The sequence below is a fragment of the Equus caballus genome, chromosome 24 (genome assembly GCF_041296265.1).
Source record: "Equus caballus isolate H_3958 breed thoroughbred chromosome 24, TB-T2T, whole genome shotgun sequence".
Taxonomy (NCBI): domain Eukaryota; kingdom Metazoa; phylum Chordata; class Mammalia; order Perissodactyla; family Equidae; genus Equus; species Equus caballus.
Window position 1 is genome coordinate 29764784 of NC_091707.1, and position 144179 is coordinate 29908962.

The following is a 144179-nucleotide window of genomic DNA, read 5'->3' on the forward strand; positions in this document are numbered from 1 at the left end:
AAAAGTCAGCGTTTGTTGGCATTGTTTCCTCTTCACTCTAAGCTCTTTCCATGGTGATCTCATGGACTCCATTGCTGCAATCACCATTTGCATGCTGACAGTTCTCAAATCCATAGCTTCCACCAAGACCTCTTGTGAACAACTCGTTCAAAGCACCACCAGTTTTATTGGGACATCGTACTGGTGCCATCACTTTAATATGCCCCAGACTGGATTATTTATCAATCCCCTCATTCTTCTCCACCATAGTGCACTATCGTCCCCAATGCACAATCACACACACTCATATTCTTCCTTCTCTGAAGATCCTTATCTCAGTGAAGGATATCATCATCTCTCTGGGACTAAACTCTCCCTCACTCCTACATCCAATCCCCAAATCCCATAAATTTTACCTCCTTAATACTTCTTTCCATCCCCTCTTCTACCAGTTGACTTTGGGCCACTGTCAGCTCTCACTTAGATTATGAAAATAACCTTCTTTTGAATCTCCCTGCCTTTAATCCACTCTCTCCTCTTCAACCAAAGGGAGTTTCTAAAGCAAATACAAAGATATCACTCCCCTGATAAAAATTTTTAAGGACTTATCGCTGGCCTTACACAAAATTCCAAATTCCTTTGTCTGGCAAAAGAATTTTTCATGCTCTGGGCCCTTCTTCTCTATTCAGCTTTATCTCTCAGCCATCTTCCTGTACACTATTATATTCCATGACCTTAGTATATTACATTACTTTAGTATATTACATTACTTTAGTATATTACATTACTTACAGTTTCCTAAAGAGTCCTACACTCTCTTTCATCCTGCTGCTTTTCTGCATATTTTTCACTCGGCCTGGTCTCCTTATCTTTCTCCTCATCCCCTGGCTAATTCTTATTCATGTTTCAGGTCTCAGTTTAGACATTACTTCCTCCAAGAAACCTGATCATCGTTTGAGAAATAACTCTTCTGCACCCGCTTCTCAGGAACCAACCTCCTCCAATCTTCACACACGTTAACACCCTCCCTGGCAGAGTTCATTTCCTAACACCTGAGCATCTCTTGTACGTTGTTCATATCTTTATTAAAGCATTTATCACACTGTCATTTACTTTTGCACTCCTGTCTCCCCTGCTAGTATGCAAGCTTCTGGAGGACAGAGGCCGTGTCTGACTTCTGTGCTGGAAATCTGTTTGTCCTTCCAGATCTCCACTCTACTCTTCTCTGCCCTGCCATGAGCCCCAAGAAGCTGACCCATACCGACTGCATCAATGGAGGTCAGCCAATGGACAGAAGAGAGGGAGGTCAAGGTTTTCACCAGCTGGACGAGTCCCTCAAACATAGGTCACACACAGCTCCTGCCAGGTGGCCATCTCCACATGGCTCTCTCCTTCTGGATTCTGGGAATTTTTCTCCCCTCTTGTCCCTTTAGCCCTAGGTTGATAATATCTTCCTGATGTTACCAGCTCTAGGGTACTACACTATCCTTGTTTTCCTACACTCTGTCCTCACCTTTGAATATAGTCTCTTTATTAAACTCCCCTCAAATTACCAATAACCTAATTTAAGTTTGCCAGGACCTGACTAATTTCCTCTTTGAATCCCTTGCAAAGAGTCTTGCACATAAATGTTGAATAAATGAAATGGGGAAAACAACCCAAGCCATTGGCTAGCTTGACTTACTCAACCACCATTTCACAAGGAGGGAAAAACAAATCCCAGTCGAGAACTTGGAAGTAAAGTGAGACAGTTTTAGTGTTGGCAGTAATGATCCTTGGACTCTTGGCAGGAGGTGTGGTGGGGAATTGGAACGGGCTATAGGGCAGATGCCCTCTTACAAAGTGTCCCCAAGCCCTCTGCGAAGCTGCCAGAGGGCTGAGCATAATCCACCTGTGAGCCCCCTAAGGGAAGTCCATTTCCTGCAGTGACTGTGCCCCAGGTTGGGGGGGGAAGGCCTCTCAAACCTTCCTTTTCTTTCTTGTGGTCTCAACCCTAGAGAAGTGCTTAGAAAATCACTGGAAATGTTGCCTCCTCCATCCTCCCACTCAAATCTGGCAGCCTGAAATTCAAGCTCAAGAGGTGTGGGAGGGGATAGGCCAGCAGTCGTCAAAGCAGATAGACTGCACTATTAAGCAGAGTAGGGGGTCCAGGCCACAGCCTGGGGGCAGGATCCTCCGAGATGATTCATACTCTACACAACCCTGTGGTGCCCTCCCCTGGTCCAGGGCTATTAGAGCTGGAAGAGACCTCAGTGCTCATCACACCAGTGGAACCTGGAGCCCAGGGAGGGGAAGCCATTGCCCAAGATCACAGTAAATTATTGGCAAAGAACGTGCCAGGAGCTAGGTCTCCCAATGAACAAACCTATCGTCTCATACGCCACATAGTACATACACCACACTGCCTCCGAGGACAGGGGATGCTTCCAAGATGTCAGGTTTCAGTGCGAGGGAGAGGTTCACAAAAGAGAAGGGGCAGACAGACCACGGGTCTTCCACTGGGTGACTCAGTGAAGGGAACTAGCACTGACTGAGCCGTGGCTGCACATCAGGCCCCGTGCACCACGGTGTCGGGCTGAAGGTGCTGTTCTGAGCACCAGCAAATGCAGACCTGACTTCTGTGTGACCCAGAATAGGTGACTCAACTTCTCTAAGCCTCGGGTTCCTTTTCTGTAAAGATAAAAAGAATACCTCACAGGATTTGGGGAGAGGATTAAATAAAATAATCCACGTAAAGCACTTTAGCACATTTGAAAACTGGCAGTGAATAAGCACAGGATATATGTTGGCTATTATTTTTATCTACAGCAGTTGTCTTATTTAATTCTCACACAATTCAAGAGAGGGAGGACATAGGCTCAGAAAGTGAGTTATTTGCTCAGATTTGTCTCCATCCACATTCCTTAAACTCCTGCCAAGGGCAGACTCTGCTCCAGGCACTGGGAATCCAGCAGTGAACAAAGGCAACAAAAGGCTCTGCCCTCATGGAGTTTATATTGTAGCTGGGAAGACAGACAAACAAAAATCAAAGTGAGTTGCATGATATGCTAGAGGGTGGTAAGGGCTTCGAGAAACAGAGCAAGGAAGGAGATGGAGTGAGGAGTGGAAGTGTCACTGACGACACTGAGTAAAGGCTTGGAGAAGGCAGGGGTGCAGGCATGTGGATCTCTGAGGGAGGAGCATTCCAGAGAAAGGGAAGTATAAGTGCAAAGGTCCTGAGGCAAGTGTCAAGTATCAGAGGGACAACCTGGAGGCTAGTGCTCTGAAACAGAGGAGTGCAGAGAGGAGCAGTAGGAGAGGAAGATAGAAAACACTGTAATTTATGGCGCTGGAAGCTGGGATTTGAACTCAGAACTGATTCCCAAATCCATGCTCACGCATACCCCCTGCCTTGTTCAGCCCCATCACAGGCTCCCTAGATGATCCACTGATGTGGCTGGGAGGGTTGATTCTGTTCTTTCTAGAGAGGGCTTTGTGTGGTTCAAAGTCAGATACCAAGAAGGGGGTGAAGAATTCCATTTCCAAATAAGTGTAATGTCTCTGTCTTCGGAACAAAAAATCAAAATGTAAGCTTCAATATAAAGAGGGTAGGACAGAATATTTGCAATCAGAGCATCCAAGACATCCAGGACATGGTCACCCTAAGCAAGCACCAGTGCTTTTCAACCCAAAAGGTCCTCAGTGATTTAACCTTTGTCCACCTCTAATAAGGAGCACCTGGGAAACTCCTCCTTCACTGGCCTGGAGAAGGGCAAATGGGGACTCTCAAATCCTCTATCAGCTGCAGTAGCAGCAAGGTCCAATGGGCCCAGAGCCCCATCCTGACTCTCGGTCACTCTCAGGACCTTCCATATGCCTTCCTTTCTGTCCTGTAGGAAGAGGACCTCCATCTGCACCACTACCTCTGCGGGTATTGCTAGGAAGGCTCAAAGAGAACCTCTCGAGAGGGCTGGCTCCCACTCCAGATAATTGCCAGGTAAACACACAGTGTCCCTGTGATGTAATGGGCCTGTGCTGACAGAGCTGAATGCAGGAAATTGCTCACTTTGGGAGGGGCAGGGACTCTCCCAGGCCTTTACGGTCCACTAAGTTGCCTCTGCCAAGGTGAAACGGCTCCCTCGTGACTTGGAAAGTGAACTATCTTCTACCATTTCACAAAGCATTTCACTTACCTGGACTGCGACGTTCCTCTTCTCTCTCCATGAAACCTCTGCAGCAGGGTCGTTTCTGCAAAAAGACTAGGAAAACAGCATGTATTTCAAAAAAGGTGAGAATTCATGTTGAAGGAGGTTGGGGGTTGGGGGAAGGTAGAGAAGAAATTCCTCTGGAGCTACATTAGGGCCTCAGGGTTACACCAGAGAGAACCCTGTGCCAGGGTCCAATACCGGTCATTTCCTGAAATCTCCATCAGCTGAGTGACCTTCAGCAAGTCAGGTCACGACCTTGGCCCTCAGATTTCTCATATATAAAATGAGAAGATAACTGCTAAGTTTGCATTCAGCTCTAAAATTCTGTGATTTCAGAAGAATAGATGGCATGGGGCCTTTGTAATGACTGGGATGGCTCATGATGGGCCCAAGATGATCCATCTTTGTTTCAGATCCAGAAACCCCTTTAGCCGAACATTTGCCACTGGCCAGACTGAGACCTAGACTGGGATTTTCACATAGGCAGCAAAACAAACACATTAAGAGGGGCTGGTCGTTTTTACTTGAAGCTTGGAGGCCCAGAGCAAAAACATACAAATAGGGCTAGGGACACACACACACTCAGCCCAGAATTATTTAATACCAGAAGATCACTATCATGAGCTGCATCAACAACTTGGCATCCCAGTTGGTGCCAACCAAGCCCTCTCGCTTAATTACATGCCTGGAGCACTACAATTTAAAATCCTGGCAACCACATGCTACGCAATTAAAAACGAACTAGTAAACAGGCCTTCCTTGCGCCCCTAATATTTTGTTAGAGTTTGTCCCTGCTGTTCTCCCACTTCCTTAGTAACTTAACGCTTTTCATCAAACAGCCTCAGTCCCCTGATGCCTGAGCCTGTGGATCACTCTCCAGCTTCAGTCAGGAGGCCCATGGTCAAGTGCCACTCAAACCAGTAGCTTTGCTTCCTCTCAGCCTGAGCTTCCAGGTCACTGTGCTTCCACTTTTCCCAGTTGAGGAACACAAGATTCCTGGACTGAGTTGGGGGTGGTGAGTGGATTTTGCATCATCAGTGCCTTTGAAAGTTGAAAGTGAGACTTCGGCATTCAGCCTCGATTAGCCTTCGTTTGTTGATTAGCTCCGCTTTTTCTGCCTTTCCATGTTTATGAATGGAAATCGGTGCCTAAGAGACACTCACTGTCAGCCAGAATCACAGGAAACAGAGAACCAATTCTCTACATCATTCCAAGCAAACATTAGCCCCAGCTCCATGTTCTTATAAGAGCTACTAGCAGGCAGTTCTATGGGTGGCATGAAGATGTCCAGATTTCTTCAGTCTTGCCTTGGTTTTTTTCAAACAAGTCCACCTAAGGGTAGAAACCATGTCTATTTCAGTCTTCACTGTAGACCCTGCATAGTGCCTAGCACAGAGATAGTAGGTTCCAAACAACGTTTACGAAGGAGTGAAGGAATGAATAAATGTCAGAGGAGGACACACAGGAACCCCAGTCTAGAAGGGAGGGAGGGTTGGTACCACATTACACCCAATTCTCTAGCAGCTTGTAAACCCATTCAGAGAGCCAGCCCCCAGTTTATGTTCCAGCTCCTCTTATTGCTGACCCTTGAAAGAGCATTGCCGATAAAAACTTCACCTCTGGAAGAGTCTTCTATCCTTTGTCAGCTATTTCAGACTGAACTTGAAGGAAAAATTAATTTGGCTTCAAGTTTTTCCAACACTCATTTATAACTCCTCACACAAAGCCCAGACATTCATACCATTTTGTCACCCAGATGCCAGCTAACTCTCTCAAAGGTAACCTTCTCTCCACCCCGACCCCAACAACTCCCAGCCCAACTACCTCCTCCCCAGCTCAGGGCTTCCGAGGACCCACAGGAAGAAGCTGCAGGCTGGGAGGTTTCTGTAATGTCCTCCTTACTGGAATGAATCTGCCTCAATTTCACTCGTACACCCCAGAGATTAATGTTATCTTATTAGCAACACAAAATGGGAAAGACTGAGCTGTTTCAGCTTAATCTGCTTAGTTTCCAAGGCTGCAGTGAGTTTCTCCAAGGAATGTGCTTGGCTTTTGTTAGAGAAAGGAAAAAAAAAAGTCCAACGTATTATTTGGCATAAATCTGCCTATGTAATTTAGATTGTGAAAACCCACTGATTAAGTCCTGGTCCTGTCACTTTTTTTTCCTATGGAGTCTACAAATATCATTGTTATTAGGAAATCTCATGCTGTAAAACTCACCATTGCAAATCCCACTTTTATTCTTTCTCTCTCTCTTTCTCTCTCACACACAGTATCTGCTCTTTATTCTCATTAGCACCATCTGGTGGCAACGCAAATTCTCCAGTACTTTTTAAAAAAGTATTGCAGACCCCAAAGAGTACCTGTATATGTATGTGTATTATATCTATTATATTTATCTATCACCTTCAAAAATAAAACCAATAAAAATGTTTAAATTTATTGATTCATTTTAAGATAATTATAATAAACTCATTAAATATTTAACATAATGTATTTTAAAGAAAAATAAATACATTTTCCAAAACAAAAAAAACTCTATGAAAAAAGCATCATTATTTTACATTTTTGCACATCTCTTTAATGTCTGGCCAAATTCTCATCTCTGCTTCTGCATTCAATCTGTTTCAATATCTCGTTTTGTTGATACATAAAGAGAATCTGGGCTCACACAGACATGTAGTTAGAAAAGGGAGGACTATTTTAATAGCTTTTTCGGACAGTTGTGGGCATTCTTCTTTGATAACATATTGAAACTCGACAGTTATAGTTTCTTAAAGTTTAGTTGGAATGTGGAATCTGAAATCATATCCATGAACTTTTCATTCTATGTTATATGAAAATCCATTGGTCTATCCTGGACTTTGAATGGATTTTTTAATGCATAATATTGTAACTTCATTCTTGTCATATGGAAAATATTAGTTCACAGGGTTATGCAAAACTCCCAAATGTTGACACATTTCATTATATGACACCAAAAAATCACATTCATTAATACCACTACCAATCTCATCAGAAAAGTCTTTTAAGTATCAGGAAGCTGTCAAGCTCATGACAGACTCAAGTTTTCCAAAATTCTAATTTTCAATTGAAAGCTCGAATTTATCATTGAGAACAAATACTGCCAGTTGTTTTCACTCCATTCATTTTCGAGAAAATATCTGCCAAATACTGAAGCCCGAATAGCCCTAGTTGGCTTGACAATCATTCTTTCGAGTGAAAATGGTGTTCTATGAAAAAAAAAAGCAGCTAGCTGAGCTAGCAACTCAATCACATACGTGCTTTTCCTCAAGACAACCCTGTACTTCCACAGACGGCAGAAGCGCTTTGTGCACACTTCACATTTCATCACACAGAATGTTGGAAAGGTGTACTCATGAGTGAAGATGTAATTAAATTAGTAATGTTTGCTCTTTCATTAAGGACGTTCTTAAGTGAAACTGGCATCTCCCTTCTGTGAGCATATGGTGCTGAAGAACACAAGGGCTACCATCCAGCTTGGTGTCACTGCCACGACCTGTGCTAAGGTCCCAGGAGTTTTGCCCACCATAGTTTCTGTGCCACTGGTGCACATACTGACATGGTGGAAAAGGCAAACAATGGCTTAATACTATTGGGAAAATAGTTTCCAAAAATGGTTGGTTTTCAATGTGGGTGTATGGACCACGTTTTGGAAACAGTTGCTCTACTGGGACAAACCCTCCATGTGGGAGGAAGGAGGGAGGGACTGCTATATTCTGACATTAATATCATTTGCTCAGAGATGGAGCCAAGAAAAAGATCCCCTGTGCCCAGAACCGTCTCCTAAGCCTCTCCCCCGAAATGTTACTTTCCATGGTATATACCCTTTTCTGATTCCCCACAGACACATTTCTTTTCCTCACCCCAGGGTGGACTAAGTTGCACAGGTGGAATCCAGCTGGAAGCACCCACTCCACCTCCACCTATGCTAAAACTTTTCTGTTTCTCTCCCAGTTATCACCCAACCCTAACCCTTGTAATAAAGAAAAGGCTCCAAGAACAAAGTACCCTGTGAGGTGAGGAACTCAAGATAAGCAATCCGGCAAAGGATAAAAATCCCCTCTACATGGGCTGCTCCCAATACTTGGAAACCCCATTACCATCACCACCCAGTGACTATTTCCATCTTACTCATCTTTCAGGTCTCAACTTAGATATCATTTCCCACCTCTCTCTATATATATATGTATATAGTCATGTGTCAATTAATGACGGGGATATGTTCTGAGAAATGTGTTAGATGATTTTATCGCTGTGCGAACATCATAGAGTGTACTTACACAACCCCAGATGGTACAGCCTACTACACGCCTAGGCTACGTGGTACTGATCTTACAGGACCACTGTCGTATATGCGGTCTGATGTTGTTGACTGAAACGTCATTATGTGGCACATGACTGTAGTCTCATAGTGCCTTAATTGTTGCCTTACCTGATTTTTCCCACCAGATGGTAAACTCCAAAAAGAGAGTAGTCATTTTCTGTTTGGTTCACTCTGGCGCGGGGCGGGGGGCAAGGGGAGGCTGTTAAAACACAGAGGGGATGTGTTTACACATTCTTTTTTTAAGTAGATTCCTCTGGGTGGTACATCCCTCTCCATTCACCACAGTCCCCCACTGTATCTTATTGTCATAAGAATGCACCACTGGATGACCTGCCTGGCCCCAAACAGAATTGGAATTTGCCAGTCACACTGCACCCCAGACCAGAGTAGGCCCTCAGTAAGAATTTACCCCAGGGATGATTCTTTCCTTGTCAGGCTGGGTAAAGCACAGAACAAGATAGGAGTCAGTATTTCTTTAGCAGGCCACCCCTCACTAGCCATGGCCCTCAGGACTGCCTTTAGCTGCAGGAGTTCCATTGTGCTTGGTAAACAGCTTCAGTGATCCCAGCATATTTGGTCTCACCAAGGAGACTGCAACCTTCTAGAGAGAGGAATCCAGTCTCTCTTCCTTTCTTTTCTTTCCTTCTTTTTCTTGCACAACTCTCTCTTGCCTCCCCCCACCTCGAATTTGACCACTTAATTTGTCAACCACTTAATTAGGTTATGGTCAGCTTAGACACCTGGGTAGGATACAGTCTGCTCATAAAGAAGATAATGCTCTCTCAAGCAGGAGGCCTCTTTCCTGGAAGATCAAGTCTTACAGGGAACAGGGAAGTGTACAGTATTAAGGGTGGGGAAGGGCTGCGGGCAGGGAAATTATGGGGGAGTTTGGGAAGGTCGGCTGGGACCAGATCATGCTGGCCCTCAAGGCCATACAGAAGAATGAGGATCTTCTCCTACAGACATTGCGGTATAACATGACCAGACCTGTGATCTATAAGCATATTTCCTACTTATCACAAAGAAGTCTCCAGTGCCTGTCATTGAGAGGAGGGGCAGGGTAGAGCTGCAGACACCCACCCTTCACCACCACCCTACTCCCTGTGCCAAAACATGTTCTCCAACTTGAGCTGGTCGGACTAGATGGGGTGGGGACCGGAGGGCTCAGAGCATTAGCACATCAGTCCCAGCCTTGAACGAAGCACATTCCGTAGTCAAGTTAACAGGGTGTGGTGTACTAGGCCCAGCCCCGTTCCCTTCGTGGAGGGGCATGTACCTGCGCAAGATCACGCTGCACACCCGCCCAGGACCTGTGTCTAGGAGACATCCATAGCACCTCCTCTGTTCACGCATCCTCACTAGGTGCTGCCTGCATTCTGCAGGTGACTCAGCATTCCAGCACCATCTCTCAATCGGGAGGAAGTGATGAGGAAAGGGGTGAGGAGGAGATTCCATTAAGACAGGGGAGCTGGACCTAGCCCCAACCCCAACTCTACTTTCCAAGAACAGGGCTTCTGGAGTCCCCTGCTGTGTTGCTGGCGGCAGGGGGCGGCCTCGAAGCAAGTGGCCTGGGTGTCTGGAACATGGGCAGAGGAACCTGGTATCATGGGAAAGCACTCCCAAACTACTGTATTCACCATGGTTTTGCTGAAAGTAAAAGTAACACATATTCACTGTAAAAAAAAAAAGTCAAAAATTCTAAAAGAAGATTTTTAGATCATCTACTATACCTCTCCATAAAAAAAAAAAAACTGACTTATTTTCCATCTTTTTCGTATGCCTATCAAGGTGTAGATTTTTTTTTAAAGATGGAAAGAAAAGAAAATATATTTTCTGTATATAATTGAGATCAAGTTGTTTCTGAAGTTATTTGTATCCTGCCTTTTAACTTATGAACATTTCTCTATTTCCTTAATTATTCTTGAACAATCTCATCTTAATGGCTACATAGCATCACGTATGGTTTTATCATAAGACCAGAGATAGGAAACTAGTGTGAGGTATCACAGGGGTCACTTTCAAAATAGGAAGAGACAGAACTGTGCTGTGTGATATGAGAGGGCACCAGCTCTTGCCTTTGTGCCCCTCCATCCCTGAGGACTCAGCTCAGGTGTTACCCCCTCCATGAGGTCAGTGAAAGCCCCGCTCAGGCTAATGCCAGCCCACATTGGTCCCCTAGCACCATCATCGCACTGACCACATTGTATTCAACCAATTTCTTTACATTTCAGTCTCTCCCACCAGACCATAAGGTCTTTGACAACTGTCTTTGTCTGAGCAAGCTGTGACTCTCCAGTGTTCAGCTGGTACTTGGCATATAGAAGATATGCACTAAATTCCGTGCAAAGAAGCAAAGTTTAAGAAACCCCCTGTTGTCAGGCATTTAGACCATTTCTAATCAGTAAAGAGAACCTTCATGCTCTCATTTTCTCAGATTCTATGTTGAGCGAGGAAGAGGGTGGAGGATGGAGAGGAGGTAGACCAAAAAAATCTTGTTTGGGTCATTTGTATGGAGTCACTTGAACCCTCCTGCAAGTAATGTTGGGATGGCTTGTAAATAAATCTTTGCATCTGACTCATGATACAAGCACAGATGCTAGAATCAGACAAACCCCCAGCTCCACTCTTTGATAGTTGCGTGGCCTTGAGTATGTCACTTGACTCTCATCCTCATTTTCCTCAATATAAAAATGGAGATAATAAGGGGATCTACACTTATGGATGTTGAGATGTAAATGAGATAATGCAGGTCAAGTCTTAGAGCAATGCTTGACATACTGCAGCTAGTTTTTATTACTAAACGTTATTTCTGGGCCCATGCTATAGAATTAAAGCTGCATGGCCCAACTGCTTTCCAGAGACACGGGCCAATTTATATAAACGCATACAGCATATGGCACCTTTCATGGCATGCTCTCCAGCAAGAAGCTTGGTCAGTTTGCCATCTTTGCCCAATCTGCTTACAAAGGTTATGTGGGCCCTGGTCAAACCCACCTTGAAGTTCAGCAAAAGGCCATCTTTCTCCTCATAGTCTAAGCATCCAGCACAGACCTCACAGTCCCCCCCTCCCCAGGAGGAAGGGGCTAGGAGGTGCAGAGTGACATGAAAGCTCATGGCATTCAAGCATGAGGTGTCCATATAGAAATTAAGATGCCATTTTTCCACATGCAGCTGAATGATGAAATAAGGGACTAAAGTGGCAAAAAAAAAAAACGGCCCCAAACAAGATTTTTTCTGTCTGCTTTCACTCTTATCCCTACCCAATACATAATCATGGAAAGTGAGAGCACAAAGGCTGCTTTGTGATCAGCTTGTCCCAGAAGAGGCCCAGAGAGGTCAAATGGCTTGCCCAAGGTCACAGAGCTGACAAGCGGCATTAAGAGTATCAAGACCACAAGGAATCCATGACTCACAACCGGAAAACCTCGTCTACAAGCTACAACTCCAGTTGTGATTGTCCTCTTAGCCCCATTCTCAACTTCACCAGGAACGTCAGGGTGGATAGTGATAGGAGTGGGAGACAGCACATGCTTGCTAGGGGCCCTGAACGCCAAAATCCATGACTGTGCGAAAGTCAGTGGTGAGAAGAGACGAATCACGTGGGCAGGTGCTGTTCAGCACCACGCTTCAGAAGGGCCCTTGTAGTCCAGTGGGGGCTCCAGGACCTCCAGGGGGGCTCCTCACCCAGCTCCTCTTTCCTGCACCATAACTGTCTCTCTCTCTAGTTATTTTTTTCCTACATATGGAAATTCCCCAGAAACAGCCAGTTACTTGGACATCTTGTTTAAAGAAAAAGAAAAGAAAGGAAAGGACAAGTTTACAAAGCACCACGGCAAACCAGAAGTCATTGTTATAAGTTTTATTCAAGTCTGTGTGTGCTCTGGTGGTGAGACCAGGCTGAGATCAGCATTACACTGTAATACGAGAAGAGGTTTAACCATTGAACCAAGCCCGCTTGGCACCCCTCGTTAACAATTTACAGTACCTTGGAAAAAAAAAAAGCCAAAGAAAAGGACGTGATAGAAGTTTCCTTCAGGACTTTTCTATTTTTAAATATTGTTGACAAATTACAATAACTTAAATCCCAAAGCAAAATGGGAATTCAAGGACACAGGGTCAGGACACATGGACAAGACACTGGAACAGGGAAGGCCCAGGGAAGAAAACTAGTAGCTAATCACAGAGGAACAAAATGGACATGTCTGAACTTTTGCTTCAGCCAGAATCAAAGGCTCTAATGGGGAGGAAAATTCCAAAGAAAGCTTTTCCGCGAACTAAGGAAAAACCATCTCAACCCCTTTCCTTAATCCTCTAGAAGATATAGATACAGTCTTAGACTAAATCTGTGTGAGCACGTGAGCGTGTGTGTAGGATGGGCAATGAGGAAAATTAGAGGAGAAAGTTGACAAGCTCATCATCTCTCTTCTTTGCTACAACTGGGTACCAAGGGCATGTGGCTTGATAGGACAAAAAGGCAAAAGCCTGCTTTCAAGTTCCCAAGGAGGAGCTACAATAAGGCTTCCAAACTCAAGAGACCAGGAGGGACGTGGGTTGAATCTGTGGCAAAGAGCCATAATGGGGCAACTGTGGGCTGGAAACAGGAGAGAGGCCCACAGGCCCCCAGGCCCTCAGTGGTCCTAGGAGAAGAGCTACAGAATTGACACATTCAACCCCTGTGCAGAACAAATCCCTGAAAAACTGTGGAGAGGAAATGGTGGAGGAGAAAGCAACCAGGAACAGAGAGGAAGTCGACTGAGCTTTAGGGAGGTTGCAAGTCCCGCTGGGTATGCCCAGTCATGAAGGCAGATGACAGGTTAGCCACAGGACACACTCCTCCTTGGACAAAGAGCCATCTCAAAGCCTAGGTGGACCTACGCTAGCCCGATTTTATCCCAGGGCTTCTAAACAGTGGCCTAATATGTGCCCAGAAGAAAATGAGAGACTGCATTGCAGTCAAGTAGATCAGCAATGTCACTTCCTAGCCGTGTGATCTTGGGCATGTTACATAACCATCTGAGCCTCAGTTTCCCCATCTTTAGATGGAGGTAATACCCCCCCAACCCCAGGATTATTGTGAGTTAAAAAAAGAATACAAACCTCTAGGATAGCACCTCCCACACAGAAGAAGTGCCATGGTTTCTCATAATTTATTATTAGTCCCCATCCCCAGGCCAGGATAAACCCATGCCTCATTCTGACAGTGATGAAGAAAAGAGCCACAGCCAGCATGGCTTCTGGAACTGGAGGATGAGGCAAATGATGAGTAAAGACGACAGAGAATAGTAAATGTAGCGAAAAGGCTCCCGGGGGAGGTGACGTGCTGGCTGACATTACAAAGGTGACTGGGGCAGGCACAGTGCTTGGGGCTGCCGCCCTCGGCATGCAAGGGAGTGAAATGCCTCCGTCCACTTCAGTCCTTTCTGAAATCTGGAGAGAGAATGATTTATTCACTTCTCTGGAAATTCAAAGATGTCCCAAAGAGGATGAAGATGAGAACCTAAAGGATCCTCTTCAATGTAATCACTTTCCTTTCCGCTGAAACAGACACCCCTCTAAGTGGCCTCAGGGTTTCAAAGAAGCCGAATGGAACCTGGAGAACATCAAAGAAAAGTCAGCCCCCCCACCCCGCTACAGGTCCAAGTCTGCAAACTGTCCCCCGGCTTCACTGCTGTAAGTCAGCACGTCCCTGTTTAAATGCAAACACTCCCAGAGAGCTCCCACCTCACTCAGGACTGGAGGGGAAGGGCAACCAGAAAAGACCTAAAACCCACTTTGCCATTCTGCCTAAGCACCACAAATGCATCACAAATGCAGCTGAGGGGCAGGGAGGGTAGAGACCTGGGGCAGGTGAAGGAGGCACTCACCAAGGACGCAAAATTTAAGGGGACACCGAAAATCGCAGGAATCAAGAGAAACCATATTTCAATGCAGCATTTTAAAATATTTAAATTAATGAAAAACACCACGATGAACACAGTATCAAAATTTTAAATAAAGGCAGGATCCATCAAAGCAGGCAGGTGTCTGGGTGTGAAGGATTTCAGGAATGTGGGCAACATATTACTTCTGAAACTCCGCCTTGGACTTCAGCAAGTACAGAGCAGGTAACACCATATCCATGGGGCCATCACGCCCCAAGACCCCTCTTCATAAACCAACCTGACCTCTGGGGGCAGAATTCCCGGATGCCCATCCCACACATCCCAGTAGAAAAGATCCATCTCTAAACCTCTGGAATTGTACTCCCACTGTCCCATCCGGAGTAGCTATCTAGTTGCCAGGTCCACGCCCACCAAGCAAACTAGTAAAACTAGGCTGTGGGTGTTGGCAGGGGGGGTGGGTCAGACCAGCCAGGAGGCAAGACGGGTGAGGGAAAAGGTGAGTCTGTTTCCAAGAGAAACAAAGAGAGGCGTGGAAAAGCTCCTGGCTCTTATCCAGCTAGGCCCCGAGGCTCTTCTCTACTTCTAGCTGCAGTCATGAGCTAAAGACCCAAAGCGAGTCCACAGGCAGGGGATGTAGGGAACCACAGGTGGTAAGGATCAGGAAGGACCAGTCCTTCTGGCTCCAGATTAAGAAGTGAGCCCAACCTTCGGAAGAACAAATGCGAGGGCTCCAAGGGAAGCCTAGGAAGGCCAGGGTGCTTCCAGAGCCCAAGACTGGAAATGGGCAAAGGAGGGGGTGGGGCCCGTCAATGTCTCATCAGGATGAACAAAAATAGTCAAGAGTTTGAAAAGAAGTCAATGGAGGCCCACCTGGCCTGCACAGCCAACCAGAAGCCAAGGCTCCCCCTTCTGCCTCTCGCCCTCCAACATCAGTGATAGCAAGTGACCAGGCAAGGAGGCCAGGAAGGGGCCAGGGACCGAGGAGGACTCCTGGAAGCAGCAGTGGGTTTTCCTTTCTGATGTGGATTTTTATTAATTTGAATTCCTGATCTAAGAAAACAATGATTTGTCTGAAAGAAGAGAGGCATTGCCAATGTGTTCCTAACAGTAACTGTAGCTTGACAGGGAATTATCCTCAGGCCTGAAGCCAAGGCCTGCAGCGGGTGGTCTGGTAGCTTGAACCAAATGAAACTGCCGACATTCGACTGGTTTTGACCTACAGCCACACACATACAAACACACAGCATTTTCCACAAAGGGCAACAATCGAGCAAGGTGAGGCTCATCAGTGCTGGACCTGGGGCTCCGGGACCACCCATTTAAAGTCAGAAGGGCTTCATGCTTCAGGGAGGGAAGGCAGCCTCCTTCTCAGGTCACGGCTGGGCCCAGAGGTCCAGAGGGGGGAAGAGACATGTGTGACTTCATACAACTCGTATGAGGGCAGCTCAGATCACCAGATTCCTGCCACCCCTGCCACCACGTTCACCTATGATCACAGTGTGCTGCAGGTGGCTCTCACCTCTGACCCAGGTCTACAGTCTCTGGCAGAGCCCTCAAGAGAAGTCTGGCATCTGCTTCTTACCCTAAATCCCTCAATAGGCAAGAGTGTTTCTGACCTGCCTGATGGGGCGGGGCCCTCACACACTTGAGTCCGAGGCACAGGTCTAACTAAACCCATGAGGAAAATCCACAGAGGAGCCTGCCAGATGGACATCTCAACGCTGAAGTGTACCACTCAGCATCCAGTCTTCAGCAACCGCTTCTCTGTGCTTTGTTAAAAGCGACCTTGGAGAGTTGGGAATGTTCAGGAGGTGTCTCCCTCCTCGTGGGGGAGGGATGTGTGAGGGGGCCTCTCACGTGGGGACTGTGGAGCAAGAGTGTTGACAACGTCAGGCCTAGATGCTCTTGGGGTGTCTCATCATGTCCCTGAGCAACCACGGTCTGAGGGAAAAGGTGCCTTGTAAGGAACCTTACACCATGACACATGTCCCAAGGGCCAGCAGACCCTTTCCCAAAGATTCTTCCAGGAATTGGCCTGATTCCAGTCTCTAAACAAGTCAGATCCTGGGAATGACTCCATGAAATCAGACCCCAAACTGTCATTCTGACATCGCCCATTTCCTCCTCTATAAGACACTAATGGTGGGGATGATAGGCCTGACAAGTTAAGTGGGGGAATTAGGAAGGATGCGTTTAAACACCAGGTGCTACATAAACGAAGCAGAAGAGCATGTGCCTGACGATGGTCCCCATTAGTCATGCTAAGCCAACTCCAAATCACTCCTCTTCCAGAAGCCAAAGGAAAAAACAGTAGCTGAGTCCCCTAGAGGCAGAGATGGTGAGCACCACACAGCCAGCTTCAGCAATTTGTCCTTGTCGCTGGCAGAAAGCCACGGGCTTCACTGACCTGCTCTGATATGTACCCTCAATGCCCTTTCAGGGAAGGAGGTTATGGTCGCTTTTACAGGAAGGAAATCTGAGAGGGGGTAAGAGACAAGCCTGAGGTCAGACAGCAAAAGCAGAAGAGGGAACACAGCCAACCCGTTCAGGTCTCAGAGCCTGGTGCCCGATTCAGCAATCAGGCTAAGTAGCTTTTCCACTTCTCCTTACTTGAATCTTCATCTTTAAGCATTTCCCCTTCTCTACTAGCAAGTATATCTAATGCAGAAGGAAAATTATGTAATTTTGTAAAGGTCAGGAGGAAAGGTTAGGTTATTCTGGGTTGTCCAAATCCAAGATATCTTCCTCCTCCTCCTCATCATCATCATTACTACCAGACCCTCGGGACACAAAAGGATGAGAAGCTAAGAGCATTCACCAAAGCCTCTTAGAAATAACATAGGAGGATAACTGGGACATCAACTCTGCCTCTTGCAGGGACCTGGATCCCCAAGGGGGGTAACTGGAGGATAATTGTGTTTAGAGTCAGTGGGAGGAGCCGAAGGATCCAAGGAGAAGAGGCAGAGAACAGCATGTTTCCCATCACCATCTTCCACGCAGTGAGCACCTGCGAAGAGCAGAAGGAAAGTGTCTTTGAGGAAAGGGAAGAGGGGAGGCCAGCTACTACCACTGCAGAGGCTTGATCCGCAGCTTCAAGGCTGCTCCTGACCATGATCACAGAGGCACGGGAACCTGAGTGGACAGAAAGCAACACAAACCTGTTACTAGATGGAGCCTTATCCCACCCCAGCCTTGCCCCACAGAGAGAGTGTGGCGGGCAGAGCCCCATCAGAGACCAGGTTTGGAGGAGCTAAGAGATGGTAACTACTCCATCTTCGTGGAAACTCACAGAAGCATCCAGAATAACCCTGCCTCTGCCTCTTGCAGGTACAATTCTCTTCACAGAGACCTAGCCTTCCCTTGTCTTTCTGCCAGATGGAGGAGTAAGAATTGGGTTCAGCTTCTCACTCAATGACAAGTGGCTGTCATACAGTTTACACTACATCAGTTACACTACCACTTCCAAGACAGATGGCTGCAACCTAATCAAGTGACAAAAAGTAGAAAATGAGCAAAGGAAAAATCCCTGCCTCACACCACAGAGCACTGTCCAGAGCCAGCACAGTTTGCATCATGCTGTAGGCTGCACTCCACCAGAGGGCCATAGAGCGGAGCCAAGGCTTTACACCTGTGTTGGTGGCTTAGGGACTGCGGCCATGGAGAGTCCAGGGGAAGAGCGAAGAACAGACCATTTGTGTCCCTCTCCCCATCAAGAATGAAGAGGAGTCACTTGGTTGGCTGGAACCGCTGACAGGATTCACATTTTTTTCCCTCCAACCTGAGGAGTGGGGGATGGGGGCAAAAAATCACCTCTTACATATTGGCTTCACAGAACCAAGAGGAGAGAGTCAAGATGCAGTTACAAAACCCTGGGCAACAGAACCACTAGTGCCTTCCCCCAAGACTAGGTGGGGTCCTTGAACCAAAGTGCCAGTAGGCTCATAAAACAAGGAACAATTTGAAAACCAAGGTCACCCTTTTTTCATCCCCAGGGTGGGACTTCTGTCACAGTTAGAGCAGTGACCAAATCCCTCACTTGTGTCAGCTTCCCTGCTCTCCCCATTCTGGCATCCAGGCAGCAAACACAGGGAACCTGCAGGTTGGCCTCCAACATCTCCAGAGAATATTCCACGATAAAAGACAGTGGAGCAACACTGAGAGTCTGGAAGGGAGAGGAGCGTGACCTAAGGACTCTGCTCCCAACCAAGCTGTTCTTCCCACCCAAAGACAACTGTGCACACCCAACCCAGGAGGCCTCAGAGTAAGCGGAATAGTAAAGATACATATGAGAAAGCTCCAGAAGAAGATCTACATTCAAGTTAAGGAAACATATTCCAGAAGAGGTGGGGTTGGCCTCTGTTGTCCTTCCTCCCAGCTCATGGTCCAGAGCCCAGCACTAGGGGCTATCTGTGCACAGAGACAAGAGGCTGTGGTCAGCTGCCAGCACCTGGGACTTGAAGGTCACTGTAAATCAGTAACTCACTCAGCACCTTACAAACATCATTGCCTCACCATATCCACTTATGGAAGGGACCACTAAATGGCTCTGTTTTACTTCAAGGGCATCCCAGAATGGACGGCCTGGCTGAGAAGGAATCCCTACAGTTCCACCTCCCGGTGTCCAGGACTATAGTGGTGCAGGCTATAGTGCTGCAGTGTAGAGACATCTCCCAACCAAACACATAACCCAAAGTCCACTAATTCCAGGGACTGGAGGAAAGATCAGTGAAGGGTATAACACACAAACATCAGACAACAGAAGAGACAAGCACAGGGACTTTGTCTCTGGCTTCCGAACGGGCACCAGTGAGTGAGTCTCCCAAGAAACTGTTCCTGGGATGAGCATGTGTTTGTATCAGAACCTGGTCTGACCATGGTCGACCCTAGATAGGAGATGGGTGATGTCAACACGTTTCTGCCCTTCTTTGAGTGTTTCCAAAAGGAACAAGGATAAACAGACCCTGTTACCCTCCTTACTCCAACTTGACTATATTTCTCCTAACTCCCTCCCCTCCCCAAGTTCTCACTAAGGCAGGTCCCCCTACCTCTGGTAGGCTCAAATAAGTAAGTAGGGCACCTGGAAGGGCAGGGAGGGAGTGCCAGCTCCATCAATTCCTATGCCCCACACTGGGGCACTATGCCTTCAGCCCTCCGGCTGGCACATAAGGGCTTAGGACACAGAAAAGCTCACATCTCACACCAACAAGAGTCTGATTCATGGGTGTTGGGGAAGAATGTGGAAGAGGAGTAAAATCAATCACAGAACATCCACTCCTGGTGTTTGGGAAAGCTGAACTCAGCACTAACAGAGGGACCCAGGACAGGCTCCGGGCACACCCAGGGGGCTGAGGAGAGGGAGCAGCAGACAGATTTGGCTGAGTGACTCTGCAGGGTCACCCTAAAGGCGAGGAAGACTGTGGAGGATGGGGACATGCACGCACCCCTCCCTCCCCTACAAAGCCAGAGCTGATGGCCACAGTCCCTCCAGTGGACTTGGGTAGAAAGGCCCTGCAGGGCAAGAGACTCTCTGAAGTGGCCCTGTTTCCATCCCTTCCAACTTCAAAGTGCATTATCAGTGCAAGAAGTAGGGCTGGATCCCAGGGGGTCCAACTCTGAGAGAGGGCTGTGCCAGCCAGCTCCCCCAGCTCCTCCTGCTTCCCCCTGGCCCACCCCTGACCCTTTCATGCTAAGACCAGAACTCTTGCTGGATCTCATAAGGAGCAGGCCTGTGTGTGTTCAGTTCAGCTCTGCACAGCGGCACAGTGCTGTCCTGACTCTGGCCCTCTGCGTCCAGGTCCAGAAGTGTCCGCTCGGCTGGGGGCACCGGCCCCGCCTGGAACGGGAGCAGGGCTGGAAGTCCAGGCCGCTCCTCCACAGTGCTGCTGCTGCTAGCAAGGCAGGAGTCCAGGTTGCTCGGCGTCTCCGTGCTGGAGCTGTTGGCCGGGGAGGCGCTACGGGCATGGCTGGGGGACACAAACCACCAAGGGTCCAGCCGTTGCCGGTTGGCAGAAGGACGTGGCCGAGGCAGAAACTCCAGGGTCTTGGGTCTCTCCAAGGTAGAGTCCTGTTGTGTGTTCCAGCGCCTTGGAGTTGGGGGAAAGACCACATTGGGGTCAGGCAGACGGGGGAATTCACCTGGGTCTCGGCTGGGGCTGGGGGTTTTCAACATTCCTGGTCAAAGAGACAAAGGGAGAGGCATCAGATGATGGCATGTTTCTGGGCCAGATATACTCTGCTCCCTCCCTACCTTGCCATATCCCCTATTCACTTGGGAGAATATGGATGACAAATATTTAATGAGCAGGTACTATGTGCCATGCGGTGTGTTGGGAGGCACTGGGGATACACACAATGTGAACTAGAAGGTACCTGTATCTGATGATGATAATGGGACATATGGGGGTCACGTCTGTAATGAAATAACTTAAGGCAGATGTTGGCAAACAAGACCCATAGGCCAGCCACCTTTGTTTGTAAATAAAGTTTTATTGGAAAACAGCCACAGCCATTGTCTGCTCTCCCCCTAAGTCATCAGAGTTGAGTACTGTAGTTACAACGGTAATGACCCACAAAGTCTAAAATATTTACCATCTGGCCCTTTACCAAAAAAAGTCTGCTGATACCTGACTTAAGGAAATGTCTGTTGATTCGCGATTCATCCATTTAATAACCATGTGACGGGAACAGAGCTAGGTATCAGAAATCTAAAGATGAGTAATATAGAGGACTCTATTTCCAAAGAGATCACCTATTTGAGTATAACAAAAAATTTAAAGATGGGAGGGCAAGCTGAATGGTAAAATACAATTGTCATTCACAGTCAAATCTTGTTGAAAGGGTATTGCCATCCCCTCTTCTCCTACTGGATTAGAGACGGTTTCTAACTGAGACCTAGGTCTTCTAGGAAGCAAAGGACAGTGGTGGGAAAGACCTAGGATGAGAGTGTGTGTGCCCACCTATCGCAGGTGTCAGAAGGAGAAGGTAGGCAGACGCACAGGCAGAGCAATCTACCTGGACACATCTCCAGATCTGAAGTGTCAGGCATGAGCAAGGCAGGAGTGGTGAAGGGCGTGATGCCCAGGCGGAAGCTTGCCTTATGAGTGTCTGTACTAACACTGTAACGAGAGGCTAGAGCCCAGCTACATGGCAGAAAATACCCTTCCTATGTCAGTGTAGGATTCCTTCTGGTAAGTTTGGTTTCCTCTTCAGGGAACAAACAGAGCTAGACTCCTGCCGTTCCTGTACCCTGAAAGCACTGCACCATGCACTCCAAGACCCAAGGCCTGAACACCCCACAGAAGTCCCAGGTATGATTCTTCCTGGAACCTGCTTGTCTTCTTTAACTCCTCAGGGAAGAACCCTTAAGGCACAGGACAGAAAGAAATTGGCCACTTCCTCTACCCCAGATGAGAATGTGTTGACTGGCTAAGTCAGAAGGGGAATGGAGTCCACTCCAACATCTCTGCTCCTGGGGAAGGCACAAAGGCAGGAAAGAGAAAAGAGGAGGAGGACAGGACTCACCTGCTCCAGGGCTGGGGCTCAACCCATTGCTGGAGGGGCTCCTGCTGCCTACGACAGCCGCTGGCTTGAGGGCCCCATCAGAAGGAGTCCTCCGGTGACTACCGGGCTGCGACGGGGCCGTAAGGGTGACATGGGTGGGAGTCAGGGATTGGTTGGGGTCTCGCTTGAAGCGCTCCACTCGGACATTGACCAAGGGGTTGTGTGTGCAGGGAGTCAGGGGCGGGGCTTCAACCGGGCTGATGGGCATCTCATACACCACAATCTCATCGCTGTCTGAACGCAGCAGGGAACGGGTGGAGTTGCACTCAGAGATGGAGGAGAGAGAGAGCAGTGTTAGGGAGGCAGAGGGGTCTCCTAGCAACAGCATGGGCTCTTCCTTCTTGAAGAGCTTCCGGGATGGGGGGCTGGTGCTCCGACGAGGACGGCTGGCCCTCTGAAAAAGACCCTCACGCCTCTTCTTCTCTTCCCGGGCTGGTGGCTCAGGCTCCTCCGGGGGAAGCGGCTGGCACTTGCCAGCTTCCAGAAGGTCAAACCCTAGGCCTGTGGCTGCGAGAACAGCCCCGCAGCCAAGCAAAGCCACCTCACAGCGGCGGTGGTGGGTACCACCCCGCTTGAGGCTGTTAGTTGGTGTCAGCTGGGGGGTACTGGTGGCTGAGTTGACTGGAGTGAGTTCCTCGTGGACTCCATCACTGCAGGGGCCATCACCATCCTCTCCACGAGGGAATGGGATACAGAGGTAGGACTGGTTGGGTGAATGCTGTAGACGACTCTCTCCACTTCTTGGGCCTTCACTGTCCTCATCCTCTGCGAAGATGAGGGGAATGGCAGGGAAACAGGAAATGGAAATTAAGCAGCAAGAATAAGAATCTGGTCCTTCCCCTCAAGCCCAGTCCCCCTGGCTTAGCATTATGGATGCAGAGGTCAAAGACTATAGGGGTGGGACAAGGAATTGGGCATTGAATCAATAGGGCTTTACCCCTCCACACTCAACTGTGGCCAAAATGGAGAAATCACTCTCCACTCCAGAGCCTGTTTTCCTGTTTTCAGAAAAGAGGATCTGCTAATTGGCTACTCCTTTCACACGGAGCCTCAACACAAGACATGCAGTGTGAGTTTCCTAGAACATTGGATAGAACAGAAACATCTCTAATTTTTCCACCTTAAAATTGGAAGGGACCTTGGATTTCTAAAATGTTACTCTAGAGACTTGTTTTAAGACTAATCTCCTATAAAGCATTAGAATCCCCAACATGGGTGAAGGCCCATCTACTCTACAGACTGACCTACTATGACCTTGGAAATCTACAGAGATAAGAGTACTAACTGAGAGAGAGCCTGAAGAAGACCTTACCCATCCAGTAATCACAGACAACACTGAGAAGCTTCCTTAGAGGAAGACTGTGGTGTCTTCTACCACCATCTCCTGTTTTGCGGACTCCCCATGTTAAAATCTGAGGAAATGGAGCCAGAAAAGGGAAGTGCCTGATTCAAGGCTTCATCCTTCTGCACTGCCCTAAGGAGACTATAACTGGCCCCTTAGGATAGGAAGCCAAGGGCAGGCTCTATGGCAGCAAAAGTGATCAGGGAAGATTCAATAAAATGGGAGAAGAGCAAACTAAGGGGGAATAAGGTGGAGGACCAGGAGCTGAGTAAAAGGAGAAAACCCCCATGAAGTAACACTAGGGGTCTTCAAACAGTCCTAGAAGCTCAGCCAAGAAGTCCCTGAGGGAGAGTGTCAAGACAAGGGCAATGCTTACCCATCTCCATAAGGCTGGTGAACCCTGGCAGGGCTGGGCTACTCCTTGGGCCCTTCCCCAGGTTGGGGGCACTGGACGACCACTGCTTGTATCCATCTACCAGGGATTTGAGGCTGAATAGAGGAAATGAGGAAACGGTTAGAACTGGTTACTTATCCTTATGCTACTCTCAGCTCCATGGGCCTTTGGAAATGTCTCTCCTATCTGCTTAATTACACCAAAGCCCAAAAGCCTTGGGATACAGGCCAAACATTACTGAACCCACCTGCTTCATTAACAAAAGTGCACATGCTCTAGGGAAAGAAAAGCAGTGGCATGGCCCATCCCCTTCACATGATGCTCTGGAGCGGTAGAAAGATCTAGTGGGCAGGCTGGCAAGAAGACAGAAAGAGTAAGGACTGCCCAGCACTGGCCAGGGTCTTACCTGAGGCAATCAACCCAGAGACACTGAATACAACACACAGGTGACCTCAAAAATACTGCAATGCGAAGACTTGCAATGCAAGGCAAGCATTGGACAGACGAGCTAGCAGAGATGGGCCAAGCTACTCCACTCACCCCATTTATTAATTTCTCCTTCCAAGCTTATGGCATGCTTAGGCAACTTTCGAAGCCATCTACTTTTCAAACACAAAAATCAACCAACAAAACTGCACCAACCCAGTGCACTTTGGGCCAGACCTATGTGGCTAGTACACAATGCTCTAGTCGAGCCCTCGGTTTGTCTGGGAATGGAGAGAAAAACGACAGCAGCTCACTTTCAAACCCCTGTAATCAGCTCACAGTGACAAGCCAGTACTCTGAGGATATAGACTGGGGACCCCAACAACCCGCTTATAGGATGGGGGAATCAGAGACGCAGAGGCACTGATCTTTTCTCTGAAGGACAGTAAGAGGGAAGACTGAGGAATCTGTGAGTTCTGGTTGCCTTGGAGCTATCAGATTTATAACCAGAAGTGGCTCTTATTTTAGGGCTAGAAAGAGCCGTTCAACTAAAGCCCACTCTTCCCAGAGTCCCAACCACTCTTGAGGGAGAAGGACCAACTTCTTCCCTGACCTCAGATCTCTGTTTCAAGTGCTATCAGAAACACCAATGAATTAAAATACATTCCAGCCACCATTGGTTTCAACCAAAATACAGAGCCAGAGATAGGCAAGGTGCTAAACCCTGGAACTTCCAAGTGATAATCTTATAACCTCACCTCTAACTCTGGATCCAAGGAAATCCAGATCAGCAAAGTCAAAGCAAGTGCTAAAGATCAAAGGACGAATAGCCATGTCCTATCTCCCTAAACCTAAGGGTGCCAGGAGAATGCCAAAAACAGGAGCGGCCAGAGAAGTGAGGAGGCAAAGCCAGACCAACACAGGACTCTTCCCAAGGTGCACAACAGTATGGCTTTAAAAAAAAAGTCAGCACAGCCCAGGCAATGATGAGGCGTGGTTCTACGGGGTGCGCTGTGAGAACAAGGACGTGGAAGGGCGACTATTACCAGTACATGTGATGAAGGGTGAGGAGTAGACTCACCCCAAGTGGAAATGTGGAGATTCTGAAGGGGTACTGAAACCATTAGCTTTCTCACGTCTCTGAGGGGATCTTCAACAAATAAAGAGAATCAACAGGTAAGCAACAGCCGTACATCCTCTTAGCCTCTCCCATGTGAGAACCTTCCAGGCTGGACTCTAGCTATGTCCCAGCTGCCCTTCCCTTGATCAGTCAGCAAAGCCCACATCATGAAGGAATCTGAACACGATGGCCCTGCGTGAGCTGCCACAGGCCCAGGACCTCCCAATCTGTGGGACAAAGGACCCTTTGCAGCCACAGCCTAACTGCAAAGGGCCTGAGAATCCATAGATACCTGAGCTGTCTACAGACAAGTGCATGTTTCCTAGAGATATGCACAATTTTTTCAAAAAGATGGAGATTCAAATTCACTGAACATTACTGAATTCAATATAGCTTTTTGTGATTACGTATTTTCTTCAATCAACAGGGACTAAAATTAGAAATATTATCATATAGAGGCTCTCAAAAATTTCTAAGATTAAAGAGGTCTTTATTCAAGACTGGAAGGAATATACGTTATTTCTTCAATAGGAATTGAGAATCATGAAAAATTGTCACATATTTTGAACTGATTCAAAAGTTTCGAGGGCAAATCTACATAAGGAGGACAAAAATTCCAAAGTTAATATTTTGTAATGCAAAATAAAGTCAATTTAGTAGCAAGACAAAAAAAAATACCTTTAAATGAAGCAGAACCATAGAAACTATTGGGACCCACAGCCAACCTGGTAAATCCTATTTGGAGTCACACTAATGTCAGAAATATCAAGGGATTCATGGTGACCGAGTTTCTCAGCCCCAGCTCAACCCGATGCTAGCTCAGGGCTCAGACGACAAACTGAGCACCTCTTGCTTCTATAGAGCTTAGTACAGCAGAGCAATCTGCCATCCTCAGAGGATCCAACCACTGAATTCTTCCATAGCTTAGACAGTCTGCCCTACACATCTAAATTTTCTATTCCAAGGTATCTAGTGATTTCCAAAGCCTGGTTTCAAAGAGTCAAGCCTTTGTGACCCAATCAGTTATTTTCACCTCCAGCTCAGATCTGATATGGGGAAAAAGATTTCGGACATGAAATCTTAGTATTCGGAGAAATACCAAGGCCAGTTATAGGTTCAGGGCACCTATAAGGTTAATATTCAACCTTAGAAGCTCTTTGAAAAGCCACTAATAAAGGTGAAGGGTGTTACTGCCTGTCCTCACACTTGGAAAAGGAAAAAAACATGGTTCCAGATTCTAACACCAAGAGTAAGAAGTGTAAACCATCACTTTCACTCTTCAGGGATGAGACAGAACTGCACGAGAGGCATGCAAGAATCCTCATAGTAAATACTGACATATGCTTACTCTGCGCCAGCTAACCTGCTATGCGCTTCCACAGAGGAACTTATTTAATCCTCACGTCAACTCCACGACATAGGTACGGATATGAGCCCCAATTTATAGATGAGAAAACATAAGGTCCCACAGCGAGGAATGGTGGAGCCAGGCTTCACACCCACGCAGTCTGGGGTCAGCATCCAAGCTCATCACTGTTATACTACAAGTGACTAGCCTATGAAGGACCAGGGCTCAGGAGAATTTGGCCCCTAGACCACAAGACCACAGCGAGAACAGATGCACATCCACGGCACCAAGGCGTGCCTTGTGCTTTGCCCAGAGGGGGCGCTCACAGACATCAGTATGGGAATGGGGCGGGACCTGAAAGAAGTTCTGGTGGCCCTGGATTTACACCCAACTGCAGTACAGGTATGGATTATTCTGCCTGCCCCTGCCTCAGGAGGAGCCTGGAGTGAAGAGTCCCGTGAGGCCTGCTCCTCCATCTCTTTCCTCTGAGGAGGCGTTTTCAGGGGAGAAGCCAGGTTTAAGCAGACACACAGCAGAACTCTACATTTGCTTAATGTGTGGGCTACTTACTGCTCTGAAGAGGATGCCCCCAGGGACCAGCAAGCTATAACCCGTGGGCTCAATCCTGCCCATCACTTGTTTTCATAAAGTTTTACCGGAACGCAGCTGTGCTCATTCATTTACACATCGCCCATGGTCTGTGGCTGCTTATGCACTACCACAGTAAGTCGAGCACTGACGACCCAGACCACAGGGCCCATAAAGCCTAAAATATTTACTATCTGGCCCCCTATGGAAAAAGTATGCCGATCCCTGTCCTAGGAGGTTCCAGGGAACAAGGAGATTGGGAAACTCTGTTATAAAGATCAAGAAACTTGCAATTTCTCAGAAAGCAGTGAAACACACAACAAAGAAAAAGGTATTATGTATCCTAGTGTTAAACGGTGCCCCCATCTTTGCGTGAGAAAGAATTTGCCGTCATCTGGCTCTTACCCTTCGTCTCCGGAGGCAAGGTCCCTCTGACCCAGTGTGCCCGGCCCCCACGTCCGTCCCTTCTTCTTGGGGGCCCTTTTCTCCTCCTCCTCTCCCTCCTCCTTTGGAATGACAGAGTTCCGGCCCCAGGTTTTGCTGCTTTCACCTGGTGTCACTGTGAATGACAGAGGTTGGATGGGATCTGGAAAAGAGACAGACAGGTCCCCCCAAAACTAGCCTCTCCCCCACAAGACACACACACACACACACACACACACACACACACACACACACACACACTTGGAACTGCAGGGAAGAAATCAGACCTCTTCAAAAACTCTGTGATAGAGTGGAGCCTTCCAGGAAAGCAATGGAGTTCTCAGCCAACAATCGTTTAGCACTCCCAAAGTACCAAATGCGGAAAAACTTCCTATAGTTTCTTAACTGCAACGTAAGCTGGAGCTCAGGCCAGCTGGACATCAGAGTTCGAAACAGATCTGACTCAAGGAACTTGTTTCGTTGGGTGGAATTCAACTGGGGGTGGCGGGGCGGGGGAGGAGGGAGGTAGAAGGAGGGAGAGAAAAAAGACAAGGGGCAAGGAAGATGTGGAAGTACACAAGTTTTGGTAAGAAAATGCTGGAAAGGAAGAAAATGAGGATTTCAAGATCATGGAGAAGGAAGTCAGGAGTGGGAGAGGGGGAGGGAACGGGCCGAGAGAAATACAATAGGTGAGAGAGGAGGAACATTCTTCTGACACCGATACCTTTGAGCAAAGATTGAAACCCAAATGTATCAGACATTAGCCTATATTGTAAATGAGTTAAGAGAGCCAGTTACCAAAAACAGGGAGCTCTGAGGACTGAGGCAAAATACTGAGCACAGGGAAAGGGGACTCCACTGATTTGATTTGATTTTTCAAGGAAAGCCAGAATCCAGTTTTTTTTTAATGAAATCTCTCTATCCTCAAATTAGGAAAACTAATTTATTCCTACACACATATACATATGTGTATATGTATGTGTATGTATATGTGTACATATAAAATTCTTTCAAGAAACACTGCCATAAAAATAAAATGAGTCCACAAAATCATTCCATTTGCAATAACATGGATGGACCTTGAGAGAATTATGTTAAGTGAAATACGCCAGTGAGAGAAGGATAATCTGTGTATGACTCCACTCATATGAGGAATTTAAAATTATGGACTAAGAACAGTTTAGTGGATACCAGGGGAAAGGTGGGGTGGGGGGTGGGCACAAAGGGTGAAGTGGTGCACCTACAACATGACTGACAAACATTAATGTACAATTGAAATTTCACAAGATTGTAACCTATCAATAACTCAATAAAAAAAAAAAAAAGAACACGAGCTGAGCTCACCAAAAAGAAAAATAAATAAAATAAAAATAAATAAATAAAATGAGTCCAGGGGCCAGCCCCGTGGCCGAGTGGTTAAGTTTGCGTACTCCGCTTTAATGGCCCAGGGTTTCGCTGGTTCAGATCCTGGGCACGGACCTACACAACGCACATCAAGCCATGCTGAGGCGGTGTCCCACATAGCAGAGCCAATAAGGACCTACAACTAGAATATACAATTACGCACTGGGGAGCTTTGGAGAGAAGAAGAAGAAAACAAGATTGGCAATAGATGTTAGCTCAGGTGTCAATCTTTAAAATTAGTCCAGATCTGGCTTATCATAAGTATTTGCTAAGTTTTCTTAGGACCTACGCTTTGAAAAAGCCCTTCCTTGGGAAGCATGGACAAAAGAAAAACAATGATGCCCCAATATGGCAGAAAGACACAAGGTCCCCAGGCCAGGGTACCAACCTGAATCTACATCACACACCAGCTCCCAAATCCGTACATCACTAAAGATCCCATCAATACCCACAGTTATTGATAGGTTACAATCTTGTGAAATTTCAATTGTACATTAATGTTTGTCAGTCATGTTGTAGGGGTATATGACTAGGAGTAAAAGGGGGAGGAGGGAGTCGTAAAGCTAATGGTGAGAGACAAGGGGCAGGGCTAAGGGTTTGCGTACATATGTGCATGTATATACACATTGTCGAGGAGAGTGGCAGAAGTTATGGATGGAGCAAGCCTGGACCAATCGGTGGCTGGACAGAGCAGGGGACAGGTGCCCGTGTGTGTTCTGGCCCCTAATTTGGGAAACAGTCTCACACTGGATGGCTCGAAGACGAGGAATGATGGTGGGGCTTGCAGGAGGACTGGAGCGGCTGCTGATAAGACTCTTCCTCTTATCCATGGTGGGGGAGGCCTGGACCGTGAACTTGTGCTGGAAATCTGCTTGGGCAAAGACAAACACATGCGTGTGCATCAGAATTTTCCCAGAATCAAATTCCTATAAGAAAACTGACACTTCCTGGCAGGCTCGAGGGACAGGCCCCTATTTCCTGAGAAGCCTCTGTTCACCTGGTAAATGTTCTCTTTCGGAATCATCTTTTTCCCAAAAGATGGCAGGATGGCAAGATGAACATATGAAAAGAAGGAAAATTCATTATCTGGGCGAATGTCACTAGATAGTTTTCATACAGCTTCTATATAATGTATATAGGCGTGGCAACAACACAGAATAGTTTTTTTAGATCATGATGTTTGTTGATTATTCTAGGCAATCTAACTTAAAATTCTCTGTTTCATATTTTCTATTAGTACACACCCCCCTTTTCTCAGAGACCTAAGCAAGGAGACTGATGCTTCTCATTAAGTGTAGGCAGAGCAGGGTAACAAGAAATATCCTTGGTGGGAACTGAGGGAAGTGAGGGAGATGGAGCTAATGGTCCAAATCGTGATGTTTTCCAAAGGCAGTTCAGGCATAGCATAAAGAATGCAAAACTTACAGCTCTGAATTTCTGAGTTTCAGTCTCCTCATCTATTAAAGAGGTTTAATAAACAGCTGCATGCTGTACCTGGGTCTCCCCACTCAACTGTGATCTCTCTGAAGGTGGGCACTAACGCTTTTATATGGGCTTCCCCAGTATGCAGCAATACGCTGACACATGCTAGATGCTCGAGAAGTGCCTAAATGCCCCCCAAAAAGAAAAAAAATGTGCCATGAGACCAGTAAATACATCCCAGGAACACACTCACTGAATTCCACTAAATGATTCTCTTGCCTGTACTTAAGCCACCATCCTAGTGCTTAAAACCATCCGCTACTGCTCCATTTATGTCTCTTCCCTTGTCCCTTACACTTCCCATAAAACGTGCTTCCTGAGGTCTTATAGACTCAGAATACAACGAACAACTTTTTTATCTACATACACACACACTTGAGCACTCACCTTCCTCCCTGGGTACATTACACCCCAAAAAGATTCTAATTCTTTACTTCCACATTTCTTTGCATCTTCCCAAGGCCGTATATATACCACAAATGTACCCTTATTCAGCCGATGTGTTTCTGAAAGGTTATGTGTAAATCAAATTCTCATACGTTAATCCTAATCTCAACTGTACTCACGGAACTAATTATCTAAAGAAACCCTGAGATAAGTTATTTTGCAAAGCCAAGAGTTCTCTTGTCTCACACATACACACCCTGGAATTTTTTTTCTCCAGTTACATGCTTCCTTCTCCAGGTTTGCTTAAGTGAGATGTGCCTGTGTGAGCACCCATGCCTCTAGCAGCCTGGACCACGCTTGCCTGTCAGGTCCATCACTGGTTTGCTTTAGGTTTACTTAAGTGAGACGTGCCTGTGTGAGCGCTCATGCATCCAGCAGCCTGGACCACGCTTGCCTGTCAGGTCCGTCACTGGTTTGTCTTCCCTTCATATTCTCTGTTTAGTCACACCCAAACATTTCCCTGCAGTGGGGGAGCTTTTCAGCACGCCCGTCATTCCACCAAATAGAATGGCCCATTTCAAACCTGGGTCTCATGTTTCCAAGCTTTGTCTATGGCCCCAACAGATCCCCTCCACACCAGCCCCTGGCCCTGCTTCCACTTCCCAGAAGGTCCCTGGCCACTGACCAGAAGGGAGGCTGATGCGGTTTCCATCCTTGAGCTTCAGCCGGCTCTTCCGGAACTTGCCCTTGCGTTTCTTCACCCGGGGCTTCTCCTGGCACAGCTGGTGGATGATGATGTTGAGCTCCCGTTCTAGGATGTCAATCTCCCGCTCGGCCAGCTCCTGCTCCCGTCGCCGCAGCAGCTCCTCCTGGTTCTTCTGCTGGAGTGCAGCCCGCGTCAGCTCCTCCTCCCAGGTGCGGAGCTCCTGCAGGGTGAGTAGAACCATCAGGGAGAAGAGTGGGGTGCTCAGTGCAGAGGGGTGAGGTCCGAGAGCCTCCAGAGGGCTGTGCCCACAGCAACCTGGACAGCACTTCAAGTCCTCAGTGGAGATGTGGGGCTCAATAGTCAGCTGGTAAATGAACACCTGACCATCCTGAAAGGAAGGCTCAAAACAGCCATATGGAGGACATAGCTAGAGCAGCCACAGGTAAGCCCTGGAGACAGGGGCTGATAGTTCCCAGCTCTCCTTGATTACCAATTAAAATTGCCTGTGATTGGGCAAAAAATAGAGGTCTGGGCAGAAAATATAATCATGTACTTAAATTTTACAGACTTGGTTCTATTTTAATTTTTTTCTATTATATAAAGGATTTTTTTTAAAAAGCAGAGCCAACGTAATGTGATATAGCTTAAAATGTGCCCGCTGGAAATGAATCACCCCTAGGTAACACCTAACACTCAAATAAAAATAAATATATTTCCAGGGTGGCTGTTCAAAAGGTATGTGATGCATGTCATCTAAATCTTTGTTCACTTGGTGAGCAAATCCACTGAGCCATGTGTTCTGAACTCTCATCTTATCTTAAAGGACAACCACTTGCTCTGGATCGTGACAGCACAGCAGAGAAGAGAGAACATTTCCTGAAGTCTTTGCCAGGCGCTTGCTCTAGAACCACTGCCACACTAGGTGGGCAGAACCTCTTCCCCGTCTCCCCTTCCTTCCGCATGAATTTATAAATAAACCCAGCACACAGTTCCTGAGAAGAGGTGGGGGAGATAGGGAATCAAGAAACAGGAGAAAAAACAGGAAAGAGAACAAAGCATGTATATAAAAATTTAAAATCTGGAATCTAAACTGTTAACACTGGTTACCCTGGGCCTAGGATAGAAGAGGGGGACCAGAACTTAAGAAACTTTCACGTCGGGGGCTGGGGGCCGGCCCCATGGCCAAATGGTTAAGTTCGTGTGCCCCACTTTGGCGGCCCAGGGTTTCGCCGGGTCAGATCCTGGGCACACTCATTAGGCGATGTTAAGGAGGCATCCCACATACCACAACTAGAAGGACCACCCACAACTGAAATATACAACTATGTACTGGGGGGATTTGGGGAGAAAAAGAAAAAAAAAGAAGAAGAAGATTGGCAATAGTTGTTAGCTCAGGTGCCAATCTTTAAAAAAAAAAAAGCTTTCATGTCAATAACCTGACCGAACCATGTCTAAAAAGTGGGAAGGTTTTTCAATAAAGCAACCAGAGCAACACTTCCATGGTCGAAACTTATTATTTTCAATGAAATGCTCCACTATAAGAAGTCATTCTGGACTAAAACAAAATACTGTAGAAAAGGAACCTAGAGCTAGAAAAAAAAGCTGAGCAGCAGGTAGAGAGCAGAAGGAACAGAGACAAGATGGGAATAAAATATTCTGATGTTAGGAGCTTTTCATCTGACTTGTCCTCCATTCCAAAGAGAATATCATAAAAGTGATAGAAAGGAGAGAAATGAGAAGAGGATTAGCACCTTGAAAATTGTCTGGTACATGGTAGGTGCTCAGTAGTTGCTGAATAACTGTTGAGTCAATGAATGAATGAATGAATGAGAAATAGAAAGAAAGAGAGAGAAGACAATTTTATAAACGTAATCCTTCTTTATGGGAACATAGATTCATCGTAATTGCCTGAGAGATGAGCTTGAACTTTTGAACTTCTCCTTTGATGAGATAAGCCCCAAACAGATTAACTGCTGGGTGCCCTCCAAATCTTTGGCTTCTCTGTCCTGTTACTTTGCTTTCACCATCAGGAGAACAAAAACACATGGAAGAATCAGAAAAATTATTCCTGGTTGGTTGATTTTGCTGTTAAATGGAAAAGTTGAAAAGTTCAAGCTAATTTCAGCCTTCCTAAGTCCTCTCTCCTGCATGCTCTTGTCTAAGGGATGGCTTAGGTCTAAGCCCCTTCCTTTAAAGGAACTCAAACCCCAGCTCAGAGACCAACCCATCGTCAAATACCTAGAAGCAGTAGGTTGAGCCAACGTGAAGAAGGAGCTGAATCATATGGGCAACCAGGACAGCCATGGACTACTTCCCCATGGCGCCATATACCTAGAAGATCCACAAACAAGCTAAATCCCCTTCTTGTGAAACACCTATTTGGGGATCAACTTCACAGTATGCAAATCACATTTTCCACATCTAATGATTTAAGAGGAATCTCTCCAGAGAGAAAGCTCGTTATTCATCTTACCCTCACTTGCCCAACTACGAGCCTTATAATAGAGCGGCATCATAGCATGGTGGTTAAGAACAAGGATTCTGGAACAAACTGCCTGAATTGTGTCCTTGGGCAAGTTAACATGGGCATCATATGTGATACGGAGTTAAGAGCACCGACATCACAGGCTTGTGTTATATAAGACAATTATCATCTTATGTAAGATTACATAAGAATTCATATAAATTACTAGTAACGGGGCACGGCACATAGTACATGCTCCACAAATGTCAGCTCTTACGAGAATGGGTTTAACTTTTCCTAGTAACTGACAAAATCCAACTTTCATTTTTCTTACTGGCTGGTACCCTTATAATTTCATCAATCAAAAGAAAGATAATCAAGACTGAGTGATTCAGCAATCTAAAACTTGGCCAGCAACTCTGGGGGTTCTTCTAGTTGGAAGAGAATTAGTAACAGGAAGAGTCTCTTTTAATTGTTCTGCTCAATGGTCAGTGCAGGTCCACCCCTCTCCTCCTGGGTCCCTGAAGGATCATCATAAGCTCACTCCATTCCCCTACAGAATGCTCGTTGACTTGCCAAACAGTACCGGGTTTAGGATTGCTATGTTGCATAAAAAGAGTTTAATCTCTTCAAATCAGCTCTGGAAATGAGTTTTAAGTCATTTGTTTAGGGAAACATCAATGACATTGGAAAGAAGATGGTTTTGGCATCAGAAGACCCAGGTTCAAGATTCTGCTTCCCCACTTACAAGCTGGGTGACTTTAGACAAGTCACTGACCCTCAGCTCTGAGATGAAAAAGACAGTAACATGCCGTCTACATGCTGGTGGCAGGGGCCATAAGACTCCTCGATAAAAAGGACGAAAAAGTCTCATGAGACCTTTAAAGTGAAAGAACTTGGAAGCCATAGAGACATAGCCAATTTTAGCTACTATTATGATCATACTGCTTCCCAAATTCCCATAGTGGGGAGTGAGAAGGGAAAAAAGAAATTAACCAAGTCTGTCTATGGACACGCCTTGTGCCCCTGGCTGCAGCCCTTAGATTTAGTCCTGCCCCTGCAGTATAAGCAACATAACTGCTTTGATTAGCTTCACCAGTATGGACACAGGTGGATAATGACTGTTAACCACACACCAAGGGCACAGAGAGGGGCCATCAAGGGGGCTATTTAGGGAATGGCCACCAAAACAAAAGGTCAGATCTCTAATAGGCTAAGAGTCTCTGAACTCCCCAGTTGGTTTGGGCTTTGAGCTCTTCAAAAAACGTGAAAATGCCAAATGATTTCAGACCCATGGTATTTTTAGCCCATATGCTGTTTCTGGTTTTGATACCAAAGACACTGGCAGGATGTCCTGATAACTGTTCTCAATGTTGAAGCATCCATCTAAATCAAGTTAACCCCCTTCTAGAAGTTCATTGCAGAACCAAGAAACCTTTCTAGAACCCTCTTATATTTCAGCTGGCAGGGTGAGACAGCCTACTGGTACCTGCCCAATGGTGCTCTTCCTCCAGTTTGGACAATGAAGTAGATAATCCACAGGGAGAGCTTTGGACTCATGACTCTCCCTACTTACTCCTGCCACATCCCAAAAAGAAAGAAAAAGTCTCTATCATTTCAGGTCACACCTGAGGCCTAGAAAACTCTCTCCATGTAAAGCTGGGAAGGAAAGAGCTGCCCTGTTATTGCAAACCAAGCAGGAAGGTGGTCGTGTCAGAATCTATTCAGAGGCCCCAGTGGAGAAGGTCCACTGATTCAATGCATGCCTCTTTCTTTTCTTTCTTACCTTTTCTTTGGCCCTGAGTTGGTCAAACATCTCCTGAATCTCATGTTTCCAGTCATCCTGCAGGCAGTGGAAGGAGTCTTTGGGCATTTCGAAGAAACCAGACTCCTCTATGGTAGTTAGCTGGTCCAGGATATTCGTGAAAGATGGTCGTGAATGGGGGTCAGGGTTCCAGCAATCTGCATGGAACATGTGAGTAGACAAAAAACATGAATGAACAGAGGCAAACATATGACTTCGGATACTACGTGACTTCATCTGCCAGAAAACTACGTCTCATTTCTCCTTTCAGAAACAGAGATTGGGAATTAGGTAACCCCAACCAGGGCTCGGGAAGCAAAGCAAGCTGCCCAACATCACAGTCATAAAGAGTGAAATTGGAAATAAAAGGCAGCAGCTCTGCACCCATCCACTTCTGAGTGCTGACTCAGCACAAGACAAGCAAGTCCCAAGAGGTTTCCTGTGTGAAGCATGACAACCACTATTCATCAGGTTACAACATCACTCCAGGCCTGACAATAGGCAGCCACACACTGGGCCTCAACTTCCCAAAAACAGTGAGCTACCCTTCCCCCAATCAGTGGGCTGATGAGAAGGCAAGGATAAAAAGCACTGGTGTGGGAGTCAAGAAAAGTGAAGTCTGTCTACTCTCAGATCAGCCAATAACTAATGGAGTGGCCACCTGTCCACTTAAACTCTCTCAGCTTTGGATTTCTCTCTTACACGATTATAGGGTTTGACTAGATGACTTTTAGAGTTCCTTTCTTCTCAGATGTTCTTCATTTCTATATGTGAGACACTCAGAGATGCTGACATAAAAGCTGCAATACCTTCCTAATTTTGTATTAAATAATAATGTACTAAAGTACTGGAGAGCAGGCTTTAGTTATTAAGTTCTCCAGTCACTGTAGATGGGCAGAAGGGACATCTGTGACATCAATGTAGCAGGCCGGTAACATCATCTTGGGGAAGCTCTTCCAACTGCCCACAGGATTCCTCCTTGAGTGACTAATACTTCATCTGCTCTTTCAGTAACCGATCCTGTGGAACTGGCCAAAATCTATCAAGTGCTGATAGGAAGGTAAACTGTCTCCACTTTTGTTCCAGACAGGGGTCACTTACCTTCCATGAGTTTGGCAAAAGGTTCTGGGCATGTAGAAGGAATGGGAAGGGCAAGCTTGTTCATGGCCACTCCATAAGCAACTGCTAAGCCATCGATTCCTCGGAAGGGTACCTCCCCAGTCAGGAGCTCCCACAGCAGCACCCCATAGCTAAGGAGAGAAGAAGACAGAGGCCACAGGATAAACCAGGGGTGCAACTCACTGGCACAGCTCAGGAGGCTTTGCCAAGCACTTTCTCCAACATGTGGGGAAACTAACAAAACAGACGCGCTAACGTAATATAAAAGGGAGACCATAAGGCCTACTAGCTAAAAGCAAAAACTCTGCAGTCAGGCACACTTGGTCTCAAACTCTTGTTCCTCAAAATCCTCAACTGCAAAGTGCAAATAACACTAGCAGTCTCACGAGGCTGTCATGAAATAAATGAGCTCCTCTAAATCGGTGCTCAATAGCCACAGCTATTTTGTTGTTGTTATTGTTAACATAACAAAGTGGGAGAAGAGGCAGCCTCTCAGGAATAAATATTTTCTGTTTTAAGAGAACTTCAGCTTTAGTCACAGATATATATTTTTTAGCTTTAGAAAAGCAGAGAGCTGAACTCAAAACAAGCAGATTTTATCCTATAAAAGATTTCTTTAAATGCCCACTGGGTTGAATAGATTCCTGCGCTGGGTCAGCGTGAGTGAGTCCTTAACAGAAACCTCTGTCTAACTCAAAGGGAAAAGTTTCACATGGGTGGCCTGCATCGGGACAGCAAAGCGGTGTGTCAGCTGTGAGGGCTTCAGAGTTCACACTCTCCCTTTCAAGTCCACATGAAGAACTTCTTTCCACCCGTCCTGTGAGTCAGAGGATGGGGAGCACAAACCTTAGCAGAATAATTCTTCTATGAATTCACCATCAGAACCAGGCAAAATCACCTAACGTTCACTCCTTCCAGGAATAGGCAGGACAAGAAACCATAAGGCCACGAACAGCTGGAAGAGTGGCTCTCCTTATATTTTCAACACAAATCTTTTGTAACACTTATCAGTAGTTTACAATCAAGAAAAAGTCGTATTAATTAAAAAACAACAATAAACCCAGTATCTATTTTATCATGATACCTTGTATGTGCAGGGTGCTAAGACATTTACAAACGCTATCTTGAGTCTCTACCACAAACTTGCAAGGTAAGTATTACCATCGTCTTGCAGATGAGGAAAGCAAGTTTTAGACAGGTTTAGCAGCAGTTAGTAAGAGCATACATGGAGTAAGTCATGGTGGACCCTAGACCAAAGCCCAATTCTTTCTCTCTAGAATGCCTTCTACTATTTCTCTGTTTCATAAACTCTAATCGTCTTTCAAGATCTGTTTCAAATGCACCACTATTTCTTCATTCATTTTAAACATCTACTAAAGATTTACTATGTATCAAGCTCAATGCCAGGCACCAGGATACAGCATAGACACAGATCTTACCCACAAGGAGATTAGTAAGAGGAATAGAAAATAATCAATTAGAATACAGAGAGGTGAGTCATGACAGAGATACTATGAGGGCACAAAGAAGGGTCACCTAATCCAGACCAGGATCGGGGCCAGGAGACAGCTGGACCTCGGCTACTAAGTGAAGGAGGCGCCAGTGCTCCAGAGACAGGGGTCAGGGTGTACAAAGGCATGGGCCTGCCCTCAAAGAATCCCAAGTGGCCTGGCATGGCTCCAAAGAAGAGCAACGTCCCAACCAATGCGCCAGGGCATCCCGGAGGATCCCTACAGACAGGCCCTCAGAGTGGCCTTGCCAGTCTCCCTGGACAATGGCTTTACCCCAGTAAGCCCTCCAAATACTATTAGTTTCTTTATGCATCTTGACAGAAAAAAAGCCTGGTAGGACAGTTGCAGGTCTAGTCCTGTCTAGACAAGGAGTTGGACTTTAGTCTGAGACTGATGGGAACAATGCTGGACACTTTAGGAAGCCCTCCCTGACACCCCCAGGTGTTACTCAGCCCTTTTTTGGGATGCCATGTACTGTAGTTGTTTGTTTACCAGCCGTTGGGGCTCCTAAAGGGCATGTTTTTAATCTTTGCATCCTCAGGGCCTGGCCAGGCTCTGGTACACAGTAGCCTCTCCTATGGTGAGTGAGTTGGTGGGTGGGTGTGGGAATGAGCGCACGGTCAGATGGTCCTGCAGACTGCACTGGGTCCCTAGAGCAGGCCCCAAATACCATCAAGAACAGCACGACTACACTTCCTGCCAAACCTTTCATGTTTGGCACTCACCCAGATGGTGGTCATGCTGGGCAGCTTCTACCAAGTGACCTCTCAGAACTCTGAGCACTGCTGACTAGATTCCCATGTTAGAAGGACTCTCATCCTCAGCTGCCTGCTCTTGGGCAACCCCCAGGTCCCAAAGAACCCCTTCCTTCCATCCAGGCAAAGATGGCTGGTGTCCCAGCCCTAACTACTTGGAAAGACAGTAAAGTGTTTCAAAGATCAAAACGTGTCCTGTTTGTGTCCTTGCATCCCATCCCTGATGGTCTTCACACTGAGTGGTAGGTGACCCATGGACATGTCTCAGGCTATCGGGAAGATGGAGGAGCCAGAGACCTTACCCTCCCAGCTTCAAGGAGGGCAGCTCTGCTCTCACCTGGCTTGTTTCTTTGTTCATCTGCATTCCATTCCATTCCGTCTGAAGGGCTCTACAACTAAGAGAAACGGGAGAACTGCTGCTCAAGAAAGACGTAGACAGGCTTGAGATAAATGCCTACATTACCACTTACAGCCGTGTGACCCTGGGAGAGGAAGCTCACCTCTCCAAATCTCGGTTCCCTCAACGGTACAAGCAAGACAGCAACCCCCACCTCACGGAGTAGCTGCAAGGAATAAATAACAACAACTACTCCTCATCCAGAAACCACTACCTAAGGCTCGTAAGCAAACTGCGTTTCCCCTTGGAAAGCGTCTGCCGAGATGTAGGGAGAGTCCCCAGTGGTGGTGAGAGCCGTGCCAAGGGACACCAGCATCCAGGGAAAGTAAGCCTTTCTGGGGATGACTAGACCAGTCAAAGCTTTCCCCTGCCATCGTTCCTCTTTGCTTTTGTAACAGCAGGTGGGTGATATAAATGAAGTCTTGGCATTCCCTTGGCAGGAAGAGAGGCCAAGAAGGAACGGGAGAAATAGAGGTAAGACGGGTCTGAGCCTCAGGGAGAGTGGGGAAGTAGAAGTCCGCGGAATTTATCTCAGGTTTAACTTTGTTGCCCTCCCAGGATTGAGAGAAGACAAGAGGTCCTTTCAAGATCATTTACAAGCAGCCTGGAAGTACCAGCTCAGTTAAAACTTGGCCTTGGAGTCCCTCCCCCAACAGGGAACCACCAGCTCCCAAAGTGCTGCCAGTGATTTCCCAAGAGTCCTCACAGCCTAACCCAAACCCTCAGGAATGCACCCTGTGTCGATAAGGAACCACCTCAGAGGTGCGGCAATCCTCTCCACATTTGGTAGGGTCAGGGGTAGGGGACGGGTGTTTTATAGTTTTCAAAGTGAGGACAAGCACCAGAGCGGAAAGCAAAGCTTCCTGACCAAAGGCACAGCAATTCCACACCTGAGCTGGACCAGGGCTGTTTTTCTTATGAACCTACACTGTCTCTAAGATGCATGCTCTGAAAGGAAAGGCTGTCCCTTGAATAAGCTCCTGCACTTGGTAATTGGCTGTGACCCCACATTCCAGGAACAACACTGACTGTTTAACAATCTTTGGCAAAGACAATTGAACTACCATATGTGAAAGCACTTTGTAAATTGTAAAGTAACATACAATTCTTCTTCTGGCTGTTGTTAACCAGACCTCGTTCAAAATGATGATATATTTATTAACATATATATTACTATATACATTAATATAATTATTGACATAAATATTTATTGACATGGTAATATGCTAATGCTATATTATATTCAAAAAGCAGCTTATAAAACAGAATAATCCCATTTTAAGGGATGGGTAGATAAGCATGTGAACAGGAATAAACGCACCAAAATATCAATATAGATTATCTTTAGAGGTGGGTTGCAGGTGATTTTCTTTTTCCTTTTTTCTTGTTTATCTATATTTTCTAATTTTTTCTATAGTGAACATGTTTTACTTCTGTAATATTAGAAACTTAAAATGATTAACAAAATGCCTCCACTTCATCCCACACACAACAGGCGATAAGTCATTATAGGACGATGGCCTCTGGTTGTAACCACCTCTCCCTGCACAGCACGCCCAAAGGAAAAGATTTTGTCAATTACTCTTCTTGAGGTGGTCCAAAATCTAAGCAGATTGGGAAACTTACTAGAGGATCTGGGCCATTATCATCTTACCCTCCATCACAGTACGTGGAGGAGGCCAGAGAACTACCTCTGAAGAGCAGTAAGACAAACTCAGCTGGCACTGGGCACCCAGCAATAACAGAGGCCCAGAGGTCTGGATGAGTTCCAGGAGGGGAGAGGGTTGGACTCAGGCTCAGCCCAGTACCTGGCACAGAGTAGGCATTCAACAAACATTTCTTGAACAAGTAAATGAATTACAAGTCAACTGGGGAACCAGCTTTGTCCCGAGTTCCTGGGCACATTCTGGCCCTCTCTGGGATATCCTGCTGGGTCCCAGAGATGGCGGGCCATTCATTCTGGAAAAAGCTGCCCAAAGGGCAAGAACAAGAGTATACAGAAGGTAACACGGCTGCAAGCACAGAGTTTCAAGAGACACATATCCAGTAGTAACAACAGCTTTACTTCTACCACCTGCGTGAACTTAGGTACCTGACTTAAACCATCGAGCCTCAGTTACCTCAACAGTAAAATGGAAATGATATCTACTTTTGGGGATTCTTGCGAGGAACAAATGAGATAGGATACAGAGCATTCAGCAGAGAGCCTGGCCCTTAAGCATTTGTAGGTGGTACATACTGTTACCACTGTATGTGTATTGTACAAGTAGCAATGGACACACGTTTTCCTCTGGTAAAGGTGCGAGATCATCTGGAGCCACTTAGATGACTCGGCTTGAGGAGGGTAGAATTAACAGCCCATTTAGTGGATTCCATAAACTGTCTCCTACAAGGAAATGCTGTAGCATGAAAGCTAAGAAAGCTGCAAGGGAGCAGGATGAATTATGTTTTCAAACCACATTCATCAATCAAGCTGAGTCAGGAGGCTTAAATCCCAGGAATAATTCTAAACTAGAGACCCACCAGCAGAGTAGGCCATGTGACAATTCCCAAGACACCTCATCCAAAGTGCTGTTGATTTGGAGTTTACCTCCAAACTCTCCCCTTCAGAGAGCAGAATAACTTCATCAGATGCCTCTCACTGAAGAGGCTCCTCAAGCCTGCTTTCAGGACCTGTGGTCGAAGGGTAAGACCTGGAGGTTAGTCTTGGAACAAGGACATCTTGGGTAAAAGCTGAAAGCTCTTGCCTTGTTCCTTTCATGATGGACAAACCCCTGCAATGGCCTTGCCCTTCCTTGTCTGCCATTTCTGTCACCATGACAGAGAAGACCCTACATTAGGTATTTGAGCTTTCCTTTCCCACTAAGAATGTGCCTGGATACTGGAGGCAACTCTGTCCAAATCAATGTAGCAGCAGAAACCTTTAAAGTGTGTGACCACACAAGCTGAATGATTTCAAGGCCAGGCCGGGAGAAGAGGCTAGCAGGAATATAGGAAGAAGAAAATAATCACGTTACTGAGAAGTCATGGTTTCCCATGAAGAAAGGTAAGATAAAGTTGAGTGTGGCAAGTGGCTGATTGTCCCCCCAAATCCATGGAAGAGATTCTTCTTCCATAGTAAGCCCAGCTAAAGCCTACATTTGTCTGCTTCCTTTGCAGCCAAATGTGCCCACGTAACCACGCAATGGGGTGTGCACAAAGGAGATATGCATAACTTCTGGGTTGTCTCCAGATTAAAGACAAGCTGCTTGCTGTAGATAAGCTCTCTCTCCCCTTTTCTTCAGACTATAATGCAGAAGTAACAGTCACTCTGATGGAACCATTTAGCTAAGAACACCACCCTGAAAGAATCTGAGTTCCTGAATGATCTCACAGGACACAGCTGCCCCACCAGCCTGGACTGGCTGGACTACTCCTTGAAAAAGAAATACACTTCTACCTTATTTAAGCCATGACATCTGTATGTCTCTTTGTAATAGCAGCTTAGCTTAATTAATATACTAACTAATCTCATTAGCCTATGGTCAAGCAATGAATGTGTTAGGTTGAAGCATATTCAACTGCTGTTTTTGTAGGTCAAAAACAGTTGAATATCAGTGTACAGCTCAACCTAACGAGATCTGGTCAGAAATTTTCAGAAAAGGATAACTTCACCCTGTAGTTAATGTGTGGTGAAATAAGATTAAATATACGGAAGCTACAAAACATCATTGAAAGAAAATTAAAGGAGGCCTAAACAAATAGAAAGATATCCCATGTTCATGGATTAGAAGATTTAATGTTAAGATGGCAATACTCCCTCCAAAGTGATCTACAGAGTTAACACAATTCCTGTCAAAATCCCAGCTATTTTGCAGAAATTGACAAAATGATCCTAAAATTCACATGGAAATGAAGGGACCCGAAATAGCCAAAGAAGGAGGAAGTTGGAGGACCCAAACTCCCTAATTTCAAAACTTACTACAAAGCTACAGTAATTAAAACAGGGTGATACTGGCATACAGATAGACACATAGCAACAGAGTAAAACTGAGAGTCCAGAGATAAATCCTCACATTTATGGTAAATTGCTTTTTGAAAAGGGTGACAAGACAATTCACTGAGGAAAGAATAGTCTTTTCAACAAATGGTGCTGGGACAACTAGATAGCCATATGCAAAAGAATGAGATTGGTCCTCTACCTCCCATTGCATACAAAAATTAAGTCAAATGGAACAGAGACCTAAATGTAAGAGCTAAGATTATAAAACTCTTAGAAGAAAAATAGGTATAAGTCTTCATGACCTTGGATTAAACAATGGTTTCTTGGATACAACACCAAAAGCACAAGCAATCAAAGGAAAATAAATTGGACTTCATCAAAATTAAAAATGTTTGCGTTTCAAAGGACACTAACAAGAAAGTGAAAAGAAAACTCACAGAATGGGAGAAAATATTTGCAAATCATGTCTGATAAGGGATTTGTATCCAGAATATATTAAGAACTCTTTCAACATAAAAATAAAAGGACATATAACCCAAGTTTTAAAATGGCAAAGGATTTGAATAGACATTCATCCAGAGAAGATACACAAATGGCCAATAAGTACATGAAAAGATGCTTAACATAATTAATCATTAGGGAAATACAAATCAAAACCATAATGAGATACCACTTCTGATCTACTAGGATGGCTATAATCAAAAAGACAGACAATAACAAGTATTGAGGGGATGTGGAGAAACTGGAACTCTCATATATTGCTAATGGGAATGTAAAATGGTGCAGCCACGGTAAAAAACAATTTGGCAGCTCCTCCAAAAGTTAAACAGAATTACCATATGACCCGGCAATTACACTCCTAGGTATATACCCAAGAGAACTGAACACATATGTTCACACAAAAGCTTGTACACAAATGTCCATAGCAGCATTATTCATAATAGCCAAAAAATGGAAATAACCCAAATGTCCATCAACTGATGAATGCCTAAACAAATTGTGGCATATCCATACAATGGAATATTATTCAGCTATAAAAATGAATAGAGTACTGATACATGCTACAACATGAATGAACCTTGAAAATATTCTACCAAATGAAAGAAATCAGTCAGAAAAGACCACCTACGGTATGATTCCATTTGTACAAAATGTCCAGAAGAAGCAAATCTATACAGATAGAAAGTAAATTAGTGGTTGCCAGGGGGTAGGGATAGGGAGAATTGGGAAATGACTACAAACAGGTATCAGATTTCTTTTTTGGGTGACACAAATACTCTGGAAATAGATAGTAATTGTAGTGGGTTGAACAGCGGCCCTAAAAAGATATGTCCACGTCCTAATACCCAGAATCCTTATTTGGAACAGAATCTCCCTTCGAGTTTCTGGAGGGAGTGTGGCCCTGCTGGCACCAATTTCAGACTTCTGGCCTCCAGACTATAAATTTCTATTGTTTTGAGCCACCAGGCTTGTGGTAATTTTTACAGCAGCCCTAGGAAACTAATAACAATGGTGATTGTTGTAAAACTTTGTAAATTTACTAAAAATCATTAACTTATACATTTTAAAGGCTCAACTTTATGGCATGTGAATAATATTTCAATAAAGTTGTTATTTAAAGTACACACGTTCATAACCATACACATGCAAGCTCCTTTTACAACACGGCAGGAAGCAACAACTTCACAGGCTAAGTAAAGTACATGATAACCTATCGTCCTTTCTTTTGTATAACAAGGTGATGCTCCTGCCTCACAGTCACGAGAATATAAACTCTGTAGATGCTGATCCTCCCATCAGTGAGGACAGGATTTTTAGATCCATGTCCTTGTGACCTCGTGGGCTGACATTTACTAGAGGGATGGTTGGTCTAACCTGTGACTCCGCAGTTTTGGGGGTATGCTTCAGACCCATATTTTCCCAACCTCAATTCTCCAAATCCTGAAGTATGTGTGCAGCCAAGACAGACCTGGGGAACACTGACCCTGCAGCTCTGGACCTTACCTCCACACGTCGCTGCCTTTGGAAAACATGGAGGCACGAATGACTTCAGGTGCCATCCAAGCATATGTCCCTGCCGCGCTCATCTTGGTGGTTCGGTGCCACTCCCGAGCCAGGCCAAAATCAGTGATCTTCAGAATCTTGTTGCTCAGATCTCCATTCTCCACCTTTTGGAGGATCAATACTGGGCAACAAAAGGAATAGAGAAGAAACCAGAGAGTCTGCATTAATCACAGGGAAACCACCGAACACAGAGCCCTCCTTCCATCCTCTAGTCCTGAACTGCAGGCTCCATCATGTGGCTACCACGGGTTGATGGTAGGAGCCATTGTTCTCATACACCTACAATGCATAAATTTTTGTGCCAAGTATTTTATAGGCATTATCTTTAACCCTCAAAACAACTTTATGAGGTAGATAGTACTCTCATCTCTGTTTTACACATGAGGAAACAACTAGATCCAAAACCACCAGAAGCCAGGGCATTTCCGCACAGCGTACTTTCCTGGAATGTGTGTTATAGATATAGTCTCCCAGCAGTAGTGAAATGTTTAAACTCTCTCCTGGGAAAAAGTCACTACCACCTCATGGCATGGTGAGGTCACCAATAGAGATACAGCTCTGTTAGATAAATTTTCAAGGCCACACAACTAATAAGCCAGGGCTGAAACCCAGGCAGCCTGACTCAAGAGCCTTCTCTGTTGTCTTTACACCATTCAGCCCATTCACACTCTATGAAAGAAGAGCTGTGAGGTCACAGCTGACCCTTCTGAGAAGCAGCTCCTTGGGCTTTCTCTCTGCCAGGGCACCCCGGGCTATACCCACCCTCAGATCACAAGGAATGGAGGTACATGTTGGATTTTCAAGGTTTCAGATGGTGTCTGGACAGTTTCCATGAACCTCTCCAAGTTACTTTATTTAAGCTCTTAAGAAAGCACGTCTTTTGGGCACAGAGATTTCCCCTTAATCCAGGAACTCACCCCCACCCTTTGAGAACTGGCTGACAAGTTGGAGAGGTCAGAGTGACACACATGTTAACACCCGTGCTGCTCTCTGTGAACATGGCCCAGGCAGGAGGAGCTAGTGCACTGAACTGATTATACTCAGGGCCCTGCCTCCTACATTCTAACACCAAAGCACCACAGCGTGGGAGCCATCTTGGCTCTCCCAGGACAGCAGCTGAGGCAGCTACCTCACCCACTTGACGGTTCCAGTGGTAAGTGTGCCCTCGTGGGAACCAATCTCCCTCAAAAGAGCAAAACTGCAAATTGACTCAAGTGCTGGAAGCTAAGTCAAGGAACTCTGCCGGAGTGGGCAGCTAGCGAGCTCCTTGGACGTGCGGAAGCCAAGCCTTCGTGTTCCCAAGTGGGACGGTTGCAAAGGCCCAGTGGCAGCATAACCTCTGGTGGGCCAGACGCTGAACCACCCGGGATTCAGAGCTCAGTACACAGGATTTCAGCAGAGGAAGAAAGACTCTCTGCCGTTCAAGCCCAAATGGGGAGGGTACGGAAAGGGAACGATTTTAGGGTAACTGCCTTAGGCAGGTCCCTCAAGTCGCACAATTGGACTTTTCCTGCTGCCCCCAACAAATGTCCACTGAACTGTTACATATTGAAAGGACTTAGGCCTATGTGCTTCTCAGAAAATCAGCCATAAAGAGGGATTACAAGCAGCCATAGGCCTGAGAGCACAAGATAAAACAGTGCCAGCCACTCCCTAGATCTAATGGACTGAGACTCCTTCCTCCACGCCCTCTCCCCACCTCCTCTTACATACACCCCCCACGCCGAGCTGCCAGCGTCCTGAATGGGTCCAGGCCTCTGAATGCTTGGGCAGACTGGAAAAAAAAAAACCTTTCTCCATCTCTCCAGATTCTTCTGTGCCTCTCTCCTCCTTTCCTCGGGCAGAGATAGACAAATATGGACCCAGACTGCTGGGCAAGTGACTCTAAAGAAACCCACCGTTCCTTCTACAGAGGTGGCCGCCCGCTCCTGACCATTTCTTTCTGAGCCGCCCTTAAACAGAAGATTTGGAGGGAACCCTATCCTTCCATATCCAGTGGGGTTCCGTCCCGCCACCCCAGACCCCAGAGGACTGGCAGGGGCAGGGGGAGGAGGAGAACAGTTTCATGATACTGTGTGGATCCAGCTGAGCTGCCTCACTCTATGCTGGAAGGGGAAGCAGCGAAGTTTACATTCTGTTACAGGAAATAGCTGTTTTAGAAACTGAATAGCATATTGAAGATGATTTTTGAAAACAGACTAATCTGTCAGATGGCTTAAAAGGAATGGCAGAATGATGAAGATGGGGCAAGAATCAGCCCAGGGACGTTGGTCTGAATTTAAATGACTTTAGATAGCACAGGTCCAGCCTGGTTCCATCTAACGCCACTGCTCCCTGCTGCCTTACAACCAGCTGACCACGAACATTTATCCCAACAGGTTGGGTCCCTGAAGCCATCTGAGTTAGAAATCCCTGGCCTAGGGGTCCTGCCCTCTGCAAAGAGGAGAGGCTGTGTAATCAGAAGCCAGCTAGTCATCCTGGCAGATGGTAAGAGCCGATGCTTCTCAATAATGGTTTCCTGAAACACTGCTATCTACTAAGCATCTATTACTATAAATAATTAAAGCAACAAAGTATGTGAAAGCTTTACCTTTTTTGTAGATTTTTCTTCATTGAGATAAAATTCACATAGAATTAACCATTTAAAGTGAGCAATTTAGCAGTACTTAGTACATTCACAATGTGGTACAACCACCACCTTTATCTAGTTCCAAAACATTTTCATTGCTCCTGTAAGGAAACCCAGTACCCATTAAGCAATTATTCCCCATTCTCCTCTCCTCCCAGCTCCTGCCACCCACCAATCTGCTTTCTCTCTCTATCAGTTTACCTATTCTGGATAGATCATATAAACAGGACTATTCAACGTGAGACACATCTGGTTATTTCACATAGCATAACATTTTCAAGGTTCATCCACATTATAGCTTGTACCAGTACTTCATTCCTTTTTATGGCTGAATAATACTCCATTGTATGTATATACCACAATTTGTTTATCCATCTGTCCACTGAAAGACATTTGGGTTGTTTCCACCTTTTGATTATTGTGAATAGTGATGCTATGAATATGTGTGTACATATACTTGGAGTATCTGTTTTCAGTTCTTTTGGGTGTATACCTAGGAGTGGAATTGCTAGCTTATATAGTAATTCTACGTTTAACTTTTTTTTTTGGGTGAGGAAGACTGGCCCTGAGCTAACATCCATTGCCAATCTTCCTCTTTTTTTGCTTGAGGAAGATAGCTTAACTTTTTGAGAAACTGCTAAACTGTTTTCCACAGCAGCTGAAGATTTTACAGTCTCATTAGTAGTGTATGAGGGTTCCATTTTCTCTTCAACCTCGCCACACTTATTTTCATTTTTTTTTATTATAGCCATCCTAGTAGATGTGAAATAGTATCTCATTGTGGTTTTGATTGGCATTTCCCTAATAACTAATAATGCTGAGCATCTTTTTGTGTGCTTGTTACCCGTTTTTATATCTTCTGTGGATAAATATCTATTTGTTGTTTGCCTTTTTGTTGTTGAGTTATAAGACTTATAAGTTATAAGTATATCCTGGATACTAGACCCTTATCAAATATATGATTTGAAAATATTTTTTCCCTTTCTGTAGGCTGTCTTTTTTACTTGATAATGTCCTTTGATGCACAACATTTCTTAATTTAGATGAAGTCCACTTTATTTTTTCTTTTCTTGCTCATGCTTTTGTTGTAATATCAAAGAATCCATGGCCAAGTTCAAGTTCATGAAGATTTACCTCTATGTTTTCTTCTAAGAGTTCTATGGTCTCAGCTCTTATATTTAGGTCCCTGATCCATTCTTAGTTAATTTTTGATATCATATGAGATAGGGGTCCAACATCATTCTTTTGCATGTGGATATCCCATTGTCCCAGCGCTTCTTGTTAAAGAGGAAAGCTTGACTCTTTAAAACAGAGTGAAGCACAGTCCTCTCCCAACATGGTTTCCCTGGTAGGAAAGAAAGGTTATATTCACAGCAGCTTACTTACCTGAACCACTGCAGTGAGCCCATTCTAAGCTTCTACCGCTGACCAACTGCAGCAATAGCAAATTATCATGCTTGACTTCTTGGAAAACTTAGGAATGTTTTATCAAAATCTGGTGAAGTCTATGAAAGCATATTGTGTAAACCTCCCCTCTCATGCGTAGGGTAGTGGAACAAATGCTGAAAACAACTAACAAGTGCAAGTCAATGGGGGCCTGGCTAAGACAGAAGGAACAGAGAGGAAAAGACGCATTAGAACTAAAGACCTAGTGATTAACCAGATATAGGGGCTTGATGGAGAAGACAGAGGTCGCCAGCCTAGTACACATGGGTACCAAGTAGAACAGTAGTGCCCCTCATTGAGAAGTTGAGAGACAAAGCCCATTTGAGAAAGCCACATTGAGCATGGGACATAATGGTGTTTAAGGTGACATCAAGTTTAGGCTTGACGTTTTCCATGGGACCCTGGACCAATTTCATGAACTCTGCACCTCTATTCTCGCTTTTGTAAAATGAGGATAAAGACTAATAAGATTAATAAAGATGATACAGCAATGAAGCACCCAGCAGAGAGTATGGCACATAAATAGGCACTCAGGACACCACAGCTATTATTATTATTACTAAGTGTCTTGTAAGTAAGTGGAAACCATGGAACTCAGCACTCAAGGTACTAGGCGTGAAGCCTGGCAGTCTCTGATACATAATAACCATGCAATAAATTTTTACTGTATAAACAAATGGAATGATTGATTAATTAATAATGTTAGCTACCTATCAATCACTTAGTGGCATGCTGCTCTTTACATACATCACCTTAGTTAATCCCTAAATTAACCCTATGAAGTAGGTGTAATTATTTTCTCCACGATAAAACACACACAGAAAGGTTAAGTTAGAGAGGGATGGAGATGGGATTCGAAACCAGATCTCTCTTTGCACGCTGTGCCATCCAGGGGACAGAAAAGAATCCTATGCGTCTTTAAGGCTTATCTCAATTTCTGCCAGATCCCTAAAACCGTCAGTCATTAACTAGCCTTCACCACTCTTCCTTTTCCTGAATTATTCCTTCAGCATCCAAAACCAATACCATATAATTAAACATTATATTTTTTATGATTATTCTTCATATGTATTTAATAGTCATTTATTTATTTATTGGTGAGGAAGATGGTCGCTGAGTTAACATCTGTGCCCATCTTCTTCAATTTTGTATGTGGGACGCCACCACTGCATGGCTTGATGAGTGTGCGTAAGTTGACGCCCAGGATCCAAACCTGCGAACCCTCGGCAACTGAAGCAGAGGGCACAAACTTAACCACTACGCCACAAGGCTGGCCCCATATTATATACTTCTTTTAATCATTCCCCGCTGCTGCGTGAATGTGTGCCTCATCATTTTCTCTAGAATGTGATGGAATATGACTCCCAGAAGGCAAAAACCTCTCCTTCTTCTGGAACCCAAGTCGTTCCCCCTCCAGGAACCAAGCAGAGGACCAGGCTCTCTGGGGGAACTGACCCCTCACTGGTCACTTCTTTTACTGAAGGAGTATCTGTGCATCTTCTGAGACCATCAACCTCCCCATTTGATTGTTGTTGAGTGTTGGGCAGCATCCCCCCAATACTATCCATCCCTGAGGCACTAAGGGGAGCCGGTGTGTACCAGGCAGGATAACAAGACTGGAGAAGGAGGAACACCTCAGCCAGGGGTCACTAGTGACTAACACACTCAAGTGGTGCCAGGTGGGGTGGGGGGACACAAGGCAAGATGAGCTGGGGACTCTGCCCATAAGGGCCTTCTACACACCATATGGAAAGATACTCGACAAGATGGAACATCAGGTCAAGACAAAGCGTGCAGCAATAAGGGCCCACATTTTGCTACAATTAATAAGATAATCACAGTTTTCTAAACCTCAGTAACCCAAAGACATTATTCTTGACTATTTCCAGATCAGGACACCACCTATATACCATTTATTTAACATTTTTCTTAAAATTGACTTTTTTCAAAATGGCTTCAAGAAATTTTATATCATTATTATAAATGGAAAAGACAAATATCCTTCTAATATTAGGTAACTTGTACAAATAAATAAAAGGAAAACAAAAATAAACATTATTAAGTTTCAGTAGATCCTGCTACTGCTCATAGCCTGAGTCTAAAGCCTGCTGTCTCCGTTAGAAACAAAAGATTACAGGTGTAGAGGGGAATAAAGGCAGACTAGCACCAAAATGAATCTTGACCTCCAAGAACATGGAGAGGTTGAATGAGTTTCTATGGGATTCAACGGTACTGAATACAGACCACCTAAATGGCCTCAGGGCCATCCTCTGCTAGGAATTCAGAAGAAGAAATGAGTCAGACAGGGTGGCCACAAAGGGCTCGTGAGAATGACCTAATACCATTTAGCTGGAGGCCAGGCTCTCAAAACTTGGCATACCTGAGGAGACTCTCCCATTAGGTCCTAATGGTAAATTTAGCTTTGGTTGATGATTTATCATTTTGAGATTTCGTATTTATTATTCATCTCCATTAGCATAAGGGGCTCCGATTTGCTAAATGATCACCTTGGCACCAAGGCTCCTATCACCATGCCTTCATTTGGTTTAAATGATTCAGCATCATCTCTCCCAGATTAAGCAACTGGCCTAACTCTGTTTTGAGGGTTGTGTTCTGCTTGGTTTAGTCTTTTTTCTTTTTAAGTTTATTGTCAAATGCATATACACATAAAAGGGTGGATAAAACATGTTTGCATGGTTAAAAGAAAATAAGATGAAAACCCATGTAATCCCATCCAGTCTCTGAGAAGCTCCACGTGTCCCTTCCTGTCACATCCCTCTCCCTCTCCCCAGACATCTCAGTCTTGACTTTTGTTATGCGTTCCTTTACTTCTCTTTATGATTTTACCACTACGTACACATACTAAATAAGATATTGTTTAGTTTTGAAAAGGTGCTTTTGACAAGTCAAAAGTGGTTGTGTATACTAGTTTTCTAGGGCTGCCAAGCAAAACTAACACAAACTTGATGGTTTAAACAACAGAAATTCACTGCCTCACAGTTCTGGAGGCTAGAAGTCCAAAATCAAGGTGTCACCTGGGCTAGGCTCTTATCAAAGGCTATAGAGAAGAATCCTTCCTTGCATCTTCCAGCTTCTGGTGGCTGCCAGCAATCCTTGGCATTCCTTGGCTCAGGGTAGCATAACTCCAATCTCTTCATTCGGCTGTCTGCCCTCTGTGTGTGTGTCTCTGTGTATTCACATGGCATTCTCAGCTCTGCGTGTCTGTGCAAATTTCCCTCTTCTTATAAAGATGCCAGTCATTGGATTAGGGCCAATCCTCATCCAGCATGACCTCATCTTCACTTGATTACATCTACAGAGACCCTATTTCCAAAAAAGGTCACATTCACACCTTAGGACTTCAACATGTATTTTTCAGGGGGACACAAATTTACCCACAATATAGAATAACAGTAAAAACATTGCCTTTGCTAGATGAAGCCTCACAGAAGGAAATAAGCTAAACATAGTGTCTGGTCATAGTCCCAGAGAACTGACAAGAGCCCTTTCTGGGAAAGTCAGTAAGCGAGATCATCTATGAGTTGGAAAAAGTGGGTAGATGACCACAGTGGGAACATCTGGCACTTGGGCAGCAGAGATGCAAATACTAGACATCCACCAGAAATATCGTTGGAGGAGCAGGCTTCTCTGTATTTTCTATTTCTAAATTTACTTTAGCCTACCCCTGGTTCTCAGGGTTGGGCAATGAAAACACTTCTGTCTGCCCAATTAGCAGGTCAAGGAGGGGTGAGCAGGAGCTTCATCAGCACATGAGCAAGACAGCCAAGTGCAGATAAGAATCTGGACCAGCCTCCCCCAGGTAGTCAGTCCTCAGGTGAAAGAGATGGAACACCAGCAGCAGGTGAGCTGGTGATGACAGCCTGAGTGACCCTGCCCGATCTCAACTGCCCATCATCTTCGTCTACTGCACAGCCGTTCTCCTGGGATCTCCCTTCAGTCCTCAGAGTTTTCCTTCATCTCTCTCCTGTGTTAATTCCTGTGTCCTGCATCCCACCTTCTCTCTTTGCTGGTCTCTTCTCTTGCTTTGGTGGTGTGCATTCTCCAGCAGCTCCTTAGAAACCGTGAATGGAAAGCACATTTTTTTTAGTTAGAAAATGTCTATATTCCACCCCCATACTTGGTATAGAAATGATTGGAGATCCTCCTTCACAATTTTGAAGGCATCGTACATTATTTTCTTGCTTCCGACATTGCTGTTAAGAAGCCTCAAGCCATTTTGCTTCCTGATGCTCTGTAAGTGATGGGTCTTTTTCTTTCAGGAAATTTTCAGTCTCTTCTTAATCTCCAAGGTTCTAAAATCTCAGAGGGATGTGGCCTCGGGTGGAAACTTTGTGAGCACTTTCAAATCTGAACACTCGTCCTTCAGTTACAGGGAGTTTTCTTGAAGTATTTTACTGTTAATTTCCTCCTTTATATTTCCATTTTCTCTCTTTCAAGAACCTCTATTATTCAGATATTGGGCTTTCCAGACTGGTCCTCCAATTTTCTTACCTTCTCTCCTGTACTTTTTCCATCTTTTTTTCTTTTTGCTCTTCTTTTAGAGACACCATCGCTTTATCTTCTAACCCTTCTATGGGTTTTTCATTTCCCTATCATGGTTTTAATTTCTAAGGGAGCTCTTTTTTGTTCTCTGAATTGTTTTTTTAATGGAGTGGCCAGCCCAAATGTAGCCGTGGAACAGCTGTTTTTGTAATATGCACAATGTCTCTTCTTTCACCCAACTGCATCACTGGTGGCTCTTTGTTTTCTCCCAGTGTAGTATGTTTCAGCTACTTTTTCGATTTGTGCTTCAGTCTCTAATGCACCTTTGCTCAGAGTTACAGCAATCCGGTGGCTGTCCATTCATGATTAAGAAACAAATTGTGCTTATGTTTTTTTTTTTTTTAAAGATTGGCACCTGAGCTAACAATTGTTGCCAATCTTTTTTTTTTCTTCTTCTTCTTCTTCTTCTTCTTTTTCTCCCCAAAGCTCCCCAGTACATAGTTGTGTATTCTAGTTGTGAGTGCCTCTGGTGGTGCTATGTGGGACGCCACCTCAGCGTGGCTTGACGAGCGGTGCCATGTCTGTGCCCAGGATCCAAACCAGTGAAATCCTGGGCCGCCAAAGCCGAGCATGCGAATTTAACCACTCGGCCACGGGCCAGCCCCTGCACTTATGTTTTAAAAAAGGAAATCCTTATGTTCTAAGGTGCATACCAGAAAAATTTACCAAAACAAGGACAGGATGCTGCAGCTTTCCTTCAAAACAGTCAAAGGAGGGAAATGAGTGGGGTGACAGAGGAAGCACGATCACCCACAAGGTGGTCATGGTTGATGCTGGATGAGTGCTGGGGGGTTCCTTATGCCCTTCTCCTTACTTGTGTGTATGTTTTCCATAATAGTAAGTGGGCCAGGTGAGACAGCAAAAGCTGACTAGAACTCTGAGCACACAGGAGGGATGTGTCAACTGTGAGCTTCACCACCGGGAGATCCGGGTAAGCCTGGACAAGGTATCTGAGGTCACTTCCTTGAGCTGGTCAGCTCCCAGAGAGCACTATTCTTCCAAACCACTGGGAAAATAAAGGTCTGGCTGCCAGTGTGCCAGGAATCCAGTCAGGAGGAGGCCGAGGTGGTCTCGGAAGGCAGACTTCAGGATATAAAGAGTTACTTCCTCTCCACTTCTTTTTAGTACCCATAGCCTCCAGTGTGCAATCACACCCCAATCCAGAAACCGTCTCACCCCTTCTAAAGGGAAAGGAAGTCAGGTGGCTGCATGGAGTAGAGGAGGAAGAGATCCATGGGACCCAAATGCATTTCCTACAAGTGCTCCTCAGTCTGTTTATTTTAGCACCCGCCTTGACCCCAGTTCCAGAGGTACCTGGTGCTGCCAGTTCCCAGACTTTACAGGATTCTGTGGTTCTTTGGATTTTGATTAGTTCTTTGCTTTCCCCACTGTCAGCTTAGAATTATCTTTCTCAAATATCCTAAGTCAGCTATCGCTCATCTACCTGTTTTCCAGCTTCCAAAACTTGGTTGCTGCTGTCTTCTCTCTTGTTGGCCTCGTGAGTTGTCGTAGTTTTAGCTGGGTTTCAAGAGAGAGCACAAGCAGATGCAGTATCTGTATGTGTTCGATCTGCCCTCCTAGCCCAGCATCCGGCCTTCAGTTTTGTTTGTTTCCTTCGGGACAGGGAGAAGGAAACTGGCAGAGTCTGTATCCAAAGGGACCCTGCAAGGGTTTCCACATTTCCTAGGCTTGGTTCTTCCATCTTTCCCCATATGCAAAATCTGTACTCCTGCTTGTGACTGCCACAGCTCGGCTCAACCATCAGATCTGTGTCACAACATCCTCTCCCACCTTAACAAGAATAAGCTCGGAGCTGCCGCAAGGCAGAAAGAAAAAAACAACAGACGAAGACCCAGAATATCTGGGTTCTGGCTCCACGACTGTGTGGTCTTCACCCATCTCTGACATTCTCTAAGTCTGTAATTCCCTGAAAGTACTGTCGGTCTTTCCTGGGGCCAGCCGACCTCCACCACCCATCTGAGCTGAAGAACAGCTAAACCCAAGGGCAGAGAGGAGTGAGGCAAGGTGATTCCACCCAAAGAAAAGCTCCATTCACTAGACACAGTCAGGCCTTAGGGCAGCTGAGTCAGCACTGCAGACATTTGCTTCCTGCGGCCTGGTGTCTCCAGTAGAGGAAGGAAGAAGATCTCAGGCTCCAGTCCCACTCAGCAGCCCAGAGTGCCAACAGGCTGGCTGCTAACACAGAGCAGGTTCCCTGCTGTGCTGACTCAGCAAGAGCCACATGGAAAAGCCTGACTCATGGACCACTACCGTGCAGCGAGGGCACGACCAGCATGCAGTCCCCAGCCTCTCCTGCCCCTGGCACTCGGCCCACTCTGTTCCTCCAGGCAAGGCCAAGAGTGGCCAGACTTGCTTACTGAGGCGAGTGATTCACCACCTAGACTCCCTAACTCTCCGGCTCAGCAGAGGTGTGGTGCTGCCTAGAGATGGCAGGGAGATGCCAGGAACAGCTGAGGCCCCAGCTGGGTTCAGCACCGTCAGCAGAGCTGCACCAAGTGGCACAGCACAACCAGCAAAGAGAACTGTGCTTCCTGACAGGCACTCAGGGACAGGAAGCCAGAAGTCCCTGCTGGACAAACGACAGAAAGGTGGAGAGGACTGGGTCCTTGGGGACTTAGGGTCCATCCCCTCTCTTCCTACAGAAGAGGAAACCAAAGTGAATGGAGGTGTGAAGTGCTCTCCTGGCAAAGCCAGAGGACACCCAGCACAGTGACCTTCTCCTAAGACCCAGAGGTCACAGGAGCTCAATAAAGATTTGTCTTGAATGAAGGAATGAATACAAACCATCCCAAAAGGTTTTGGATTAAGTCAGTTTAGACAGTGGTCCCCAAATACCTGTTTGAGGGCTGGCTACATCAGAATCACCAAAGATGCTACAGCAATGGTTCCTAACATATTAAAATATGTCCTTTCAGGTTAAAAGAAAAAAAAAGCCACTACTACAATGGTAGATGTACTTTTAGTATGTGCTGATTAAGAAAAGACTAACCAGAGCTCATGTTTCCAGGGGCCTTGGTGCATGCTGTGCCCTGATTAAGTGATTCACATCCATAATATTATTTAATTAACAACTCTGGAAGGCACTTTCAGATGTGGAGGTTGAAATTCAGAGAGGCGGGTCCACAGGCGGTAAGACAGAGCCAGGATATAACCCATGTCTGAATGAAATCACAGTCAGGGCCCCACCACGCCACATGAAACACCCAATAACAAAAACACTTTTCAATGAATTGGTATTTTATCAACACAGCAGCACCTACAAACATCTGAAAAACAGAAATACGAATATTTGCACTTCCTACAAACATATTTAGATTCAACGACACCTTGCAGTAGCCCCCTGCCCAGGAGTCTGCAGCCCACCACCGGGAACCTCTGAGCTCAATGATCGACCAGAAGCCCGTTACGCAGAAAGAAGCAGGGTACCGCCCCTGAGGGAAGGATGTACCTGTCCACCATCACCTCGCATCCAAGCAGGTGTCTCAAGGCCTTGGACTCCAGAGGAGGGGATGGGAGAGAATCTCCAAGGAAGGGTTAACAGGAGGACAGAGTCAGCAGCATTCGTGAGAAAGAGAAAACAAACTGAAAACACAGCAGAAACAAACTGCTACATTAGCAATCCTGGCAACTGGTCATGGAAGGACTAACAGGGATTAATGCTAGGAAGAGAGCCTGAAAGCTGTGACCCAGACTGCTGGTCGCCCTTCAGTGGTTATTCTCCCCTCTTCCCACAGAAATAGAATCCTCATTTCAAGATGGGCCCCTGGCCAAGTACAACATTAACCACATCTTCCAGTCTCCTTGTTCCAAGCTATGGCCAGGTGACTAAGAAGGATCATGCGGCTGTTTTATGTCTTAAAAGGTATCAGCTCAGGGCCTCTGACCCTTCTTCTTCATCCCTTCCTATATTGTGCTGCCTGGAATGAATGTGATGGCTGGAGGTCTAGCTGCCATCTTGGACCACAAGGATAAGACCATGCCCAAAAGTTGGCAGAGCTGTGAATGGAAGGAGCCTAGGGCTTGTGGAACAGAGTTGCCATGCCAACAAGGACTGTCTCCTGCTAGACTTTTATGTGCAAGGGAAACAGATTTCTTATTTCAGCCACTGCTACTCTGAGTGTCTGTTTCTCATAGCCAACCTAATCTGACCAAGACAAAGGTCAATTCCACTACTACAAAATCTCTTTATAGCAAAACAGAAACAGACGTATCAAAATTGAAAATCTAAACCAAAAGCAACATTTCAGTGAATAAAATCTCCACACAATATAGCCAAAGATTTGGACAGCCTCTCCAAACTTCTATAAAATGAATCAACTTGAAACATGTTTCAGCTGCATATTTTTTCAGTAGTATGTCATGTTCTATAATAAGTGTTGATTTAAATGTTTCAAAAAAAAACAAAAGCCCACATGCATAAAGGGCCATATGCATTGTGCTAAGTAAGGGTGTTTGAATGTAAATTAAAACAGCACCTCTCCTCAAGAAAACCATCAGCCAGGAGGAAGATCCAGGGAAGAGAAAAGGATAGAGCCCGAGGCCTCTGTTTTTATTATAAGTCTTGTGATATAATTTGGCTTTCTAAACTAGATACTATATACGTAATCTAAAAATATATATCAAAAACACACAGTAGGCAATTTAATAACATATGTGACTATATTATAATAAAACAATAGTATACAAAAATACATAGTGTGATCATATTTCTTTTTGTTAAGAACACACTATCACATAGAAAAACACCTGAAGGATATATATCTAAATGCTAATAGCGGTTATCTCTGGGTACTAGGATTTGGGGGGATAAATTTTCCTTTGTCATCTATATTGTTGAAATTGTCTACTATAAACATGTATTTTTTGTTAATATAAAAAAATTAAGTCTTTTAAAAATAATAACAATTGTGACAATAATAATAACATGCCTCCTATGTCCCAGGCACTATACTAGGACCTTCACATACGTTACCTCACCAGTCCTCAAGGCAACCGTGCAAGATGGGTAGCATGCTCATTTTAGAGGTGAGAAAGCTGGGTGAGAAAGCTTAAGGAACTTTTCCACATCTAGGAAGAGAAAGAGCCAAGATTTGAATTCTGCTCTGGCTTCTATGCCTACGCTCCTTCGACTACACCAAGCTGCCTCCTCCACTCGGGCTTCAAATGTTTAGCCATTACATCTCCACAATACCTTGTACAGCTCTACAATGCTGCTCTCTCCTATGCCGTGGTGTACAACCCACACTTTCATTGTATTCGTCTTGGTGCAGTCTCAGATCATAAATTAATTGGGCAGGAAACTCACCTAATCCTATGTCCTGTATGGACAGAGCCACCACTAAGAGTGACTTCCTCGCAGCACTGTCAAGTAGAAGGCTACTTCTCACTGGCAGGGACAAGGAGGGAAAGTTGTGTTTAGAAGAGAAGAGAACTGGCAGAGAAGCCACCAAAGCTAGGAGTCAAACCTAATTCGACCTTTAAGTCCACTGCCCTTTCCGCTAGAACCCCAGGGGTCTCTGCCTCAGACCAGACCGCCAGAGTGCTACTCTCTATCTTTCTAGGGAAGGGAACCAGCCTTTTATATTTATCCGAGAGTGCTTTACAAGTGAGGACTATAAATATTTGGGAAGCTCAAAGACACCCAAACGAGGACAGCTTTGGCAAGGTGTGGTGGCAAAAGCTTGCTGGGGGGCAGCATCTCGCCAGGCAGAATTTAGGGCAAACGTGTGCTAAAAGCACAGTGGCTGAGACAGGACATTAGCTTGGGGGTTGGGGAAGGTGTTGATGGGCAGGACAAGCAACCCTCCTACAGCAGGTCTAGAACCATCTTAGAAGTTGTGAGTTTTACTTTGAGTCACATAGGCCCTGCCAACTCAAAACCACCCATCACCTTCAAGTCACTTCCCTCTAGAGTCTACCCAGGCAAACCATCAGCAAAATCAACGGGAGAGCTGAGAAGACAAAACTTAAATGTTCAAACCTGTGAGGATAAGAACTAATAAAGCGGAGGAATCCTAGGACCCTGAAGTTCCACTCTTTCCACTGGACTTTCATCCTCAAGAAAGGAATGTATTTGGTGCTGAGCAGTAGCAGGCAGGCCCAATATGGCTGTTCAGTGGAGCCCAAAATAAAATGTTCCCAGTCCAGGATCTCTCTTTTGATTTACAGAATCTCCCATCAGCCTTCAGACACTAGGCTGTAAGAACTAAGAATCACCTTGACTGACGGATCTCTAATTTTCTAGCCATCTCTAGGGCCCTGGTGCCCGGTCCAGTGCCTATCTCACTATCCCTTTCATAGGAGAATCTTCAGTTCCTGTTCCCACCCACACCAAAGCACCATCTATGTCTCTTTTTCCCTTTCTAAAATGCATGCCCTGCCCAGTGATTCATCCCCAAACCAGCAGAAAGGGCCTTTAGAGAGCGGTAAGAAAGGTCGAGGCTCATACATCAGAAAGGCAAATAAGCGTCAACTCCAAAAGCTCTGGACCTCAGCTCCACTGTTCACCAACAGCCTCAGTCAGCCTGTGAGGAACATTACTCACTGCTCCTTCATCCCAGGAAGGACCATTCTCTACCTTCAAAACCAGCGGGAAAGGTCAGAGAGGAAGATTCTCCTTGCTCCATTACAGCCCAGGGGTCAGAAAGTCTCCCCTGTAAGACCAGCCCAGTGCTATTAAAAGTGGCCAGCGTACACTGGCGGGAGTTCTGAAGCGCAAGAATCAGCCCTTCACCAGAGGGTCACATGCCCCAGCAAGTTAACTCTTGGGATGCTGGGCTTTGACCAGGGACCACAAGGCCCCACTCAAACTGCAGCATCCACCCTCCTCTCTGGGAAGAGGGCACGACCACCATGAGTGGAAAGCAATCTGAGATTAGCTAAAGCCTCTAAAATACAACCAACATCCAGGATCAGAACTATCAGCAGGAGAGAATCCAGGCTGTTACTCCAAGAGACCAAGACTCCTCTCTGCTAACATTCCCACCTGAGAATCTACTTCTGTGGCCAGTGAAAGATACCAATGGCTTTAGTTATTAGAAAAGGTCAGCAGTCACCTACACAGGCAAAAGGGAGAGGAAAAGAGGGGTGAAGAGATGATCCTATAAAGGAAAATAGGGTGGAACTTCCCTCATGCTCACTTCTCCACCCCTACTCATTCTGGTCATAAGTCCACATCTACAACCATTACCACTGTGAGGATTTATGGGGCACTAACTACAAGCCAGGCACTGTGCTAAGCATTTTACATGCACTGTCTCAATCAAAAATCTCATGAGATGGGTACTGTTTTCATCTCTATTTACAGATGAAGATGCTGTGAGTGAAGTGAGGCTATTCCTCAAAGTTACATAGTCAGTAAGTGGCAAAGCTCAGACAACTGGCTCCAGCTCCCATGCTCTTAGTGATTATCTTATTCTACCCCATCCGCCCATCTTGTTTGAGCATCTGCTGTGCAAGATTCTGGAAACAACTGATGCAGAGAGGAAGAAACTCCTCGAAAGGGGGTCACAGAATATACAGCTGTTCTTTGAGCTGTAAAGAAAGGATAAGGATTGGTCCAGGGGAGAGAATCAGAAGGCCCCTCTCAGGAGGGGGAATAATGTGATTCCAGGCCAAAGGGGAAAAAACCCTGACACACATAGGGAATAGGAAATAGTCTCCTGTGGCTGGAGCAAAACCTTCATGAAGGGAAAAGGGAGAAGATGGAGCTTGAGCAAAGGATTCGGGCAGGACTGAAAGACTACAGGCCACACAGAGGAGCCTGGAATCTACTCTGGAGTCACAAGCAGTTTTTAAGCAGCAAAGTTGTGTGGTCGCAATGAGACAAACTGAACTGAAAAAGTAATAGACAGGCATCAAGGACACAATAAGTAATCTATTACAATTGTCCAGGGGAAGGTGGTGAAGAATGAACTAAGGAATTGGGGATGAGGATGATGGGACAAGAAGACGGAGTAATTAATTACTCCGGAAGAGAGTAATTAAGGAAAAGGTGCAGTCAGTGAGTCCTAGGAAATCTCTCTGGCTTTGCATCACTCATTTGTTTCAGCTGGGTACCTGTACGTCATCAATCTAATGGGAAGGTACGGGTGTTCAGTGAGAACACCGGGCTTTGAGAGGTCACATTTCCTCTACGTCTGCATCAACATCCATCCACCCACTCTTCCCTTCCAACAGGGACTGAAGCTTCCCATCCCCCTCCAGCCTCTCCACAACCACCTAGGAACATGGTTCCTTCATTTCCAGTTCTGGCCACCAACTCACAGGTTACTAACTGCCACATCTGGACCACATGCAGTTCCATAGTCCTGATGTGCTGAGACCAGACACTATTTGCCAAAGCAGCTTAATCTTGCATTCCTCTGGGACAACGGGCAAGCCCCAGATATCAGCACACTGTGCTTCACAATGTCAGCCAAGGACAGGCAGCAGAGAGCTCAAGGAAATGGCACAGGCTAAGAATGAGGTCAGAGGGGACAGAACTGATAGATGAGCTTCCCAGGGCTGGCTAAAGTGTTGCTCTGGAGAGCCAGTCCTCAGACAGGCAGCTGGGCCTTAAGCACAGTGTTCAGACGGGCTAGTTAGTTACCAGGACTGTGACACCGGGGCCGTGATTCAAACCCTGAGAATGTCCAAGGTTTCAGGCCATTCCCAACTCTGCCTGGACGTCTTGTAAATATGTGCCGTGGGGAACAAGGGAAAATCAGATGTATACATGTGGACCAGCGCTTGAGAAACTCAAAGCCCCAGCCATCTTCATAACGTGCCTGCATCTGTGCTTCCCACAGATTCAACAGCATGAGGGGTGGATTTCTGCTGCCTTCTTGGGCTGGAGGATAGAAGGGGACACGATAGGGAACTAATATATTTACAGACTAACAATACCTGGTCTCAAGGAGCACAATTCATCAGTCTTTTTAGGTAATTTTTCAATGACCCCTTTAACCAGCCCAAGTTTTCCATGGGAACTTCATTTTCATCTCTTCTTTGGATGCTATACCCCTTCCCACCTCCCTCATGCTGCTGAGTAATGGTTTTTCTTGTAGCCAAGTTCTTGTGATTAAAACAGGAAAATCAGTGCTTGCCACCTCGCTGGCCAAACCTCTCAGCATGTGTTTGCAGGACACCTTGCTCTCTCCAACATCCTAAAATATGACTACTTCAAAAGACGTCAACTTGGGCACCTGCAGCCATTGCCATCTTGTGCAAATTAAGCCCAGAAAACACAGCTGGGACTGTAGCTCTGAGCTCGTCCAGACACAAACGTCACCAGCAGGAAATAGAAGTCAGAGGCAGAGCTTTTGTGCAGCCACTTTGCTTATTAAAGAACATCTCCTCAAACCCCCAACCGCCCTGAGCTTTCCCACCGTACCAGCTCAAAGTGGCTGAGCAGAGCTCCCAGATCTCTGTCACGCTTCGGAAGCATCCAGCAGCAAACTGGATAAAAATACTCAAGAAAGAGTCAGCACATCAGACCTTTGATGACTGCGTCAACAAAAAGCAGTTCTTCTTTCTGGGCATGCGGGCACGGGGTGCTGCTGCTGCGCAGATTCTCAGGACCGTGCGTCCCCAAGCTCTGCCACCAGAGCTCCCTTGACAGGCATGGTGGGTTGCATTTTCAAAATGGCACAACATGTCCCATCATGTGACCTTGATGTTCCTCCCACTGAGAGGTGGGTCTACGTCCCCTCCGCTTGAATCTGGGTGTGCCTGAGACTCACTTTAACTTACAGAATGCAGAGGAAGCGACACTGCATGACTTCTAAGCCAGATCAGAAAAGACAATACAGCTTCTACCTTGTTCATTGGAACACTTGTGCTTGAAGCTTGGAGCCACCATGTAAGAAGGCCAAGAGCCCTGACACAGCCAGACTCGTAGAGGGGTTACACATGGACACCCCCATGTGCAGTCCTAGCCTTCAAGTCCTCCCAGCCCAGGCACCAGACATGTGTCTCAACAAGCCTTTCAGAAGATTCCTGCCTGCAACTGCAGCCTCACCTGGAGCCTTCAAATCTTCCCAGCTCAAGCCCCAGACACTGAGAAGCAGAAACAAGCCATTCCTACTGAGCCCTTTCCAAATTCCTGACCCAAAGTCTCCATGAGCATAATGAAATGGTTCTTGTTTAGGGTGGTTTGTTCCAAGCAATAATAATGGAAACAGTTGGTGACACACTTGTGAATCGATTCTCATATCTGCTGCTACCAGAAAAGCAGCGGCTCTTGGAAGTAGTATTTTTTAAAAAGGAAAAGCTTCCTTTTATTGAGCATTTACTTTGTGCTAGGCATTAGGCTAAGGGCTCACATGCATACTTTCGTTTAATGCTCATTACAATGATATGTGTAAAAAGCAGGATTATCCCCATTTTACAGAGGAGGAAAGGGCTCTGAGGTGGAGGGCCTTCTCCAAAGCCAGATGTGTCTGACTCAGAGCCCCTCCCACTGTACCACACTCTGCTCTCCAGCCACTTGGAGACAGAAGCTGTTTCTATATGGCAGACTCAGCTACTCGGGAGCACGGCTTTCCTGTTCAATAATAATCCAGGTCCAGGAATTTGCTAAAGAACCCAGATGACGGGCACAGCATCAACAAACACGTGGCCTTGTCTGAGCTGGGGCAGGCCTCCTTCCCTGGAAAGTCACTGCTGTGGCCCACCACCCTATAACCAACTCCCCATGAATTCCACTTCCTTCAGACCTAACTCCTCCATCAAGGCCTTCCAGAGAATTTTGCCTTCTCTGACACCATCTCCTGTACCCTTGGCACACCGTTCCATACTGCGTCACACTGTTCTGGTTGTTTGGGTGTGTTTACACAGCATGGCTCCTGAGGATGGAAAGCATGTGGTGGAAGTGACATCTATGTTACATATATGATAAAGTGACCTACCACATTTCCTACAGTATCTAAACAAAAGTGCCACATCAGTTTCTCGGGAGGACCTGTTGGGTTGAGAATCATAATCCACGCACAATGCAAACACTCCAGGCTTTGTGACCTGTGCTTCACCCAAGGCACCACAGAGGAGAAAGGATTTGAGGGCAGAGGAGGAAGCAGCAAGATCCACCACAGATACCCATCATCATCACCTTGCAGGCAAGGGAGCCCGGACCACAAAGCCTCAAAACAATGGGAGTTGCCATTTTGAACCCTAAGTCCTTAACAGTCCTGGAAAGCTTAGAAACACAGATTAAAGCTTCCTATGACTCACTCTTCAACCTCTCAGGTCTTAAGAGTAGGGAGGGCCCAACCTCGAGTACCTCCTCAGGCTAAGACTAGCTTTGTTCTGACTCACCGACTTTCAGTCTGCGCTACAGATGTCTTTTCTAGTACCTTCCTTTCACCTGCATGCCCACTGGGATGGGTAAGACAGGTTCATGCCCACCTCCAAAGATTACTCTACAAATCCTATTCTCCGTGTGATGGAGTTGAGGATCTTACTGTGGTTGGGCAAACTCAAAACCATGAAGATTCTCAAGGTGGTTCACCTCAGTTTCCAGAGAGAAGCCAGTCTGTTCCTTCCTTCCCTGCCACCTAGGAAGGTAGGGAAAATGGGCACACTCAGAAACTGCTGGGAAAATGCTTAAATGCCTTATTTCCTGCCCTCAGGGAACCTCCATGTGAGGAAAGGTCTTAGAATATCTCTCTTTACCTGAGCAGGCACATTCTTACTCTTCCTGGAAGGTCACATTGATGACCTTCCCATCCCCAGCCTCTCCTCCAATTATTCCATATCAAATCAAGCACCAAAAAGCTTGTGAGGAGCCTAAAACTGACTGGATTCATAGTTCATGCAACCTAGAGCCATGCATATGAGCCACTCACACGTTAGAATCACAGGACAGAGATGTGTCCAATGCGGGGACAGGACAGGAGGGAGGCAGCATCCTAATGTAAATCAAAATTAGTTGGACTCTTTACTTATTTTTCTCAGGCATCAGAGGCTCCATATGGTCCACAGCAACACTTCTTCAAACCCATTGCTTTACACAAAGAAGCTCACAAATTTCCTGCTTAAAACTCCTTTTAAAAAAGTGTCTCTGGGGGCTGGCCCCGTGGCCGAGTGGTTAAGTTCGCGCGCTCCGCTTCAGGCGGCCCAGTGTTTTGTTGGTTCGAATCCTGGGCGCGGACGTGGCACTGCTCATCAAGCCACGCTGAGGCAGCGTCCCACATGCCACAACTAGAAGGACCCACAACGAAGAATATGCAACTATGTACTGGGGGGCTTTGGGGAGAAAAAGGAAAAAATTAAAAAAAAAAAAAAATCTTAAAAAAAAAAAAAAAGTGTCTCTGTCAGGCCAGATCTTCAGGATTCTAGTCCTTGTCCCCTCCCCTTTTCTCCCATCACAAAAGCTCAAAAGTACTAGTAGAAACAAAGTCAAGATTCTTGAGAGAGGCAGGAGAAGGCAACAGCTGGGAAGCTGTTACACCAGCAATCAATCCAAATCAGGGAAGTAAGGAACAAATGGTGAAAGTCAAATCTGTCTTTCATGATATTAATCTGATGATATAAATGTAGGTGGGCACCACAAAACATGCTGAGCTCTCCTCCACGGAGAATGGCATTGCCACACTGGTCCAACGTGATCCACCTGGTTACAAACTCAGCCCCAGAGGCAACGCCCCAGGAGGGCCTGCTGACCTCCAAGATGACAAGGAGCTAAAAGCTGTGGGGCTCTGCCATTAGCAAATGTGTCCAAATTCTTTTTGAATGTTTACATTACTTTTCTGGTTAATAGTTTTAAAATTCTGTGAAGGAGCATCTCTGAATTTATCTGAAATTTATAGATACTTTCCTTATTCAAACAAAAACAAAACCACAACACAAACGCAAGGAAAAACAAGGGTCCAATAAAGTGGAAACTTCTGTTATGGTCTAACTTTTGGTCAGCAGTATGTAAGCATAATTTTGGTTCAGGACTAACGCTAACGAGAGGCAAAGCTGAGGCTACGGCTACGGGATGATGGCTGAGGCTCATATTGTATTACTGGAGGGGCCCAGGGGGAAGTTAAAATGAGACACTAGCTCCTGTGCATCAGGACCGTCAGCTCTAGAGGTGTCAGGGGCCCCTGAGTTGGAGCAGTGAGGAATCCCCTCCCTGTAATTCCAGATGTGGGGGCGATCTGCCCTACAAAGGCCCCAGGACCAGGTGTAAAGTCGGGGGCCAGCCCCATCACACCCACACTCGGGTGAGTCACAGGGTCCATTCTGCAGAACAGCTGCTGGAAGAGGGTCTTCCAGAGCAATCTGATCTCAAAGAACAGAGCAGAGAGAACACCACACAAATGCTCAAGAACCTGGGACTCAAGTTCAGGCCTCACCATTCTCTAGCTATGTGTTCTCAGGCAAGGCATTAAACCTCTCTGAGCCCCAGTTTCCTCTACGGTAGAATGGGGGCTACCACACCTCTGCCTAGAGTACCTTAGACAGATACCATTCCAAATAAAATTCTATAGCACCAAATACAAAATATGATTATTCTTCATTCCATCTCTAGGAATATCAGGGGAAAAATGAAGGGTCATTTATTGCTATCACCATGAATAATAAGCTAATGAAAAAAATCAAATGTCATGTTATACTAATAATCTTAAATCATCTGAGAGAAGCTTATACAGAAAAAATTTAAGTTGATTTTCCATTACCATCCATGGGACTTGATGAGGCATCCTTCCTTGTCACCAGCTGCCAGGCACTTGGGAAGGACAAGCTAATTTTATGATTAATTTAATCCAAATAATTAGAAAGGGTAGGTCTCCCATGATGGAGGAGCGAGAACTGTCAAGGGCAGAGAGATTGTTATTAATCCACCTGGGATTTCTACCCCTAAGCATAGGTAGCCAGGATTGCTTGTCCTGGCTTAAGAAATAAAACTGCTTTTCAATCTGATTTAAAAAATGAGCAGAGGCCCTGAACAGACATTTTTCCAAAGAAGACAAACAAATGTCCAACAGGTATATGAAAAGATGCTCAACATCACTAATCATCAGAGAAATGCAAATCAAAACCACAATGAGCTAGCAACTCACACCTGTTAGGATGGCTATAATCAGAAAGACAAGAGATAACAAGTGTTGGCGAGGATGTGGATAAAAGGGAGCTCTTGCGCACTGTTGGTGGAAATGCAAATTGGTGAAGCCACTACGAAAAACAGTACGGAGGTTCCTCAAAAAATTAAAATAGAACTACCATGTGATCAAGCAATTCCACTTCGGGGTATATAGCCAAAGGAAATGAAATCACTATCTCAAAGAGATATCTCCATTCCCATGTTCATGGCAGCATTATTCATAATAACCAAGACATGAAAACAACCTAAGTGTCTGTCTATGGATGAGTGGCTAAAGAAGACGTGGTGTGTACATACATATGTATGTATATATGCATACACACACACATGCGTGCGCACACACACACACACACACACACACAGAGGAATAATATTCAGCCATAAAAAAGAAGGAAATCCCACCATTTGTGACAACATGGATGGACTTCAAGGGCATTATGCTAAGTGAAATAAGACAGAGAAAGACATACTGTATGCTCTCACTTATATGTGGAATCCAAAACAGCCAAACTAATAGAAGCAGAGAGGAGAGTGGTGATTGCCAGTGGCAGGGGGTAGGGGAAATGAGGAAATGTTGGTCACAGGGTACAAACTTCCAGTTTGTACTGGAAGATGAATAAATTCTAGGGATCTAATATACACCATGGTGACTATAATTAACAATACTGTATTAAGTTGCTAAGAATAAGTCTTAAATGTTCTCACCACATACAAAAATGGTAATTACGTGAGATGATGGATGTGTTAACTAACCCTACTGTGGTAATCATTTCACAATATATATGCGTATCAAATCATCATGTTGTATACTTTCAAGTTACGCAACGTTATATGTTAATACCATCTCAGTAAAGCTGGGGAAAAAAATTAAAAGTTTTTACTGTTTCTTCTTCCTGAAAATTAAACCACCCAGAAGAGCAGTGAACATTGTTACCCTTCTCCATACACAGTGAAGAAAATGATCGAGTTCATGTTAGTGAGCAGGAAAGACGCAGTCTTCACTCCTCAACTTTGACCTCTGGGCCTTATAAGCAAGTCATCCCTGATTTCTCAGATAGTGTATAGATCCTCATTCCACCTCTGTCCACAATACTTTGGACCTAGCTGGAAAGCCTGGCAGAGTAACAGGTCCGCCTGTCAGGGTCTGGGGGTGACTGAAAGCAAGAACACTGTCATAAGCCTCAGGAATTCCAACAGCAGGACTTTAAGCACTTAATTTCTCCAGCTCACAACTCAAGGTTCCTTTAAGCTCTAATCTTCTCAATAAACATAAAAGAAAGTTAAGAATGACTGGAAACTGAAGACCAGCAATATTTTCCCCAACCACGGCCCTTTTCTCCTTCCTCTTAGATTCTGAAGGTTAACAGAATGCAGAAACAAAAAATACAGCAAGGGTCCAGACAGCATGTACACTATGACTAAAATGGCAGACGAGGATGAGGTATATAGACAAGAATAAGCAAATCACATACAGTCATGAGCTGCATAATGATATTTGGGGCATAATGATATTTTGGTCAACAATGGACCGCATATACAACGGTGGTCCCATAAGATAGCACCATATAGCCTAGATGTCTAGCGGGCCATGCCACATAGGTTTGTGTAAGTACACTCTGTGATGTTTGCTTAGTGATGAATCACCTAAGGATGCCTTGCTCAGAATGTACCCCTGCCATTAAACAACACAGGACTGTAAAACAATAAAAACAGTGCCATTTGCACAGGGGAATCGGGGATAACTTTTTTTCTTTTTTCAATGATACTTTTCCTGTTTCATTGCCTTACCAGGCACATCAGGTTGTAAGCAGTCACAAGGATTGGCAGAGAAAGGTCTTAGTTACAAGATCAGTCACTGGGCGACAGGCCCCAACCCTCCCCCAGCTCTGTTCCCAGGGATGGTAGACAGAGCCCTCATAGGTGGCAATTCCAGAGGCAAACATCAGGCTTAAGACTTTCCAAGCAACTCCAAGAACACCTTCCTCTAGGGTCCCAAACTCCTGAAAAGTCTATGAAATGGATACATAAAACCCAGGGCTTGACAAGAGCAAATGCAGCTTACTCAATAAAGGAGCTTGAGTCTACCCAGAAAGGAACCAGGGACAGAAAAACAAGATTTCATAGCAAAACTGGAACTGCTGCCAAAGATCTGGACTGCCATACGCAACGTCCTATATTATGCATGATTCAAGGTGGGCGGGGTAGGGAGCAAGGGAAGACAGAAGAAGAAAAAACAGTACCACTTCTGCTGTCAAGAATCTTATTGGAATTCTTGTTTTCATAGAAAAAAACATATCAAAGGAGACCAAAAGAAATCTTAATTTCATTTGCTTCTAAGAAGCAAACTTAGGGTTTAGGGTAGGCAACAGACCAACATTTTTTTGTATTTCAATGTTGCACTAGTTTGACTATGTGTATGTATTACATTTTGAATTTTAAAAATCTAGGGGCCAGCCCCATGGTCAAGTGGTTAAGTTCATGTGCTCCGTTTCGGTGGCCCAGGATTTTGCTGGTTCAGATCCTGGGCACGGACATGGCACCACTCACCAAGCCATGCTGAGGCGGCATCCCACATGCCACAACTAGAAGGACTCACAACTGAAAATACACAACTGTGTACCGGGCAGCTTTGGGGAGAAAAAGGAAAAATAAAATCTTCAAAAAAAAATCTATAGTGCAATTGGAGAGAATACAACTAAAACACTGAAAATCCAGTAACAAGAAAAATCACACTCAAAAGTGCAGGCTCACAAATTGAGGATCTAAATACTGAGGGAGTAAACATAGCTGCTGCAATTGTAATAGTAACAATAAATATATGGAGCACTCACTATGTGCCAGGCACTGCTAAGAGCTTTACCTAGATTATTTCATTTCATCTCACTTCTACCCCATAAAATGAGATAGGTGGCATTATAATTATTCCCACTTTACACTTACAAGAACTAAGGCACAGAGAGTACAGCATTTGCTCAAGGTCCCAGTGAGCAAGAAAAAGAGCCAGGACTGAAACCCAGCCTCACCCACAGCTCATGCAGGCTCATCTCCAATGGAAAAGGGAGTTCATATTCTAAATACAGGCTGTGAAGGAGAAGAGTTCAGGCATTGTTGGAAACTGTCTTGTGGGGAGAGGTTAATGCATGAGAAAAGGCACAGGGCTGGATCTGTGATGATCAAAACCACAAACATTTCTTGAGAACCTACTAAGTGCCAGGCACAACGAGTTTTGGAATAGCTGTAGGAAATAAAGCTCTTAGCCCCATGGCGTAGTGGTTAAGTTTGCGCACTCCACTTCAGGGGCCTGGGTTGGTGGGTTCAGATCCCGGGCGTGGACTTACACCACTTGTCAGCCATGCTGTGGTGGCGACCCACATGCAAAAAAGAGGAAGACCGTCACAGATGTTAGCTCAGGGTGAATCTTCTTCAGCAAAAAAATAGATAAATGAAGCCATTATACAGAGATGGAAAAGGGGCATTCACACTCCATTCTCCTTCCAAAAGAATATGATCCTCAAGTAAAATCTCTTCAGCCCACCTTAAAAGAGACTGTGCAAGAAGAATGCTACGTTGCTTTGGAGAAGCCAGGAGGGGGATGTGAAAAAAGGCAACCCCTTTGACCTCAGCAGCAGACTAGTGCAGCAGGGAAGGGACAGAGAGAAATATACGGCCTTCCTCCTGGGGCAAAAGCATTTTAATTATCAGCTGAGAGCCCAGCAGAGCTATAAAACTGGCCAGCTGTCCCACTCAATAAGGCCAAAGGCCATTACAAGATGAGGCAGCATTTCTCAGGGGGCCGAGCATTGCGAGCTAAGGCAGGTCCAGAGGGAGGCAGAGGCACAGGCCTTCCACAAGAGGCCCAGGCACAGTCAGGAGGGCCTGGTGGGCTCGATCCCCTTCTGCGGCTTCTGCTGAAATAAGTCTGCCCATTTCAGTGGAAGCAATAAAACTACGCCTGGCTGACTTGAGAGAGGCAGCTCAGTGCTACCTAAAATGCTCATACTATTTCAAAAAGGGAGACCCAACTCTATCTTGTGTACACCTAAAATAACAAGGAATAGAAAGAATTTTCTCCTACTTCTTGAAAGAGAATAAAAAGTGCAGCCCATTACTGAATGTGGTTCCTGTGTGATTCTTGGCACATATTACTTCACAGCATCTTAAAACAATACTGCTCTTTTCTGTATTGTCCACATTTTGCAGATGAGATTCCTGGACCTATGAGAGGCTAGCCACAAGCCCAACATCAAGGGCTCAAGAAGTAGCCTAAATTCAAGTCTGTCTGACTCCCAAGCCAGTGCTCCTTCCATTAAATCACAGTGGTTCCCAAAACCAAGCTGAAGGGGGAAATGCTTTCTTCTAAAATCGAAACTTCCCAGTCTCCTACAGAGAGCAAAAGTCCTGGGGAAGTTAGGAGAGAAAGGGATGTGCAATGCACAGCTTTAACATGTCTCACTTCTATGTCTCACTGCCACGGTGTAGTGGACAGCACGAGCTCAAAAGTCTTCCTGCGATTCTGCTGGTGAGCAGGGACACAGAAGCACACAACTAAAACCACCTAAGTGGTCTTGAGCCCCATCTGGAAAAGCTTCATGTCAATTCAGAAAAGTGGGTGGGAAGCAAGAAGCAAAGCTCTGAGACACCAGGATGCCCCTCGCTCAGCTGCAAGGACAGAATTGGTATTTGACTGACTGCCTCCTGCTTCCAGGATGAAGGCTGCCCTTGGTTTACTGTGAATACCCATCATGATTCATGTGACTGGAGCATCTTCTCTCAGCAAGGCCATCTGTCATGCCCCGGACAGCAAAGGGGGAAGGGAGCACCTGTGGGCTCCTGTTAACTGTTTTCTTGATAAACCGCTTGATGAAGATTCCCCATCAGCTTCAGCCCCTGCAACAAGAAGCCCAGAAGTGGGGAACCTGGGCACACTGGAGCCTGACAGAGGTTCAGACAGACCACACAGTCATCACCTACTCCCAAAACACACAGATTCACACTAAGTCACATAATGTCAGTCCTAGGAGAGACCTCAGAAACCATCCCATCCAAACCTCTCACTTTACAGACAAGGAATCTGAGGCCCAGAGAGATCACAAGATGCACACAAGGTCACACAGCCGGCCAGTGCCAAGGGCATCACCCAGGCTGCTGTTCGGTCCACAGCACCAGTCTAGCTCTTACGCAGATGCCCTATTTAGGAAGTTCTCTATAACGGTAGATTCATAACCTCTGACTCTTAGATTAGTCAAAGCTATGACCCTCTCCCCCAAGAATGAGTCTATACACGTTTTGCATAGATTCCAAGGGGTTCAAGGGCGCTGTGTTAACAATCCCTCCTTAATAAGAGGAACAAGTGTGGTTCTACATGAAGCCGATGGGGGTGTGAAGGGTGAAGAGAAGGGGACTTAGGGAAGAAGCTCCATTTTTCTCCTGACTCAACCAGACCACTGACATCACCACTTTGTGTCTTGGTTGCTCTATCCATTAGCGACCCTGAGCTCCCTCATGGGAATGAGGTAAAGCACCACGTCAAGGAATGGAAAATTTTCCAAGAGATGAGGAGGAAAGGAGAGACAGGCAGGCTCTTGTCATGTCTCCTGAGAGATCCTGAAACACAAATCTTGACCAAGTGACGACAGTGCCACAGGCCACCTGTGAAAGTGGAGGTCACTACTTGACTCTTAATAGGTTTGCTTGGGAAGGCATGCGGGGTAGCGAAGACATAATTTTTTTGACTTTCAAGGCAATAATGGCTCAAATCAGAAGAAACAAAGGGGAAGAAACTAAAGAATCATCTGGAAATTAAGAGCCCACATGCCTTTCGAAGCCCTTCTTTCCCTGAACCCGACCCTTCACTGACACTGTTTTCCCCAAGCTAACAGCTCAATCACAATCCAGAAATAGTACTGAGATCCTTCAGACAACACAGTCCTCTCCTCTGACTCCAACACAGGCTTCATAGGTGCCTAAATATTGCCCACAGTCCCCAGCTACTTCCTGTCCCACTGGGTAAGCTGCAGAGAAGCGCCCAGAGTCACCCAGTGGGAAGGAAAGGTAGGCGGCACTCCAGAGCAAGCTTGGGGGAAATGAAGGCAGATGTTCCACAAAGAGAATACTTTCCCTCGTGAAGCCTTCCCAGTGACCCCTCCGCGCCTCCAACCACAGGACAGGACTGAGGCAAGAGAACGCACAGGGAATGTCAAGGGCACTGTCTCCTCCAGGAGGGCCATATCTCACTGGGCATTTGCGTCTGCTGGTCTCCCCACCTAGAACCTTCCTGCCCCACCTCCCCTCACCACTTTGTCTCATTAACGCTTCTTCACTCCTTCAGAGCACCTCCTCAGGAAGTCCTCAGGCATATCCCCTTAACAGCCACTCTGATGGCACCAACACCTCCCCTCCACAGCACTCACAGATCTCGACTTTACATTTTCGTGTGACTCTGTTTTCACTTAGGTCCTTCTCCCTGACCCCACAGGGAGCTCCTGGAGGGCAGGGCTGTGCCTGTTTTTGCTTACCATTATACACCCAATACCAAGTGCTCAAAGGGACACACAAACGAGAATGATCTTTGTGCAAGAGATGGCCCCAAAGGCCCAAGGGAAAAGAAACAAGCAAGGTTCCTGGGCGAAGTTAAAGAACTGAGAGAGGTCCCAGGACCTGCAGGTCAGAGCTCGTGGCCTCGTGGGCTCTGCCGCTGAGTCACGCCCACCGGCTGGCTGCTTGCTTCATTCCACCTTTATTCACTTGAGTATTTATTCTGACCTGCAGAACATGTCTCTGTATTCATGGGAAATACTACCCATCAACTGAAGACTCCAAACACTCTGGAACGTGCCTGGTGGCTGCTGGCTGACCACAGGTACAGCCTCCTGCAACCAAAGGAGAAATCCAATTCGCTGAGCGGTTGTACACTGTAGCCAGGAAAAATTCTCAAAACACATCTGTCATCCTCCAACTCTCTGTGAAAGGGAACTTGGAGCAAAGAACCACAAGACCACAAATGCGGAGAACAACAGGGAGAGAGATTCAGGTGACCTGAGCCAGGTACTGTTGGAAGTATCTCATCTGGAGATGCGTTCATGAGGCACAGAAAGTCATTTATGCCCCTCTCAAAAAGGACTGGCAATTGCCAATACTCTGCTGCCTCCCAGATCTACCCTGGGAATGTTGTATAGTTTGTTTTATTTTCCTAGAGTAAAAATTGCTTTTACGGCCACTCCTCATCCTTTCCAAGGCAAGTCCTTTCTGCCACCTCGCTCCCAGCCAGGATGCCTGTCCCTTAGCAGCTTCATCCTAAAGGCGGGAATGTGCTCTCCCTCAGTGTGCAGGAACAAGGACACTAGAAAGAGTGGAGCCACAGGGGGTCACAGGGTTCCACAGCCTTGCAGCCAGCAAACTCTCAGTCTTGAGAAATCTTACACAGGAAACCTAGCCAGGGGCCGAGGCCAGCATCCGGTCCAGGGCTTACAACATTACAGCCAGCCTGAAGCCAAGGACGAAACAGCAGCTCTGTCCTCCTCACACTGCAAGAACGCAAATCTTCTACTTCCTTACCTTGTGAACTCCGAGAAAAGGTTGGAGATGGGCACAAAGCACCAGGAGCACAGAATGCAGACAGACATGCTACTTTGACCTCCAGTCACAAGGGGAGCAGCCAATCAAACAGCTCAACACAAGTGGGATGGGAGCATGAGAGGGAATTCACAAGTTGGGAACAAAAGGAGTGCTGAGGTTGGATGGAACAGACTGGTGGTGGATCCAGGCAGCAAGAGGTGGTGGCCTGCTCCAGCAGCACCTGGCAGCTAGAAACCGGCAGCAGTGGAGACATCAGGGAGAGTGTGGAGAAAGAAAGGGGCAGAAGCCTTGGAGGTTGGTACAGAACACACTGTAAAAATGTCGCACTCCGGCATCCGAAATAGGTTGATGAACTCAGACAATTAGGAAGGATCAAGGGCCTAGGCATTATAATGAGGATGAACAGCACCATGCAAGGGAGGCATCAGGGACAGCCTCTGACAAGAGAAAGGGATGTTTACATTTTGAGATCCTGCAAGTAGACCAATTCAAGTGATACATTACTCCCTGAGTTATTCATTCTTTCATGTGCCTGGAACTCTGCTAGGCGCTAAACACACAAAATCTATTTGGAGATGTAGGCGATGCTCCTGAAATCACAGCCAGCAGAAAGAGGAGGCCAGGGGATGCCGCTTGGTGGCCCCAGCGCAGCGTTCTGTTTTGTTTTTCAATGGCCACGAACACCACAGGGTGGAGCATCCACTCACTTCACCATCATTCCCACCAAGCCAGACAGCTTTACACCGGCTGCTTCACACATGTGCTCACCCTAACTGGAAGGCATGAGAGCTTGCAAACACTGGTCTAGCAGCTCTAGGCCCTTGTCACCCTAATATTCTTCTACATACTGTCAGGTAATATGTGGTTAGCATCAAATGACTGTTTAGCATTGTCTACAGTGATAGGCTTTCAGGAAGCAGCAGCAGCCAGCTTTCAGGCGAGCACAGGAAAGTGGGTAGGGTCTGGATAGGCAGAGAGATGAGACGAGGACACCCCTGAAAGCAAGGTCATTCATGCAGCAAGGGTGAGGGTGAGGAGGGCCTGCAGGTTGGGAAGTAGAGGGTGTGTTCTAGGGCAAAGAGGAAACCAGCCTGGCTTATAGGGGAAGTCCCGTTAGAGGAAGACGAGGGAGATAAGGCAGCAAAGATCTCCACTGAAGGTTAAGTGGACATTTGAAAATAGGAAGGCGGGTGTGGCTAGTCCCAAACCAACTTCACTATTCCCCTCTGTACTTTCAACTACAAAATTAAGAATGAGATGATCATACATCAACAAAATGTGGATGCTATGGCTCTGTGAGCAGAGCAATATTATTCCTACTTATATAAACTAAAGCACCACAGGGCCGCATGTGAAACACCCCAGCTGCCCCACAGCAGTGTCATGATTAGGAACACAAGCTGAGGGACCCGACCTGGGCTCAAAGTCAGGGCTTGTGACTGGCAGTGAGAGCTGACCCCTCCAAGCCTCAGTCTCCTCATTCATGAGAGAGAGACATGCACAGTCTACTCTGCAGGCTTGGCTGTGAGAATCAAATGAATCCACACAACATGTGTAGACAGTGCCTGAGCTAAAGAGAACACTCAGCAAGCACTAGTTGTCGCCATTATTATTATTATTATTATACGGGGTTTGGTTTAAAGATAGTATATCTAAACAGTAGAACACTGTAAAAACCTTCAAATGTCTTGTGGTAGGATATTTATTTACATAAGAAAGTGGCCACTTCTTAACAAACTGACAAGTGGGGGAAGGGAAAGCACATGACAAGCAATATGTTTATTGGGATTTCCTGTGCACAATTTAGGGGTGAAAATCCTAAACGCACAGAAAAATCGGGAAAATGTGCACTGCTTTTACCTCTATGTTTTTCTATGTTTTCTAAGAGGAGAAACGAAGTAATTTAAAAATAAAATAAAAGTAATAACTACCTTCACTTTGCGTACGGCTTTTCATTTTCCAAAGCTTTTCCATATTATCTCATTTTTACTCTAATTTAACTCAATGGCTACTATTAAACTACTATTCTGCCAAATGCCTTCAAGCCAGGCTACCTACTACACTAAATCCTGAAACCCATCTATCTACCCCTAAAAGGACAATCTTTCCTCTAAAAGACCGTCTTTCACAGACACCTTTTCTAAGAATCAAATGTCTTAGTTTTCCCTAATCTGACAGGGCAGAGACACATAAATCAATTTTTATTGTCAGGGGCTTTTTACAAGTAGTTTTAAGAAGTGACGTTTAAGGTAACGATGCAGTGTGGGAAAGTAGTATAAACCATTAGTTAAATCAGGGGTCTGAGCCACCCGTCCCAGGGCCTAGCTAATCTTTTCAGCGATATGATGCCAAGTATCTGAGACAACAGTTCTTCCCAATGCACGTCCCACATTAAGATTCCACTGTATGACTGCCACCTGCTCCCTCACCAGCACACGCTCCTTCTTCCTTGGTAACAGACCCTGATTAGTAGCCAGGCCCACTGCCACCCAGAATAAAATCTTCCATCTCCCAGCCTCCCCTGCACTGGCCTTGGCCACGTGACTTCATTCTGGACCATTAATGCAAGCAGACGTGTTGTGCTGCACCTCTGGGAGGTTCATGGGGGCCAACTCAGCCACAGGAGCACCTTTTTCTGTGCTTCTGCTTTTCCTCCTCCTTCAGGACTGATTTGGACCAAACAGCTGGCATTTCAGCAGCCATCTTGGACCGTAAGGCCACCCTGAAGAGGCAGTCATATACTGGGAAGACGGAGCGAGAAACAGGAGGCTGCGTCCCTGATGACACTGTGGGGATGCCCTAAAACCCTTCAGACTTCTTTTCAAAGACAAATGAACATACATCTTGTTTTAGCCACTGTTATTCTGTTTGGTTTTTTAAGTTATATGCAGTCAAACCTAAACTTATTGTAGATTATGTACCACCATAGGATGTGTTATATACTATACACATTTCACTGCCAGTAAAATGAGTTTTTTAAGTAGGCGACCAGGATAACAAAGCATTTTAATAAATCACTTTCTACTGTACCTTTTGTAATAGCTAGATGTTTATCGCCAACTATTTTATTTTTTCCAAAAAGAGAGCCCCCATAAATACATACTCTTTTCACTAGTGATTCAAAGTCAACTAACATATAATTCATAGAATTCTGCCCTCACATGATAGTGACCAAAACCCAACTCTCTGGAACAGGTCAGTGTCCCCAGGTCCACAAAACAGAAAGAAGTTACAACTTTCAAACTGGAGGCAAAGAAGTGGCATAACACTTCTAAAATGATTTTCAAGTCATGCATACACAGCCATGGAATAACAATGGTTTCATCAAGGCTCATATCAGATGTGCACAATCCCACTCACAGACCAATATCAAGGAGCCACCCTAACTCACATGTGAGATTTACAGGAGCAGGTGTCAACATCAGCACCAACCATGCAGCCCCATGGACCATGCACAATTCTGGGCATCAACTGTAGTGACAAGGTCCTTTAAAATACTGCCCCCCATGTAAGTCCAACTCCTGTCACAATACAGTGCACTTGAAGGCTCCCCCTGGCAATCCTAAAACCCACTTAAGGACAAAGAAAGGACCAGGGCTTTGTCTCCTGGATGACAGAATGACATTCAGGTCTCTTGCTGTCTCCTGCAAACAGCAGAACCTCAGCAAGTTAGTTTTTTCTTCACAAGAGCCTAGACTTCCAAAGACAAATCTCATAAAACATAAAACCTTCTATTTACAGCTTGAAATTACACCCAAACTTAAAACTCCATAGAAGAAATCATTAACTTTTACAATTCCATCATCCTAGCCCAAGTTTTTAAACGGGCTCAATTAGGCAAGGTTAGAGCACTCTGCCTAGCTCTCCCAGCATGATAGGGATGTAAGTAAAAAGAAAACTCAGCTTCTATAGCACATTTTCTACCAACACACCTACTTATTCTCACCCCATCATCCCGAGCAGTCTCTAGGCAGAAATTAACTTTGAAAAGGGGCCACTAAAAGTTTTAATTTATTTGATACATTTAAAGAACAGAATTTGGGAGGAAGGATGAGAATAATCATATGATAAAGAAATAGAACAACGGCAGAAGGAAAAGAGAAGTAAGATTTTATTTTATGGAACTTAAATCCTTCAAATGCATTACATCTAAAACACACGTTTCATACTCTCGCAAGGATGAATTTTTCTATTATTTAGGAGGAAGAGGGTGTAGTTGGAAGAGATAAGGGTAATAAAGGCTATTGTAAAGTAAATTGGAAAGTTTATTTGTATATGTATAAACCATATATGCTTTAAAAATGCCTAGAAGTATATGACACATGTAACAGTTATACTCCCTGAAGGAAAACATTATGGGTTACCTTGCTCTTCTTTTTGTTTATCTATACTTTCTAATTTTTTTTTCTTTTTTTTTTTTGAGGAAGATCAGCCCTGAGCTAACATCTGCCGCCAATCCTCCTCTTTTTGCTGAGGAAGCCTGGCCCTGAGCTAACATCTGTGCCCATCTTCCTCTACTTTATATGTGGGATGCCTGCCACTGCATGGCTTGCCAAGCGGTGCCATGTCCGCACCTGGGATCTGAACCAGCAAACCCCAGGCCACCGAAGCGGAACATGTGCACTTAACCGCTGCGCCACTGGGCCAGCCCCTATACTTTCTAATTTTTGTACAACAAAAACACTTACTGCTTATATAATTTTAAAACATATTTTTTAAAGTAAATAGATTCACAATAGCATTAACAGAAAAACAAGCCACATCTAGAACAGCTTAGAACAAAACAAAGTCTGAAAGATTTCTGGACTCAAAGGTGAAGGATGCAGAGTGTGAAGTTCTGGGGGCCCACACCCCCTGCAGAGTCCTAACAGCCTCCTCTCTGGACAGGATGCTCACAGGAATTGTAAGCACATACCATTTAGCAAGTTGCGTCCTCTTCACCACTCAGTCTAGGCCAGAGAGAGCACAAATTACCACACAAAAGAAGCATATTCCCAGTGCCTGCTGATTCAGTCAAGGAAAGGGACTGAAATTTCTACCAACTCACCATTTAATTATGTCTAACACTTGCTTTACGATCCAGTTTATGGATTCTGGATGTTTAACAAACAGTTACTTCTCGGCTCCCTCTTGTTAAACACTAGGTAGTTACAGCAATTAATTAATTTCACCCCTGGGCTATCAGGAGGTGTGTAATTCTACAAGGTCGTTTTCTCCAAACTGACACTGTCACCTGAATCAGCCTCACAGCTTCAAGTATGCCTCCTCTTTTTATAGCTCCTTCTCCAGCGGGAACTCAAGTTGCGATATTTAGGTAGAAATGCACACGAGTGGTATAGGTTTGCTTTTTATCTCCTGTTCCCCCAAAGAGGAAAACTTCTTTTGTGATGACAGACACACTTCCCTCAAGTAGAACAATAAATCTATATTTTTTTTGCACAGTGTATGAGAATTACACATTGTCAACCCTGCCTGCTAATATGAGCTCAGAATTACCCCAAACCCCTCGGCTGTCTCATTCTCTGCCTAAACCAATCTTTCCTGGCACGCATTCCACTCCTACATCTCAACTCAAGGATGGAAGGGTTTTAAGCTAGGAGTTTCACTGCCCACTAAGATTCCGTTAGGATTCCACTCCAACCAAAGCCATGGACTGGGGCTGAAAGTGCTGTTAACCCCTCCAGCCCCACCTCTTCATACTCACTGTTGCTGGACTTAAGGTCACGGTGGATGATGGGGACAATGGCCTCATCGTGTAGGTAGTTCATCCCTCTGGCAATCTGCACAGCCCAGTTCACCAGGATGTCCGGGGGAATCCTTTTCCCAGATAACACTCTATTCAAAGGCCCTCCACGGGCAAACTCCATGACCAAGCAGAGGTTGGGCTCCTTCAGACACACCCCCCTCAGGGCAATGATGTTGGGGTGCTTCAGCATGGCAAAGAGCTTGGCCTCCTGGCGCACATTCTCTATGGTCTGGCTGATGTCCTCATCGGGGTCATGGCGAGCTGCTTTCACGGCGACCTCATCCCCTATCCAGAAAGCACGATAGACCTTTCCAAAGCCCCCGATGCCGATAATCTCTTCTAGGGTTAGTTCTGCAAAATCAATCTCTAACACTGAGAAAGAGAAGAAAAGAAGAAGCAAATCAAAGACATTCTGAAAACACCGTTGAATCACCCATTTACCTGGATGGGTAAACACAGCAAGTGCCTCTTCACCTGGCTTTTCCGTCTCCCCATTGTAAGGTAAACTCCATAAGGGCAGGAAATGTGATTAACTTATTTTCTGTTGCATTGTCCTTAGTGACTAGCACATGGTAGCCATTTGATAAATATTCATGAAATAATTTCCACTTGGAACATCATGCAGAATCTTGTATGGAGATCAACCATTTTAACTAAAGGGAACACTGGGGGAGATCATTTTTATGAGACTTATTCAGGTTTTACTGTGTACTAGGTGGTGAGAAGCATAACAATTCAGTGCCAAGGCAGATACACAATAACCAAACCATAGTGTGAAAACAGCTTTCGAAGTGGCATGATCAGAAAATTAGGAAAACCACTAACTCCCACCATGGGACAGGGACTAAGAGGGTGACTGGGGAAAGGATTCTCAGGAAGGCAACATCTGAAACGGGCCCTAAAGAATGAGTGGGAGGGATGTCATCAGGCAGTGAAGATCAGGGTGGACAATCTAGGCAGAGGGAAGGTCATGAGCAAGAACATGGGGCATGAAAGTACATGGCATGTTAGGGACTTCAGGGAGTCCAGTGCAGCTGGATTATAAGCATTAGGATAGGAGATGAGGTTCAAAGCCTTGTTGGGGTCAGCCAGGTCACGAAATGTCTTTAAAGCCATTCTGAGGGGCTTGAACATCATGCTGTAGAGGATGGAAGTCATGTATCTTTAAGGAGAGTGGTGTTAGATCAGTGATTTAGAAAGGAAACCAACTCTGGCAGCCACGTGGAATATAACTTGGAGGACAGAGAGCCCACGGCAAAAGGAACCACTAAGGTGGCCACTGCGGTAACCCAGGCACGTGAACCTCAGGAGCAGTGAAGACGGGGAGTATGGAGTAAATTGGAACACTTTCAAAGCTTGGTTCTACTGAGACCTCGTGTCTAAGACACGCAGGAAAAGAGCCTCAAAGGAGACATATTACTCCAACTCCATCCCTGATGGTCCCAGTATCAGAGCCAACCACTCGTCCTCCTTCCCAAATCCTGAGTTTGAATCTAAGGTATGTGATTCTATCTTGGGCTCTGTGTGGAAAGGCTTCCATGTATGGATAATAATAGCTACCAGTGATTATAAATCTTGCGCTAGACATGGTGTTGCTATATGACCAAAGTGCTATTTTATGTTTCTTTCATGAAACCCTGTTCTCTATCTTCTCAGTCTCTTTGTCTTTACCTGGCTGACTCACACTCACCTCTCAAGTCTCAGCTTAAACATCAATTTCCGAGAGGAACTTTTCCTAACCTCCAACTAAATGAGGTCAGGTCAGACTTCCATGGAAGTCTCTATTTGGCAAGATTCATCAAGGTTATAATTACTTGTTCAATACCTGTCATCTTGCTAGAATACGAGATCCATAGAGTGGGTTCTGCCTGCCTTATCCACCACTGTACTCATCACGCCGAACATTCAGTAGGTGACCAATGGACAGTGAAGTAAAATGGGGAAGGAAAAAATTCTACCTCAGTAGGAAATAAACCAAACTCAGATCTGAAAATAAAAAAATTGAATTGGACCTCCTGAAACAAATACAGAGAATAGTCATACTTTGCTAAACAACTAAGAAAACAAAGACACACTGATGAACTTTTGCCAAGACCAAAAGAGGAAGTGCCCACTGCTGGCTGTTCCATTCCTTACTCAACCAGTTACACAATGCCTCCAAGCTCCACTCAGATGCTGGCGGTGCTGAAACCTCTGTTCTTGTTTAATCCTAGTACTTCTCCTATCTAGGGGTACCATTTCATTTGTATTTTGTGATACAACTGGCATCATACAAAAGAAACTCTTAAGAAAAGTTAGCTGGACTATCTGCAGGTATACAAAAAGTATAGGCCATCTTGACTCCAAAAGTTCCAATTGTTCAAGCTTATTACCTCATCTAGCACTCTTCTTCAAGAATAAATGGTATGGCAGGTCTTGCAGCAATCAAGATCCATTCTAAAGTCCTTCCAGCATGGCTTTCAGTACTACAGAGGCCAGAAGGATAAAAACTACACTTCCCAGACACCCTGATAGCTAGAGTTCTGGTTGCAGATTAGGTTCTGCCAATTAGATGCACAAGCTCTGGAAGGCAGAAGTGGGATGGACACCATCTTCTTGCTGCTTCGCCTGGCCAGCATGGCTGGGGACGAGTGGGGTTTTTCTCCAGCAGCATGACCAGGTCCAATCATTAGTTCTGTGGATGTGGAAAGAAATGTTGCAAGGCCAAGTGGTTGCCTAATCTCTGAACAGCAACTACAACAGAGCATTCTTGAAGTCAGCAGCTTCATTGGCAACTCCTGATTCTACTACTTCTGGATTAGAGAAGTAGCAGCTTGCCTGGTGGGCCAGGTCTGCAGTGTTCTGGGAGTTGTTCCCATAGGTCCAGCTGACAGCTCCTTCTCCTTGCCCTTACAAAAATTCTGTAAGCACCTAATTTCCTGTGCTAAATCACTTTCTGCTTAAAATAGCTTGAGTGTTTCCGGGTCCTAAAATGAATCCTGACTTTTTACTAATCCTTGCCTTATCTCATCTATAAGAATGAGAAAAATATGGCTATGTTAAAGAGAGATTCGAAACTCTCTTGGAGAAAAATGTAAGTTATGTTAGGAGTCTCCTTGGTCACGGAAGGAAGAAACATTCATTTTCCTACCAGTTTTCCCACTGATGAAAAGATATGTGCCTATTTAACAAATCTACTTTTATACATCTTATTTCCTTAACTGAATATCTGAATTCTCCTTAAATTAACTGTTGTATCTTCTCTTATATCCTCCCTTCTTTCCTCTGGTATGAAGCACAGTTGTGAACACACTGGAAATTTAAATATAGATATATTTGAAGGAAATTTAAATATTTATTCTAAATGTATGAGAACTTAAAAGATGTGATTCTGAACTAGGGTGCTGAAAGGACAGCTCCTCGGATGGGATTTCACAGAAGACAGAAAACCCCTGTGGGGAAGAGAAAGCAATAATCTCTTTCTCTGAGTAAAACAGAAACTCTCATGTTCTTGCTATTCAGTTAAGGAAATATTATGACCAGTCTTCAAGAAAAGTATAGAACACAGCTTTCAAGCAGAGAGAAGACAGAACGGCAGCGGGAGAGGGAGAGGACGCTTTTTCTTGTAGGAACTAGACTTTCAGTTGCAGCTGAGAGGATGTGGGGCTCTCCTTTCCTTCCCGGCCCCAATCAAGACCTGGTTTTAAGTAAGAATCAGGTCAAGTTGCATTCAGCATATTCTTCAGCTTCTGTGGAAGGATAGTTCCAGGAATATCAGGAAGAAAACCTTGTTTCTTTCATTTTCGGAGTCAAGATGTTATTCTCTCTCAATTGTATCCTTGGCAACTAAATGTATAGGCACATTCTGGTGGGTTTCGGGCAAGTGATGGTACATACCTCACTCATTTAAAAATCTTAAGTACATCTGTAAACACATCCTTTTATTTCTAGTGGATGCAAGAAAAAGAAATATAAGTGAGTAATAACCTTAATTTATGCCCTGCTTGAAAACAAACACAAGTCTCCTGTAAGAGAAAGTTATTTTTAATACCTAGGATTACATATCTCCCAAGATGATAAATTTGGAACTGTACATTTTTCATCTTTCACTAAAATAAAGAAGATGAGCGAGCTCCTGGGTTATTTATATTTGTCAGCCCCATGGAGAGCTAAACTCTAATACCCACATTGGAGGAGATAAAAGTACTATTTAAATGTTAGGTGATTTATAATATCAATATTTTAGTTTTCTTTGTCACAAGATTTAGTCATTTCCCCCTCTTCTGTTCTAAATAAAGTTTGAAACGAAACCTACATTTTGAAAAGCAATATTTAAAACTAGAACAGGGGCCGGCCCCATGGCCGAGTGGTGAAGTTCGTGCGCCCTGCTTTGGCAGCCAAGGATTTCGCTGGTTCGGATCCTGGGAGCGGACATGGCACCGCTCATCAGGCCACGCTGAGGCGGCATCCCACACAGCACAACCAGAGGCACTCACAACTACAGTATACAACTATGTACTGGGGGACTTTGGGGAGAAGGAGAAAAAAAGAGGAAGACTGGCAACAGATGTTAGCTTGGGGCCAATCTTTAAAAAAAAAGAAAAATTAAACTAAAACAGAACATTATAACTTGTCTTAGTGTCTTCTATTCATGAACTAAAGTCAGAATTCATGCCTAAAGGAGAAGTTCAAAAGGACAACTGGGGAAAAGTTGTCAGTGGCTCAATTTCATTGTCTTTGGAGACAAGGTTGTCAATCACCTTTACTTTCTGAGTGACACTAACTAAACTGGTGGACACAGCATACAGACCAGAAGTACATCTGTCAGCAACTTCCCATGTTCATCTGTATCAAAGCACTGCAATGAAGCTGTATATTTGCATCACCAGTCTCCCTCATGGGTGACTTACAAGCACCTCCTTATCTCATCATTTCTTTATCCTCTGGTATTTAACACAGTCTCTACCTTTCACTAGGCACTCTGGTTTTTGACTGGAATTAAATTTTCTGAAATATCAAGAATTCCAGCCAAGATCAGAACTCCTGGTGAGACTAAATAAAATAACTCACCGGGACCTTCCAATGCCATGTTCTTCAAGTCAATTCTTTCCATAAGCACAAAGTCCTTCCTACTTTCTCATCATCCGAGTTCTAGATATAGGAATCTACTCTATCCTGGGCACCTAACGGAGAAGGAGCCTCTGTTGTAGCATACTGTGGGTAGGTCTGGCTTTCTGTGGATGGGCTCTTCCAGCCTCAGTCATATTCACTCCTGACTGCTCTGACAGCCAGGAGCACAAGATAGTAAAGAAACTGAGCTCCAGCTCATGAACCTCACATAGCTCTTCTCTGACATTAGCGGCCCCTCAAAAAAATCATGAAACTTCACCCACAAAGAACCTCGAGATCCGACTTATGTTTAAAACTACACTGTTTTCTAACATGCCAGGCCATTCTTCCAACATTTCTTCCAATATGTGACCAAGTACATCTTCAACACTGTTTCACACACTGTGCTGGTACCTTTAGCCTCCATGTTCCCAGTACTAGCGCCAAAAAGGTAACACCTACAAAACAACTTAAAGTAATGTGTAGCCTCCAGACATTATAACAATCCAAATGTAGAAACAGGAAGTTTTAAACTGAATGAAAGGGAGAGAGAAACAAAGGATTTGAGCAGCAATTTGACAGTCAAAACACCAACAAAAAAAGGAGAGTAAAAAACAAGGAAAGATACCATAATAACATAACTGGTCCGATGAAAATAAGTTACAGTGCCAGAAAGATAACCATTACAAATGAAATTTAAAAACTAAATGTCCAAAGTTGGCCCTTGGTAATGATTTGTTTAAATCAACTAAGACGCAAAGTATACAAAATATGGAATAAACAAGGATAAGTATGCATTAACAATACTTTTTTTTTAACAGGAAAGAAACTACGGAAACCCTCAAATACAAAAAGGGTAAACTCCACCAGGAGATATTTATATCTTTCTTCTAAAACCATCTAGCATCATTAAGAGATTCTAATGGCAACTTAACTCCTTTGAAAGAATAAAGGAAATTTCATTACAAGGCGTGGAACAGGGGGCTCCTGGGAAATTGGTGAAAACCAGGACACTGGAAGAAAGGCCCTGGGAGGGACCCTGGGGCATGGGCCCCCTGAGATTTGACAAATAGCAAATATAGGCAAGGATCTAGGGTGAGAATAAGGCAGAAAATGTATTGTCTGAATATGCTGGGTGTCAAGGGAGTGGGAGTTAGCCACTGTATCTTGTGCTCCTGGTGTCTCATGGGGGAATGACATACTTTTCCCTCTCTAATCATTTCTCCACCCTCCATACACACACACCCTTCTTAGCACATTATTCGGTGAAACCCCTAAAGGTACAACTTCTGAGATACAAGATTAGGATCCAAGAAATCAACACGACATTTCAAAGACACTTCAGTCTTGAGTTCACACAGGTTTCCGGGACTTGGGCACCAGCCCAGCCCAGCCCTGCGAGACACCCCCATCTCCTTCAAAGCAAATGCCTTTAAGGGGCGGGGACAGGCGATAGAAAAGGTCGGGAAGGTCCCTGATTTGGGAACTAAGGTTATGACAGAAATCACAAGCTTGCCTGAAATCCTTACAGATTGGAGGTGGGGGTGGGAAATGGGCAGAAGCTCATGCTGGGGCTTCATGATGTGGAAATCAGGAGCTGCTGCTGAGGTGGTCAGATGAAGGTTAAGAAGCCCAAGCGCCTGAGGTTCCAGGCAAGGCCTGCAGCGTCTCGGTCTTATCCATCGCAAAGCCCCTGCAGCCCCAGCGCGCACGCACACGCCCCCAGGTCAATCATTCCCCACCTCCAACCTACCCCCAAGGAGAGCTCCCCTCCCACCGCGACCATCCCCAGGCCTCCACTATCCCCCTCCCCGCCGGGTTCCGGGGCTCCGCCTTCGCCTTACACTGAATGGGCGGGTAGCAACTGGGGTCCTCGCCGCCAGGCTGGCAACGACCGGAGAAGGCGCTGCGCGGGGTCACGTAGTTGCTGGGGAAGATGCCCACCCGCTGGTTCAGCTGCCCGGTCCACCAGCCCTCGTCGCCGGACACCTGCGAGTCCTTGGACAGCACCTCCACCACGTCGCCCAGCCGCAGGGTCAGCTCGTCCTCGCCCGCCGCCTCGTACTCGAACACGGCCGTCCAGTAGGGCAGCGGCGCGTCGGAGCCCAGCTCCCCCGGGGCCGCCGCCGCCTCCTCCTCCTCTTCCTCCTCCTCCTCGGCCCCGGCCCCCGCTCCATCCTCCCCCGGCGGGGCGGCAGCGGCGGCGCTCGCCAGGCAGCCGAGAAGCGCTCTGGAGGGCTCCATGGAGCGGCCGATCCATAGGGTGCGGGGCTGCCGCCGCCCGCAGGAGCCGCCGCCGCCTATTGTTCATGCGGCTCCGCAGAGCTGGGGGGACCCCCTCCCCGACGGCGGCCGCAGGTAGGGCCCGGGCTGGCGGCGCGGGGAGAGCCGGCGCGCTGGGGCTGGCGCGGCGCGGCTGCGAGTGCGCCGAGCGCGAGGGCTCAGCGCGGCATGGGGGCGCGGCGGGACCGACCCCCGCCTTCGCGCTCGCCCCGGGGAGGCCTCGCCACCTCCGCCGCGGGTACCTGCTCGCGCAGCCGGTGCCCGCCGCCGCCCGTCGGCCGCCGCTCCCCTCTCCGCGCCGCGCCCCGCCCCCAGCGCCGCCGCACGCCCGGGACCACCTGACGCGGGCCTGGCTCCGCCCCAGCCCTGCGGACCCGGGGGCGGCACCGCCCGCAGCCGGGCCCGCCCCGCGCCAACCGCCTCCCCATTGGCCGCCGCCGCCCGGGCCGCAGGTTGCCCAGCCGGCCGCCGGCCCGCCCCTCCCCGCCCCCTGCGCCGACGTCGCCCGCCCCCGTCCCCGCCCCCTCTCACGGGCTCCCCTCCTCAAGCCCCAGGTCGACCCATTTCTCTCTCTTATTGGCCCGCGCGGCTCCATTCATTGGCCCAAGGTACCTGTCCATTTCCAGGGAGAGTTCAACACCTCCCGGCAGGAGGAGGCGGCGGCCTCATTGGGTGTCCGAGGAGGGATGGGTGGATCCTGAAAGGTAAAGCCGAGCCCTCATTTGGACCGAAAAGGCTGGAGGAGGCCGCTCCCTTTGTTTGCTGTGCATGGGGTGGGGGGGCTCCGCTGGGCAGCACCTGTGTTCTGGATCCTTAAGTGAGCTTTTGAGAGTGAGCAGAGGAGAAGCGAGCTGGGTCGCACCCCCCGGGAGGGTTCTTTTTTCTCCAGCTCCCTCTTACAGGTGGATTCTCCCCTCTCATGAATCTTCCTCTGCCCCGGTCCTACCAGGTGGATCAGCTTCCGCTCCCACCCGACGGAACTGCACCCCCCTTCTTCCACCTCCGTAACCTTTTATCTTCTATTTCAGGCCTTTAGGCCCATTGGAATGTATCTTGGAAGAACTCTTTAAAACTACAGTTCTCGCTTTATGAAGACTGATCATAGCCCGCCCATTCCCGGTTCCTATAAAGAAGAAATTAGAGTGTGTCTAATTTTTAGAATTCAGAAAATCAAGCGACCACCTTAGTGGGGCTTCAAACTGAGGCTGGGAAGGCTATCGATAAAGTGTTCTCTCTGAAGAGACTCATGTTTTCTACAATCGTGTGTTCCTTTTGCTTGAGTAAATTGCGCCTTGGGTCATAGGAACCTCTATAAATCAGATTAAGAACCAAAGTAGAATATACATTCTAGCGATGCTGCGGTTCACGATCAAGCGCTGACCTTTTCCTTCATCCTTTTGTTATCCTCCTTTTCTCAAACATTAAGAAAGAATGATAGGTGGTCCCTAATATTTCTTCTCTGCTTTAAACCTATCATAGCAATGAGAAGATTCTCTGACATTCAAAACAAGTCAGTGCTGAAAGCTCTAGCCAGATCACCAGCAAACTGTTACCTTTCCCCTTCAGTGGTAGGAACAGGTATGATTCCATTTAGCAAGAGTTAGTGCTTCACTGAGTATTTTTTGTTTAATTTTGGTTTGGGGTCCATTGTTAGACAAACAGAAGACAGTGGGGCAATTTGGAAAGAGAACCAGGGCTGGCATCTTCAGCTCTGCCCCCCCCCCCCCACCACCAGCTGCATATCTTGGGCAAGTGCTTAACCCTGTAGTCCAGTCCACATCCTTAAAGTGAGGAGCATGGACTGGAAGATCTCCTGTTTTCTTGTAGGCCCCACGTTGTGTGGTTTGCACTCCAGTGTGGCTACACCATATACATTTGAGGTCTTGAAGAAGAGAGGTGAAGAGTGCTGTTCTGCAGAGCGTCCAGAGTATGTCTTGAGAGAGCATTTCTGAATAAAAGCCCTAAAACAATGTTCAGATTCTTATTGTACATAGAATCAGGGAACTGGAAAAGATATGGATGAGTCTTCAAGCAAATTCTCTAGGTTTTGTTCAAGACAAAACTATTCTATCCCTAAGCAGAATAGAACAGGACAGTGAGGGGTAGAGGTACTTGTGGAGTTGGTGGGTTTTTGGGATTTTGTTTGTTTGTTTGTTTCTTTGTTTTTGCTGAGGAAGATTAGCCCTGAGCTAACATCTGTGCCAGTCTTCCTCCACTTTATATGTGGGTGGCCACCACAGTGTGTCTGAGAAGTGGTGTAGGTCCATGCCTGGGATCCAAACCTGCAAACCTGGGCCGCTGAAGCAGAGCACAGTGAATTTACCCACTACACCATAGGACCAGCCCCTTGTATTTTAACAAAGACCATAAGAAAAAAGATTTTCGTGATAAAATTTTAATTTGGAGGAAAAATGAATTTTACAGTAGACAGACAGAGAGAAACAGAAACGGGAAAAAACCACCCACTAGAAAGATATAGAGAAAATTGTCAGCAGTGGAACTCTTTCAAGTAGAATTATGAGTACTTGGGTAATTTTTATTGTCATTTTGCTTATTGGTAATTTTGCCTGTTTTTCTATACAGTTTTGTGCATCTCCACTCCTCCACCCAGAGGAGAAGAGGAAAAACTCCTTGCTTCCTCTCAGGAGGGAAAGTCAAACTCCCCATGTAATTTAAATCTTTAATACCATACCATGTGTTTAGGACCTGGTGAGGAGTCATTCATCAAACATTTCAAGAAGTCATTTGGTAAATATTTGTTGAATGGATAAGTGCTAGGAATTCAAATGAGGGAAGATCCTTCAGGCTAAGAGCAGGGTTTTATGGAAACGGCAGAACCCAACCCAGTCCTGGAGGGGTCTGGGGCGGGGCAGGGAAGAACCCACATTCAGGAAAGGAGGGGGGGTAGGGCACAGCCACAGAGGTGGGAAAGCCTGGAGAAGCCCATCTGGAGGGAATAAAAGGAAGAGAAATGACTCTGAAAAGATGGGCTGAGACCAGATGGTAGAGGGCCTTTAATGACTTGATTCACACTAATAATTATTGAATTGATTATTTGTAATTATTTAATGTCCAGTCTGTTCACCATAAGGGCAGAGACCCATTTGTCTGGTTCTCCACAGTACTCCCAGTGCCTAGAGAGCGCCTAGTCCATAACTGGCTCTCAGTACATGTTTGTGATTGAATGGCCAACTTGAACGCCAGGCCAAGAAGCCTAGGTTTTGTTCAGCAGATAAGAAGTTATCACTGAAAGCTTTTGAGCAGGTCACTGAGGACGAGGATAGATAAGGAGTGGATGAGGTGGTGCTTAAGTTGGGCATTGAAGGATGTATACAATTGATAAGTGGAGAATTAAAAGCGTGGAGATGGGAATTAATATAACGGATAGCAATAACAGAAATACCAGCCTGAGAAGAGGAGAGAGGGATGGGAAATAAAATTCACTAAATAAAAGAAGGTCAGATTGCAAAAGACTTTGAAAGCCGGGTGGAACTACCAAGACTTCACCACTATTAAGCAGGGGTTGATAAATGTTACCCCAAAAAGGACCGTTTTCTCTGCCACACTGGAAAGTACAGCGCAAGGCAGGGAGAAAATAATAGTAATCAATGGTGCAGCTTGGTGCTAGACTTATGTCAGAAGGTCCTGATTTTTCCTCTCTCTGTCCATTAAAAACCCTGTGCCTTTGGGCAATGTACCTGTTTGACCCTCAGTTTCCTCATTTGTAAATAGGTGTAATAATATAACCTGCTTTTTATAGAGGTTTATAGGACTAAATGAGACAAGCCATAAGAAAGCTCTCAGGATGCTGCTTAGCACTCACTAAATATTCAACATATTTACTTCCCTCTTTCCTCTGCCCATCACCCCCAGAAACACTCTAGGAAATTAATTAACTAATTGTACCCTACGGAACTGCAGAAGCTTCGTGACTGGGAGTTGAACTAAGGTTTCTCCCTTAAAAAGGCAGGGAGGGGGGGAGGTGGAGGGAAAATGAAAGAAAAGGCGGAAAGAAGAAGGAAGGAAGGGAAGGAAGAAGAGAAAAAAGCCAGGCAGCATCCATAGACTGATGGTTCAAGGCTGGGGCCTTGGGTTCTGACTGATTCTGAATCGACACGGACTATTTGCCATAATGCAGGCTGACCGCCTGAGCCCCAGAACCCTCATGCGGAAACGGGATAGGAAACCTATCTCCCTGGGCTCCTGGAATGATTAAATGACATGAGGTATATTGTGTGCTTAGCACAGAGTTCAGCAAGTAGTAATTATTATTATTATTCGAGCCTAAAATATGATTTAGTAAATGAATATCACCCTCGCCTCAGTTCTTCCAGGAAATGTGTGAAATCAGTACTTTGGTGCTAGAATCCCTCAGGCAGACGCTGAACTTTCCTAAGACAGTCAGCTCACCCCTCTGACCTCTGACGTCCCACCGTTTCAGGAGAATAGCCCTGGGTCCTCACTCATGAACTCCGCTTGGGTAAATATGATTTCAGTAAGTATTTTGGGAGGGCGGGCAGTGGGGCTGATAGAACAGAAGCTTTGAGCCGAGCCCTCAGGTTCAAATCCTTGATCAACTAGTCCCTTTGGACGAGGCACTTCATTCCTCTGAGCCTCCGCCTCGTTATTTGTAAAATGAGGTGGTTGTGAGGATTTAGAAGTAAGGAGTACCCCCAGCAGTACCCAACACGTAACAGGTGCTCAAGACATCGTAAATGTCCTTTCTGCAATTGAGAGAGGTTTTTTTAAAGATTTTATTTTTCCTTTTACTCCCCAAAGCCCCCCTGGTACATAGTTGTGTATTTTTAGTTGTGGGTCCTTTTAGTTGTGGCATGTGGGATGCCGCCTCAGCATGGCTTAGATGAGTGGCGCCATGTCCGTGCCCAGGATTGGAACTGGCGAAACCCTAGGCCACCGAATCAGAGAGCGCAAACTTAACCACTCGGCCTGGGGCCGGCCCCCTTGAGAGTCTTTTAATTCCTGTTGTCTGAGGGTTCATGGGGCTTGAAACATGAAAATGGTAGGAAATCCTCCCCCATTTCTTCTCCCTCCGGTCTCCTCTGAAAACCTCGGTTCAGAAAACCACTGTCCTATGGCAGCTGTTTAGAATGTCACATCTCTGGAGAGCGAGTTGCGTTTTAACAATGATCAGAGCCTTTAATCAAGGAATGAAGTCAAAGAGAATCCCTGCTTCATGCAGCCTGGTTGTGGGGCCAGCCCGTGGGGACGGCTCTCCGGGAAATCACTCCTCTGACCGCGCTGGGTCTGCAAGGACTTCAATTAAGCGTTATAGTCAAGGACGCCAAACAGGTCCAGTCAAAAGAAGAGAGATTCCACTAAAGAGAAAGTTATCCTTACAACTGGAGTTTTTGAAGAACATGTAGTGACTGGGAAGATGATCATATACAGTGAGAAAAAAATAAAACTCTCCGTTGTAATCTTAAAATAATTCTAAAATTGGTAAATCAAGAGAAAGAACTGTATGTGTAATATATTCCTAATTTTATGGAAAATATATTTCCATTAGTATTATTGAAAGAAATGTATCAAAATATGAACAACTCTCTCCAGTCTAGACAATGGGATTAGGAGTGATATTTTTTTCTCTATCCTGTGCTATTCAGTCTTTCCTACCATTACAATCTTCTGATTCTCTAATCAGAAAAGTATGTTATTGTTAGTTATGATCATGGAAAATGTTAATGATGTGGAAAGGTGCACAACATAATGATAAATGAAAAAGTAGTGAAGAAACCCTTTATACAATATGATCACAAATGTGTGTGTGCGCGCAGGTTTGTGTACGTATCAAAATCTTATTAGTCATTTCTGAGCTGAGTGGTGGAGTGTGGGTAATTTGCATTGTCTTCATTTTCCTTTTCTTTATTTTCCATACAGCTAAAATAATCACATAATAGTTTCGTAATTCGAATAAAGAACCACAAAATCGTCTTTATTTTTTGTAATAATGAAATAAATTTCACACTGAAAGCCTCGTTGTTACTTGGAGAGATGGTAGACGGGGGAAAAACTAGAACCCGAGGATGAGGATAAAATAATGTTAATAACAACAGTGATAATGGCTGCTATGAATTGAGGGCTCACCATATGTTCAGTCTCCTTTATTTACCAGAGTCTTTAACAGCTCTTCCAAGCAAACGAAAAGGTCCTTGGATATAAACAGTCCATTCCTTCCCCAGCCTTCCCACCTCCTGGGGGAAACCCTCTTGGATATGTGCAGACGGATCTGTGGCTACCTACTTTTAGAACAAATTTCGCGCGGCTGTGGCCTCCCTCACCGAACACTGGCATCCACTTGTTTTCTTCTTCAGCTTTTCAAAGCTTGGTCTTTAAATCATTAGTGGAAAAGGTGTAGCTGAAAGTTTGCTTTTGAGATTTATACCTTCTAATCTGAAAAAAAAAAAATCAATTTAAAGATTTTGCATTTGTTATTTAAACAAACCAGTAAGATCTGATGAATGAACAACTCTCACGGCTGTCCGTGAAAAACGTGTCTTGTGTTAGGCGGAGCTGTTGCGTTAGGGGCTCGGCACAGCAAGGCCCTCTTAGACACGATGGTAGACAACTGCGCCACCGTGTGGTACTGAGGGGTAGGGCAGCTTTTTCTTTTTTAATGACATTTTTTCTAGTTTTACGCTTTAAGTGCTGAAAGTACCCTTTGTGGTCACTAGGTGGAGCTCTTTCAATTTGTTGTTGTGGAGACCAAGACAGGCAAGTACTGTCTCTAGAGCTCCAACCCAAATCTTCAGAGCGATCCTGTTCAGACCCTGTCTAGCCACACAACTGCTTCCAATTCTTCAAGTTAACTCGAGGATGTCTGCAGCCAGCTGCTGGGAAACCTTAGATCTACCTAGTGCAAAAAGGCAATTTTACATCCAAGGAGACTGAAGCCCAGAGGGGATGGATGACTTGCTAAAGGGTCCACAGCTAATTCGGAGTCCCTCGCTTTATTCCATTCATCCGTTTATTAACCAAATATTTATGCATGTGTCTGTCAGGCACTGTTCAGGGCACTGGAGACACAATAGTCAAAATATGCAAAAATCTCTCCATAAATCTCATCTTCTCATAGAGAGGACAAACAAGATAAGCAAGTAAAATACATAATATAATATTAGAAAGGGATAAATACTGAGAAGAAAAAAAGAGGGGGAGATGAAATGTGAGAAGGGGTGACATTTCAGCAGCCAGAGAAGTCTTTCTTAACAAGGCGACTTTTGAAATGAAGATCTGAAGCAACTGAGGAAACCAGCCATACACATGTAGGAGAAAAGCACTGAGACAGAGGAAACGACAGTGCAAAGGCCCTGAGGCAGGATCATGCTTGTGTATTCAAGAAAAGAGCCAGGAGGCCGACCTGGCAGGAATGAGAGTTACAGGGTAGGAAGAGGTAGGAGAGGAACTGGGGGGCCAGAACGTGTGGGACTTTCGGGTCAAAGGACTTTGGCTTTTGCTTTGAGTGAGATGGGCACCATTTAGGAGTTTTCAGCAGAGGAGTGGTGTGCTCTAACCGACCTTATAACAGGAACAGCCAGGCTGCTAGGTTCACGGTAGACTGCAGAAAACAAGGGAAGGGATGCGAGATGAGGAGGCCCTTCAATAAGCCTGGCAGCTGGTTAGGCACTGTGCGCCACAATGGTTTGGTGAAAGATGGTCAGAATTTTAAAATATATTTTGAGGGGAGAGCAGCTAGCTTTGCTGATGGATCAGACGGGGTATGAAAGAAAGAGCAGAGTCAAAGACGACACCAAGGCTTTTGGCCTGAGCAACTGGAAGCGTAGCATTGCCATTGGGTAAGGGAGAATGGGGGAAGGGGGCGCCTCTCGGCAGCTCACCGTTAGACAGCCTAAGTCTGCAATCACAGCTCCACACCCAGGTGGGGATGGCAGGGAGGCAGTGGATGACATAGGTCTGGAGTTCAGCCAAGAACAGTTAAGTCGTAACAGTCCAGTTAGCAGAAACGTTAACTCCATAAAGCGACTAAGGGCACCATAATGATTAGTGCCAATCTTCCTCTATTTGGTATGTGGGATGCCACCACAGCTTCGCTTGACAAGCAGTGTGTAGGTCCACACCCAGGATTGGAACTCGGGATCCCCAGGCCACCAAAGCAGAGTGGGGCTGGACTTCAACCGCTAAGCTACAGGGCTAGACCCAAGGAACTTTTGTTAAAGGGTCTGCTTTGCATAGTTGAAGGCTGCTAACCTTTTGCTCACAGACAGGCGACACGAGTCTCCTGACACTGTTTAGCTCTTTAGGATGCCGTTTGCGGGTTCTCCGGGTTATGGATGGAGGCCCACCTGAGGTCAGTAAGAGCCCCAGCAGGCGGCTGTCAGGCCAGCGGAGCATCAGTGAAACTCTCTTGCACTTCCCTTGGTACTGCAGGTGGAGGAATCCCAGTCTGAGGACTTCCTTTCTCTGCTTTCTTGGATTCTGCTGACGCCCAGGTCAAGTGAACTGCTTGCAGCCGCGTGATCTGTCTGTCTATCGTTTTGTCACCTGCCCTTAACAGTTCCCACCCCCTAGCTCTGGGCATGATGGAATTGACATTCTTTCTTTTGCATCATGTCCTCTCTTGGGGACAAGGGCAAAGGATGGCAGAGTCACTGAGAGCTTATTGAGTACCAGGCGGTAGGTTGGGTACTGACCCACATGCCCTCATTTATTGTACAAAGACGATGCCACTGACCTACCAACTACGCCACACATGGTAATAACAGCCAACGTTTAAAGAGTGTTTTACGGTTCCAAAAATACTTTTACATATAGTCAAAAGGACAATTTACTTAACCTCTCTGTTAAGCCTGTTTCTTCAACTGCAAAATGGAGATTAACAAAATCATACCTACCTCCTAAAGCGTTTTTTTATAGCTTTATTGAGGTATGACTGATATGCAAAGAACTGCACACAGTGTGCACACTTCGATGAGTTTGGACACACGCAAACACCCGTGCTCTAAAGTGGTTTTAAGGATTAAGTGAGATAATATATGGGCCGCAGTAGGAACAGTGCTTGGAACACAGTGAGCCCTCAATAAAGGCAGGAACGATGATACAGTCACTGGCCACAGAATGATGTGTCGGTTAACAACGACCGCACATCCGACGGTGGTCTTGTCAGATCAGTGCCGTAGAGCCTAGGCGGGTAAGTAGCCTGTACCATCCAGGTTTGTTAAGTACACGCTATGATGTTCGCACAACGACGAAGTCTCCTAACGACGCGTTTCTCAGTACATATCCCTGTCGTTAAGCGATGCGTGACTGTATTACCTCTTTGGGCCCTCAAAAAATCCTAACCAACTTCACTAATAAGGACACTGAGGCTCAGAGAGGCTGTTCGGTGTGATAACACAGCAACAAGTGGCAGAAGCACACAGTCATGAGTAACGTCAATTCCCAAGCTTTTCCCACTTGGAATCTATTTCCTCCACGAGTATTGGTTTTATGTCAAATAAACCAAACTTTCTCCCCAGGTCTCCTGGTGTCCACTGGCTTTGTCTTTGTGAAAGGACACTGGGAACAACAGGGCAATCACAGCAAAAATAACTAAGCGTTCTTGGGCACATCAGTGTGTCGGGCCTGTGCCAAGCATTCCTCAGGCCTTTCCCGTTTCATCTTCACCAAAACCCTGTGCGCTCGGTGCTGTTCATGATCCCTTTATGTAAAACCTGGGGCCCGGAGCCAGTAAGCCACAGGCGCGCTGCGCGCTCGAGCAGAATCTGGGGTCGGCCCCAGGGTCGGCACAGGAGGGCTTTCACCCGGAAGCAGTTCGTCTTTGTGCAAAATCCGCTGCACCGTAGACGCTCCCTGTCAGGACTCAGTACGGATTCGGGGAGGCGGATTGCCTCACACCCCTTTAGGATAACCTGACCCCAGGACAAGCCATGAGGCGCCACACAGTGACCCCTGGGGCAGCCTCGCCCTCCCCTCATCCCCCCGCCCCGCCTCTCCCCTAAACTGAGAGGCCTTGCCTGCTGTCCTCCCAGCCAGGGTCCAGGCCGAACCCCTGCAGCCCGCGTCACACGCAGTGTAGCCCCCACCTCAGAGAACCCCCAGTCCCGAGGTGCTCTCCCAGCGGGGAGGATGGACTGGGGACGTCTGAGGGGCCTGAGGAGGGTGCAGAGGCAGTCTGAGGTCTGGACTCAGTCCCACGCCCCCATCACCATTCCTGACCAGGACCCCTCCGCACCCACTCCTGCATCAGGATTGGGAGTCTATGGTTATCCTTTGCCCCTTGACATGCATATTCCACGCGCCACTTCTGGGGCTCAGAGTGTCCTAAGTAGAATTAGTACCTCATGGTTGAATAGAACAATTTCCCCTTTCAGACAAGAGGCTGGATGTGGGGGAAGAGAAAACTTCTTAGGGGCTTGGCCTGAGCTGAGGTTATGGACCTGAGCAACCTCCAGGTGTTGTTTTCTTTTCTCTCTCTCAGTCCCTTCCTCTTTCCCTCCCTCCCTTCTTTTTAGGAGAATGGTGCCCTGTGCTGGCTGCATGCTCCCGGGGCAGAATTGTAACAAAGCTCCCTCTGCTCCTAGCTGGGGCAGCCCCTGACTAAACTGGGTGAGCCAGGATCAGAACGATCACTTTGCACACTTCAGGTGTCTTTGGTGTGGGGCGTGGATTTGGCTAGGTGTGACTGTTCTGTTCCTAATTTAAGCCACTGGTTGCAAATATATGTCCTAGTGCCTATTAATAACCCGCAGTCAGCATACTTGTCTGCTGTCACTCGGTTACCCCAACAGTGACCCCCTTCCATGCCCCACTCCCCACAGCTCTCCGTACACAGGCTGAGCCATGTGTGCCCCTTGTGAGAGCCACAGCTGGGTCTGTGTGTGCCTGCCAGTTCTCTTCCTCCTGCTCCACCTCTTTCCTCTCCCTCACTTGCCCACTCCTCTGTCTCAGCTGTAACTCTCTTCTGGGGCTGTAACACTAGGTCACTAATAGGGGTGGGTGAGAAGGAAAAGAGAGAGGAAAATACATAAGGCAGTTTATTCTGATAGACCCTCAAACCGTGAAAATTACGCAGCTGGATTCCTTCCAGCCATTGGCTGTGAAAATAGTGGTCCTGGTTCTCAGGGCTCCCCAGGTCTGTTTGGGTGAGGAGCCTTTGCGCTGGGCAGCATGGCTACAGGTGCCGAGTCCACTAACAGACAAGAAAGTTCATCTTCCGTTTGTGAAGCTTTCAGCCCCCACCATTCTGTTTGCCTTCTCCCTGTCTCAGCTTCTCTCCTGTATGTAACCTGCTGCCAAGAAACAACTTGAAACTTGAAGTATAAATAAATAATACCTCAAGAATTACCTGAAATGGGGTTTTAAAACTTAAAAGGGACCAAAGAAAAGAAGTGTATTGATAGAGGATAGCAAGAACTCCAGGAGAAACAGTGCTGGGTTCTATGTCCCCACTTACCGACTGGAGCTTCTCTCTGCCACAGCTGCATGGTCTATGAAATGGGGAAACAAATCTATGCCTATCTTGGTGTAGAGGATGGCACGAGACCGTGCCTCAAGATCTCTTCTAGCTCTGAAGAAGTGGAGATAGACAGAGGAATGGGCACGGCCTGCAATCTGGGGAAAAGGAATCTTGAGAGCCTGTGACTTCAGAGCCTTCCTGGTTGGTACCCCTGGAATCAGACGGCCACGTGTGGCCCACACAGCATAAAGGTGAAGGCTCTGACAACATCTGACAGTCGTGATGTCACCCTCAGGTCCTTCTGTAATTCTAGCTCTTCATAATCACCCCGTTAGAATTTCACCACTTCCTGAAAATGTAACTTCCCCCGCCTAGTGAATTGCTGCCTATCCTTTAAGACCCAGTTCTGAAGCTCCGCACCCCGGGAACCCTTTCCTGACTCTCTGCAGACTCACGGGAGCCTTCCTCTCTGGGTCACACAGGACCCACCCACACTTAGAGCCCTCGCCACTTTGCGCTTCCGTCTGCTCCTCTCCCTTGACCATGAGATCTTTGAGGAAAGGACTTGGTCTTCTTCATCTTTGCCTGGCACCATTCCTGTTTGTCCTACTTTGAATAGAGATAATAGTGCTTCTAAAACGATCCACCACCTTAAAGGGCTTGCCCAGGTGATTTGGTAAGTGTCAGAATTGGAAGATCTAACCCAGTTCGGAGCGGAGACCATAGACCCCAGTTTGTAGCTGTCCCCGACTGCCTCCCGCCATGTAGTGGAAAGCTTCCCCAAAATGCAGTGTCCCCCTCAGCTTTCTCCTTTCTCTCCCATCTAGTTCAAATGTCAGACAGCTGGGATACCTGTGTCAACTCCCAAGGAAATGAAAGCTTTAATAACCTGTCTTCCTGACTTGCTCATCTACCTCCTGACAAAGACTTTCTTGGAGAGCTGAGACCGTTCTCCTGGAGACCACCAGGCTTTGGGCCTCTGACGTCAGAGCCTGGGCCCTCTGCCTTAAAGCACGACCTTTCTGAGTTGTTGCAGAACCTCTCTCTCAGTCGACAATCTAGCATAAGCCACGCTACAACTGGGGGATCCTGAAGCTTATCCGTACAGTAGTCTCTCATTATCCATGGTTTCACTTTCCACAGTTTCACTTACCCGAAGTCAACCGCAGTCCAAAAATATTAAGTGGAAAATTCCAGAAATAAATAATTCGTAAGGCTGAAATTTCGTACTGTTCTGGGTAGCGTGATGAAATCTTGCCTGTCGGGCTCCATCCCACCCAGAACGTGAATCATCCCTTTGCTCAGCATATCCACGCTGTATTCACTACCCACATGTTAGTCACTTAGTAGCCCTCTGGGTTATCAAATCCACTGGTGAAGTATCACAGGACTTGTGTTCAGGTAATCCCTATTTTACTTTATAATGGCCCCAAAATGAAAAAGTAGCGATGCTAGAAATTCAGATATGCCAAAGAGAAGCCAGAAAGTGCTTCCTCTAAGTGAAAAGGTGAAAGTTCTTAACTTAATAAGGAAAGAAAAAAATCATTGTTGAGGTTGCTAAGATCTATGGAACTTTTATTACAGTATATTGTTATAATTGTTCTATTTTATTATTAGTTATTGTTTTTAATCTCTTACTGTGCCTAATTTATAAATTAAACTTTATCATAGGTATGTATTTATAGGAAAAAACATAGCATATTTAAGGTTTGGTACTATCCGCGGTTTGGGGCATACGCTGGATGTCTTGGAACGTATTCCCCATGATTAAGGGGGGACTACCATAGTGTTAAGAACCATCCTCTGGATACATAGAGGAATAAGAACTGGGTTGCAATTCATCAGGTTCTCTTCCCTCCAGCCATGTGTACTGTAGTAAGCCATTCAATACTCGGGACCTCAATTTTCTCAACTGTAAAAATAGAAACTGAACTTAATAAACATCAATCAGATGCCAGTGTGTACAGAGCCCAGAGCTAGGTTCTGGCGATATAGATGCAAAGATAAATAGGATATGGTCTGTGCTCTCAATAAATGTAAAGCCAGATGGGAGAGACAGGAATTAAAAAACAGACCCCACGGTAGAGTGAAATAAAGTAGATAATAGAAGAAAGACTATTAATACCTGATTTGCCCACCTCATACTGTTGGGCCAAGAATCAAATGAGGTCAAATATTCTTAAAGTATTATATAAATGGAAGCAACTATTATGTTATTTGGCTTCTGTAGGAGACACCAGTTGGATCATCTGCTCAAATCTCCCTTGTTTTCCAAGATCTGCTCCTCTAGCCAAATCCACATCATAATGGTGCCTCCCTCCCCAAGCGCCATTTTCATCATTTTGGTTGATTGAGCCAGAGGCAGACCCCTGGCCCAAGCTGAGCCATGGAGAGTCCCTGCTCTGGATTTGGAATGGGAAGGAAGGAAATTCAGTCTCAGTCACCCTGGGCTCTTGAGAAGAGGAGATAAAAATCCTGGAGACATGGACAGCTATTTTCTGACAAGGTGGACTGGAAATTAAAGAATGCCAAACTGCCTCATTTGAAAGGAAGAATGGAGCAGAGGTTCAAGAGGAGAGAAGATAGGAGGCAGAGGCTCCCTGACATTCAGGACTCAGTTCAAGTCCATCCCCGCCTGCCAGAAATGACATCCCAGCAAGGATCATCGTTTGCTAAAGAGAGCTCTGATGGACTTTGATCACTTGCAACTAAAAGATTCATAATTAAGCAGTTTCTAAATTAATTCAACTCAGGCTAATGTAGAAAAGAAGTCCTGCATTAGCCCATGTAAGACTTACATCATTCATTCATTCAGTCAGTCAGTCACTGAATATTATTAAATGCTCACTATTATAAGGCTCATAAGAAGAGGAAAGAAAGCAGTTGGCTGCACCCTCTATGATATAAACCAGTCACTGGATGTCAGTCTTCTGGTCAGCTGGCCCTGAAAGTTCCTGAAATTACCCAGTTGTGCCCTGGGAGACTTTGGTGCTGCCTGATGTTGCTGTCACTTGCAGTTGTCTCCGAGAAGTTCTGGAGGCTTGAACACTAAGACATTTGTCTGCCCATCACCCCTTCCCCCCTGGTAGCATCCACTAGACCCCACTCCTACCACACACACGCAGACTTTTGGGGGCCTGCCCAACCCCATCCATGCTCTTCTGGTGAGGTTGTTAATCACAGAACCCTTCCCCTGACCACAGGGTGGACGTAGGACCTAAGCTGGGCAATCAGAACCTCTTTCTGGGGAATCTGAATTTTGAGCTGAGATGAATACAGAGGGTCATCTCACAGCAGCACACATAGAAAAGATCCCCAGATGCCCCGCTAAGATCAGGGCACCCATTCCCTTGATTCAGTTGTTCAATTGTTCCTTTAAAGCTATAGCTATGCCAATATCATCACTCAAAAAATAAAAATCTTTTGAACTAAATTAGCCAATCGGTTATTTGTAACTGAGTCCCGAGACATCTCCTTTTAAGGTAAGAGTTCATGGATAGGAGAAGGAAAGGGTAAGAGAAAGAGGAAATTTGCCTCATGTCCACAACCCAAGCCTACAGCCCAAGTCTAGATCCCATTTTTAAGACCCTTTAATGTATCTATATTTACCATGAGGTTTTTATTCATGGAAATCTACACAAGTCATTCAGCTGGAGGCTGAAGCGTATTTCAGGACAGCAAGTCTGTTGTTTCTCCAAAGCCCCTGTTCGCTCCTTACACACCCGTTCTGTCTTCTGCCAAGCCACCTATTGCTCATTTCCAAAGCAAAAAGAATCGGGACCCAGATTCCAACGCAGGACGCAAGTCGTGCTTGAAGAAATAGGCCTTTGATTTTTGTCATAAATTTTCTTGATGGACATTATGTATTCTTTCTAGTCAACACAGATCCCTCATGAAAATGCATTCCTTATCTTATGAAGGTTGCCTCCCAAAGTAAGACTCACAGAATCTCAAATAATAGACCATTACTCCAACCCCCTTGTTGTACAAATGAGGAAACTAAGGTGCAGAGAGAGTAAACGGCGCAGTCCATAATGTTGAGCTAACCAATGGCAGACCTGGGACCAGAACTCAGGTCTTCTTACCACTCGATCAGAGAGAGTTTTTTCCACTATCTCATGCCTTCTGTCACATTACAACTCACTTCCTTAAGTATAAGAATTTGCTTAATCTATATATATAGATGTTTCATTGGGAAGTAAATATTTGACAAAGAATCTGGATACAGAAACCCTAAAGTATCTGCTTCCACGGCTATGCAAGATCTATAAATTGTGCAAATTATGTCAGCAAAGAAATAGAATCCAAACAGTACAAGTTAATGCACATCCAACTCTTGACTAAACATAACGTTAACAAGGTAAGTTACCTGGTACTCAGTTTTCTCTAATTCCCCAAAGTGATTCAGTTATATGGTAGAATTAGAACGAATGAGAGAAAACGACAAGGAATTTGGTTGGGGAAGAGATGTTTAAGGGGACTGCTCAGAGGTAGTGAGTTCTCCATCACAAGAGGTCAAGCAGAAGTTGGACAAGCAACCATTTGTCAGGGATGCTGTAAAACAGTGGTCCTCCAACTATTTCATAAGCACCAGATTCACCCCGAGATCTTGCTGTGGAGATTGCTGGACCCCACCCTAGAGTTTCTGATTCAGGAAGTATGACATGGGGCTTGAAGTTTTGCATTTCTAACTATTACCCAGGTAACACCAGTGCTGCTAGTCCAGGACCACACTTTCAGAACCACGGTGGGAGAAGGAATTCAAAAGTAACTGGGATGAGCCACTTCACTCCAGTTAAGGTATACAAAGCAAGGTCACATTTTTCTTCAAAGTCCTATCAGAAATATTGAGTCCACTTTTGCCCTGCGAGACTGGGCTTCTTTTCTGCCTGAGGCTACTTTTGGTGATAGCCCTAAATCCCACATATGCTTCTATATACTCACCTTGATGCTGAAGGACAAAGAGAGCCACCTTGATGCTGAAGGACACTTAAAGTGCCCGTAGTTGCTGGTTCTTTAGGACACGGCATTGAAGCCCACACCTGGAACATAACATTCCTCTGAAAACAGCACCACGGGCAACGGAACGCACTGTGGATGGTGGTCATGACAAAGCACCAGACCTCACTCATTCCAAGTGCCTCATGGAGGGAAAGCCAGAGGGTCTGTCATTGCTGCCCATGGAACCACAATTGAAAAAAAGAACATTTTGCATGGCCCTACGCCATCCTTGTGACACCTGCGAAAAGGTGTCGACACCTGTGAAAGCACGCAGCCAACATCTGTTGACCTTTCACTCTGTGTGAAGTATTGTTCTAAGCAAGTTACACGTATCTCTCGTTTAATCCTTATAACAACCCTATAAGATGGTAATTGGTAGAAATGGGGCTTGAACCCAGAGACTTCAGCTCTACACCCGACACTCTCAATCAGAGATAAAATAGGTGTCAGAGTGTAAAGGATAGGGAAAGAGCTTGTCTGTCCTCACGCTGGCACACAAGGCCAGAATTTTAGCCCGTGGGTGTTGTCACAGTCTTGCCACAGCTCTAGAGGCCTGGACTCCTAAAGTGTCATCTGTTTGTTTCCTACGTACACACAGTTATTGTTTCCAAAGCTCATTCAAAGTGCCAGGTGACTTGGTCAGGAAACGTTTCCAGCCTTAGCCACATTGTGCCCACACCAGCCTATCCAATATGATGGTCTCAGTGCTGGTGTTGAGCCCAAATTGCCATTCCAGGCTGCCCTTGCCATCGAATAAGTTGCCCCCTGAAGAGTCTTGGTGTCCCTTCCTGCCTGCTGACCTTAGCTGGGATCATCTCAAGCATCAGAAGTATGTAATAATATTCAACGCCGAAGAGATATAGTCTTTAGATCCCTTTCATTCGAGTGGCCCCCCATGCATATTTCTCCAGTCTCTCCCCAACAGTCAACCACATGCCAGGGATTACACACATTTGCTTCCTTCCTCCTGGACAATGGGCCACCACTGGCTTTATCTTTTACAACCAAAGAGCCAATTCAGACAATTCTTGCAAAACAGGATCTGCCCCCAGGTTCTTTGTTGTACCCATCCTAGACAGGGGCTTCAGCAGGTGCCCCTTTTAAAAGTCAGCTTCTCTCTCAATGAAATAATTAAATGTTTACCTTCCTTGGGCCTTTCTCCCCAAGCATTGGCAGTCTAATCGTGTCTTCATTCAAAATATATTGAGCACCTAATACATACAGGGCACTGTGCTAGGAGTGAGAGAGAGAAATAAGCTGCAGGCTTTCTTGAACAAAAAGGATAAAAGGCTGCAACATCCCTCCCAGATCTCTTGCCCCAAAGAAGACAGGAAGGACATGGGGAGAGGAGAAGGAGGGGAGTGAGTCAAGAAGGAAGAAGCGATAATCGGCAATCTGAAGACTGTCTGCTAGTGAAACCAGAACAGCCTGACGTTGAGTCTACTTAAGGACAGCCTCAACAGTGAAACCTTATTAGCCAAAGCTATCAAAATAGACCCACTTTCTAACTATGTAGTTAAACTTTTCACTCCCCCACAACTACATATAGATCTATCTTACAAGAATAATTTTTTCAACACACCCTCTGAAATACGTGATGATGTTCTCGTTTGAAGAGCAAAATAATTTAGGTGCAGATGGTAAGTGACTTGCCCACTATTATGATGCAAGCCAGTGAAAACACTAGAAACTGGTTCTTAGAAGCTTACCAGGAACTGCTGAAGGTTTCACAAATGGCTGGCTCTTAGGTCAGCATCGCAAGTATCTATTGCTGCATGACATGCCACCCCAACACTTAGCCACTTGCAACAGCAACCATCTATTAGCTCATGATTCTGCTCTTGGACTGGACTTACCAGGGCAGTTCTGCTGGTCTCACCTGGGGTCACTCAAAAGCTTGCAATCTTCTGGTGGGTTGACTGGAGCAGGATGATCTAAGATGACCTCACTTACAGGACCAGGGCCGTGATGCTAGCTGTTGGCTGCTTCTCTCCAGCTGACGTCATTCAGTAGGCTAATGCAGGCTCACGTGGCTGCGGGAGTGTGCCAAGAGGGCCATGGTGGAGCTGCAAGATCTCTTAGGCCTAGGTTCTGGAACTTGCACAATGTCCCTTTTGCCACATCCCGTTGGTCAAAGCAAGTCAAAGCCCAGCCCAAATTCAAGGAATGGGTAAACAGATTCTGCTTCCTGATCGCAGAAGCTACATAGTATTGTGGCCATGCTTTTTGCAATGAGAGATAGCTAGGCCTCATTTCTACCAGTCCACACATACTGGCTATTATTGTCCCTGCCAGGATCTGGCCAGCACCCACTAGCCCCTGCTGCCTATGGGGATGGTAGCAAGAAACATCTTCTACATAGGAGCCTGGGAGATTCGGGACATAGCCTGAACCCCTGGATGATATGCAAATTTCTGGGATATTATCCTAAATACATGCTGAAATTATAAATGAAGTTGCAGACTATCAATCATTCTGTAGACACCTTAGTGGTAATTGCTGCCTATGCAAGAATACACAGGTGCACAGATCAGACATCATACCTTCATGGGCGTGGATTTCTCAGGTGACTTCCTGGCCTCCGCAGGCAGTGCACACCATTTCTCCAGAGACAGGTGAATATAGAGTAATAAGTAAAGCCATATAAATGGGTTTAATAATTTTCTTCAGATTTCAAAATATGTTTTAGAAGAAAATACTTTGTTGTTCTTGATTGTTATTTGTCTTTATAGGCAGACCTCTCAGTATTTGGTAACCTACTTTCTGTTTCTATTGATGACTTTGCATTTCTGAGATTTTATGTAAATGGGATCACCTGGTCTGTACATCTTTTTTGTCTGTCTTCTCTTGCTCTACGTGGTTATTTCAAGTTTTATCCACAGTGTTGAGTACATCAGTAGTTTATTCCTTTTAGTTACTGAGTAGTATGCCATTGTAAGGGTACACCCTAATTACTTTCTCTTTTGCCCTGTTGATGGACATTCAGGTTGTGCTATGCACTGAAGTGTGTGCCCCCCCCCCACCACCAATTAATATGTTGAAGCACTAACCCCCAAGAGGACTGTATTTGGGAATAGGGTCTTTAGGAGGTAATTAAGGTAAAATGAAGTCATAAGGTGGGACCCTGATCCCATAGGATCAGTGTCCTTAGAAGAGGAAACACCAGAAAGCTCACTTGCTCACTCACTCTCTTTCTCCTTCTCTCTCTCTCTGTCTCTCTAAGTACCCTCAGAGGAAAGGCCAGGTGAGGACAAAGCAGCCACCTGCAAGACAGGGAGAGAGCCCTTACCAGAACCAGAAGCCTACTGAAACTTTGGCCTTGGCCTTTCCAGCCTCCAGAGCTGTGAGAAAATGAATTTCTGTTGTTTAAGGGGTGCAGTCTGTGGTATTTTATTATGACAGCCTAGGTAGACTAATATAGGTTGTTTATAGTTTGGAGCTATTGCAAATGAAGCTGCTATGAACATTTGTGCACGAGTCTTTTGTGGACATCTGCTTTCATTAATCTTGGATAAATATCTAGAAATGGAATGGCTGGGTCGTATGGTACACGTACTTTTACGTTTGTAAGAAACTGTCAACACTGTTTTCCAAAGTGGCTATACCATGCTGCATCCCCACCAGCAGGGTATGGATTGCTTTATATCCTTACCAATATTTAGTACGTTCAATCTTTTTAATTTTTAAAATATTTAAATTTTTTGATGGTGATTTAACTTGCCATTCTGGTGACTGTGCCGTGGTATCTCATTGTGGAATTAATTAGCATCTCCCTAATAGCTACTGATGTTGGTCATCTTTTCACGTTCTCGTTTGCCGTCCTTATATCTTCTTTAGCGAAGCATCTCTTCAAATCTTTTGTCCTTTTATTTTTGCTTGAAAGCTAATTAAATGTATGTTTGAATAAGCATAAGCACAGAAAATTAGATTCAAAATCTTACTGGTTGTCCAGGTTGGGCAAACCCAGAAAAGGAGACCAGAACATCACGGAAGAATATGTGGGCATTGAAAATTTGGAAGAGGGGTGGTGAGGGCTGAAAGGAGAGTGGTAGCTCTGAAGATAAATTATGCCAGCTTCACAATTTTGTCTAAGTTTGGCCTGAGACCTCCCTAACACTTTTCTCACATTAGCACTTAATTCCAGCCTTCCAGATCCTCTGAGAGCCCCAGTTTCGTGACACTTCCTGTGGGAAGTTTCTTGTTTCAGGAGTGCACCATACGTCACTCTTGCTTGAAGACGTTTGCCAAGTTTGTACACAAAGACAGACACCAGAGGAAGTACCTAGATAAGATGTTACTGGGAGTCCGGTCTGGGGGCAGAGTTGAGAACAAAGTAATATATAAAACACAGTCTGCTAAAGCAAAGACCTTGGACAGGCGGAAGGAAGAGAAAGGACTGAGGACTGATAGGAGCGAGAACATGGGATAAGAGTTGATGCTGTGATTAAGGATAACTCCATGCTAAAAAGAGGTAAATGGGAGAGAATCCATAAAAGAGCAGAATAAATGATTAAGGAATGGAGAAGCCGATTTATGAGGCTGACTTAGAGCTCATTGAAACTCGTTCATTTAACAAAATGTAACTGAAGCTAATTTTCCATCAAAGCCTGAAAGACAATGGAAATGCTCATATAAAACACTAGGAAAATAGCAAATGTAAGTCAGCTTGTCTAGCAAACCCATTAAGTAAAATGAAAATAAATTCTGCATTAAGCAGACCAGTTCTTGATCTAAATTTGTCCTCTCTGTGTCCTGACAAGACACTCAGTGACATTCTCTCACTCTCTTCCACCTTTCTCCTCATTCCCTCCCTCTTTCTTTTTGTCTAGTGAGTGTCTAGCAGATTATACACAAAACTCCAGCCCTGGGAGTTCTTGTTTCTTCACCTTTTAGAGGAATTTTCCTGGTTGGCTTCTGTCCGTGGGCCCACCCATCCATGGCTATATCTATTCCTTTGATTCCACGCAGTTGACCTAGGCTGAGGTTTACACTCATCTCTTCCCTTATGTCTCAACTCCTGTTTGAATTATGCCTTTACTCAAGCCAGGAGCTCACAAAAAGATCATAAATGATCCTTAATTCGCCATCATGACACAATCACCCATAGCATCTTGGAGCACTTCCTTTTAGTTGTTTTTCTTCTGCATTAGAACCACTCCAGTGAAATCACATCTCAGTATATAGTATTATATCAGAGATAATAGTTTCCACATCATTAAATATCACCAGCGATGTAGCTAACATTAAAAATTCTAACAATGTGATCATAGGCTTCCTCAATTAAAAATCCAGCCTGGGAGATTTTAAGTTCACTGTAATTATGATGTACTCAGAAAGGAGCTTTTGCAAGCAAATGAGGCAACAGTTTTTGGAGGCATCTCCAGCAGTGCAAAAGGTCAATGGTAAGAAAGAACATATATATTTCAACCCTCTCTGAATCCTGTGAATTACAAATTTAAATGTATCTTAGTGTCAGAATAATCATTTATAAAATTAACCTCTTTCCATTTAATCCCATCTCTTCCACAACTAAAAGATCTGCTAATAGATCCTTATTTATTTTTTTATTTTTATTTTTACTTTTTCTCCCCAAAGCCCCCTGGTACATAGTTGTGCATTTTTAGTTGTGGGTCCTTCTAGCTGTGGCACATGGGATGCCACCTCAGCATGGCTTGATGAGCAGTGCCAGGTCTATGCCCAGGATCTGAACTGGCAAAATCCTGGGCTATCGAAGCAGAGCATGCAAACTTAACCACTCAGCCACGGGGCTGGCCCCCAGCAGATCCTTATTTTGCAAAGAGAGCCTGGTACCAATTCCAGATGAATCTAACAACTTTAGTAAAAAGAGATTTTATAAGACAACAGAGTGGTCCCATTATCATCAAATTGCTTTGTTAAGTGTCCTGTTACACACAGTACTATACAGGTGTTACACAAAGATGTTTTCCTAATACACTATCACATATTACTAACTAGTAACTTTCATTTATTTCATTTATTGAGTGCCTACTTTGTACCAAACTATTTTAAATGCATTAATCTCACAACAAATCTATTAGGTAGTGGTGTATGATAAAAATTTGAGAGGAGTTACGTCAGCATCGTGGAGGAGTAAGTTGCTCCTTGTGTCTCTCCCCTCTAAGTTACAACTAAATGGACATTCATTAACTAGCAGAAGATTCCCTACACAGCACAGCAGGACATCTGAGAGATCCATGCAGCTGTGCATCTGAAGGTGGGTGGACTGGATCCCCAGGAGGCAGTAGAGCTAGGTGAGCCCATCCCTCTCCTCCACCAAGAAGCAGCAAACCAGGTTTCAGATCCTCACACAGCAGCCAGTGTGACTGCAAGAGGAGGCAGGGGCAGCCCAGCCTGCTTAAACACTTTTGGAGTGGTAGCCTGGCCTGCAGGAATACTCCCCACTGAGTGGTGGCAGCTCAGCCCCCACAAAGGCACCCACCCACTAAATGCAGCAGCTCAGTGGGCCCCCTGCCAAGCACAGAGGCCCTGCCTGTGGTACATGACCTGCACGCTCTGTGCAGAGGCCCCACTCACACGAGTGCAACCTACAGAGTGGCTGCAGCTAGCCCATACAAATGCAGAACAGCCCTATCCACACAACTTCCAGTACATGGGATGGGGTCAGAAAACACAGCCCCTGCTCCCCCCTCCCCATTGGTGGCAGGTGGAATCTGCAACCTGATACTACCACAAATGCGCTAGCAAAGGATCAATTCATCAAACACCATGAAAAACTACAGTAACACTTCAGAGAAGAAAGAAAATGACAAGTTTCCAAAAACCAATCCTGAAGTCAAAGAAATTTACAATCTAAATGGCAGAGAATTCAAAATAGTTGCCACAAAGGAACTCAACAAGTACAAGAAAACTCAGAACGACAGTTCAATGAGCTCAGGAATAAAATTAATGAGCAGGAAGAATACTTCACCAAAGATATTGAAGTTCTAAAAAAAAAACACAAACAGAAACTCTGGAGATGAAGAACACAATTAATGAGATAAAAAAATAATCTAGAAACCATAAAAAACAAAGCTGACATTATGGAGGACAGAATTAGTGATTTAGAGGATAGAAATATAGAAATGCTTCAGGTGGAGGAGGAGCGAGAACTAAGATTTTTAAAAAATGAAGAAACTCTTCAAGAAATATCCAACTCAATTAGGAAAAGCAACATAAGGATTATAGCTATTCCAGAGGGAGAAGTGAGGGAGAAAGGAGCAGAGAGCTTGTTCAAAGAAATAATAGATGAGAACTTCCCAAACCAAGGGAAGGAAATAGACTTACCAGTACATGAATTTAATAGAACTCCTAACTACATAATGCAAAAAGACCTTCTCCATGGCGTATAATAGTAAAACTGGCAAAAGTCAACGACAAAGAAAAAATATTAAGGGCAGTAAGGCAGAAGAAAATAACCTACAAAGGAACCCCTATCAGGCTTCCAGTGGATTTCTCAGCAGAAATCTTACAGGCTAGGAGAAAGTGGAATGATATATTCAAAATACTGAAAGACAGAAACTTTCAGCCAAGAATACTCTATCCAGTAAAACTATCCTTCAGATACAAAGGAGAAATAAAAACTTTTCCAGATAAACAAAAGCTGGGGTATTCATCCCCACTAGGCCTGCCTTATGAGAAATATTGAAAGGAGCCCTCCAACCTGAAACTAAAAAGCAAAGGTTTATAAAACCTTGAGCAAAGAGATTAATAGAGAGATAGAATCAGAAAATTGCAGTTCTGTATCAGAATAGGTTAGTAAACAATTATAACATAAAAGATAAGGTGAAGGAAAGTATCAAAAATAACTATAAACACTTCAATTTAATCATGAACTCACAACACAAAAAAACAATAATTTGTGAGAACAATAAATCAGAAAGGGAAGAGGTGGAGGATGGAACCTCTTAGGCTAATGGAGATGAGAGGCTATCAGAAAATAGACTATCTTATCTATGAGATCTTTTTATACAAACCTCATGGTAACTACTAAACAAAAAATCAATGCAGAGCCACAAATCATAAATAAACAGAAAACTGATAAAATCATCACAGAAAACCACCAAAATGAAATGGCAGTCAGAAATGCAAGGGAAAAGAAACAATGGAAATATAGAACAGCCAGAAAATAAGAGATAAAATGACAGTATTAAGCTCTCATATACCAATAATCATTCTAAATGTAAATGAATTGAATTCTCCAATCAAAAGGCACAGAGTGGCTGGATGGATTAAAAAATAAGGCCCAACAATATCCTTCCTCCAGGAAACAGATCTCAGCTCTAAAGACAAACATAGGCTCAGAGTGAAGGGATGGAAGATGATACTCCAACCTAATGACAAGTAAAAGAAAGCAGGTTTTGCCATACTTATATCAGACAAAGCAGACTTCAAGATAAAATAGGCAATGAGAGACAAAGAGGAGCAGTATATAATGATAAAAGGGACATTCCACCAAGAGGATATAACATTTTTGAATATATATGCACCTAACAAAGGAGCACGAAAGTACGTAAAACAACTACTAACAGACCTAAAGGGAGAACTTGACATAATAATAGTAAGGGACCTCAACACCCCACTTACATCAATGGATAGATCATTCAGACAGAAAGTCAACAAGGAAACAGTGGCCTTAAATGAAATACTAGACCAGATGGGCTTAATAGATATATATAGAACATTCCATCCAAAAACAGCAGAAGACACATTCTCCTCAAGTACACATGGAGCATTCTCAAAGACCGTATCTTGGGAAACAAGGCAAGCCTCAATAAATTTAAGAAGACTGAAATCATATCAGCATCTTTTCTGACCATAATGCTAGGAAACTAGAAATTAGCTATAGGAAAAAGGCTAAGAAAGTCACAAATATGTGGATACTAAACAATATGCTACTGAACAACCATTGGATCATTGAAGAAATCAAAGGAGAAATTAAAAAATACCTGGAGGCAAATGAAAATGAAAACACAACATACCAACTCTTATGGGATGCAGCAAAAGTGGTACTAAGAGGGCAATTTATAGCAATACAGGCCTACCTCAACAAACAAGAAAAATCTCAAATAAGTAATCTTAAATTCCACCTAACATAGCTAGAAAAAGGAGAACAAACAAAGCCCAAAGTCAGCAGAAGGAGGGAAATAATAAAACTTAGAGCAGAAAGAAATGAAATAGACACTTAAAAAAAAACTATAGAAAGGATCAATGAAACAAAGAACTGGTTCTTTGAGAATATAAACAAAATTGACAAACCTTTATCCAGACTCACTAAGAAAAAAAGAGAGGACGCTCAAATAAAAAAAAAAAAAAAGAAAAAAAAAGAAATGCAAGAGGAGAAATTACAATGGATACCACAGAAATACAAAGGATTATAAGACAATACTATTAAAAACTACATACTGACAAATTGGATAACCTAGAACAAATGGATAAATTCTTAGACTTGTAAAACCTCCCAAAGCTGAATCAAGAAGAAATAGATAATCTGCATAGACCAATCACAAGTAAAGAGATGGAAACATTAATCAAAACCCTCCCAAGAAATAAGAGTCCAGGAAAAGATGGCTTCTCTAGAGAATTTTACCAAACATTCAAAGAAAATTTAATACCTATCCTTCTCAAACTATTCCAAAAACTTGAAGAAGACAGAATGCTTTCTAACTCATTCTATGAGGTGAACATCACCTTGATACCAAAACTAGACAGGGAAAACACAAAGAAGGAAACTACAGTCCAATATCACTGGTGAACATAGATGCAAAAATCCTCAACAAAATATTGGCAAGCTGAATACAGCAATACATTAAAAGGAGCATATATCATGATCAAGTGGAATTTATACCAGGGACACAGGGATGGTTCAACATCTGCAAATCAATCAATGAGATATACCACATTAACAAAATGAGGAATAAAAACCACATCATCATCTTAATAGATGCAGAGAAAGCATCTGACAAGATCCAACATCTATTTATGATAAAAACTCTCAATAAAATGGGTATAGAAGGAAAGTACCTCCACATAATAAAGGCCATATATGACAAAACCACAGCCAATATCATACTCAATGGGGAAAAACTGAAAGCCATCCCTCTGAGAACAGGAACAAGACAAGCGTGCCCACTCTCATCACTCCTATTCAACATAGTACTGGAAGTTTTGGCCAGAGAAATTAGGCAAGAAAAAGAAATAAAAGATATTAAAATTGGAAATGAAAAAGTAGAACTATTGCTGTTTGCAGATGACGTGATTCTATATATAGAAAACCCTAAATAACCTACCAGAAAGCTATTAGAAATAATCAACAACTGCAGCAAAGTTGCAGCACACAAAATCAACTTACAAAAATCACTTGCATTTCTATACACTAATAACAAAGTAGCAGAAAGAGAAGTCAAGAGTACAATCCCATTTACAATCGCAACAAGAAGAATAAAATATCTAGGAATAAATTTAACCAAGAAGATGAAAGACCTATTGACTGAAAACTATAAGACATTACTGAAAGAAATTGAAGAAGATATAAAGAAATGGAAAGATATTCCAGGCTTGTGGATTAGAAGAATAAATATAGTTAAAATGTCCATATTACTGAAAGTAATCTACAGATTCAATGTAGTCCCAATCAGAATCTCAATGACATTCTTCACAGAAATAGAGCAAAGAACACTAAAATTTATTGGAACAACAAAAGACCCCAAAAAGCCCAAGGAAACCTGAGAAAAAAGAACAAACCTGGAGTCATCACAATCCTTGACTTCAAAATATACCACAAAGCTATAGTAATCAAAACAACATGGTAGTGGCACAAACACACAGATCAATGGGACAGAACTGAAAGCCCAGAAATAAAACCACACATCTATGGACAGCTAATCTTCCACAAAGGAGCCAAGAACATAAAATGGAAAAAGGAAAGTCTCTTCAGTAAATGGTATTGGGAAAACTGTGCAGTCAAATGCAAAAAAATGAAAGTAAACCATTATCTTACACCATTCACAGCAATTAACTCAAAATGGATTAAAGACCTGAATGTAAGACCTGAAACTATAAAACTACTAAAAGAAAATTTAGGCAGTACACTCTTTGACATTGGTCTTAGCATGTTTTTGAATACTGTGTCTATGCAGGCAAGGGAAACCAAAGAAAAAAATAAACAAGTGGAACTACATCAGACTAAAATGTTTCTGCAAGACAAAGGAAACATGAACAAAACTGATGGACAATCCACCAATTGGGGAAAATACTTGCAAATAATATATCCAACAAGGGATTAATTTCCAAAATATATAAAGAACTCATACAACTCAGCAACAAAAAGACAAACAACCCAATCAAAAAATGGGCAGAGGATATGAACAGACCTTTTTCCAAAGAAGACACACAGATGGCCAAGAGGCACTTGAAAGGATGTTCGATGTCACTAATTATTAGGGAAATGCAAATCAAAACTACAATGAGATATCACCTCACACTCATCAGAATGGCTATAATTAACAACATGAGAAATAATAAGGGTTGGAGAGGATGTGGAGAAAGGGGAACCCTCATACACTGCTGATGGGAATGCAAACTGGTGCAGCCACTATGTAAAACAGTATTAAGATTTCTCAAAAAATTAAAAATAGAAATACCATACAACCTAGCTATCCCACTTCTGAGTATTTATCCAGAGAACATGAAATCAATAATACAAAGAGTTGTAGGCACCCCATGTTCATTGCAGCATTATTCACAATAGCCAAGACAGGGAAGCAACCCAAGTGCCCATCAACTGAAGAATGGATAAAGAAGATGTCATGTGTATGTATATATACATACATATGTATATATACACACACACACACGTATATATACACACAGACACACATACACACATAATGTATATATCACCAGATAGGGAATAAACCCCCTGATGGCAGTAGCCATAGCATCCTCAAACAGAGAAACCCTTCCAGATGGCATTACCATGAGCTGCTGTAAGATGGCCCAAGCAGGGAGACTATTCCAGGCAGCAATAGCCATGAGCCAATTTGGAAACAATTATCTCGTGGTCAATCCTGGCTATTGCCCCCAGAATCCCAAAGAAAGGAAAAGACCTCAACCGAAAGGGAAGGAAGTACAAACCTGAGGGGTCCCACAATTGGAGGAGTCAGCTGTCCTTGGAAGCAGCTGAACACACAAAGGGGCTCATGTTGGTATTAAACACATTTCCAGGGAATGCCAGTCCATGAAGGTGAGATCACTTCCAATCTCACTTCTGACACCATATGTCAACCTACAAAAACAGAAACCAATTTAAGAGGTAAAGCACTTTTTTCAGAATGAAGAATTGCAATTCAGGGAGCACAAATTCAAGTAGAAACCCAAATAGTATCCCACTAGGGATTGAAAGTCAGGGGCTTTTAAAAGAAAAGAAGAGACAACATATTACAAAGAATTTTAAGTGGAGTTGAGGCAGAGAGCTAGCTTTGGCTAAACATTCATGGACTATTGATTCTATCTTCAGAAAGTCCGCAATCCTCAGTCTGTGATCAGGATGTCCATTCCTCTACTGACTTCTCAAACAATTGCTTGTAAAATAATTGCTGTTTTGGCCCAGTCCAAAGGTTTGGCCCAGTCCAAGGTTCAAGACAGCAAAGCAGTTTCTCTGGAAAGGGAGCTCTGACTTCATTTAAAAATGGTTCCACTATAGTACATTTTGACAGGTATAAGGACTTGTAGGAGGAAAATGTGTTGATTAATGTCTCAAGATATAAAAAACTCAGTCTGTCACCATGGTTATCATGAGTCGTCCATCCTGATTGTCCTCTGCTTTAACTCCCACTTATTTTATGTGTGTTGACCTCAGAACCACTTTAAATAGCCTTGTCTATGCCACTACCCATTATGAGAGTGCCAAACCCTGTGCCATGAATGCTATCTTTGAATCTTCCCAAAGCCTCTTATTATGGGGATATCAGAGTGGACGTGAATTTCATCCAGAAGCTGGAAGAGGGGCCTCCTTCCTAACTCTATGCCACACTTTGTTCCCAGACCTCTAAAGCCTGGGACAGCTAATCTATTAGGCACAGTAGGTACAGTACCTAGAGCCCACAATACTTTTCGGTGCCCATGAAATAATTTTAAGTCTTTTTTAAATCAGAAGACAAAAACTGAACTTTAGGGTCAAAGAAAATGTTTTAATGTGTAATATTAATATATTCACCTTTATATCAATAGAATTGTAAAATACAATTTTTAATATTTCTTATGGAGGAAGGGGCCCAAGAAGGCAAAAGTGCCTAAGGCTCTTGAAAGTCATAATGTGGACTTTCCTAAAGAAGATCTGTGTGCTGCTGGGATCTCACAAAGTCTCTCTTAAACTGTTGGGTCAAGGAGGAGTGACGTCAGCATCATAGTGGAGTGAGCTGTTCCCTTAGTGTCTCCCCACTAAGAAAAAATGAAAAGGACATTCACTAACCAACAGAGGACATACACGCAGCACAATAGGACATCTGAGAGATCCACACAGCCACACATTTGAAGGTGGGGGTACTGGATCTCTTGGGAAGCAGTGGAAGGAGGTAAGCAGATCTCCTCCCCATCCCCAGCAGCAGTGATCTGGGGCACAAGGTCTCAGACAGCAGCCAGCATGTGACTCTGAGAGGAGGTGGGGGAACAGGCAGCCCACAAACGGGAAACTTTTGCTCTTGGAGTTGCTTCCCAACCTGCAGAAATGCTCCACACTGAGGTGGCTCAGACACCAGGTAGGCACCCCCACGTTGAGTAGCCCAGGCCAGCTGTCAGTTAGGGCAGAGTGGGAACACGCACATGAAAGAAAGCACTCCTCACACACACTTGGTGCACAAGCTTGGCCAGTGGGTCAGGGCAGGGGATCTGCACCAGAGCACCTGAGTCTGTGTATGTAAAGCAGAAGCAGCCAGTAGGCAAATGCAGACAGCTCTATCAGCACAACTCCCAATGGATGGCTACAACTGCCAGCAGAGACAGCAGGCTCTGAATACACAGCTCATGTCCCCCTCAGTGGTGGCAGCTAGAATCACCAACCAGATACTACTACTGTGCACCGGCAAAGGTCCACTCCATCAAACATTATGAAGAAATACATTAATGCTCCAGCCCAGAAGGAAAATGACGAGTGTCCAGAAACCAATCCTGAAGTCACAGAAATTTACAATCTAAATGACAGAGAGTTCAAAATAGTTATCATAAAGAAACTCAACGAGTTACAAGAAAATTCAAAAAGACAGTTCAATGAACTCAAGAATAAAATTAATGAGTAGAGGGAATTCTTCACAAAAGAGATTGAAATTCTAAAAAAACAAACAGAGGGCCAGCCCCATGGCCTAGTGGTTAAGTTTGACATGCTCCACTACAGCAGCCCACATTCACAGATTTGGATCTTGGGTGAGGACCGACACCACTTTTCAGCCATGTTGTGTTGGTGACCCACATACAAAAGAGGGAGATTGGTACAGATGTTAGCTTAGGGCCAATCTTCCTCAGGAAGAAAAAAAAAACACAGAAAAGCTGGAGATGAAGAACACAGTGAATGAAATAAAAAAACAATCTAGAATCCTTAAAAAACAGAGCTGAAAGTATGAAGGACAGAAATACAGAAATGCTTCAGGTAGAGGAGGAAAGAGAATTAAGACTAAAAAGAAATGAAGAAATTCTCCAAGAACTATCTGACTCAATTAGGAAATGTAACATAAGAATTATAGGTATTGCAGAGGGAGAAGAATAGAAGAAAGCAGCAGAGAGCTTCTTCAAAGAAATAATAGCCGAGAACTTCCCAAACCTGGAGAAGAAGCTGGAAGTACAAGTAAAAGAAGCTAATAGAACTCCTAATTACATCAATGTAAAAAGATCTTCTCCAAGGCATGTATTAGTAAAACTGGCAAAAGCCAATGACAAAGAAAAAATATTAACGGCAGGAAGGCAGAAGAAAATACCTTACAAATGAACCCCTATCAGGCTTTCAGTGGATTTCTCAGCAGAAAATTTGCAGACTAGGAGAGAGGGCAATGATATATTCAAAATACTGAAAGACAAAAACTCTCAGCCAAGAATACTCTATCCAGAGAAACTATCCTTCAGATGTGATGGAGAAATAAAGACTTTCCCAGATAAACAAAATCTGAGGGAGTTCACCACCACAAGACCACCCTACAAGAAATGATCAAGAAGGTCCTCATACCTGAAAAAAAAAAAACAAGAAAGCATTTACACCACCCGAGCAAGGAGATAAACAGACAAAATCAGAAAATCACAGCTCTCTATCAGAACAGGTTAGAAAAAAATTATAACATTAAAGATAAAGAGAAGAGAAGCATCAAAAATAACTATAATCACTTCATTTTAATCACAAACTCACAGCACAAAATGGAATAAGTTGTGACAACAATAGCTTAGACGGGGAAGAGGGAAGGGATGGAAACTGCTTAGGCCGAGGAGATAAGAGGCTATCAGAAAATGGGCTATCTCATCTACAAGATCTACGAACCTCACGGTAACCACTAAACTGTTGGGTCAGCTTTGGCCCTTGTCCTCTTAACCATGGGGAATCAAACTGGATCAGATAGTGATCACACAGTTCTTTCCTTCTTTTCTGACCACCCCTCTTCACCAAAATTCCTCTCCGCTTCTCAAGTTATAAAACCAAAACTTTCCTGCAGGCAAAAGAATTTCAATTTTCTCTAAGAAGTTTTTTCTTTCCATTATTATACTGGTAATCCATGTCTTTTGGGCCCTAAGTCTTATACTTAAACTGAACATTTTAGTGTGTGGTGCTTTCCGTTGATTCACCAAAGCCAGATGATGAAGGCATGAAGGGTGCTACCATCCTCTCCTAATTCAAAACCAATTACTAACTACCTCTCTGTCATGGAGTGACTACTTGGGAGCAGTAGGCAGAGAAGGTTGGGAAAGATGTGTGAGATGTGAGCTCTGATGGCATCCAGAGAGAGAGAAAGCAAAAGGATTGACTCCTCTCTTGTCAGTTGGGAGGCTGGGGACTGGCCTTGAGAGCTCTGAGTAAGAACCAAAAGACAGTCGGGTATGGAGAGATTAGTGGACCCTCCCATCCCCCACTGCCCAGGAAGGGCAGCACAGGCAGGATGTTGGGTCCTAGGAGAATGGGGCGTGCGGGATGAGTTCCCTCCTACTCTGAGGATGGGAACCACTGGCTCTTGTTGCAGGGCAGCAGAGAGGCTTTCCCCGGCGACCCAACAGAGAACCAACAGCTTGCAAGTGAGACACACACTGAGCCTGTCACAATTCACAATTTTGTCTGGCTCAGGAACTCCAACAGCTACACCAGAACTTTAGATTCTTGTAAGAGAAGTTGCCAGATGTAGGTGAAATTGTTGTTGACCTTCCCAAGAAGTGCCCCAGATAGTTACCCCTTTTCATGTATAAGGTGTAATTTTGATACACAATCCACTAACAATCTCTTCGAGCTTCTGTAGCTTTTTAAAGGGTGAGTCAGTGAACATAAGTGAAATCCACTGACCGTGAGAGTCACAGAACAAGCATTCCCACTCTACGTTAATAATGCCAAAGTCTTGTTTCAAACAGTCAAAGTCTAGTAGCATATACATTAGAAGGCGGGGATGTCATTTCTCCATTGTCTTGAGCCAACAACAAAAAACTGTTGTTGCTGTGATTTATCCAAACCAGATCAGTTATAGCAATGAGTATAGATAATCTGGGGGTTTAGAGCTCTGTCCTGGACTGTCTCTGTGACTGCCTAAATAATCTTACCTTTTAAGTTTCAGTTTCTTCATCAAAGAAATGAAAGGATTATATAGAAGATTTCATCAAAACCAACTGTATTAGTTTCCTGGGGCTATCAAAACAAAGTACCACAAACTGGCTGGCTTAAACAACAAAAATCTATTGTCTTACAGTTCTGGAAAGTACAAGACTGAAATCAAGGTGTTGGCAGGGTAGGGGCTGTGAGAATCTGTTCCTTGTCTCTCTTCTAGCTTCTCGTAGCCTCAGGTGTCCCTTGGTTTATAGACAGCTGTCTTCTCCCTGCGTCTTCACGTTGTCTTCCCTTTATGTATGCCTGTCTCTGTGTCCAAATTTGCCCTTTTTATAAAGATACAAGTCATAGTAGATTGGGGCCCACCTTACTGACCTCATCTTAACTTGATCATCTGCAAAGACCCTATTTCCAAATAAGGTCACCTTCATAGGTACTGGAGGTTCGGACTTCCAGACCTTTTTAGGGGGAATACAGTTCAATCCATATCACTAACTTTGTAAAAAAAAAAAAATCAGTCGGGGGAATATGTATAAACTCAAAAGTAAACTGAAATATCTACCAAGAGGAGCTGGAATAGATGTTAGGTAGGTGACTGCAGGTGCCCACCCAGCCTGATCTTTGCCTAACTACAGGCTCCTTTCATAGACATCTAGGATCTATGGCAGAGATAATACCCAGGGAGGAAAACACAATTTCAGTGGCTTCCTCAAATAGTACCAGTAATGCATACATGTGAATGCAAAGGTATAAACGGATTTATTTGTTCTATGTATCTATAGAGCCAGTAATACTCAAACACATAAATCTAGTCTTTTTTGCCTGATGAGAAGCCAAAATGAGTCTCCTACATAAATATCATTTGAAAATCTTCCACTGGACTGTTTCCACGCATTCATTCAACAACTGGATCCACCTGACTTATAAACTCCATCTTTATTTTGCCTGCTGGCTGAAAACGGAAATCTCATTGACTCACCTCAGCCCTTGGCTCTTAGAAATAAATGTTGAACCTTTCACGAGGTACACATCTAGGCCAGAGCCCAGAGAATGGTTTGTGCCCTGACCAAAGGTCCGTTAATTTTTGCCTTTGCCTTCTTTGCTCCAGTCATATGTGAATTCCCCATGCCTCTTCCCCGACACATACTCTTTGTAGAGAGAAGGAAAATCTCTGTTGAGTAGCAACCTCTGTAACAATGAGAAAATTTCTCCCCAGATGACTTGGGACAGATTGGAGCCAAACTATTTCCTTCAGTCCCTGAGCACATTGTTTCCCTCCAGTGACTTCTGCAACCCAGAAACAGCTGCAAATTCCAGTAAAACAATGCTCTGATCCAATCCCTCAAGCCATCCTTACTCCTTTGTTTTTCTCTCTGGAGGGAGGAAAGAGAAAAATCCTTGAAAATCTGCCATGGTGCATTATTTCCAAGAGTCTGTTGATGGAGGTGTGAGCCAAGCAGCCCTTTTTATTGAAGGAAAGGAGAGAGCGAAAATGGAAGAAAAGAAGATATGAAAAATGATGGAGAAAAGTCTGAGTGAGTGAAATAAAGTTACACAATGGAAAAAGAATGAGCAAAAACATTGCTAATGCAATGCAGTTGAAATGCACTCATTCGGAAAGCTTAAGCTCACCTAGCCTTTCACTTTGGGTGAGCTAGAAAGCCAGTCTATTTCAATATTTAGTTTGGTCCATTCCTACTCAAAATTAACCTAATAAGAGGACATCAGGATATATAAAAATGATACTGTGAATTGAAGGTGCATAAAGAGGAAATTGTTTCACAAAATAACTTACAGTAATACTCATAATTAGAAACCACCACAATACACTTAAATGGTGGGCCAATGTTTTAAAATATAATTTATTTGCCCTTTCAGATTCATTCTCTATCCTTTTTCACTCCTTGCTGTTTCTGGGAGACTGGTCTTTATGGATGGAATCAATGCTAGCCCTCTAGCTTCTGGTTGGGGTTGGCTAATGGGAAGCACCACCAGGAGATTGAAGAGTGGAAAGAGTGAACTTGAGATATTTATTACTGTGGCTCCCTCCCTGATGGGTCACCGTGGGTTGGCTGCTTCTCTCTACTGAAGGTCACAGCTCCTGGCAAACAGGAGTGTCCCTCTCCCTTCATGAAGCTATGCTCTACTTTTTCCCTTTGCCCCTACGTGTGTGTGTGTGTGTGTGTGTGGCAGGGGGAGGTAACAGAATCCCACTGTTGGTGGCCCAAGGGTACTAAATTATCCTTTTCCAATTCCCTAAACCTCACCTACACCTTTATGAATAGACTCTCCCCTTAAACTCCCCTTAATTGTACAGCTTGAGTGTGCTCTCTCTGTTTCTAGGAGGTGCCCTCTTACAATGCACAGTTTTTCTCTTTAGCTAGATTGTCTCTTGAGCGCACTCTTATAGAATGTTCTGTGTCTCCTTTAAAACGTGTGGCATGGTCCCATGCAGAGTAAACATTCGTCATTCATGCTGTTGATGATCTCAAGAAAGCCTTTCACTTAGTCTGGTCTCTCTTTCCGAGGTCACACTACCAGACCGATTTAGTGAATCATACATGAGTCCATCTCTTCACACAAAGCCTGCCCATGATTGTTGCCTGGGATTTTGCTGTGCATCGTATGCAGTGTGCTGTGCATCGTATGCAGTGTGGTGTAATGGAAACAGTAGGTGTTTGGGAGCCTTACTGACCCAGGTTCAACTCCCAACTTTGCTACTTAGTAGTTGAGTAACATGGGAAAAGCTACTTAAAGTCCCCAAGAACCACTGTCATCAACTATAAATGTGAGAAGCAGAATTTCCACGTCTTTGCCTCTTCTCCCTTGCTCCTTTCCCATCTTCACCAGTGTCAATTAGAGTCCTTTGTCCCCAACTGAACACAGTGGCCAGTGATAGGACGAGGAAGAGGAGATAGAAAGGAAATTGAAAGAAAATGATGGAGGGTTTAGAAATATTGGCATACATGGACTATGCTTATGATCAATATTAAATATGTTTTGGGTGGATGTGGAAGAAACTGTGATACCTAAAGAAGCTAAAGAAGGAAAAAACATATGAGGTAGTGTAAGAAGAGAACAAGGTGGAATATCCCAACACCGCTTATCCGGAGTGATGGTGCTGTAGTAGTAGTTGTTTCTTTGCCTTTTCCTTGAGAGCAGATTGAAGCAAAGAATTTATCCGATGTAGAAAATAGGACGCTAAGTAGAGAACATGTTCAAAAGAGGAACATGGGAAGTGACTGTGACTCCTTCCAGCCCTTAAACAAAGTTTACGAGTAACTCATAAGTTCCCATCAAAATGGAATTTTTAATTTTCCAACCCTCCCAATAAAGTGAGAATCATAATGCAGAACTCTTGGAATAAGTTGATCTACTCTTATGACTTTTTTTTTTAATAGATAATACCCCAGTTACCTTTGCGGGGTGGGGGAAGCGTTTTCCAAGCAGCCCTGCAAGGCAGACTCGGTGTGGACTGAAAGAAAGCCTAAGAGAAAAGGACGGGATTATTTGGATTCTGTCCTGGGCTCGGAGTGTCTTCATCGTTGGCTACAGCTAGCGTGTTCTTTCAGGCAGTGGGCCAAGCCTGCGTGCCTGGCTGTTCACGGCAGGGTCACAGGGATTATCACACCATCTTCAAAGGGTTGCTATGAGGCAGTTTGATGAGACGATATACATAAAGAACCTAGTACCCAGTAACATAGCAGGCACTCCATATATGCTCTTTATTATTTTTTGTAGGGATTTAGAGCCTGTATACAATCTAGATAAAGGGCTTTTTTTTTTTTAATTTGGAAAATCATTGTGGTTGGCATTCTCCTGTGGGTTATGCCAACTAATGCAATGCCTCCAAAGGATTATTTTCCACCTCCTTCACATGTGTCTCCATGATAAACAATGAAAAGCGTCTGACAACACTGAGAACCAAATAGTACAATGGAGTTACGTACACAAGTATTTAAGTTGCTTGAAGTCAACTATATGTTCAACAAAAGAAAATAATACAGATGAAAATATACATATATATATAATTTTCTCCTCTACAATATGGCCCTTAAATTCAAGCCAGCTCGTTCATCTGGTGCTCAACCAAAGAAACAGCCATGGCCATCTGTTCCAACTCTGGGGAGAAACTGGCTCTGTTGAACTTACTGAGAGATGGCACAGAATACATAAAACCATGTAATCTGCACTGTATGGGTGATTTAAGAGATTTCTAACGGTGATTTTTTTCTATATATGATTTTTGCCCTATGTGTTAACTTTAGAATCAAACTCCAAGTGTGGTGTGACACCACTGCCGCACAGTATTGCACATCATTTCAAGCTGTCAGACCCTAAGTGTACATGAAAAGTGACTGCTAACAATACCCAGTGTTACTCAGATTAATTTGGGGACTGCTTAGGCAGTCTCATAGATGTGAAGACATCTGCATCAGCATGTTCCCTCCAACAAATATTGTCATTGTTGATATTTTCAACTATTTATTTAAAAACTACTTACTGAGTATCTACTGTCCACTAGGTCCTGTGATAGCTCTAGGAATACAGGAGTGACTAAAACAGGCTTGGTCTCTGGTCTCATGGGGCTCACGTTCTAGGAAGGGAATCAGATACATTAATCACACAAACTCATTCAGTCATTCATTCAACAAATATTCATTAAGAGCCAACTATGTGCCACACATCATACTAGGCACTGCGGAAATATAGTCAACAAAACAGACCAAAATCCCTTCTTCAGGGAGTTTAAATTCTATTAGGAAATATAGAAAATAAACAAGATAAATATATAAACCACATAGTAAGTATGGTAGAGCCTTATAAAGCCTAAGAAGAAAAAAATAACGAGGAAAAAAATAGCAGATAGAATGGTTGGAAGACCTCCCTGAGAAGGTGACATTTGAGTAAAGAGCTGAAAGAACTGATGGTTCTAGCCCTACAGGTATCTAAAGGAAGAATATTCTGGGCAGAGGGAACAGTCAGTGGAAAAGCACAAGTGGCTGATGTGAAGAGAAAATGTAACAGAGACCAGATTGTGCAGGGCCTGGTAAATCCAAGGAAGGGCTGGCTTTTACTCTATGTATAAATGGAAATCGCTAAAGGATTTTGAGCAGAGGATAACATAATCTGTCTTACATATTAATAGGATCATTCTGACTGTTGTGATGAAAATAGACTGCAGAGAGTCAAGGGCAGGAGTAAGAAGCCTGTGAGGAGATTATTGCAATAATTTAGGCAAAATATGATGATGGCCAAGACAAATGGGTATAGTAAGAAATGATTGAATTCTGGAGATATTTTGAAGGTAGAGCAGACAGGATTTGCTGACAAACTGAAAGTAGGTAGTGAGAGAAAGAGAAGAAGAGAGGATGTCAGCAAGGTTTTTGGCCTGAGTAATTGGAAAGATGTAATTGCCATTAACCGAGATAGAAAAGGAGCTAGTTTTAGAGGTTGGGATGCAATATAAAACTGGTTTTGGACTTTCCTGAGTCTGATTTGCCTATTTCAGACTGCTTAGTAGAGATGCCCTGTAGACACTTAGATACATGGGTCTGGAGCTCAGAGGGGATACAAATTTGAGAGTCACAGCATAGAGATGGTATTTAAAGCCATGAATCTAGATGAGACCACCAATGGATCTTAATTAATACCAGCTCTGATATCGAACCTACATTGAACCCAGCCCATATGCGGTTAAAACTAAAAGCACTCATCCCCTTTCCCTGGTTCTTAAGTTACACTCACATGTAAATATCTATTTCTTAAAACTTTAACTCCCTGAGCTTTACGACCAAAGAGAAGTTACAAATTGTTAAAGCGCAGATGGCGTCATGCTGGGCTCAGGCTAAAGTTTTGGCTAATCACAGGTCCTTGAATTTTATTACAGGGAAACTGATGTCCAGAGAATATCAGGAAACTGAAGCTTCCCAGGCCCCAACTCCTCTGCTTCTTGACACCAGAATCCACCATCCACCATGGAGACAGACAACCAAGAACATCTACCTGCAGATTCCCTTATCTCACCACCTCCCTGCCTGCAAGCAGCCTCACCAGGCTAAATGCTTTCCCTCACAAGGGAAAGTGCAAATGCAAGGTCACAGGGTCCGCCTCCCTACAAGCAGAAAAGGTTTACAACACTTTACCCACTTCTTCATGGGGAGCCAGCAGTTCTTAAGGTGCTAGCCTGCTGCATGATCCTTTTGCCTGGCAAAGAAAATAAAAGCTGATTTTTTTTTTCTTTTTCACCCAAAACTCTGTTCTCGTTATTTGGATTGGCACCAAGTTCAGAGACAGAACTCTTGGTTACAGATTGAGTGTGGAGAAAAAACAGAAGAAGCCCAAAGATTGAGTTCTGGGGACTCTAACATTTAGAGGTCAAGGATATGAGAAGAAACCTGCAACAGATGCTGAGAAGGATAAGCCAGAAAGGTAGAAAGAAAAGAAGATAGTGTGGTTTCATGCAAGCCAAGAGAAGAAAGTGTATCAAAAAGGAGAGATTGAATGGCCAGCCTGGTGGTGTAGTGGTTAAGTCCATGCGCTCCACTGCGGTGGCCAGGGTTTGCTGGTTCAGATCCCAGGCACGGACCTATGCACTGCTTATCAAGCCATGTTGTGGCAGGCGTCCACATATAAAATAGAGGAAGATGGGCACAGATGTTAGCTTAGGGCGACTCTTCCTCAGCAAAAAGAGGAGGATTAGCAGTGGATGTTAGCTCTGGGCTAATCTTCCTCCAAAAAAAAAAAAAAAAAACTACAGAGAAAATGAAACCCCTTAAAAAAAGAGAGATTGAATAACTGCCAAATTTTGATAAGCATTACTTGGGAAAGGTATAGGGTTCCAGGAAAGTGTATAACAGAGGACGCAATTTAGATTGAGGACTCAGGGAAATGGCATTTAAGCTGAAAGTTGAAGAATGAAGGCCAGTGACACCCACCTATGCAATTTTCTTCCTTCCTGAAGTCATCCTTGCTTCATTCCAATGGTGTCTCTGCTCAGCTGCATGTGCAATCCATCTGTGCACCTGTATGAAACCCTCTCCATCACAGCCGCCATCCCAGTTAGCTGAATGAGGAAGAGGCTCAGGGAATGGGAGTGAGTATGGATGGAAAGAGAGAGAAGCTCAGAATAGTTTCCCCAAATGGGCCATATGAAACAGCCAACTCTCTTCTCAATATGGCAGAGTGACTTGGTTATGATTTCTGGCAGTGAGTACCATTTGGTCCCACAACAGAAGACACTGGTGCCCATGCCTGTGCAGGGATACCTGGCCAGTGCTGATTGGCTATCCTTGCATATGTGGCCAGACAGAGAGCATATGTAGGAATCATCAATTGGGCCGTATTTTTTCCAGGCAAGAGACCAAAAAGCAAAGAGAGGATGGAAGGAATATTTGAAGTCAAGTTTCATTAGATAAACCAATAGAGAAACTCTGAAAGTTTATATATATATATATAGCTACCTTTTTAAGGAAAGCAGGTTCAGGCGCCTCTTGTGGTTTAGATGGCCAGGTGAAATCAAACCCAAAACCCAGCCACCCTGGCACAGCTAAATGGACTAGGGCTTCCATGCACCTTCTGTGACCAGGGCAATGCACTTGGAGGAAGCCAAGCACAATCTCTGCAAAGAGGAACCTTCTAGATTGAGCAGCAGCAAAATAACCCATCAAAGAGTCTTTGGGAAAGCTTAAATTCTACAAATGAACAAGGAGAAACAAGAGGCTAAAGTTTTCCACACTCATGTTCATAGCAGCATTATGCACAATAGCCAAGAGGTGGAAAAGACCCAAGTGTCCATCAACAGATGAATGGACAAACAAATGTGGTGTTTATGTATTCAAAGGAATAACATTCAGCCTTAAAAATGTAGGAAACTCTGTCTCATGCTACAACATAGATGAACCTTGAGGACATTATGCTAAATGAAATGTCAGCCACAAAAAGACAAATACTGTGTGACTCCACTTATATGAGGGATATAATGTAATCAAAATCATAGAAACAGAAGTAGCATGGGGATTGCTGGGAGTGGGGGATGGGGAAATGAGAGTTGTTGATTAACAAATACAGAGTTTCAGTTTTGTAAGATGGAAAAGTCCTGGAGATCTGTTGCACAACAATGTGAATATACTTAACAGTACAGAACTGTACACTTAAAAATGATAAAGATGGTGAGTTTTACGTTATATGGGGTCTTTTTTACCACAATTAAAATTTATTTAAAAAGAGGCTGAACTTTTCTGGTTCTCTGTGAGGTTCACTGCATCTCCCAGTATCAGAAAATCTAGAACCAAGGGAGACTGGTGCAACTGGTGAGACTAAATCTCTCATTATGATGTATTCCCATAATAGATGCCATGATCCCAATTGCCCAGGTCTACCTTTCCTTAAAGAATATGACTGACTTAATACATAGGAATCCAATCAGAAAAATAAATCAATACTATTACCTATCTAAATATCAGGAATAGAAAAGAATACAGCATATGTAGAAGGGTTTGAATCACTGAGGTGCCCAGGTAGGTAGGGAGAGGGGAGGTGAATTGTAAGGGAGCTCTGTTGTTATCTGTTTTACATATTAGGCTGAACACATTCTAAAAAAGTGTTCCTCACAAGAAAACCATTTCTTTAGAAGTCATCTCTAAGGAGAGAGATTCCTGGGGATTTTCCCCCCAGTTTATAAATTTTTGAATTTTTCTCATTTTGACAAGCTGATATTGATTTTTCACTCAGAAGTAATAATAAATTGAGATGATTTTTAAGATAATAAATTCACTCTGTAAGCAGTGTGACTATGAGGGCACATGGCTTCTTATTTTTTGTGTCCCCAACCCTTGGCCTGGCTCCTTGCACATTGCAGACCTCAATTCCTGAAAAACTTCACCGTCAGCATGAATACATTTATGTTCTAAAAGGATGAAAAAATAGAATAATGATTTGGATAATGTTATTATATATATCATTACCTATATATCTATTACTAGAATCACGTGTAAAACATGATTACTAATTTTGCATTTGAAATTGAAGATCTTGCTTCTATATCCAGGGTTATTTCCAAGGGGTACTTTACCAATCCAAGTATTATGGGCTGAATAGTGTCCCCCCGAAATTTATATATTGAAGTTCTAATCCCCAGCAGCTCAGAATGTACCTGTATTTGGAAATAGGGTCCTTAAATAGGTAATTAAATTAAAATGAGGTCATTAGGGTGGGCCCTTATAAGAAGAGGAGATTAGGCCACTTGGGGAAGATGGTGTGAAGACGTACGGAGAGCACAGCTACCTACAAGCCAAGCAAAGGGGCCTCGGAAGAAACCAACACTGTCAATACTTTGATCTCAGACTTCTAGCCTCCAGAATTGTGAGAAAATACATTTCTGTATTTAGGCCCCCCGGTCTGTGGGACTCTGTGGTGGAACTCCTAGCAAACTAACGCACCAAGTATTTTTTGAACTGCTTAAAATGGAACTGTTTTCATGGCCATTTGCACACAAAGGTGCAAAAATCATAGCCAAAAGAAAGACTGTGTTATAGACTGCTGAGTGACCCCAAAGCCTTAGGCCAAAGTGTGGCTTAAAACAATGCTCCCCCAACAGGCTCATCCATAACGTCAGACAGGGAAAGCCACCCAACTGCCTGTGTTGTTGTCTCAGAGTGCCCCCCGAATCTCCCTCCAGTGGCATATATTCAAAATCCATCCTGTATTTTACAAGGCAGCAAAGAACAGCGTGCTAAAAGCTAGAGTAAGATGGACCTGGATTTGAATTCCAGCTCTATGCCTTTACTGCCTATGTGGTCTTGGGCTTGTGAAGGTAGTTGTGCAAGCCTCCATTTCCTCATCTGTAAAATGGGAGTAATGATGGTACCTAACTCTGGGGCCTTCACAAGGATTAAAGAGAGCAAAGGTGTAAAGGTTTAGTACAGTATTTACAAGTTAATTTTTTGTAGATGCCTCTCCCCTCCGGAGGTGGAGGAGAAATTGGTAAGGAGGGCAACAATTTCAACAAATAACGGCCCTGAGACCATGTTACAGAGCTCATCTTCCATGCTCGGCACAGAGTTCTCCTGGACGGTTTCTTGCCAGTCCTGCATTTGGGTGGAAAGGAGAGAATGCTACTGAACAACAGAAAGTCTCCTTCCTCAACCTGGTGTGGGGCCAGGCCCTCCCTCAAACGAAGTTAAAACTAATGCAGAGAAAAGTTATAATGCAGCAACCCCAAGATTTTCATGAGACCATTTGTCTTCAACTTTTTCCAATATCAGTGAGGACGCTATTAAGAAATACTATAACTTCCGGCTAGAACCAATGCCACTCTTTACACTAGCCTGCCGGCCAGTTGTGTAAACTGAAGCCTATTTTTCGATTTGACCCAGAGCTAATGGTGAAGCTCAGGCGAATGTTCACGGATGCAGGCTGCCATAGACCAGAGTGGGTATCTGAGTTAGAAGCAGGAGAAGATAGAAAGGGGTTGAGAGAGGCAGGACTGAGTGTGAGAAGACAAGATCAGAGGGTTGGAGCCAGTAGCAGAGATCAGGGCTGCGGAATAAACAGAGAGGTAAGTGTGGTTATGGAGTTCTCTCTAACTCCATCTCTTCATAGCCCATGCCATAGAGATTTGCAATGTAATATTGCTTTATCTCCAAGGAGCTCCAAGTGCTAGGCTGCGCAAGGAGATAATAATGAGATACAATATACTCATGTATTAAATGAATGAGTATACATAATGCCTGGCATATAGAAAGCATTCAAATGCAAGATGAGGCTGGCTGCCTCAGTTTCCCCTATGTACATGAAAATAATGGGTCTGAAAAAACATCAACCAAAACCCACATAAGTTTATTTGTCCGCCTTTTCTGAGCACATAAACATTCATACAGGGTTGCTTTTCCCTGACTCCAGGAGAACAACCTTGTAATTTTTGTAGTTGAATTCTTACATTCATTTGTTCAAAAAATAAAGCAGAGAAAGACAAAGAAAGAAAAGAAGGAAGGGAGAGAGAGAGAGACAGAAAGAAAGAAAGAGAGAGAGAGACAAAAAGAATTGCCCAGTATAGCTTATATTCTAGTAAAATAAGATAAACAGTAAAGAATAGACATAATAAGCAAATAGAAACATAGTACGTTCCAAGGCAGTAGGGGCTATAGGAAAAAAAAGACAAAAGCGTAGGGCAAAGGAGATCAGGGGCAAGTAGAGACAAATTGCCATTTTCAGAAAGATGGTCAGGTAGGCTTCTTTGAAAAGGCAACATTTGGGCAAAGACTTGAACGACCTGAGGGAGTAACCTATGCAGCCATATGGGAGAACATACCAGGCAGTGAGAACAGCCAGTGCAAAGGCCCTGAGGTGGGAGTAGGCTTGGCATATTTACATAAGAGTGAGGCCCATCTGGCTAGAGCAGCATAAATGTGGTGAGGAGGGGGCTGGGGAGAACTGGTGGATATGAAATCAGAGAGGTAATGGGTGTGTATGGGGGTATATCTACAGGACCTTGTGGGCCATTGTAAAGACTTTGGCTTTTACTCCACGTTAAGATGGGAAACCATTGGGGAGCTTTGACTAAATGAGAGACATAATCTGATTTACATTTAAAAGGATTGATATCAACCCTGATATCAGTTTCCCCACGTTAAACCCAGCATACATGGGGTTAAAACCAAAACACTAATTCCCTGCTTACTCTCTGGCTTCCTGGCTCCAGAATCCACTATCCTCCATGGAGACAGACACCGTCAAGGACAAGCACCTGGATCATCTCCTCCCCGCAAAGAGATACTCGCTGGTGGGAAAGCTGCTGAGCAGCAAGGTCATGGGCTCCCTCCTCTCTGCAAGTGTCTCAAGGCCAAAGACAGGCTGGTGGGAAAGCTCTGACCAGCAAGGCCATATTCTCCCCCCCAACCCCCACCCCGCTACCTAAAACCCCAAATAAAAACCCTTCCTTTTAGCTTTCCGGGGAGTTTGGGATTTCAGTGTTAGCTGCCCTCTCTCCTTGCTCAGCGCTGTGTGAAAATAAAATTCCTACTTTCTTCCACCACACCCAGTGTCAGAGATTGGCTTGCTGTGCAATGGGTGAGTGAACTCACTTCAGGTTCAGTAACAGGATCACTCTGGCTGTTTGGTTGAAAATAGACAAGAGGAAGGCAAGGGCAGAAGTAGGGAGACCAGCTTGGAGGCTAATGCAGGTGAGAGATGTGGTGTCTTAGATCTGAGTGGTAGCAATGGAGGTGGAGAGAAGTAGCTACATCAGATTTTCTAGGAAATAGTACGACCCACTCCTATAGGTCTCTGGATGCTGTTCAGTACTTCAGTTGGTCAGAGTCCATCCACTCCTTTAGGTCTCACAGTCTGGAATTTTTAAGGCCAATTGTTAACTCCCAGTTTGTACCATATAACATGGGCTAATAAAGAGGAGCCCTGACAGCATGTTCTTGTTGACCCAGGTGGTTTGTCCCTCGTGAAACTACTGATTTCAGACCAAATTGTATAGAAATTCATTCCAGATATTTAACAATAATATTAATGAATGTGAAAACAAATTAAGAGAGGTTATGCTGCCATGGAAAATCACAGTCAATTAAAAGTAAATCTCTGAACCTACTTTCTTCTTTTTTTTTTTTAACATTATATTTTTCCTTTTTCTCCCAAAGCCCTCCCGGTACATAGCTGTGTATTTTTAGTTGTGGATCCTTCTAGTTGTGGCATATGGGATGCCGCCTCAGCATGGCCTGATGAGTGGTACCATGTCCACACCCAGGATTCAAACTGGCACAACCCTGGGCCGCCAAAGCGGAGTGCGCAAACTTAACCACTCGGCCACGGGGCTGGCCCCTGAACCTATTTTCTTACCTGAAGGGTTAAATTCCAGGATCCCAACCCTCTTCTTCCTGCTATGCTGGGGCCACCGACTGCACTGGCCCCAATTCATTAGCAGGGAAGGGAATGTGCTGAAGAATGAGTTTGGGGGTATGGGCACATGATTGACTCTGACTTTCGTTGCCGTCTATGGCTACTACAGGGCAGTGGAGGCGGGTGTGCAGCCATGAGGCGATGACTATTCATTCGTCTATTCATTCTTTCAACAAGCATTGAGTCAATGTATAAGAGGCACTGAGGACATTAAGAACAAGGCACAGCCCTTGTTCTCAAGAAGTTCACAATGTATTCTAAGACTCTGCTATTTATCCAAAGTGTCATCATTAGAGAAGCAGCATCAGCACCACTTGGGAGCTTGTTAGAAATGCAAAATCTCAGTCCCCACCCTAGACCTACTGAATCAAAATCTTCACTTTAAAAAGAACTCCGGGTGATTCGTACACATATTAAAGTCCCAGAAGCACTGTTCTAGCACAGGCATGTAAACAAGTATAGATATTTCTGGTATAACACGTAAGCATTCCTAAAAATTCCCACATTTGAAAAATTGTGCTTTGAAAATAACAGAGTCTATGGGGGAAATAGGGTTAGGGCAGACTTCTCAAAACTACGGAACTGTGAATCCAAAGTAGTAACAAAAACAGCAACAATTCTACTAAAAAAAACAAAAACAAAAACCAGATAGTTAAATCAGTACTTGTACCCAGTATTGGTCACTTCTTTGATGTCCTCACTCAGGAGTTCAGCCTTCCCTCTTTGAGACATGGGACCTAGACACAGACATTTGCTTCAAAAGCAAACTATTTGCATCAAAATTAAAAACATGATCCATAGTGTAGCCCTTTTTCTTTTATTTATTGTATCGATACAGGGGGCAATGTCTTCACAGCTTCAATGTTACACTCTCAGCTTCTCCAGATAGTTTTTTAAATGTGAAGAGGGTAACAACTCTTAAAGACACTAAACCAAGCAGAACTTCCACTATCCATTTCACCTTGTTCTTAAGGTTTTCATGTATAACTCATGCTTTTATTGTGAATGTGGAAGAGCTTGTCCTGGTCACTTGCCACATTAACTTGCTGGGAAAATCATGTAGGAATCAAGGTGACTTCCTGGTTACAAGGATATGACTCATTTCAAAGAAACATGCTTTGTAGCAAAAGGGATTGTAACCCTTAAATTATGACACATAAAGAAACATAGTAAAGACAACACATAACACTAGCAGGGGTTGGGCTTGGAGAGAAACTAAGTTGGGAAGAGGAACAAGAAGTGGCAGGAAAGTCTACCCATGTGAGGGAGTTGTGGCAAATGAGTCTAGTTGGGAGGTATAGATGGTAATTCTCCAAATGGTCTCTGGGCAGAGCTGGGGGCATTGAAGGCAAGCGACACAAGACCAATCTTTCTTGTAGGTTGTCAACTACTGTCAAACCTTTGTCTTCAAACCTATTTGTCTTCTCTGATCTCTACAATGATGTCGGTATGTGCTCTCTTCATGTATAAACATAACACAACTTCACTGCCATGACAGCATGTACTTTGGGTTGTAATTGTTTTTTCCTATTAAGGTGACAGATTTGCACTGCTTCAATCAGACTCCTCCAATTGATCATCCTCTAAACAATGGATGCATTTACAGACGGCTGGCCAGGGTGAGGGGAGCAGCCTGTAGTCATAAAATAGATAAAGCAGGGTCACTACATTCTGGAATTAAAGCCACAATCTCGGTCTCATCAGAAAATGCTCTCACTAATTGAGCAAACTGGACCTAGATGAATCTGGAATTGTCAGCTGGGAGATTCTTACATGGACTAGAACATTCATTCTCCTGCTTACTTATGCAGTACATATGTGTTCCTCTCAACTGGTTTTGCACATTTTCATCTTGGCCTTAATTATAGTCAATAGCACTCTTTAAATGCTCTAATTGTAATGAAGAAAAGAGAAGGAACCGAAATGCTTCCATTCCATTCCTTACTAGAAAGTTGATTCTGTACACTCTACTCTTGACAATTTCCTAACCATCTACCACTCAGATTTGGCAAGGACGAATGGGACACAAAATGTGCACAACTAAAAGAGGAATAAAATGAGGAACAAAACTAGGATAGTTAACCCTTATTAATTGTTTTTAATGTGCATCATCCAGGGAGGTAGGTATACTTATTAGGTATGACTTCCAATGAAAAATAGAAGCTTAGAGAAATGAAATAATTGCCAGAAATTCACAATGGGGCTCAAAGCCAGAATTCCCACCCAAGAAGTTTGATTCCAGATTCTACACTCTTAATCTCTGCTATATTATAGCTTTTCTGAAATGAGCAAAGAATAAGAGAGGAGAAAAATAGTGACAAGAAAAGGGAGAGTTCAGTAAGAGAGGATAAAGAAAGGAGGAAGGGACTCCAGATTCTGGAAAATACTTGAGTAGAACTAATGCTGCCCTTAAAACGGAACTATTTCCCTCAACACCCATTCAATTGGGGTTTTTTTAAGTCACTTTATCGTCTCCTTTTCTTTTTCTAACTTTGCACAGTGCTTAGAATAGTACTATCTAAACAGCATGTATTCAATAAACCCTACTGACCAACCAGTGGATTTGCACAAGCACTGAAGGACTCTCAGGCCAGCAGGTGTATTATAAGATCTGTGTCAATGAGATCTTTTAAATGACATGTTTTCCATTGCTTGCTGTTTGTCTAAAATGGTAAGACCACAAGAGCCAACCCTCAATGGGAGTGGTACCCGTAAAACAGTCTGCTGTGGAATGGGTTTTGTACTGACTCTCCATCATGTGTTTCCCCAAAGTTTAGGCTGGGCCTTGAGTGGTCTGAGCCCCATCCGCATCCCCACTGCCAGTGAATGGGTCCGGAGTAGGCAGGCCTGGTCCAATTTGGATCAATGTGTCATGAAAAGGAGTTTTCTAGGCACTTCTGGAAAATATGCTTCCTTATCCTTAAGAAAGAAGTTAATAGAAGGTGAAAAGGAGGCGATTAGCCCAATAAACACTAGAAGCCTTCCAAAACAGGGAACTTGCATTAGGATGAAGTCAGCACTGGGGACTGCACAGCAAAGAAGTGGAAAGAGCCACTGGGTCTACCAGTCCTGAACCTTCCCCTACCTCTGACTTTCTGTATCATGCCAATAAATTTCTTTACTATGGAAGCTGGTTTGAAAATAAGATGGGTTTCTGTTTCTCATATTTTAAAGAATCCTACTGATACAGTCTGATAAAAATAAAAAAAAGTTGAACATGCTTGGCCTGATTTTACCCCAGCATGCTTCATTTGCTCAAGCTATTCTTCCCCTTCTGTGATTATGATGGCCTGGTCACCTGACAGGTACAGCCTTTCTCCTGTCACAGCTGCCTGGCTGAAAAAGCCCAGCCAGAGTCCCAGTGCTTATGATCTCCCTTCCATCCCTCCATCCATCCATCCCTCCATCCATCCATCTACCATCCAGCTGATGGACCAATAGATTTATATCACTTATCAAGGCTTTTCGTTAGGCACTGTAAGGCTACCAAAAAGAAAAAAAAAAAAAGCAGACAGTCTCCTCACTCAGAGACTTTATAGTCTAAAAGGGGGGGGGGGAATTATGTATATAATTAATTATGGTGAAATGTATAAAATTGTTAAGTATCATAGAGAAGTACAGACAAAGTGCTACAGCACATCAACTAAAGGAAGAGATTGTATCCAGCTCGGGGGATTAAGACCAATTTTGTGGAGAAGATGGATTTTGAGCTAGATCTTGGATTATACAGAAATGGTGCAAAGAAAATGAGCATTCCTGGCAGAGTGGAGCAGGAGCAAAGGCCCCGCAGAAAATCACAGAGATTGGACAAGGAGCAGTAGGCTGGAAAATAGAATTGGAACTTGGAAGGGTCACTGAGGCCGGAGGATGAAGGGATGTGATTCCAGGTCAAGGTATTATTCTGTGAGCAATAGAGCGGATTTTGAATCGGGTATGAGCTGGGCAATAGCACGTGGTTTTGAAAGAAAGAAAGAATATTCAAGGCAGAGCAGAGCAGGAGCAGAGAGAGGAACTTAGGCGGAGTGGTTTCCCTAAGTTAAAAGGTAAACTGAGGCACGTTAAAATTTTTCAAGAGTTTATTTGAGCATATACATCAATTCAAACTGGGCAGCACCAAACTGAAGGTGGTTAAGAATGCTCCACCCGGCAGGAGCTAGGGGAGAATTTTTACAGAGAAGACGCAGCAGCAAAGCAAGGAAATTATTTGATTGGCTATAGCTTAAGCAGTTGCCTTATCTGGGAAAGCCTAGTTGGGTGTTTGTGATGGTTGTTCTTGAGTTTCATTCTCTCAGATTGGAGCACGTTGACTCTGGCTTAGGTTTTGGTTTGCTTACATAGGCTACCAAGGCGTTAGAGCCACCCCAGCCTAATGGCCTCCTTGTTTAATTACCTTAACCCCTGGAACGTCCAGGAGACATTCTTCTGTAATCATGAGCCAGGCTGGAGGATACAGCAGACTACTTGTGAGGCAGGGTCTCGAAGGAGGGAGAGTTACCCAGAGTGTAGGAGTGTCAAGCCCCACCAGCACACTTAGGAGCATGTGAGATGAGGAAACCCCTGGCTGAGAACCACATGGACCAATAGGAAATAGGTGAGTGCCATATGTGTCCAGGGGCCAGACAGCGGCTGAGCATCTGAGCAGAAAGATAGGACCCAGATGTGGTACAAACCTAGGAAGGAGAGGAGAAAGGCAATTCAGGAGCTGACTAGGAGAATCGTCAAAGGCCCAAGTAAAGGATCCAGGAAGAGAGTCAAAAGACAGACAAAGAGTCAGGACAACAGCTATGTTGTACAGACGAAGTGAAGAGAGTACAGGCTTCAGAACCCCCGCAGACCCAGGTTTGAGTCCAAGGGCAAACTGTTTATCTGCTGTGTAAACTGAGACAAGCCACTTAACCCCTCTGAGCCTCTGTTTCCCTGGTTGCAAAGGAAGATAATAATGTCTACCTCACAGAGTCGTTACAGGGAGTAGAAATGATACACAAAAAGCACTTGGCACACTCAACAAATGAGAGCTAGTATTATTATCAATATCACCCTCATTATTTATACTGAACCACAGAGATTTCTTCGGCTCAGGCTGCGAACGAAGATAAAGCAAGCGAGAAGCAGCCTTTGTCAAGAGCAGAGAAACCAGGATGGGAGCCGGGCCTCTCAAGAACTGACCACATAAGACATGTCTCACTTACGTACTGGCCGTTTGTAATCGTTGGTGTGCTCATTTATCCTTACACTCAGTGCCGCTGTCACTATTGTCATCATTCCCTCCGGTAAAAACAAAAAGAACCATAGATTTCTGTTAAACCAGCCACACGGCTTGTGCTCTGCTGCTAGCATAGCCATTCATCTTTTCTGTGGGGTGAGCTGTCATCCGTATCCAGGGACACCACCTGCTCAGGGTTTCTGACAACCGTCTCTGTGGCTTCTGGCAGATCTCATTAGCTAAGTGAGGGGAGCCTAGGGAGGTTAATAGGTTAATGCCGGCAGGGGAGATGTGGGGGGAGAGCAGGTGTTGACGGGAGACACAGGTGGTTACAAGAGATGGTGCTTGTGATGGAAGGGCATGCCTGGCCCAGCCTCGTGTCAGGGGATGCATACTGGTGTAGAAAACCAAGGTCATGACCTCTGCAGCCTCTGAGGAGTCCGTGACAACATATTTCATCAGGAGGACATTCACCACGTGACCCTGCATGTTTCCAACTGACATGGTTTGCACATCTTAGTGCGCATTCCAGTAACAACCAACATTTATTAAGCTCTTACTGCATGCCGGGCACTGGAGGACTAATGCATTTTACATACTGTTCCATTTAATCCTCACCCCAACCCTATGAAGTTGGTACTATCGTTTGCTCCGTTTTATACATTAATAGAGGCTCAGAGAGCTTAAGCAACTTGTCCAAAGCCACACAGCTAGTAAAACTATTGAGTCGGGTTGGGAATCCAGGTTTTGCTGATGCCAGATCTCTAGCTCTGAATTAGAATGCTAACCAGTGCCTCTCACACTTTAATATGGATACGAGTCACGGAGGATTTGTTGAAGTGGAGATTTTTATTCAGAAGATCCAGATGGGGCCTGAAGATGCTGCATTTCTAACTAGCTCTCAGGCCATGTGTATGCTGTTGGTCTGGATCATACTTTGAGCAGCCACGGGCTTGCCTGATAGATTTTGTTCACAAAGGTTGGGAGATTTCTCTCCAGAGTAGGTTGAATTTTGCTCTCCGATAAGAAGCTTTTAAACCATTTATGGAGTGTGCATTTGTTTTCTACGCTGAGTAACAAATTTTAGCACCTTCAAACAACACCCATTGATTATCTCACAGTTTTTGTGGGGCAGGCGTCTGCGAATAGCATGACTTCTTGCTCAGGTTCTCACAAGGCTGCATCCAGGTGTCAGCCAGGCTGTGTTCTCATCTGGAGCTCAGGGCTCTTGTCCAAGCTCATTCAGGTTGTCACAGAATTCAGTCTCTTGCAGCTAGAGGACTGAGGTCTCTACTTCCTGGCTGGCTGTCAGCTGGGGCCCACTCTCAGTTCCTAGAAACTGTTGCATTTCTTACCATCTGGCTATTTCATCTTCAAAGCCAGTAATGGAGAATTTCCCTTTTGTTGAATCCTTCTCATACGTCAAATCTCTTGGACTCTTTCTGTCTCTGACCTCTAGATCCAGATTTAAAGAGCCATGGGATTAGGTCGAGACCACCCAGACAATCCCCTATCTTAAGGCCAACTGATTTGGGATCTTAATTACATCTACAAATTCCTTTCACAGCAGGACCTCGGTTAGTGTTTGACTGATAACCGGGAGAAGGCATGTGTACACCAGGGGCCGGCTGTCTCGGGGGCCACTCAGAATTCTGCCTCCGTGACTCGTATAACGAAGAGTTTTGGTTTTCCTGGATGAGCGGCACTGTCGACTGATCAATGTTTTGAGTCATGGAAATTGAAACTATACAAACTGCCTCATTTCTGCTTTCATTTCAACTCATTTGTTGTAAGCCTCTCCTTTAGTATTAATATACCAGCAATGATTTCAAAATAAAAATGAACTGTGTTGGGGGAGTTTCCAGCCAACTGAGCTAAGCCCTTTGACGTGTTTGTTGTGTAAACTGGAAGTGTAAAAGACCAACTGATTTGTAGACGATTTGGGGTTTTTCACTGACTCATAACCAATGTCCAGGAATAAGTCTCCAGATGCAGTGATGTTTACGTGAAGGGAGCAGCTTCTACTCAAGGAACTCTAAGTGCAACATGGATGACATGAGCTGATAAACACTAGTGCCTGCATTTTAAATAAGAGCGTTTGTAACACTCTGACGTCAAAGATCTGACTCAAGCCCATCTTTTCTGAGCTCTATCCTGTTTTCCTCCCAGTGGCACTATCCCACAATTGGCTCAGAAAATGTTAACCCAACGTTGTTTTCCTTACTCAAGTCTGAGAGGAGACAAGTCAAAGTAAGAAGTAGAAAACAAGTTGCTAGAAACCTGAAGGTGGAGGGAATTCCCAGGGGTTTTCTAAAGTGGGGAGAGCTCCCTCTGCAAGCAGAGCAGAGGGAGAAGCAACACACGCCGCCTGTGGATTTTGGGTCTGGAAGGTGTGTCCAAAGACAGCTCCTAGTCAAGAGGTGAGGCTAGGCAGGACACAATCCTGGTGATGCTGTTCCTCTGCCTTTCTCCTTAGTACCTCCAAAGCCATAGCAAGATCACCACGTACACAGAAAATACTGCAATTTTCTTAGCATGCTCACAGCATAGAGCACAGAGAGGGAATGGCTGTGGGAAAATCCAAGTGTCCATTGCAACCTCAGGGGGACTGGGAAATCAGTAGTGGGGTTCCTTCCTTCAGATGGGCACAGTGGAGGTGACTGCCCTTAACCACATTTTTCCCAAAACATAACAAACTGCTTTGCATTTTTGGTCTCATGGCATCACTTTTGAAATATGAATCATAAAAGCAGTGCATTTCTGCTGTGCCTGCTGGGACTTGCTTTATCACTCTCCCATTTCAGCATCAATAAAACGATGCTGTCATTCCACCTGGGAGGTATTTTGATTGTTCCAGACAGAAAGCTGGCTGATCACATTGGGAGTGTGAGTGTGTGTGTGTACTTTTGTGTGTATGTGTCTCCTTTCTGGGGATGAACAGGAAATTACCTCATTTTAGCAATGGATAAACGCATTTTGATGGGAACTGATTACCAAGTTGAGACCTTCTATAAAATCTTCTAGCACTATGGTAATTTACTAACAGACAAAGAGAATTCCTTGCTAAAGTCATCATTAGCAAAATTCCTGTGCCACTAGCTTCTAAATAGAAGCATAAATGTGGGGTAGTAAAATAGAGACTAGGAATAAAATAAGAGGGTTGGAGTAAGTGATCTCCAAGAGCCCCTTTAATTTAAAGAAAATTCCAAGCTGGACAGTGGAAGACTTAGAAATGATGACAAATGCCTGAAAAGGGAGAGTCTAAATTTAGCAAAGTAGTGGAAATCTTCTCAACCGATAAGATGAATTTGCGAGTATGGGCGTTTTTGTGTGTGTGTGTCTGTCTGCTGATGAGGATTTTAGGCTGGTTAATTTTAAAACTGCAGATGAGAAGCAGGCTCCGAGGAGTGGAATTTGCTCACCCTTTGATGAGAGACAGTTGAATTTGTGAAGGAAATCTCCATGCCTCCACCTCTGCCCCAGGAGGAAGGCAGGAGGCCTTATCTGTGGAAACTCTTAATGGGGAAGGCAAGAACTTTAAGTTGTTCACTGTCTGGCAACCTCATGTAACTGACGCCCCCGCCCCCCCAAATCTTCCTTTGTCTTTAGCTGAAGATAATATTTAAGCGGTAACTTCTGCCATTTACTCAATCCGGTTTGATTCTTATCTAAAAGTTGCGGGACCACCCAATGGCTGGACCCTACCGGCGCTGGTACCATTTTAACTTTTTTTGTCTTGTAAA

At 44.7% G+C, this 144179-nt stretch overlaps 1 protein-coding gene across 4 annotated transcripts; it reads right to left on the minus strand.

Annotated features, from left to right (window-relative positions):
• Positions 1 to 12358: 12358 nt before the first annotated feature.
• MAP3K9 (mitogen-activated protein kinase kinase kinase 9) lies at positions 12359 to 89202 on the minus strand. 4 transcript variants are annotated; one of them, XM_014735679.3, is made up of 12 exons: positions 88656 to 89202; positions 81682 to 82095; positions 45613 to 45793; positions 36946 to 37094; positions 35827 to 36002; positions 31556 to 31796; positions 29747 to 29869; positions 27580 to 27733; positions 25200 to 25268; positions 23675 to 23787; positions 21918 to 22721; positions 12359 to 20567 (listed from the first exon to the last, which is right to left on the minus strand). In XM_014735679.3, the coding sequence occupies exons 1-12, from the start codon at positions 89053 to 89055 to the stop codon at positions 20083 to 20085; spliced, it is 3309 nt and encodes a 1102-aa protein (XP_014591165.2). In that variant the 5' UTR covers positions 89056 to 89202; the 3' UTR covers positions 12359 to 20082. The 4 variants fall into 4 exon arrangements, with proteins under 4 accessions (XP_014591165.2, XP_014591164.2, XP_070106044.1 ...); XM_014735678.3 differs by having other exon boundaries at positions 27580 to 27760; XM_070249943.1 differs by lacking the exon at positions 25200 to 25268.
• Positions 89203 to 144179: the final 54977 nt, after the last annotated feature.

What these genes read in the sequence shown, in the direction of transcription:
- MAP3K9 (XM_014735678.3), bottom strand. Translation starts at nt 89,055, where the DNA reads ATGGAGCCCTCCAGAGCGCTTCTCGGCTGCCTGGCGAGCGCCGCCGCT. An exon ending in TTGCTACCCGCCCATTCAGT is followed by an intron (nt 82,096 to 88,655) that starts GTAAGGCGAAGG and finishes TCTCTTTCTCAG; the next exon opens with TGTTAGAGATTGATTTTGCA. An exon ending in CTTGCCTCCGGAGACGAAGG is followed by an intron (nt 25,269 to 27,579) that starts GTAAGAGCCAGA and finishes TATTTGTTGAAG; the next exon opens with ATCCCCTCAGAGACGTGAGA.